This window comes from Cololabis saira, chromosome 14 (assembly GCF_033807715.1).
Source record: "Cololabis saira isolate AMF1-May2022 chromosome 14, fColSai1.1, whole genome shotgun sequence".
Lineage (NCBI taxonomy): Eukaryota > Metazoa > Chordata > Actinopteri > Beloniformes > Belonidae > Cololabis > Cololabis saira.
The window spans coordinates 17713282-17843371 of NC_084600.1; the positions used below are offsets into that span (position 1 = coordinate 17713282).

Below are 130090 nucleotides of genomic sequence, written 5' to 3' on the forward strand. Positions count from 1 at the left end.
TTCCAAATGTCATAAAAGTTTTCCATTTATGAATATTCCCGCTGTAGGACGATGCACTTATTTGGAAAACAGTCGTAAAACCATTCCAGGGTGATGGACAGTAACATCTGCTTCTCTGAGGTCACTGCTGATATCTTCCCTGGTTGGTACTTAAATATTTCCCACCTGAATTTTTGAGATCAGCAAAATGCCAAACCTTTCCTTTTACAGAGCATGTCAAAGTTGCTGATGATCAGTGGAAGCACAATATTCCACACCCAGCGAGGACCAGATGATTTGGGGTTTTAAAACCTCTGAACTAAAAGACGAAGCTAATAAGCTGTTGTTTGGCAGGATTACAGTTCATGAACAATTAGGCAATAAAATAAATACCCCGCTCCCCTACGGCAGAGGAAACTGAGGGATTCAACAGACCATCTGGACACTTTGCACATTTTGTGCCGGATGTGCATGATGCTGATATTTTATCGGAGAACGGAAAAGCTTTACATGTCACCTCTGGCATTTTTGAAGATGACTGATGAGCAAACTAATATTATTGGGGTTGACGCTTCATTGATCTCTGTCAGGTTCTGCGGCGCTCCAATTAATCCTGTGGTCAGTATCGCCTAAACCTAAACACCTCAATCTCGTTAGGAGTTAGAAATTATGTTGACATCACCAAAGTACGTGGAGTTAGTGCTGTCTTAAACACAATAAAATAATAAACATCAAACACTGACATACCCTGATTGGTCCAAAGTAGGGAACTAACTGGCTACCAGAACAACATTGCTCATTATTAATTTACATACCTTTTATCATGACTTTTTTTTAGATATTCATATCTATTCCTGTTTTTACTGTAACTCCAAATCCTCGCTGCATTATCTTTAATGTTGCTTCAGATGAATTTCCGGTATTTAAGCTGTAATCCTTCACAATTCTTCATACATTCAAATAAAAAAGTGTCTTATAGGAGCATCAATTTCTTAGCTTAGCAATTATTATTATTATTGTTTATTATTGTATTAATTTAACTAATTTGGAGTTTAATTTAAGGCTGAATAAACTTTAACTATCTGCTTTGTTTTGAACTTTGTAACACTGTTCAGAAAACTGCCAAACAATAACAGTTCATCATCATTTTCTAAGGCTTCACAACTATAGCACCAGACTAATCCCTGCAGTTTGTCTTCTGTATATCCTAAATAAGGTCCATTATATATCTAATAGACCAAGCACTGAATGTGCAGAAAACTGCTTTTCCCATTCTGTAAAAAAAAAAAAAAAAAGTTTCTATTTTATTCACTTTGCGCTCAGTGTATTAACAATTCTGCTCAAGCTTTTGGCATTTTTATGAAGTTGGCTGTGGCTGTGTTTTTCTCTCAACAATTAAGGCATTTCGTGGCTGCAGGGTGCCAAGACATCCCATGAATCTGGCTGTCCATCAGATAGTTGAGATGAGTTGCAAAGCTGTTTGTACCACAGATGGCTGATCAGTAGAAGTGACTTCCCTTTTCTCCCTGCCTGGCGCTGTCATACGTCTCATCACTATACCCACTTGAGAGCAAGGGTTTATTGCACGGTGTGTCTGTGTGCACAGGCGTTTTTTTTTTTTTGCCAGGACTTTTGGATTTGAGGTGCTGCAGCATGTTTGTACAGTTGCGTCACTTGTATTGTGGGAAAGCATGAGGAATTTTGACATAATACTTGCAAATAAAGTGCAGTCAGACGGCTTTGAAAGGAAGCACATAGATGGTCTGTTTCAAGTGTAGGAGCTCACTTATGCTGTCGGTGTAGGAAATGAGCAGCACGCAGAGTGAAGGGATCACTCTGAAGCAGACAAACACAGAGTTTGGCTGTCGGGAGGGGTTTTAGAAGAAGGTCCATCTGTCTGTCTTTTTGTCTTTGATGGAATTTTACAGAGACGCATACATACATATGCTTTACATATCTGCCAGCATCACAAGGAGTACTTCTTTGTTCTTTCTTCATATGTATAGTTTTGATTTTATAATTTCTAACAAAAAAAACCTAAATCATTAAACTATAATAGAAATTCAGAAAATTACTAATAATAATTAAAATAATTCTTCCATGCAATGTTTGTGGAATGACACATGAAAAGGTACCATCAATATTCTCTCTTCCAGATTTATCGGGCTTTGCTGAGAGGAGACGGGGTCTTGTGAAGCAATGATGACAGTTCAGCTGGGTTTTCTCATCAGCCTGCTCTGTGCCAGCCAGCTGGAGCACGGCAAAGCCACGGACACGCCATCAGGTGAGACTCTCCCGAGTGAGCAACACATACAGTTAAGTCTTCATGAGAGTAATACTTCAACCTCACAGAGTTGCTGTCCTCTTGTGGTGGAAAAACTTCAAGACAGATAAGTCTTACTTATATCCCGACGGATGCTGCAAACATCAAAATCAGTCCAAATTCCTATTTAGTAGCACGTTTTTTTAGTCCCCTGTTCAGCTCAAGAGCTGTGAAATGCACACAGAACTACGATTAAACGCGCAGTATAAAATGCGTTTGAGGTTATCACAGAATGCATTTTTCTTAAATATTTTGTTACCATATCACCTCGACTTGCAAATAAGATCAATAATCCTTATGCAAGTCAGCATTTCATTTATTAATTTAAAAAAATAAAAAGAAAGTTCTGGCTTTATTGCCCTTGTGGCGTTGACTGCAGTGGCACGGTAAAGCTGTGGCGCCCTCTAGTGGTGCAACAGTAGAAAACATCAACGAAGTCTCATAATAGTTGCAAATCTGGACACAATATTTACAATCGTTATATTTTTTTAAATAAGATGTTATGACTCGGTCTTACCGATTAGTCAGAAGTGTAGACAGGATTTTACTGTCATAAGAGGTCAAACTTACTGGTCTGTAGCCTTTATACTCAGAAGGGCCTTTATCTTTTTTCAGGAGTATAATAAGGGCTTTTGACAAAGAGGGTGGGAGAATTCCTTTCACAAAAGATGAATCACACAGAGTCAGAAGTAAAGGTGCCGATTCTTCAGGAAATTACACTTTACCAACGCCTTACGTGAAGGCAGATGTTCAATGACACTGACTATTTCCTCAATGGTAAAGACTGAGTACAGATGTTCTAGTTGGTCTTCTGCTACCTTTGGAAGATCGAGACTCAGTTGGAAATGTTTTATTTCATTCTCTGAACCATGAGGATGCATATACATGTATTATACATGTATATGCATCCTCATAGTTATACATGATGTATAATTCAGTTTGGACTAGCTTCACAGAAGGTAACATCAATGTGTTGACACATGTGTTACCATTTCTGTGACTTTTAAATTGAATTAACCTTCCAATGCTGACATGGTCTTCCATGGCCATAAGGAAAATACTCACACACAGAGTATACTTGAGTGTATTTATTTATGTGATTTATGCTACTAGTAATGATACGTTGCTTGCAGCTATCCTACAAACTTACATTTTTGGCTGTAGGCTAAGCAATTTGCTTGTTTTGTTTTTGCTTGTTTGTTTGTTTCCTACACACACAGAAGCAGAAAAACATAGAGGAAGGCGTGAGGTCATCACTGCATCACCTGCACTGGACACAGAACCTGTTCAAGACAATGGTTTTGGATACAAAGGTAGGCTTTCGGACTGTTTTTCTATGATCAGTGCAGCACAGAATGTTTTTAAAGAGCACAGAATCCATTAACAGATGTCTTCAATCAAAAGCAGTGTTTTACACTTCTGATATGACAAAGAATACCTTAGCAAATTCTTAGGTTGTACTTTACTTGAGTATGTTGTCTTGAGACCATAACAAAACCAGCAACAGCCTCAACTGCAGATTCAAGGAATGTTAGATCCATGCCTTCATGTCCCTCACATCAAATACCAACTCTGTTAGAATAAATCAGAGGAAATCAAGGCCATCAAACCAAACAGTGATTCATAATATCCTCCTCTGTCCAGTTGTGGAGAGCTTGTGCTCACTGAAGCGTTAGTTTCCACCTCAAAAAAGGGCTCATCCTGTGGTGAAGGGCTCTGCTGTGGCCCAACTGATACAACATTGCTACACAGGTTGTCATAAATGGCTATTACATTATATCTCCCGATGTGAACGACAGCAGATCCTCCAGACCACGTCTACATAACTAGATGCATTGAGTTTCTCCCTTGTGATTAGATGATTTCTACGGTCATTTCCATTCAAACAAGCGAATAGTCTCTGGATTTTTTTTTTTTTTTGCTGAAAACTGTTCTAATATCTGTCCAAGCAGTTTTATTTTGCCTCAAAGAAACCTCTGCAATAGATTTTGACAAAGCCAATACTTCGTTTAAGGGTACCACAGGTTGAGCTGCTCCTGCCTTTATCCTTTAAAGGGAACAATGTTGAGCCCGGGAAGATTTTTCTCCCGTTTTGCTGACACAGACTGTAAGACCACATAATGCCAGTTCAGCTTCTGTAGATTGCAAGTGGTGTTACCAAAGCTTCTCGGTTAAATCCTGCCTCCCCCTAGTTTGACATTTCATGGTCAGGGCTTTGACATGGGATGTAGGGTGGAACAAATATTAAACCCTTCCCCGACTCCCTTCTCTGTTTAGCCGAACTGTGGCTCCATCTGTGCTGACCACTGTTCAGAAGGGATCTATATGAGACTCTTATTTTTAGAAACAAATACAGAGCTTTTCATGTTTTTATTCTAAATCTACTTGTTTTGCTCAGCAAAAGGCAAAAGGTGTTTGTTTTATATTTAAAACCTATGCAGTTCAACTCACAGAAAGGATGACAGAGAGATTGTGCATTTTGAGCACGTGACGATCCAGGGTTCTACCAGTACGAGAGAGGAAAAGAAAATAAGAGAAAGGAGAGCTATTTTATCAGTCTCTGCGTCTAAGCTGTGAAGGGGAGGCTGGTTTGCCTCCCCCCAATACTCCACCAGCTACCAAGCATATGCAGGGGGAGGTGCAGACAAATAAGCAGAGATTTAGACAAGAAATTAACAGAAAATGCTAAGGAGCTGTCAGATGCAGTGGCGAGAATGGGGACCCAGCGTGGAGAATGGAATATGAAAGGAGCAGCTAATGGCAGTGATGCGTTACATACTCAGCTACCCAGCGAAACATACAACAGTTCAAACAGCCCTCTCCTCCAGCGTCCCGATGACAGCAATGGAGAGATTATTTCTGTAACGGTTATTAAAAAAATTACTGTAATTTTTTTGTGGGAATGTTCAACAGTGACTAATAGAAAACAAACCGAGTCCAAGTTTGTTGCTCAGATAGGATTCCAAATTATTTATTTGTTCATAAATATATATTTTTTTTGGATTTGGCTTTGTTCTTTTGGGAGATATTTCTCCCCTGGCTGAGAACCAACTGGATAGCTACTCTGGAATGACATGAATAAATATAAATAGCTCCCAGGGTTTGGCACAGTCTCCTCAAAAGCCGTGCCATTTTATTTGCTGTCCTGCCATGAAGATGTGCATGTCTTCAAGTGCTTTTCCTTTTCTTTTTTCACCATCTGTTCCTGGAAACATTGAGGATGAGGGTTTGGATCATGAAAAAATGTGTCTGAGTTCACAAATTCTGCTTTATGTTGTGCATCTCTGTGCATGTTTAGGAGACAAACCCAAAACAGGAGTTCCACCTGTCCTCTACATTTTTTTCTGCCTGAAACTGAATGATGGACGGCAGCTTATTTTTGTGTATGAGAGAGAGAGAGAGAAGGAAAGAGACAGACATCATTGTCCTCTGCAATACAATAGACAATACTGTAGTTGTCACTCTTTTTCAGCCAACTTGTCTGCCAGAAAGTGGAAATATGTTGTTATAGCATTTATTTGGAGGCAATAAAAAAGATACAAAATAAAAAAGGCAAGCAGAGTCCCCCATTCAGAAAATAGGAGGAAAGCAATAATAATGGGAAGCAAAGAATGAAAATGGGTGAAACAGCAATAAATGTGGCACAACTACTCAAATTTATATGTGCAATTGTGTTCCTGGAAACATGATGAACATGGTATAGACACAGGGAAATAAGGAAGGCAGAAACGCAGAGGAGAGTGGAAGGTGTTTTGGAAGGAAATGAAAAGAAAAGGAGTTCATGTTTTGCAAAGGTAGATGTGTTTATTACCAGCTGTAAGGATTTGGCTTGCAGAGCTGACTGAATTGAAACCCACAAAGAGCAATTAAAGGATTTCAGACTACAGGGCAGTGAGGGTTGAAAGGATAAACTTTCTTCAAATCTCTAAAAATGACTTTAAGACTGAGAAGACTTAATTATTCCTCATGCATGCAAGCTTGAATTGTTGAAATTGTGCAAATGAATAATTCTTGTTTCTTTCATCCTTATACGATTTTGGGCTGGTTATATTAAAATACTTTAAAACACATGCCTTTTCTTTCAAATGTGATTTTGTATGATTTTTTCTGAAGACTAAAGTATTTAGGATACATTATGAGGAAAAATCCGTGTCGCCAGCCCGTGATGCCGCCCTGCAGCCAGCAGAGGGCGCGCCGACCTCCTCAGACAAAAGACACGGCTGAGATTCAGCACATTAGAGATGCACCGCAAGAACTCTTCATAGAACTTTATAGAATGAAACTTTATCCGTTTAAAACTGATCAAAAGAAAAAAGTTTGTGGAGCTGCTTAACTGCTACAGTCTAACCGTGACATTAGGACAGCCCATTTCCAGTGGACTCACATTTCATCCTCATTTGCCATGGTCGCTTAACGGGTCAGAGGGTGAAATCCTCATCGATTTGTCTTTGACTGCAGAAGCGCCGGGTGCCGATGCTCCATGCGGATGGAGGCGCATTTTTCTGGCTCATTAAGATCACTGTATTTTTGTGTGATACCTGAGCTTGTCACTTTTGGTTCTAATAAAGACGCAGCGCACGTCCCCTCTTCACAGCGGTGGAATGGCTGAATAAATCATTCATCAAGGTCACGTTAAGCTCACTTTCAAAAGTAGACACTTTAAAATATTAAGTAGGCTAAGTTTTAGTCGGAGAATCTGCATTTCATAAGGCTCTCTGCTTGAAAAGGCCTTTTTGATAATGTTGAACGCCGAAAACAAAGCTTTAATTGGTGCGTAATTCATATTCTGCAGCAGTTTCCTGAATTTCATTATACTAAAGGTAGCTTGGCTCACAAGTTGATGTCGTGGCACTTTGCCATGCAGGGATATTTAACCCATGAATAATCCATAGCTGGGTATTTTAATGTATTTTTTTATATTTATTGATCGTATTCAGCCTCATATTCATAAAATAAGAGTTTCAAAGCCTTATTGTGGAGCCATTCGCTCTGTTATGCGGTTAAATGGTGCCTGACCCGCAGGAATCTCCTCAGCACAACAGAAAAAAAGAGAAACCTCCGCCTGGGAAGGCAAACCGACGCAGCTCTGCGCGCAGAGACGCGCGGCGCCTCATCCAACCAGCGCAGCTCCACAAACCGGCGCACCGCTGCAAGTTTAAACCCTTAAAGTGACTGCAGCTGGACTCTGCCCCTTCCTTTTCTCTTCTCGCTCTCTGCTCAAGTGGAATACATCCCGATCACCGATGAATTCCGTGAAGTTATTATCAGCTTTGGAAAAAAGAGGAGCTCGGCAGCGGGAGCGAACAGCATCCATGTGACCAAAAATGGGAGAATGACTTTAACCCACAAAGATGTCTCCGAGTGATTTGAACTTTGATTCAAACATCCCAGACCTCTCCGAGTCCGAGGAGCAGCTGTGACCAGATTTATCTTTACATTTGTAGAGTTCAAGAACTCTTTTCCACCCACAGATACCCGCCACCGGCTCTGCCTTCAGCCCAAGTTGCAGACTTATTTTAGATGTAAAAAGACAAACTGCCAACACAGACTGGATTAAAACAGTTTCCAGCTGCTCTTAGAGATGTCGGTCTGTTACACAGGAGTTCTCCTTCTACTGGCTTTGCTCCCGGTTTGTTCAGGTGAGTCGCTTCTTCCACATTTATACATTTTAGCCATGTTTAAGGCAGTATCCACATTTCAGCTATGGGTGACTGTACTTCACCTGCAGAATGCAAGCTGCATTAAAAACATGATGGGTGTGAGGTGGGATGGTGTGTTTTCTGAGTCTGGGTGAACACCCTTTCCTCGGTGCCGTGATGCTTCCTGCAGAGGTGCCGAGAGTCAGAGCAGAGTTTATACCCGGTAATTAAAGTCTCGGTGTCCAAAAGCAGTTCCCAGCACAACTTTTAAAAATCAATTAACTGGCTGGCAAAGGAGAATAAAAGAAAACATGGAAACCTCAGTTTTATGTAGAAACATTTTAGTGATAGAGTTGAATGGCTCGATTAGTTGTGGGAGGAGTCTGATGGAGCGGTTCTTAGCGCACCTAAAAAAAAAAAAAAAGCAATTAACTGTCTGGTTAAGGAGAAACCCCCCCCAGAAACCTTGGTTTTATGTAGAAATATTTGAATGATAAAGTTCAATGAATAAATCAGTTGCAGGAGGAGTCTGTTGGACATAGCTGATTATCTTATATATGAGAATACGGTAACTGCCTATCATAGTACAAGTATGATGATGTATAAAAAATAAAATATACAACTAGAAAAAATAAGCGGCCCTTTAAGCCTACACAGTGATTTAGTGTGTTGAATTTAATTACCTTTGGCACCAATAAGTAATTGTTTTCTGTATGATTGGAATTTTGAATTTGAATTGAATCCCCTCTTCACAATGTTGCTTCAGCTTATTGGGGCTTGATAACATTTCTTTCTGAAAAACTTTCTAAAACTCCCTCTACAGCATTTCAGTGTAGTTGTGCTCTGGGCTTTGGCTCGGGCGTTACAACTCATTGTTTATTTTCCCTTTCTGTCATGCTCATGTACAGTATAGCCTATTTGCTGGTGTATTTGCGATCTTGGTCCTGTTGCATGCAGTATCAGCCAAGATTTAGCCATCAATCACATGGACTCACATTTGAAGCTGGGATACTTTGGGAAACAGAGAAGGTCATGGTTGACTCAGTTGACCCAGTGACCACAGGGGGCCCGGATCAAGTGGTGCAAAACAAGCCCAAATCATTATCTCTCCACCACCATGCTGGGAAGTTGGCATTACGGTTTTGTGATGTTCTGTTTGGTTTGTGCCAACAATGGTGTACAGATACCTCCATTATTTACTTTAACAAGAGTCACATGAAGCTGACTTCTTACAAGAATCCCACATATTAAAAATGTTTACAGATTTTTCTTAGTTACTATTTTTGGTTTCATTGAACTTCATTTAAACACATTGTACATTCTAAGCTTACCATATTTTTTTTAGGATATCCCGAAGGTTAAATAGATGGGATGGGTACCATGATCATTTTTGTGACCTTGAGAAGAAACACATTAGTTTTTCAGCGTTTGGCAGTTGACAGAATTTCCTGAAGTTATCATGAAATGTCAGTGACAGGCTTTGGACACAGTACAGCAGAGAAACCAGTACAAAAGCCCAGTTTTCACTTGTGTCTTCACAGCTTTGATAGTAGCAGCTGGTTTTAAGGGGGTGAAGTTAGACGCTCAACTCCAGCCAATCTGTTTCTTAAGTGGGGTATTCCTTCCTGTTATGAAAGTGGTGCTCATACTTTGTATGACCCACTTCTGAGGTACTCCAGATGCTGCATGATGTGAAGTTGGGTGGAGTTAACCTTTTATCCCCAAGGTTATAAAAGCACACTTTGCATTAAGGTAATTACACGATGGTTTGTGCAATCAGAACAACTCCAATGCTTTCGGAAAGCTGAAAAGATGCGCTCCACAGCGCATTGATTATTATGGTAATTTCACTCAGGCTGTTGCAGGAAGCTGGTGAATCAGCCACTCTGTGCCCTGCACCACACATACAGGCTTCAGTGTTAAAAGTCAAACACGGAGGATTTTACTCAGATCTGGGTCTGTGATGTCACAGAACCTCCCAGAGCTAGACGGCTCACTATGAAAAACTGTCAGGTGTTGAGGTTGTGTTATGTGTGGGTTTGTGAGTTGGCAGTAACTTTGAATGGTGAAATAAATGGTTGCAAACACACACAAAATATGTTTATTCATAGTATGTCTACTTTGAAGTGAACCTGAAGGAATTATGAAACATTGTAGTCAAACTGATCAAATGTCTTTATTTTAACTTTCCGTTGTTATATGTACTTAATCACATACATTTGTATCCTCAAAGACCTCCAGCCTAAAGGCCGTTGTGTCATGTGATAAACAGAAACCTCGAAACTCTTCTCATTTGAGAGTTTAATTTCAACGCGAAATGAAGCAGTGGTAATTGGAAGATACGTAATAATCCAAAAACTAATCATTAAAAACTTGGGTTAAGTTTTTTTTTATCCCGTATTCATCTTGGAGATTTTCATCATGAATCTGTTGAGTGATCTCTCTTTAGTGCGTCTTGCTTCGACATTCTACGGGATTTGTTTTATGGTCTGAAGATATTGCAAAATGTAAGAATGGAGCAGTTTTTCATTCTTATTTAAGACGCTTTTTATACAGTTAGATTTTAGTGGTATTTAGAGAATAAAAATAAGTATATTTATTAATTTAATTGTTCTCTGTATAGAGAAGTGTAACAAAGCCAGGAGCTGGAAAACTGGAGTGGGTACTAATGATGCAGCACTCGAGTTTAATGCACTATAATGGAATTATCTTAAGTGGCATCACAGATCTTCCTTTTTCCAGAGTATTCTTGACTGTTGATGTTGTCAAAGGGTGAACAACCACTTCTCTTGTCTTCTGTGGTCTTCTGAACTTTTGAAGCTTTTGATATTACCAGTGCTTTCTTTCTTTTTAATAACGTACCAAATAGCAGATCCAGCCACAGCTGACATTTTGTTCTTATAATTTTATTGGGTTTTTTTTCTCAGCCTAATGGCATTGTCCTCCACTTGCATTGAGATCTTCCTAGACTACATATTGACAGCTCCAGTCAAACAGCTGCCAAATGCCAGCTCAATATACCTAATATCAACTCCAGACATTTTACCTGCTTCATTTGTCTTGAAGTCACAAGGGAATGGACCATTTAATCAATGCTCCGAGTACCGAGAGGGCCAGAAAGTTGACTACTTTGAATTCCGTAGTTGTCGAATTGTGCTATACAAATACACTTGCTTACTTTGTTTAAAATGGTTGTAAATGGTCAATTTAGCCAAATGGTAAATGCCCTGAAAGTCTGCATGTTGATCACCATTTGATCATTATATTTCGCATCCATTGTGGTGGTTTATGGGGGGGGGAAATAATAATAACAAACAAACAGAAAAACAAAAAGGATATCTCTTTAAAATGTCCAAGATGTAAAAGAATCGATGGAACATTTGTACATATGTTTTGGGAATGTGATCTTTTAATAACTTTCTGGAAATCAATTAATTCCTTCACACAATCAGTATTAGAAATTAATTTTGAGTTAAGCTCCAATTTGTATTTATTAAATGACACACTGGATCTTCAGTTAGACCGGGAAAAAAGCAGGATATTAATTATGATCACATACTTCGTTAAGAAATGCATACTTTTACTTTGGAAAGATGATTCCCCTCCAACTTTCAAGTTTTTTTTGGATCAAATTTCAGTTTTTTACCATTGGAAAAATTAACTTTAGAAAAATACAACCGTGCTCATATTTTTCAAGAATTTTGGTTCCCATTATTCTGAAAACTGGATAATTTTTCCAAAGGGGACTAATGAGTATCTTTATTTTCGAACTTGTGCCTTATATGTATGTATGTTTGTATGTATGTATGGATAAATATATAGTTTGATATCGCTGTTGCTGCCATTATATATTTTTTTATTTATTTATTAATTTATTTTTTTAATATTTATTTAATTTTGTTCTCCCTTAATGTATGTTTTTTTTTTTCCCTAGGGTAATTATGGGGAGGGTAGGAATGTGGGTATAATAGAAAGAAAAACAAAAAAGAAAAACCAACCTCTGTCAGTGTCCAAATACTCATGGACTTAACTGTACACATCAGATAAAATTCCATTAAATAGGCATAGGAAATCATCATACTCATAGTTCTAGCTAAGATAATAACTAATCATAATTATATTAACACTGAGTAATCCAGGTATTTTAAGGGTTACTATTATTTTACCTTTTATTCCTTCTGTTGTCAGTTCAGAATGTACAAAGGGGCTCAGAGACCAGCAGAACGTGGCCTGATTCCATCACGTTGGTGCTCAGCAACCCGACATGAAACATTTGAACTGAGACATCTGACTTGTACAGAGGTCAGGGTTCACATGTACTAGCTCATGTTGTTTTGGTGACCAACATTCATGGCCCCAAAACATTGGGCAGCACTTGCTGCTGCAGAATGTCAGAGGTTTTAAGTAATGATGGCTTGATTGGGAGAAGCTGCCCTGTTGTGTCAAACTCTAAGCTAACAAGACTCCTGTGGTCTGTGTGAGGCTGACAGGGATGAGCTGGCTCCTACTACTAATGAGGACTTTACTGACAGGATGTCTTTGTACACCAGTTCCTTTTATTGTTGGTCGAAAATGTCAAAATTCCTTCTGTTGTCCCATGGAGAGAGTTCTGTTAATACATCTCCAGTTACCCACTTGTTTGCAGAGCATCACTGTGATTGCTGATTATTCTGAACATGTGGGATTCTCAGCATTTAGACTGCTCTGTATTTAGAGAAATGGGCTCTGGGTGTGTAATTGTGCAGGCAATCTCAGATGAAAATCTTGAATAATAACCAAACAAACAAACAAACATTAGAACACATACATTTGCATACATTAGAACACAAAGTTGATCATATTTTCTCACGTTCTTCATTTCATTTGTTAATATACATTCACTTTTGCATTTCAGGCCTGCAAGATATTCCAGAGAAAAATGGTTTGGGGCCAATTTAGCAGTAATAGGAAGGTGAGAGGGAAGAAAAAACGCATTAATTCAAATAGGCTTTCTCAACAGGGAATTGATTGAGTGTTTTTGTAGAAAAGCAGCATTCATTAGAAGTTGAGTCTTACAGGAACAGATGTCCGCCACTTGGCCAACAAATGTGTGAGAAAATGATTGAAATGTTCAAAAACAGAGTTTTATAACCTGAAGGGCGTTTCATAATTGTCCTTCTTACAAGGCATAATGTCATAAAACCATCCAGGAGCTCTGGAGGAATTTTAGTTCCCTGTGATCTAACATCCATCAAATGTCACTGTAGGGAGAACTGTTATTCATCACCTGCTGATAGAACCACATAGACGTGGATTACTGTTGGACACCTGTGTCAACCACTACAACGGAACTACTCACAAATGTAGCAAATCTAAAACTTTACAGAAAAAAAACTACTTATAACTTATAACATACTTATATGCTTATAATATGGAGGCAGTGTCAACATCTCTGGGCTCGGAGGCATCTGGGATGGACCATCACACAGGGGAAATGTGCACTGAGGTTAGATGAAACAATATTCATGATCTATTTTTGAGAAGAAATGGGCAACGTGTACTCCAGACCAAAGATGAAAAGGACTAAGCTATCAGGTCATCATGTTGCTTATCTTACGTTGCGTAGCTTACGTTGCGTAGCTTACGTTGCGTAGCTTACGTTGCGTAGCAGTCAACAGTAAACATGGCGCCAAACCGATACAAACGCTCGGAAGTCTGGTTACATTTCAGTAAAAAAGATGACAACAGGGCATCTTGCAATACTTGCCAACTGGATATTTCGTCAAAGGAAGGAAATACTACCAACATGAAAATACATTTGTGCACACAGCATGCAACCCTCACCCTTTTTCCAAATGAGAATCAAGGGTATTGATAAAGAACCTAATCGTGAAGCAGAATTGAAAATGGAATTGGAATCGTACAAATCTTATCAATTCCCATCCCTACTGTCCAGGGGCCTCATTTATAAAGCTTGCTTGCGCACAAAACAGGGCTTGAAAGATGCGGAAGCCACCTTCTCCGCAAAGGTTGGGATTTAAAAAGAAAAAACTAACCGAAAAATCTGCGTATATATCTATGCCAACCCTGACCCTCCCGTAGGAACATACTTAAGATATGGGGAACTGGCGACGCAGGCGGTGAGATGGTGAAATGAAGCCAGATTCATGTCATACTCTTAATAATGTCATCACATATCAGACTTATAATATAATAGCGCTGATCGTGTCCCTCTGTGTTTGAAGCTCAGCGTCAGTCAGGACTCTGGTGCTGGTACTGCAGCCGCAGTGCCAGGACACGCCGGGAACCTCCTTGTCACCCACCGCTCCAACTGTAGAGTGACTGAGGACAGAACAAATGAGTGCCGGGCCACTCTACGGAGCCCCTAAAGGGACTCAGATTTTTTTTTATATATATAATGAGACGACGCAGAGCCTACGCCGTAGGCTCTGCGTCGTTTTAACGCGGAACCATAAATCAGCCTTGAGCAGCACTGAGGGGAGAGGGGAGGGGAGGAGGGGGAGCGGGGCTCCCGTCCCGTCTTCGCATCGCCTTCGCACAGGGTGTCTTGATGATTTGCAATTACAGGCTGAGCCTACCGTTAGTTTTTAAACTGTAAAAAGTGGGGGGGGACAAAAAAATGATTTTGAAAAGTGGGGGGGGACATGTCCCCCCTATCCCCAGTGGAAATTGCGCCGTTGCACTCACGGCGTTTAGCGCAGCAATGGCGTGCTGCCACTCACTCGCTTTATTTTATACTATTTATATAGTTTTTCTACTTTTACTGTGACCACCAAATAATGTCCTTTTCCTGGCCTCCACCTCATCCACAACATCTCGATCTCAGTCTCCGTGAAATTTATTCACACGGTTGCCTGGCTGGACACGTCTCATTCATCCTGACGTGCAGCAGAAACAAACAGGCTGCAGGAAGCCGCTGCGCATGCTCAGCAGGCTCATTCATATGCAAATACTACTTTGCATTGCCCATTTATGGTATGAAGTGGGCGTGTAGAGGGCGGGATATGAGGCGAATTCACCTGCGCAACCTTCCAGCTGGACTGTGATTTATAAAGCGAACATTGCGTGCAAGTGTGCGTGCACACAGTTTTATAAATCCAGATTTTTTTTTGCGCCCGCCATTTTCGGCTTTTGGGTTTACGTGCACTTTTAGTATGAATCCTACACACTCTTTTATAAATGAGGCCCCAGACCAGTTTCTGATTTGGGGTTGTATCAGGAAGAGTTTTGTCAAGCAGACATGCCAAAGCCTAGATGATGCTTTAATTGCCATTCAAGGCATCCATGAAGTCAAACTGTATAGAAGCGAATGTTTTCTGCCAACAGTGTTTGATCCTGAGAACTTGCTCCTCCAGAAACAGCTGAAGCAGTGAAACTAAGCGCGGTCTCTTCCCCTCAAACCTCTGCAGAATTGTTTGGTTTTGCATGAATGTGCATGAATGCATATATTGTGGCGTTATCCCAAGTTTTTTCTTTAATGAGAGTTTTTAGATTGTCTGCTGAAAGCTGCGATTCATGATTGCTTCCCTTGTTTATTCACTGGTATCCCTGGGAGTCGTGAGTGTGGTTGCTAACCAACGGAGAATTAAGAGCTTTGACAAGTGCCTGTGGGCCTGGAGGTCACAGGTCATCACGTCTTTACAGAGACATGGACACACATGAGCAGGCACACTCACTCATATGGAGCATAAGCCACATGTACACACACAAGCCTTATTTTGAGGTGGCTGTGCCACTGTCTGCCTGCTCCAGAGCAGCGGGCGTCCTCCCTGTAGGACGCCCATCACATCTTCATTACATCCATCAACCCTTCGGAGTCATTTCAGTAAAGAAGCATCACAGCTGAGTTCATTTGTCCACATTTCACTTGTTTAGACTCAACGACCCAGAGCTGCCGTTCACAGAAAAATGTCAAGACGGTCCTCAATAGTGAAGCAACAGCTGTTGTTCTTTGCTCAGAAATTCTGGTGGTTTTGTGGTCTCCTCTGGGTTGTTTGTACTTCTTTTTGCCTTAGTTTCCTGTTCTGAGGTCAATGTCCAGCTTAGTCTGTTTGCTGAGACACTAGGGATAATTACTTCTGTAAATAAATCTGCTCACCGCAGTCTTGAGGTTTTCATAAGAGACAGTGATATTCTGTGCTTGAAGAATGTGATTAATATGGAAATGCATCTTGTATAATTCTTTAACGTCTGGACAGGACGGGATGATATTTTAAAGAGAAACCACAATGCTGAAACCAGATGTTGCAACGCTTGAACTTATCTATCTGTGCTAGCGAAATCCTGCAGGATTTGGGTTTTCGAGTATTTAGTGAACAGAGAAAACTGCTGTAAAGGTCGCAGCGAGATGACCGCACAGATGCATCTTGAGATGACCTTTTTCCGTCACCACCTCTCCAGTCAGGCAGTTCATGATCAATTACATCAATATGCATTTTGATAGATCTTGCACGGTCCTTTCGCATTTGTGCTCAGTGGTGTGTGGCAAATGGATGTGCTCTCACACATATCAATCAGACCAGCTCTGACTGTTTAACTTGAGATTAGCTAAAATAACAACAAAGGATGCCGGCGTGTTGTGAGAGAACACATCAGTAGTGCGCATTATCCCTTTGCCATTCCCTCAGTCCTTCTCATCTTTCTCCTTCATTTGTCTCCTGTCATTACCAGCAGGGTTCAAAGCGCTCCGTGTGAAGACGGCTGCAAAAAGACTGCTGTCTCCCAGCAGAGCATCCCTCACACTAGAAAAACCAGCATAAATTGCTTTAATTAGACCTTCTATTATTAGAAAACATTTGAAATCCTATGCTGTTTGATGGAATTCAAAGATTCACCTGTAATAAGGCAAGAGTGCTTGTGTGGTAAAGTAAGTCGTAATGCTACCTTAAAACTTCCTGTGCAAACCTTCAAAACGCTTGTCTTGTCTTGACAGTCTCTCCTTGATAAATAAAACTAATTTAACTAAGTTTATTACAAATGAAAGGGAGAAGGCATGAACATTTTGGAAAAAGAAAACGTGACTCAGAAGAGCATTTGAGAGAAGCTTCATTTGATGTTGGATATCTTCAGGTGCCGGCATGAAAACACATGCCTTGGACGGCGTCTTGAGTCAACAGAGCCAGGACGCTTATTGCTAATGCTACATGAGCGCCTGTTAATGGTTTTATGCCACTTACTTGAAATTCAGCGATAGTAGTGAACATCTACTGTAAGTGCATCTGTTCTCTTGCCTCGTCATCATAATATTGAGGATGAAGTAGGTCGATTTCAAGGCTAGTGTGAGCCCTGTGGCTTTCGTGGGGCGTATAGCATTAGCTTGCAGAGTTTGACATTGGAATGCAATCTCTTAACGTGTCTTCAGCATTTGGACAGTAAGTAAGACGGTAAATAATGCCTTTCTCCATGGCTTTATTTATCGATTTAATTTGCTGATTCTTTTCGTCGGACAAGAATATTTAAGTTTTTTAAATACCTAACAAGTTTCAGCGATTATTTCCGCCTTCAACAGAGTCACAAGACGGTGTCATAAAGGAGATCTGTTATGCCTTTTTTTTTTTTTTTTTTGCAAAAGTTGACACAATGTGCTGAGATCTGTATAATGTGACATCCTTTGGTCAAAGTTCCAAACAGAAGCAGTAGGACAACAGCTCCCTAGCATGTTTTTACCACACTGTTCATAGCAGTCTGGTTAAAGGGGATGGAGTCACCCACTGGGGTTGAGTGGGGTGTGGATTTTTTTTAAATGGCTGTTGCAACGTTGCACAACCCCACATGTGAAGGATAGGAGATGCAGAATGACATGAGCTTGAGTGTGGAAAATGATGGATAAATGGACTCAAATCAGTATCTGTGATGTCACAGTACCTTGCAAATCTGAGCAGCACACCAAACAGTGGCGTCATTTCAGTCAAAACTAAGGTATGGTTACGAGTCAGAGAACTTAACACAGTATCAACATGCCCAGCAAATACTCATCACAGAAGTCTGCTATGTAGCTTATCTGTGTGGTCAAGAAAATTTGAACGTTTTCAAATACAGTCTCACTCACATCCTGCTAACTAGAAACACTACACTTTAACAATGTGTTGATTACGCAATACACATCCGTTTTCAGCACCATGGAAAATAAGCGTCAGCCTTAGAGAGCAGAAATCTTGTATCTGACAAACGCAATTTAACTCATTCTGTTCACTTCATTCACTATGTCTGTGCAACAATATCACGTGGACATCCCAGTTTAACTCAAAACAGTTAATGTCCAAATGCAAAAAGGAGAGAGAGGGAGCAGAAGAGAGAAAGAGAGAGTAAAAAAAGTCAAATATTTCCCTTAAACAGATTTATAAGAGGGTAGGGTGATTTGATATCTTACCTTAAGATGAACTTGCATAATTAATCCATCAGTGGCTAACAGCCTCGTTAAAAGCCTGACTGGGGCAACATTGGACCCATCACTTGCCTTCTTTTTATGAAAAAAAATTGCGGGGTTGCCTGCTTTCTTTTCATTTTTGTAAGTTAGTGACACTGCAGAGCGCGCTAAAAACGAGATTGACCTAGCGATCACTTTCGTCAGGGACGCTGGGACACACTGTATCACATTTCAAGATATGAGGGGGAGGATACAAGTTATTTTATATGTATATGTATAAATAATAGAATAATCAAAACAAATAGACACAGAGTAATTCCATAAATGTTTTAAAAAAAACAAACATTTACAATCTCCCCTGAAGCCAAGGTGTGGCGGCTGCCATACCTTGCCATACCCAATTGACGTCCCTGACACAGAAGGACGTATTTTCAGATTTAGGCTCCTCAAAATTCAGAAACAGGGTTGCCTTTTGTCTGATGTTTTGATTGAGTCATCATTTCAGGCGGACTAATTCTCTCAACTGCAGAAAAAGTGATTTTTCTTATTCTCCACGTCAGGAAATCCTGCATCTGCAGATCACTGGTATAATTTGGTTTCTGTTGTAATCATTTTTCTGTTTATTATTTATACTAATACTTTTGCTTCAGCCATTCTTGAACATCCTTATTTTCTTTAAGGAATAACAATTATATATCTTATCAGACGTTTGATGTTTTCTATTTTATTCAAAATTCCAAACTCCATTGTTGACCAGCGAGCTGCAGGGTTGTATTTAACTTGAGAGATATGTTAGTTCAATTTAATATAAATCTAGGGCTTATTGTTGTATAATCATCACCTTCCAGAGTGCATGATCCTCGTTGCTGGAAGAGGAATTTTTCCCTAGAAAGCAGTTCTTTTATGAGAAAACTGATTCCCAGATTTCACTGAAGAGCAGATGTGTGATGAAAAGCAAATAAGTTACAAAGCCTGCTGAAACGTTCCAACAATTTGAGTGTTTGTCAGACATGATTAACTGTTACTTTATGAATTAAGGAGCTTTTTCTAATATTTTAACAAAATCATATGAATTTTCGCTACATTTGTCAGCTCAGCTCAGGATATCTGACTTGATTTAATCAGCCAGTTTGAACTGAAGGAACAAGACTCCATGCTAGAAACATGAGCTGCTGCAGTAGAGCACAGCTCAGCACTGTAAAGTATCATATGTTGATTTAGGGAAGTTTTGTTTTTTTCCCCTGTTGGAGGCTGCTGTTTGTTTTGGCCGCTTCACATAAACTGTTTCCTATTATTCTTCTCACTTAAATAAATTGTCCTTTCCATGCTTCACCACACTATTCTCAAAATGCAACTCATACAAAGGATTCCTGGTGTCTTTTGTCTCGCAGTCTTCCACTTTTCCAGGTCTTTGTCGCTGTGGTGGGAAATGGAGTAATTGATTTAAGTTCAGAGTCATCGTGAACACAGAGAGAATGAATGAAACTTCAGAAGTTCACTGATCTCGCCTGGTGTTCTTGTTATCTGTGATTTTCCACTGTGATTGGAGCAGCAGGTTTAGGTTTTGTCACCAAACAATAGAACCTGCAGTTGTTTCTTCACTTCAGATGCAGTATTTTGATGTGAGCATGGACAGATTTTGTTTTTTTAAGCTCATTTATTCTATTTTTCTCCATCGACTGCTGTCATTCCCCTCTTTTTACCCCTTTGTTTTTACAGGTCACTTGTATTCATACTAGTAGTCAAATGCATCCTCTCTTCAACAAGCAGAGCACCACATTCTACAATTTTCACACAATTTATGCGAGCAGACAAAGATGCTGTTTACCTCAGAAACACCTCCTGACTGTCATGGAAGCACATAGAAACTACTGAGTCCATAACTTTGAACTTAATCTACCCAGCATAGCAAACACGCTGGGCTTTATGCATGTATCTCACATCAGTGAGCAACAGCAGAGTGTGACAACATATGTGATAAGCAACACATCACAAGGAGCAAAGGAAAGCTGCTCATTGAGATAAATCCTCGCATTACTACAAATGAGCATTTTTAATCGCACTCCAAAGCTCTGCAAGAAGAGCATTTCATACAATAAGCTTTTTTTTCATAGAAAAGAGAAAAGGATTGATGCTTCAGTCTTTTATTGCTCATAGCTGCAAGCAATTCGCCAAGAACACAAAAATATATGTGCAGTGAAAATGATTGACGCAAACAGGTTAGCTGTGGAAAAAAAAAGGTCAAGATATGAAGTTTCAGAAACCAATTCTTTCCTTTGTGACTTCTTGGCTTCTCCTTCAGCTGTAGTTTATGATCAGTTGTTTTGAGCTGCACTGCTGTTATACCGACGGAAAAAAATATGTGCGAGAGTCTGAAAATATGGGTCGCTGCAGGCAGCACTCATCTGATTTATGCCTGTGGTCTTCATTCGTTAAAGAAAATAATGTAAGAATAAATAAAAGGTTTTGAAATATTGATTCAAGGCCATGCATAGATAACCAAATAAAGAAAAATGAAAGCAGTAGTCTTATGACAATAATAAGATTCCAATAGTAGCATCAGCTGTGTTTTGATAAGATTTGCATTTCATTTCCGGCTTTGAATTCTGCCAAAGTGTCAGACATCGATTCCTGCCTACTTCTTATTTTGAACTGCTGAAATAAATTATAATTCACTTTTGAAAAATAATTCGCAGGATCACCGGCAGACGGCTGTTTATGTATTGAGGAGAAATAAAAACAAAGTAAAAAAGAAAAAAAGACTCACTTTGATACTTCAGAAATTTGATGTTTCAGGTTTTGTTCGGGTGCGTGGAAGATTCTAAAAGCAGGTGCACTGAAGACTGTCAAATAGCCGTGAATCATAAGTCATCTTAGTGACTGAAATAGCCAGACTCTCACATTTTCATGGTTATGGATACATGCACTTTATGAAGCCCTCACAAAAGGACGAATCATGTAACAGATGAAAATCTTTGGAGGTCAAAGGTGTACAGTGGTGGAGTTATGCATGATTTCTAGGCTGTAAATCTTTTTTTTTCCGTCACTCTTACAACAATTTTTCATTACACTAAGGTCCAATAAGGAAAGAGAACGTGGGTAAAAAATAGTGTGTTTTTTGTGAAAAGGCAGTATTGTAGGATCCTACGTACAATTCCCTCTTGTCTGGTTCCCTCTGTAAGGCACGGGAGCAAACGCTCCCACTGATGATGGATTACTTTGAAATCAGGCGATACCTCACCAGGCAATATCTTTCCTGCATCCACACTTGGAAATAAAACAGCGTTGCGCCAAGTCCAGCGGCTTGGTGTAATCTACACTACCACCACAGGACGAGCTGTTGCTGGATGTGGAAGTTACAGGGTTGTTCGAGCTTTTAGAAGAGCAGTATAGAATACCGGATTTTTATTTTTTCACTGTATTTGTGCAGTCTTGTTAATATTTCTGAAAACTACTGAACGCACCGGTTGATTGGAATAAGCCGGTTTTACCCGGCTCTGTTCAAGATTTGACCATCGACAAAGATATCTGTAGAAATTTGAATTGTGGTTCAACAGAATCATTTTAAAAAGCCAAACTGGGCTAGACAAATTTAGTTTGTACCCTTTAAAAAGATGGAAAGCAATTTGAGTGTAGTGATTTTAAACAAAGTGTCTCCTGTAACTAACATCCCAAATGTTTTCAGCCTTCTAGTCAGTCAATCTGACTGCTAAACAGTGAAAGTTTGTCATGCACCTTTGCATTCACAGATAAGTAAGTATTAAGCACTGTATAAAAAAAAGAAGATGGTACGCTACTGTGAAACATGAAAGGAGCTCAGTCATGTTCTGAGGCTTCTTTGCTGTGTCTGCTACGGCATGTGTTGAATATGAGGAGGTACTAGGGCTGGGCGATATGGACCAAAAGTCATATCTCGATATTTTCTAGCTAAATGGCGATACTCGATATATATCTCGATATTTTTTCTGTGCCTTAATTGGGGTTTCCCCCAAAGCATTATAGCATAGCATCTCTGTTAGCTTCATTTTTTTCTGAGGCAAACCCTTAAAAAAACAGTCAGTTTTAATACAAAGCCTCGTGCCAAATGTCACACAGGTACCTTTATTAACAGAGGTCTGCACAATATCAAAATGTATAAAACAAATGAAATAAAAATAAACTGCCTGCATATATAGAATAAAAATGCTTCTTGAATAAAATAAAACAAATATCCCTTTCCTGCATAACAATTAAATTAAAATACACTGTGCAATTAATACAATGTAGACAGTAACAGGCAGACTTTTCCACTGAGGTTGACAGTTGTGCAAATAACAAAACATTTGTGCAAATCTCAAATAAAACATTCAAGTCAATTTGTCACAAAATAAGCTATATCAAAATCATTAAAAAAAAAAATGTAAAAAAAAAAAAAAAAAAAAAAAATGTAATCGATATAAACGATATTGTTTCGTACCATATCGTGTTTGAAAATATATCGATATATATTAAAATCTCGATATATCGCCCAGCCCTAGGAGGTACAATGAAATCTCAAGACTATCAAGGCTTTATGGAGCAAAATTTGCTGCCCAATGTCAAAAAAGCTTGGTCTCATAAGTCATGGGTCCTGCAACAACATGATGACCCTAAAGGGGTCACCAATCCTGGTCCTCGAGGGCCGGTGTCCTGCATGTTTTACATGTTTCACTGCTTCATTGCACCGTGATAAAAGTGACTGTGTCGTTAAGAGAATTGTGCAGACCTCAATGACAAGCTGATGACGATGATTAATTAGAATCAGGTGTGTTAAAGCAGAGAAAACTCTAAAACATGCAGGACACCGGCCCTCGAGGATCAGGATTGGTGACCCCTGCCCTAAACAGACAACTAAAAACTCCTGAGATTGGTTAAAAGCAAAACACTTTACTATTCTGAAGTGGACCTCTATACCCGCCCTGGTCTAAATCTTACCAAACACCTGTGCAAGGGAGCTGCAACTTGCAAACAAGTGGAAGCCGTAGCAACCAACAACAACATACCACCATGTGTTGTTGTCGATTATGGTCTGTATTGTTTTGATTTGTTTCTGAAGTTGTTCTTTTTTAAATTGATGGCAGACAGGAAGAATATTTTTCTTCTTCTTCCTGGTTTAATTGAATGCATTGCTGACTCCTGCAGGTTATGAAAGAACCATTGCTTCAGTCTTTGAAGGCAGAACTCATGTAAATGCTTACGTGTGTAGCGAGATCTGATCACAAGTGGTCGTTCTACACGCTTGTGGAGACACTTGGCCCAAGTGTGAGCCGATTCGCTTGGATCTGTCCACTTATGACTGGATCATTCATGGTTGTTAATACCAGGTGTAAACAGGGCCCAAATCAGTCAAACGGTTAACAAACAGGGCTGTCCATCATCAAGTAGTGACACTTTATACGGGTTGTGCATTTGAAAGGCTGTCTGTTTTTAATTCAACTGTTCGGAGCCTAAATTTCACCAAGACATTTTGTTCCCCATGCCAAACCAAAAAGTGAATGAGAATAATTACTACAAAAGAAAATACACAGTCCTTTTGAGTCTGATTGTTCAAAGGGAAACTGACAAAATAATGATCGTCTCATGTTGGATTGAATCCTGGACCTCTGGAGAAAAAATGTCCAAGTTATACAAACCACGTGCATCCAGATCCATACTCAAGAAAACTGTAATGTAACATTACACCATGTGTTTATATTGTGTTTGTCGTACATAAGAAGCGTAGGCACATGCACATGCATGCAATGGGTCATTTGTGAAGAACTCAGTCCTGAACTTCACTGTGAGTGTGACATTTAGTTCACATCTGGGTTGTCTTACCAGGGGCACAGTGAGTTTAGACCAAAAAGATACATGTAGGTCATGTATGAACATGCACATGTGACATGTAATGACACGGTGTTAAGCTATAGTACTGTGATTAATTTTTGATTGCATTATTTTAGCAGAAAATGTTTAAAACCATACTTTTATGGTTTTGCAAACATCAAAGAGAGGAAGCATGATCATCTACAGATGGTTAAATACAGCGCAGTATGCCCTCAATTTAACTGATTACACTAGTACACATCGCTAAATTACGCTTATGATGAGAAGATATGGATGCAAACTGCACTAGTGTTAGGGTTTACTTTATTTTGATAACTAATCTTCAAAGAGTTAACCTCTGACGATTTTTTTTCTTCTGTAGAATAACAAACCACCTCTGTACAAATTCAGTGTCTGTTCTTTTCATGGGAAGTTTCACTCTCATGCTCCGCCTGAGTGATAATCAATGTTCTATACAGCCACTTTGCCTTCCACTGAACATTTAATTGAGTGAAAATAAGCCTCTGAGATGGGCCGCTGGCCTTTCCAGGCAGATGTGCTCTCAGGTGTTTCTCTTGTTGCAAATACAGGAGGTAAATACCTGATTATCACCCAGCCCGGTTTTTTTCTCTCAGCGTTGTAGTGCTTTCTGGTGGATTGTCATTATATGCTAAGAGGATCCAGTATTTGACACATATATGTAGGGGTGGGCAAAAATATCGATATGGCAATATATCGCGATACTTTTCCAGCCGATTCAATATCGATATTCAAAATTTGAATATCGATTTTTTTTTTTTTTTATCCCCGATTTTTTTCCCATTATATCACCCAGTGCTCCTACCTAAGTGACAGTCCTGGGCATTGCCACTCTCTACCAACCCTGGGAGGGCCCTGCACTGAGCTCAGGTTTTATTTCACGTTTTATTTCATTTTATAATTTATTTTTTATAAAACACAATTGCCTGTCCTTAAAAAATGAAAAATAATGGACAGAGGTTTATTTATTTATGGATTTATATCTATACTGACTGATCACTGTGCCTGTCCTTGGTTTTAGTACCCATCTTTCTTGTGTTTATTATCATTTGCCACATAATTAAAGCAACCTCATACTAAATTTAATGTTAATTTCATATGATGTAAATAATATGAAAAACATATACAAATATGTTGTAACTTTAGCTTGTATAGTTATAATAAAACATTGTTTTGACTCAGTTTGTCCCATGAATTGTCACTATAATCTGATGAACGTGCAACTCGGATTTTAAGATCCATCACTATCATCTGATGTACATATATACAACTTGGATTTTAAGATGTGTAATGCATTTTTACATTTTTTGGTGAACTATGTAGAATATAATAACCGGGATATTGCATAATCGGGATATCGCAATGTGTATCGTATCGTGGCTCAAGTATCTAGATGCGTATCGTATCTTGAGGTCCTTCCCAATACCCACCCCTACATATATGGATAAGAATATATGGTGCACAGCTTGTAAGACATCTATCATGATTCCATTGAATACATTAAAATCTTAGCAAATCTTCTAAACCCAGATTTTATGCCCCAAAGAATATAAAAAAAACATATCAAATGTCAAAGTGAAACATTTGACCATTTCATGAGAAATATTAGCTCATGTTGAATTGATTGCAGGTCTCAAAAAGCTGGACACGGCCAACAAAAAGCTATAAGAGCATGTAAGACTAAAAATAAAAACTTGGCAAAACATCTTGCAACTCATTTCATTCATTGTGTGATATAAAAATAAGGTATTACAGGTATAAAAAGAGCATCCTAGAGAGGCAGAGTCTCTAAGAAGTATCTATCAGCTGAGGTTCACCGGTCTGCAAGAAACTGTGTCTATAAATGGTGCAGAAATTTCATAATAATGTTCTTAAATATGCAGTTTATCTCATAATCTTTTCATTTAGAAATCTCCGTGCACAAAGATGCCAGTGATCCATGGGCCTTCAGACAGCACCGCATTAACACCAGGCGGGATTCTGTCATGAAAATACCTGCATGGGTTCAGAAACACTTCTGGAAATCATCTTCTTATTACACAGTTTGCTGCTCCACGCAAAATGCAGGTTAATGCTATCAAATGTGAACCTAAACGCCAGCTTTTTTGTTTTGGGTCAAAGCTAATTTAAAATAAGCTGAGACAAAGTGGTAAATTGTGTTGAGGTTAGATTAATTGAAATTTGAAATTCTTTTTAGAGAGTATGGACACCTTACCCTTCAGGCGTAGGAGGAGAGAGGTGATGGACCGTTCAGCTCATTATCAGCGCTTGGATCAAAAGCCGGTGTATCTGATGGTCTGGGGGGCATCAGCGCCTTTATAGCAGCTTGCACATACGGAAAAGAAACATTCAAGCTGAAAGATGTTTACAGCTTTATGAGCGACATCTTCTCCCATTCAGATACTGTCTCTTTTAAGGAAGACTTAATCTTTCAGCAAGACAGTGCTGAACCGTGTACTGCTGCATTACAGTCCAGGTGCTGACCCGGGCTGCTTCTATAGGTCCCTAAATGAAAACATATGGTTAATCATGAAATTGCAACTACGACAAAAACCCAGGACTGTTGAGCAGCTCATATTCTGTATTAGAAAATACACTGTTGGTTTATGAGATGGACCACTCATCGCATTTCTTTTTCTCTTAATTTTACACAGTGTAGGGATGGGCGGTATGGACTAAAAAATGTATCACGATCATTTCTGGCATTTATCCCGATAACGATTAAAATGACGATAAAAAAAATACCAATTCAACTCCACCTTTTTAACTATGAATCTATCTCACTCTCAGATCCGCCATGTTTGTCATCAACTGGAATTTATCTTTCTTTCTTTCTTTCTTTCTTTCTTTCTTTCTTTCTTTCTTTCTTTCTTTCTTTCTTTCTTTCTTTCTTTCTTTCTTTCTTTCTTTCTTTCTTTCTTTCTTTCTTTCTTTCTTTCTTTCTTTCTTTCTTTCTTTCTTTCCTTCCTTCCTTCCTTCCTTCCTTCCTTCCTTCCTTCCTTCTTTTTTCCCTTCCTTCTTCCCTTCCTCTTTTCTCCCTTCCTTCCTCCTTTCCTTGTTTTCTCCCTTCCTTCTCCCCCTTCCTTCCTTCCTTCCTTCCTTCCTTCCTTCCTTCCTTCCTTCCTTCCTTCCTTCCTTCCTTCCTTCCTTCCTTCCTTCCTTCCTTCCTTCCTTCCTTCCTTCCTTCCTTCCTTCCTTCCTTCCTCCCTTCCTTCTTTTTTCCCCTTCCTTCCTTCTTTCCTCCTGCTCTCTCCTTCCTTCTTCCCTTCCTCTTTTCTCCCTTCCTTCCTTCCAAAAATCAGCTTCACACAAAAACGTCATCAACGGGAATTTATCGTTTTTACCGCAACATGACAAATTCTTATCGTGAGGAATTCTTTTGACGGTATATCATGAACGGTAAAATATCGCCCATTCCTAACACAGTGACAGAACTTTTTTGGGGACGGAGTTGTCAGTTACAGTGCAGGAACACAAGCTGAAGGATGCAACATGTTTGGCCATCCTTGTGTGCCGCAGACAGCCTGATGGATTCACTCGCCAGTAAAAATGTCCCGCTGACCTACTTGGCTCAGATGTTTATCGTGCACCAGCAATGTTCTGGTTTGAGTGTGCCCTGGGGATTTAATTGCCTGTTACCTTTCCAGTGAGCATTTAACAGATGGCAATCCAGATTGTTGTTTTTTCTACATTTTTTCATACCATATACTAAGGGACTATAAAAAATTCTTTTGAAACGAGGCATGCAGAAATAAACATAAAATGTCTTTATGAGGCAATGTAATGAAAACAAAAGGCCCAATATTCAGTCAAGAGATTAAACATAGAAAAAAGACTAAATGTGCTGCTTGAAAACACCAAATTTGGTATGAAAACACATTATTCATAAAAAAAAGGCAAAAATACAAAAAAATAAAATCAATAATGGAAACATTTGTAATTTTGCTTGAGGTAAAATCAATTCTTGAGCCTGTGGTAAACTTGTAAGTATATTCCTGCTGCTCACATGTTCACTCAGCTCATATCTTGCCCTGAACATCTGCAGTCGGGAGGTGTTATCATGTTCATGACCTTGACTCGCCTCCCAGGAGACCGCCTCACTCTCTGCTGCATTGTGTAGCTGGAAGGGCAGCAGAAAAAAGAAACGCTGATTTACAGTACTGGAGACGGAGCTATTCATAATCTGGCTGTGATTACAACCGCACGTGCATATGCAATTTATAATCAAAAATGCAAGACAGGGTGCGGTTGCAGACACCTTGTCCTGGCCACACACAGGCAAAGGAAACCCCACTCACATTCCTTCCTCCACGTTCTTGGGTGAATGACAGTCTTCAACTGTTCCACTTAATTGTAGTTTATACAGGCTGAGAGAGAATGTCTGGCATTTATGGGTTCTTCACGTTTTACTTTACAGATGAACGAGTGAGTGCGTTTATGTTTGGAATATGTGCCAACAGGAAACGAGCAGCAGAGGGTTAGTTTACCTTTGCATAAAGATTGGAAACACAGGGAAACAGTAAGTCATGTCTCAGCTTCAGTCTCACTGAAATCAGTGGAATTGTAAAGAGACATTACGTAATGATTTATGTCTTTTTTTTCTTCTTTTTCTATGTGCTTGCTGACACTAGATTAATGTAAGTGATTTGTGTGTACTTGTTTTTGGCAAACCCTCGTGAAACTAATGTAAAAGCCCATGTCTGGAGGCTCCAGGGAGTAGTGGGTCTGCAGTCTCATTTTTGTGGTTTAGCATTTAATAGAACTCAGGTATTTATTATCAACTCACTTGGTAAAGTTTCAGAAGGTGCTGAACCAATCGCTGTGAGGCGGGGGCTGGCTTTATGCAATGACTCATACAGGACGGTTCAAGTTCTGCTATTCAGAGCATCCAGGACGGCTGCAGAATTGCTTCTTACGACTTAGATCACCAAGTTTTTGAAGGGCCGACACCAATCACTCTCCGCTGTTTCTTCTCCACCACAAACATTTTGGATGTTGAATCGAAGCTTGATACAGATTAATCAAAAGTTTGAGTCTTTGACGGGTGACAATCATAGGGGTTTTGTAATGTTCCTTGTTTCTGTGATTTAGCTTGGCCCCGTCTTTGAAACGTTCATGTTTTCTGTTTTACTTTCAGTTTCTCATCATAATGTTTACTTGCAGCTGCATTCTGATATTTGGAAACCAGGTCCCAGTTTGCTGATTGCGTCGCACCTGTTTTTTCCTTTGTGCCTCTGGTTTAATTGTTCAACGCCAAATTCTTGCCATTCATTTCAGCTGAGTACTAGTTTCTTTGCTGCTGTGCCAGACATTTGGATTCAGGTTTTTATCTACTTTTGGATTCTCTGCCTATGCGGAGCCTTTGTGTTTTTCACTAAGCTTAATTAAAGTCTTTTGTTTTATATAAATTGCCAGCCTTTTCATGTGTGGATTTGGGTCTTCCCCTGCACACATCCTGGCAGGATGAGGATTTGTGTTACATCTTGCTGACATTCCTGTATAATCACATGCATGACCTTTAAATGAAGCCTGAAGTGCAAAATAACATATGTATATATATTTCTTTCCAAATCTGACTTATAATTAAAAATCAGTCTCAGTTGTATGTCGTTCACTTAGTTCCAGTGATTTTTGTTCTCTTTTCTCGCACTCTTTGATTCTGTGGTCACTATGTGTAACTTGTTATTGCTTTCGGCTCTAAACCTATCTTGCTGTCTGCTGTGGATCGCTGTTTGTTCAAATGTGGTTTAAATTGACTGCAGTGAACTTACAAGCTTCAGGACATTTCTGTCTGCCATTAAAAGTGTGGACAACTTAACTCATGTGTCCCAAAAAAAAAGAAGGCTGAATTACTTTTGCAGGCTGAAACAAAGGATTTGCCTCAACAAGGAGAAGCTGCTCGCTTTATTTGAGACTCTTAAGCTGCTCACACAATTCCCCTGCTTTCATTAGCCGTCCTTGGCCATTGCTTCCCAAATATGGAACCAAAGCGTAAGAAATCCTAAACAAATGGAGGTACAATTTTATCACCACTGTAGCACCGTGTTGGGGTTAGAATCCCCAGAAGAGCTGAAAGTGTCAGTCAGTCTTATGGGTCTAAAGGGCTGCATATGCTTTTCCAGAAATTGTCCAAAGAAATTAAAGATGAGATATTTTTGAAATAATACAATTTGAATTCAAATGGTTTAAGTGGTAATATTATGTAGAATAAAGTTTGGGGAAAAATAGCTTCTAAAAAGCACTAATGCATTGCCATACAGATATGTGGTTAGCTAGACAATTATTATAATGAATATTATGGAATGGTGATAAGTAACAACTGATTAATACTGGACAGATACATACAAATAGACTAGACAAATAAATGAGCAGTCTTCAACTACCATACTTAAAGGGGACCTATTATGAAAAACACGTTTTCTCTTGCTTTAACATATATAAAGTGGTCTCCCCTCAGCCTGCCAACTCAGAGAAGGAAGAAAGCAACCAAATTCTGCAGTGTCTGTACAGCCGCCCGGATGAGCCACCCAGTGTGATGTGGCTTCTACGAGCCGTTCAGATTCTGCTCCCTTTCGTTACGTAATGAAAATGCGATTTAGATACGTAGGTTTGCCTCTGATGCGTGAAACCACGCCCACGGAACAACAACAACTAACTCTGCCGGCTGGAGCTTCTGCAATTTTTTCGTAGCGGTGTATCACGTCATTCAGGCAGCCAATCAGCACAGAGCCTCATTATCATAGCCCCGCCCACTCAGAATCCTGCATAGATAATGAGGTTAGAGAATGGGAAGATAAAGACATGACTCAGAGGCTGAATTTCTAATTTATTTAGCAAAAACAATCAAAAGCTTGTTTTTAAGACATTTAAGGCCTGTTTAAAATAGTTATTAGATGCCATAATAGGTCCCCTTTAAGCAAAGTTCCATATTCTTAATGGTAAAGTGGCTTCAACAAGGCTTTAAAAAGTATCTGTCATGAGCAAGTAGACACCATGGTAGCTGGCCTCTTCAATCTTCAATAAAATAGTGTTGGCTCAAAATAAAAACAAATCAGCTCTTTATAGAATCCTCAAAAAGATCAAACACACAGCTCACCTCAAATTGATCTAAAAAGGTTTGTCCAAGTATATTCATTACAAAAGGAAAAAAGGAAAAAAAGATTTTATGCATGTCATGGAAGAATCTGCAGTGTATAAATTAAAATACATTCCCATTACATTTTTTAATGTTATTGTAATCAATGCAGAAATATTTTTTTCCCAGCTACATTTAAGCTTTTTTATAGGTGTATATGCAATTTTGCTAAAAATGTACACATTATTCCCGTTCACTCTTACATATTTCCTTAAATTTTCCCATGTATTCACATTTATTCATTTCCACAGAAATCTTCCAACTTTTGATCTTGAACATGTGTCTCAGTTGAAAACTGAAAGCCTTGTTTCCAATTGATGATTCCAAACTGTAGTTGTTGTATTTAATATTTCTTATGAATATGTCTTTGGTTTGAACGGGGTGATACTACTCCCATTGTACGCACCATGGATGTTTGACGCTGTAAATAACCCTGGGCTGAGCTCAAGGTTCAGGTGACAGTGTTCAGTATTACAGTGAACTGCACCAACAAGGAAACTGCTCCAGTGTGCATTTGAACCAAACCAAACAAGCCAGCTTTACCTGGCTGTTTCAGAAGGGTCCAAATACCGGTCTGCTTTAAACATACACAAGTGTAGAAAGTGAAACATGCACAGAGATGTTAAGCAGACTAGGTGGCGTGATGATTAGCAAAGCAGCGTTTTTGGCGACTGGGATTCCTACCTATCTGAGATGTGGTCCATTGGGAAGGCTCCCAATGTTCCTGATTGGCCACTTGGGCTTTGCAATGTACTGTTGTCATAGACTTGGTAGTTTTCTGTGTTACCACAGTAGCAGTACATCATTAATGCTGTGACATAGTGTGTTATACTTCTGACAAGACAAAATGGTAAAAAAAGAGAAAAGTAGAGTTAGGAAGTGTTGGCATTTCTAGTTTTTTTTTCACAAGAAAGACACAATTAAAGGGAAAACAATTATTTCTCTGTGTCTGAGACATAACTACACAGACGTCCTCTGAAGACAACAGAACTGCTTCAGGATTGACAGATTTTTTTATTTTTTTATTTATTTTTCAGCACACAGGTGCTACAAATGGCCTTTGGTGTGTATATGTAATCCATTGTGCACCTGTGTGCACGATTTTGCATAGCAAATTTATGCTGGCTGCTGGCCCTTTGCAGATAAAGCCTGGTCTTCTGGGGGCCACTTGTGGCGGGCTGATATTGCCTTTCAGTGTTGCCAGAGAGCTTAGGGAGTTACGCTGACCCTCAGGCATCAGCCCAACACAATTAAAAACAAGGAAAGCAGCATGTGCTCCATAAATAGGGACTAAAGGCCACAACTGCCTTGTTTGTATTTTTCTGATACCGGTTTAGACGTCTAGACGGTGCGTACAATTGTAGTTAGATTGAATATTTACAGTTTTTGCCCACAGCTGTATGGGTGGTATTGTTTAACTTTATGAGAAACATGTGTTTTGACTTACTATTACTACTACTATTGTACTACTAATGATTCCCAACAATTGTCTCCTTTTCAAATCAATGATCACATGAACTACTGTTACTGCATTTTAAGGAACATATATATATATATACGGTATATATATATATATATATATATATATATATATATATATATATATATATATATATATATATATATATATATATATATATACATACATACATACACATATCAACAATTCATTAAAGTAATGATATAGAACGGTACAGACGTTCATGCCTTATTGACCAGGAAACAGCTGGATTGAGGCACTTGACCTTTTACTTTTTATTTAATCAAATCTGCCCTTATGACTTACTTTTGAAATAAGATTCTAGAAACCAATAGGTTGGATTTCGGAAAAGATCATGGTTTCACTTGAAATAATTCCATTCATTCCTGCGCTCGATATAAAGCTTCAATATCAGATGGGAGAAAGTGTCGAAACTGCTTTTGCTTCCCAGTTTCTTGAAAAGTAAACAGTAGTATTTTATTATGTAGAAAAAAATAATAATTATGTCAGAAATAATTCATAATTGTGTTAATAATGGGCAAACATTTCATCCATAAGGATCAATTGTGTTTTTGACCAATAGTGTTAACAACTAAAGTAAAACATTCTGGTAAAAATGTGGTTACTCTGGATTTTGGGATCTGATCCACATACACATAACAAGCAATTGAAATATATGAGCAACTCTACAACTACTGACTTCAGAAATTGAACAAGCACTAATATCCACACGATTTTACATTCAGTCTCAAAGATGAAATCACTTTACAACTGAGAGACTTTCTATACTGTTACTGTCTGTTTACACGTGGCCTGATGTGTGCCGATTAGGGCATTCTGTTATGTGGATAATCTTTGGAATTTCAAGACTGTTTTCATACCTGCATCTCCCCATTGATCAACAAAGGCATGCTGCATTCATGCAGGGGAAAAACAGGGCCGTATGGCCTTTCATCAGATGCACAAATGTTTCTGAGGAAGGAAGGACATTTTCTGAATAGACAGAATAACTCCATTGCCACTCAGACAGAACACTTAAAACTCTTTGCTGGTCTGGAGTTTTCAGGTGTGTGCTAACACTAATACAAAAGGGAGGAAATACAAAAACTGAAGGAGGAAAGACATCAGCAATGGCCTTGAAAAGGACAAGTTTTGATACTCAATCTAGAAAAGGTGAAGGCCTTTTCTTTTTTTTTTTTACTTTTTGGAGTTCAATGCTCTACGCTGAGAAAGATTATTGAAAAGTATAAAGTATTTATTCATCATTCCAGGAGTGGGCATCCCAGCAAATTCACTACAAGGTGACCAAAAAAAAGAAAATACTGGTATTGAAAAATGTTAAAGTTCATGACAACACAATTAGAAGTAGACTAGATGAGTATGGTTTGTTTGGAAAGGTTGCCAGAGGAACAGGTATTCTGTTTAAAGAGGACATGGAAGGAGGACTCAGGTATCCAACGCTGCTTCTGAACAGACCGCAGCACTTCTGGATCAGACTTCAGTTCAATTCAGTTCAACTGTACTTAAAGTTAAATTAGTTTTTTATCTGAGGTTGGATTTGTCTTATTAATTATCATTCTTAAACCAGAAAAAGTGAACAAGTGAAAAAAAAGAAAATTAATGAATAATTAGATTTGCTTCCTTTGAGAAAGAATTCATTTTTTCATCCTGTGCATTGATGTATCCCTTTTGATCTCTCGCTTGACACAACCAGAGGAAAAGGGGAAAAGAAACAAAGCAAGTAAATAGCAGCAAAGAAACAAGTCAATGTACGATTCACACGGTAGGAAGGCTTTTGTAAGCAAACTGTGGTTCCACTTAATAGACAGGTTTTAAGTGAAAAACTTGCAATGCTCAGCGTTTGTTTCACTTTTTAATGATAAGCTTGAGCACACACCATGAGTCTATTGTTTCTTACGTTTTGGTTCATGAGAAGGAGTTGTCCTCCGATAGCTTTTACAATCCCTCGGGAACGATACAAATTTGTGAAAACACATGTACTCCGCCACAAACCCATTTCACAATGTGTAAGGTGTTATCTGTGTCAGGAAACCCTTGTCTGAGTGGGATTTATTGGTTAGAGTGGGAACGTAGGAGCTCATTACTCTCTAGCACGGTGGTGATTATCTGCTTTACAAGGCCATTGGCACATTATAGCCAGTCCTGCTCAAGGCTGTGTGAGCTACTGGTTGCAGGCACGTTGAACAACAGAAACGTGTTCCCTAAAGCAATTAAACAGATAAAAACCGTCTATATGAACCAAAAACAAATCATATACTCTTTCCTTGCCAGATGTTTTGATATGAACACTGTTGTTGCACACTTCTTTCTGTGTGGATTACAGAGGATCTGATCTGGAGTCTGTAACAATGACCCCTGTGACTGCTTTGTAGAATCCTCCCCGGATTTTTATGCAGGGGAGAGAAAATGGACAGATGGCAAGAGAAGGTTTATGTATGTGTGGACAGCACTGGAGGCGGTGTGTTGTATGTGAGCTCGACTGTGTTGGGGGGAAGATGAATGGACTGTAAGATGTACAGAGGCACTGGAGTTGTGTACCTGGAACTCATTAGGGAGGTTTGCTTTGTCCTCTGCCTCACAGGGACTCGTTCTTGCAAAGTTTCTTTGAGGGAAACAGAATGATTGACATCTCAGCAGTGTGTCGGGGACTAGAGGGGACTTTCTGGTCGTTAGTTGTGCTATAGCTTAAGGTATTGATTCATATTCCTATTGCTTATTTAGAGGCTGTGGGAAATTGGCTTCAAATGCAAAGAGCAAGTCATAGATGATAGAAATAGACACACAGAGAAGAGTTGCTCTCTCGGTGAGCAGCCAGAGCAAACATTCTGGTATGGCAAATGCTACTGTGTGGGGTTGATATGAGATGTTTCTTTCAACATATTCATTTCTGCGGTAATCCAAAAAACATACAAAATTGGGGACATCGTGTTTTGTTTTTTGTAGTTTTTTAACATATTCTTTCAGTCTAGAATACTTAAGTGTGTGTTTGAAATGAACACAAAGGATCATTGTCTCAGTTTTGGATAACGCTGCAATCCTGGTATTGTTCAGCCTTGAAGCTTTTTTATTTTTTAGATTTTTTTCAAAACTGTAAGTCATGAATTGATTCTTGAATGCCAGATGTGTTTCGAAAGCTATCACATGTGAGATTTTACAGGTCAGCTTTCTTCTTGTTTGTTTTAATTTACACTGGAGCCTCTTGGTGTTCCAGCTGCTGATAACAAAAACTCACATTTTATGAGGCAATGTGTTGGCGTACTAATTATATTATCCAAATAGATTATTGTTAGTTCAGAGCACTTCCACAGCCGTAATAATTAACATACCTGGTTCCTTTTTGAGTTGCACGTTTCTCATTTTGTTTTTATTTGCTTTTTTCTGTCTTACATCAACAAAGCCCATTCTTTACCACTGCACTGCTCTTTCCTTCCAGGATCCCGTCTTCGCCAGGAGGACTTCCCGCCTCGCATTGTGGAGCACCCCTCCGACCTCATCGTGTCCAAGGGGGAGCCGGCCACTCTCAACTGCAAGGCTGAGGGCCGCCCGGCCCCGACGGTGGAGTGGTACAAGGACGGGGAGCGTGTCGAGACAGACCGCGACAACCCCCGCTCACATCGTATGCTGCTCCCAAGCGGCTCCCTCTTCTTCCTGCGTATCATCCACGGACGACGAAGCAAGCCCGACGATGGCAGCTACGTGTGCGTGGCGCGAAACTATCTTGGCCAGGCGATCAGTCACAATGCCTCCCTGGAAGTAGCCAGTAAGTTCTGTTTTTGTTCAGGTTTTGGTGTATTAGTGTTGACATCTTTGGTAAAAAAATTGATGCACAGGCATCATCGCAGTACAATATAGAGGGTATGCATTGATGTCACTTCCCCATTGGACCACGCCCCCTTACTCGCACTGAGTGGCAAAAACAGCTGCAACTAGTAGGGGAAACTGTGGAGAAGACGGGATAACAGCCGATTATCGGCTTAAATTAAAGTCAGTTGGACTTGACAGTGACCCGTACAGTTACCCGAAGAACCAGTGGTTCATGGACATTAATATTTGGCCACAAATCGAGTTTCCTGATATTTATATGTACTTAATTTCTATGCCGGGGAAATACACGAAGCAAAGCTTGAAGGCATAAAAAAGTATTGACGCTTGGTCCTACTTCAAGACAGGATTTGTTGTAGAAATTAAAGTGATGAGGACACCGAACTTTATGATTTGACCGTTTAATGTTAGCCACCCAAAAATCCAACATTACCTGATACAAAATCGGAACCGCAAATCCACGTTTCGGTGCCAGGAATCCAGTTGTCTGTAAAACGATAACTGAGTTTTCTTGCTAAATCTATGAGTACAGTCGATCGCACAACAGCTCTTTCCCATTTTAGATGTTTTCCAGTTTCTCAAACTGAAAGTCTAGGCTGCCACTCAGTCTTTCTGCCACTCAGTCTTTCTGCCACTCAGTGGGAGTAACCCACTGTGAAGTTGGATCTCTGACGTCATGCGCATTCCCTCTATAGACACTGGAATATGCATGAAACATAGAAAAGGGAACAATTAAGCAGTGTGGAAGTTTCCATCCACCTGCACCCACGCATACACAATTAGAGTTTAATCTTTTCTTTGTGTAGTCAATTAAATTATGTATAAACTACAATATCATTTTTATGGGTGAAACACAGGTGGAAAGTCGCTGTCAGACGTGCAGCAGCTGTGTTTTTGCTTCAGTCCTGACGTTTAAACAGGAGCTAAGCGTGTTGCGGCCTTGTAACAGGTGACAGTCTCGCTGAGTCGTAGACTTGCAAGTGTCAAGTGGGGTGCTGTTAGCTAAACAGCCTCTTCCTGCAGTATTTCTCAGCATGCTGTGCACGACCAACAGGTTGCATGCAACGACACATGGCCACGTTAGACCTGAGTGATGGCATAAAGCCTGTGGAGAGGGCAAAGTGCAAAAGGGCGGCACTTACGACCATCAGAAAAAGGTAAGTGCAGCTGCTGTGCAAAATCCTGTGAAGGACAGGTTTAGCAAATTCACCAACACTGAACGTGTGTGATGAAAACCCCGACTTCGGGAGGTGTTGGTAATAGTTAACAACCGCAGCCATGGCTTTGTATGCTGCAGACCTCCCCATCTCTCACTGCTGGGCCTCGTTTCTACTCAGTCTAAATCCCCCGTGACTAGTGTCAAGCTTTTAGAATTATAATAGTCCTCCAGTGTGAGTTTTTGAATTATAATAGCCCTGCAGTATCAGTTTGTGAATCATAATGAAGGAGATGGTCTCATGAAATCCTGATAATGCAAGCTCAGCACTCCGGCCCAAAGACGCTGAACCCTCTGGGGCAGGAGTTCATTACTTTTTAGTTCCGAAAATTTACAGCCAGGTTTTAGGGGTCGAGGCTGAACACAGAAGACTTGTTGAAGATGTGTGGATGAGTTATGTTTCCTGACTTTATCCTTGAGAGGCCACGCAGATTCAAGGGTCACCCTGGGGCTAAATGGTGAAACTGAGTCGCCTTTGGCAAAAGCTGCAGAGGTAAAGATGAACGGAGGAGCTTGGGAGTTGTAAAAGGAGAATTTAACTCGTGGACAGACGTCTCAAATCGTTTACTCAGTGTCGTTAATGTGATGGCGTTTTTGTGGGGTGTTGTAATTGCTCACAGGCTGCTTCTACCTGGGAGGAGCTGCTATGCTGACATCAAACTGCTGGAATTGAATCATGGATCGTTTACAGTTTGTTCAAAAGTTAGTATCCCCAACGTTAATCCTTTCTTTGTTTCGTAAAAATATAGTAAAAATCAATCTTTAAAGAGTAATAGCATTAGATAAATACAACCTAACAAGAACACACAAGGGTTGAAAATGCGTTTCTTTGTTGTGAATTTTGCTTTTTACACATAAACAGTCAGAATTCTGTGAAACCATTTCCTTGGGGGATCACTGAAGATTATATTGAATATAAAACAATTGTTTTCAGCCATTCACAAACATTTTTGGTTCTGGTTTAAATTTTTATTATACTCCTAAGTCAAAACTAAGCGACCTCATGACTGTATATATAAGCCTGTGAAGCACACTCCTCACACTGCACAATACAAAAACAGTCAACTTCAATTGATTCTCTTTTTTTTAATTCAGGAAATAAAAAAAAAGTGTAGGGAAAGCTCTGACATCACTGTGTTTTGTTTCTCACCATATTAAGTTCCTTCTAAAGGAACTTAAAAAGCCAAATGAGGTCTCATCCTCTCTTAAAATCAATCATTCCAATAATCTATTGAGATACAAGTGATGTCTTTATGTGGCCAGTTTCAGGATTCCCTGCCTGACATTGCACCTTTTGCAAAGAAGTAAAAGAAAAAAAAATAGATCACTATTATAAATTACGAGGTTTTACAGTTGAACAATCATTCAAATTTCAATCCAGATAATTTGTGACTGCACAGCCAGGCAACTATGTTTTAAGCCTTCATCTTACATTCTGAGTAATGTTTAGCATAACTGAAGGATGTGGGATTTGCTATTTGCATTTTTTCAATGTGTACCTCACGTTAGAGTCATGAATAAAAAGCATTGTTTTCCTTTACCCCTTTTTTCCACCAAACCGGTTTCAGGGCTGGTTCTGGGCCAGTGCTTAGTTTGGAACCATGTTTTTTGTTTCCACTGATAAAGAACTGGCTCCGGTCCAAACAAACCGGTTCCAAGGTAGCACCAACTCTTTGCTGGGCTAGAGGAAATAACTTCTTATGGAAGTGGAGGGGGAGGAGTTATTAAGACCAACGGCAATAGCAAGACTACGAGACGGCGACATTTTCAAATAAGCAACAAATGAATATGGATACAGCAAAGCAGCAGTGGTCTGTGGAGGAGATAGCCTGTCTTTTAGCGATATGGTACACGGAGGCTGCTACGCGGACCAAGTCCCGATTAGATATACAGTACCGAATACGTTGTTGTTGCTTAAATTTTCGCGTCAAAGTTTACAAACGACGTAACTGACGTTTACAGTGACATAATTGCGTGGCTCCCCTTAGCACCCCGAGCTATGGAAAAGCAAACCGGTTCTCAGCTGATTCCTAAGTTGAACGAGTTGTGAACCAGAGCCAGCACTGACCCAGAACCAGCCCTGGAACCGGTTTGGTGGAAAAGGAGTAGGCTACTTGTGTACTAGTGGCACCATCTAATCAAAAATGGCCCAGATCTAGACACGTTGAAGGAGGAAAAACATAACAGAGCTGCGTTCTGGCCTGTGTTCCCGGCCCCCCATCCCCGGTCATCCCGTTGCTGCTTCCACCTGCCTACGTGGATGTCTGCTGTTGCTGCTTCCGCCTGCCTGAACCCCCCCCTCTGGTCATCCCGCTGCTGCTTCCACCTGCCTGCTGTGTGCTGCTGACGTCCCCGACCCCCCCAGTCTAGCCTTCGGCAGGAGGGTCCCCCCTTATGAGCCTGGTCCTGCTCAAGGTTTCTTCCCTCCTAAAGGGGAGTTTTTCTTGCCACTGTTTGGCTTAAGGCTTTTCTCCCACTATGGGAGTTTTTACCTGCCATTGTTTATATAATAATTGCTCGGGGGTTTATGTTTATGTTTATGTTTATGTTCATGTTCATGTTCTGGATCTCTGTAAAGCGTCTAGAGACAGCATCTGTTGTATTAGACGCTATACAAATAAAATTGATTTGAATTGAATAACAATTTATTGTAATCTTAATAATTGCAAAAGCACAGATCAAACCTCCTAAAGAAAATATGGACTTCTGTTGTATGGAAGTATCAACAGAGCGATGTACAGCTGAAAATGGAAATGTTGCCACAATAAGAGGCAACACTTTGAACCGGTACCAACATTTTTGAGACGCACCACAGGCTGCTGTATGTAAAAAGTAAAATGTAAAAAGTCATGTGAATCAAACGATGATGATTCTGCTGAGTCAATAGCGTCACCATCTCAATTTCTGTGATGGTAAGAAAACGTTATGGAGGACCAGGGTTATCATCAATGCTGTTACCCACTTCTTGGCGGAAGACATGCTGTCTTTTAACACCATAGATGAGCTGGAAAACCGTATCAGAGCTTTTGACAAAATATATTCCAATTATCCTTTGCCTGTAGTCTGGTCAAGTTAACCTTCTAGACTTTTTGAGATAGAGTTGAAAACCATGGTTTTATGCCACAACAACTCATTTGTGGTCAAGTAGGACGGCTAAGACAGCCCTGTGTCACACTGCACACTTCACTGATAATGACTTAGTTGAAGAATCGCTGCCAACACTAATCACACGGGTCACTGTGGTGATGCTCTTGATATGTCACATTTTTAGTGTAGAGGGATATTTCAATTTGAGCTTCATAATATCAAATTTCATTTTCAGAAAAATTGCAATGATATATCTTCCCCAAACCGTTCAGGCCAAATGGATGCACCGTTTAAATTAAAAGTCCAGTTCCATTTTCACTGATAGTGTCTCTTGGACAAAAAAGTTGCCCTAACACTTCAGTTCATGGTGGAATGTCTCAACAGCTGTCGGGCTGGCTCGAATGTCCTCTACCGTTCAACCTTCTTCCTGTCAACATAATAAGAAAACCATTTGTGGTCCTGAGTGAACTCTGTAGAAGACCATTACATTTGGCCCAGGATTTATTTCATTGTATTTTTTAAATCACGTTAATGTTCAGGCTAATAACCATGTATAAAACAGATGACGTTCCCATTCACCTCATGGACAGTAATGTTTCCAATGTATTAAAATGTACTTAATCACAAGAATAGACATTTCTAATAAAGGAAAAAAAAACTTGCAAACCCAATTATGATGAATAATTCTATCAATTATAATGAAACATGAAGTGTACTTTCACATTAGATCTGTATTACACACTTGGATGCAGTATTATAGAACAAATTGATTTTTAAAATTTTCCTTTTAATTTTTAAATCATACTAAGTGTTAACACAGTCTGGAATATTTGCGATATGACGGCTTTAGTTTAGTGACTTAAGTTTCCTTTGATTTACAAAGACAAGACAGCAGAGTATCGACAATAATCCCTCTGAGAATTAGCCTTCTCCGCTCTTGCGGACAAATTAAATGTGAAGCCACAGTTGGAAAATATGCACTTAAAAAATCCTTGACTCAATTCCTCATGTATTTACTGTATCATGGCTTTTCCTACTGCTGCAGTGATTTAACTGAGTGGTGATGTAAAGTGAGGAGGCAGCTGACAAAAGACAGCGGGGAAGGCTGACAGATGTAAAGTGATGTGAACAGGAAAGGAGTGACAGAGAAAGACACGAGCAGAAGACAGCCAGGAAGGAGTATCTGTCCTTCAAGGCATAGAAGTGAAACTTGTTGGCAGACAATTGAGGTGACGTAGAGACAGTGACAGATGTAGAATGCGCTGGTGCCTGAAGCGCGACCACAAGACTGAAATATTGTGTAAGTATACACACCATGGGACCACGCAGACGTTACAAACGCACACACAGAGCAGGCCCTTTTTTCTGAAAGGAAAAGAGATGGAATGAGAAACAGGGAAAAAAAGATATATAATTTAGTTCCTATCTAATAAATGCCACAGAAGACACTCAGCATATTTTTTTCTGCCTGCAGGGACCCTGGAGGACCCTGGGAAATGAACATATGTCCTATTGACCTCAGCCACTTGATTCAATCATGGGCTACTTTATTGAGGTGAAGGCAAAGTCACAGCCTGTGTACTCTAAAGGTTATTGGATACTAGCACTGTTTTAGTTTGAGTAGGAGAACGAATACATCTTACTCTTAAACTAATTGGACATTGCCATTTGCTGGAGGGAAGCGATGGTCAGGCCAGGGCTGAAGGCTGAGCCACGACCAAGCAGTGATGAAGTAATGAGCCACAAGGACAGGAAACTATACAGCCATATAAGTCATCACGAGTGCCATGAGAGAATGTCACCACCTATTGTTCATATATTCAGGTTGTTTACAGGAATGCAGTCTAATACTTATTATCTATTATCTAATACTGTTATGTTAGTTATAAAGAAGTACTGTAGGCGATGAATGTAGCGGTTTTCAGTATAATATATGTTGTAAATCATTTGCTTTCATGGCCCTGAATGGAAAGCTGCCACTTCCTTAACCTGACGAGTCTGTGTCAAAAGCCAGAGATAAGGTTTAAGATTGTGTTTGGTATTTGAATCAATTTAATAAACTTAACACATTGTATATTTACTGTCTTTAATATCTATATGTACATCTCCTATTCTCCCATCTTCTTAAGAGATTGTTGGGTTGTTAAAAGGAAACTCTTGAGGAAGATGTTTGCCTGGTGTCAAAAATGCTCATAGAAGTTGTATTTAATAGAGCTGAAAAGAGGTTGATCGATAAAATCGATTGGCTGATTAATAAAGCCAATTATTGGTTGATTTTCATTGACTGGATTGGCCAGCGCCTGACAAATATCTAGCTGATTTATAGACAGGCACCTCTGTGTTGATAAAAATGTGGCACTGCTCCTTATTTTATTTGATAAATTACACTCTGAAATGTATTTATTCAGTGTTCATATATTATATATGCGTTTGGTTTTTTTTTTACAGTTTGATTGGTCATAAACCCACATTTACATGTATTGAATATGCAAATACATTCTTTTCTTTTTATTATTGTTATTATTTTGAGACGTTGCCTGTAGATGTGATAGTATAGGACATTTTTATGGGCTGCAATTGCTGCAGGAAAAAACTCAAAATTGTTGTCTTTGTCCATGTGAGTGGATCTCCGTTTCAACTTTGATAGCCAACACGACAAAAACCTATTTCTAAAACACACAAAAAGTCTTGTTTAAGGAAATTATAAGACTATTCTAGACTATTTTGCTGGTTTTAATGATTTTAGTCAAGCACATTTTTGTTTGACACTTCGTCATTGATTTATTAATTAGATTTTTTATATATTTATGAAGCATCTAAAATTTTTGGTAAAAAGGGAATTTCAGATAAATCAGATAAAATGTGCTTGGAAGTTATTTTAAGGCTTGTAGTACCTTTATGAAAGCATTTCCATGATGGAACATGGAAGATTATATTCTTATGTTGAAAACATTCAGGTTCCAGGGATGTATGAGGCATCATCCACAGATGTGGATTCTCAGAGGCCAGCTTCCTTCTGCCTGCTTGGATCTATTAACTAATGTCTCCTCACTTGAAACGGATGTCACACATGATGACAGCATCCTATCTGTGGTTGCTCGGGTCGAATACGATAAAAAGAACAGTATATACCTCAGAGATGTCACTTTCTTTCCATCGTTATGATGAATTACACTGTTTGATGGACAAACACTAACACATTGTAACTGCTCTTCATTCACAGCCACAAAGGCACATATATCAGTATTTATTTCCCTGTTGTTGTGACTGCGCGAGGCTCCCGTTCGCCAGCTTGTTTGCCGGTCCCTTCTTCTCCTCCAGTTGGCCAACGGTCAGATCAGTCAGTGAATAAAAAACCACACTCCGGGGACAGCTGGTTTGTGTTTACAGGCCGGAGACTGTGGCGAATGTGCTGCAAATGTTGTCTAAACAGTTTTAGTCACTGTATTCCCCTCGGCGCAGTCTTTCCAATAGCCGGATCTGTGATGAGTGTCTGGATGAAGGGAAAGTAAAGTTTGTTTGGCCAGGAGCGGTGGCAGCAGAGTAGGAGGAGCTTCTGACAGAGACCATATGGCTCCCGGGTGTGTCGCAATATAATCAAAATGTAAAGTTGTGTCTTTTGCATGTGGCTGTGTCGACAGAGTATCAGTTAAGGCTTTACCGTATACATACTATGTGTACATCATTAAGCAGATCTGCAGCATTCATTAGAGATTCTTGATTTCTTTAACAAAACAAAATACAGCATTTTGAGATTTGCTTTAATGTGTGACAATAAGCCACACAGCACTTAATTATCACCAGGTCATCTACATCATAAATGTGTGAAACAGTCTGAGGTGACTTTGTTATTCAGTGGGTCCCAAAATTAGAGCTCGCTTTACTTTTAAGGGGTAAAATGCTTCACCGAACATGTTTAAAGACCAGTTTGAAGGTCAAAACATGGTTATAGGATCAGCGTTAGATTCAGGTTGAGCTACATTTTCATTCAGACTGAATCTAACGTGCTGACAAAAGCCTTCTGTTCAGAATGATTAAAGCTACAAGTTATGCAAAGTTTCTCCTTTAGCGCAGTTCATTTCTGTAAACATTACCATTCCTCTGTGGGGTCTGTTCCACATCACAACAAACTCTGGTGCAGCTGAACTGGCGTATGAACACAGCATTGATCAAAGACATGTAAATGTACAGGACTTCCTTCTTTAAAAAAGGGGTATATGGAGACAAAAAATAAATACGGTTTGTGCTGTAGAACATTTGGGTGTTTGAAGTATTTTCCAGCTCAAATGCAGGAGGAAAAAAAAATGCTTATTTCTTTTAGGCCGTCAGTGTCTGAGAATGTCGAAACATCCCATTGAACAGTGGTTCCTAAGCTTTTTCCTGCCCCCCCCCCCCCATTTTTGGTTTATAAGAACATTTTGCACCCCCTGCATACACACCCTCCAAATAAAAGAAACTGCAATAAATTACAGGTTGCAATAAAACAAAATACAATATTCAACATTGCTATCAATACATTTAAAAAAAAAAATGCCTCTCTGCAAAATGTGTTTAAAAAAACTCCCCGTCATTGCTCAGAGGCGGTTCTAGAGTCTCTTGGGGCCCTTTCAGGCATTCCAACTAATTAATCATAGTTATATAGTAAATAATCTGACACTAATGAAAAATGTGAAAGAAAAAAAAAGAGTTTTTTTAATAGTGCACGTTTGTATTGTTTCAAATTAAAATATAAACACCACTGGCACACCATGCACAATTATTTCCATCAATGCACCTTATTAGCACATTAATATAAGGGGGACCAAAACTGAAAAATAAAAGTAGAAATATATATATAATATATAAAATTTTCTCTTTCCTTTTCCTTATACGTGCATTTTCGCAAATACATTTAAATATTTTGTTTTTGCATTTCCTTAGACATGCATTCCTTAGACATCTTTTCACATTCGCTCTTTTTACTTTACCTGATGCATTTCTGCCTCATTATGGAAATGAGGAGGGCGGCCCTTTTTGGTCCAGCTCCTCTACTATTTGTCAATAGACAGGAATGATCCTGCTTCTTCCTGTTTATTGACCAAAACAAAATATATATATTTTTCTTAACGAAAATGAATGTATATATATATATATATGTTTCTGCTTTTAATTTTGATAACAGTTTTGGTCCTACATCATTTTCAAAATGTCTTGCCGGTGAATTCTATAAGCATTCTTCGCTTGACATTTACGTTTACGCACACAGCTTTGATCTGATAGCTGAAGAACAAATTTTGTCAAAGATAGCTATTTTATTTTCAGCCTGCTAGCTGAGTAAACACGTTGATTGTGACACAACATTAGCAGGACAGACTGAGCTGCTCTGAGCTAAATTATCTTATGTATTATCTGCACTACTTACCAATTTTTTGATGCTGTTTTGCTCCTCCAGTTTTTTTCTTTCCTTTCTTCCTGCCATATGGATCTTCCCTTGATTTTGATAAACCCGCTCTCATCAAGCTTGTTTACATACGATGCAGGGAGAGCTGGAGGTTGAGGCAGGGCCCCTTTAGGGAGTTCTCCACCTGTCGACCACTGTCATTGCAAATTCTTCTCATTGTCACTGCTCTGTTGCGACTCAAAGTTGGTCGGCCCTTGGGGTCCCCCTACTGGCTCGGGGCAAAGCATTTGTCTGGCTTGCCAAATGGCAAGCGGTGCCTCTGATTATGCTAGCAGCGTCCAAGCATTCATTTTTTTTTCATTCATTCACCCCCCCACCCTACAATGTGATGGAGAAGCTGACACCACCCTCTGAAAATCGCTGCAATGAGACACGGTTAAAAAGGATGCTTGTTTCACCAATACTCTAGGAAATTCTGTAAACTTAATTAAAGAAGGGTTAAAAAAGAAAGAGAAGACTAAAACCTGTCTCCTTTAATGTCATGATGAAATTGGGGATATCATTGCTCATTTCATTTGCTTACAGGGATCAGAACCTTTGCATTGCAGCATATATTTTGTGTGTACAACCCAAGAAGTCCTGGCATGATAACATTTTCTATAAATATTCTGTCAAGAAATTCTGTTATTAAGATGTGACTTTTTTTAGCCAGCGTTTCTTTGAAAAAATAAATAACTAGAAAAGTAAATAATAAAAGTAATAAAAACAATGAAACTCTCCTACAGAAAGTTAGTTTCATGAACACTTTATGTACTACGTATCTTCTCATCCCCCTTCAGTTAATGCTTGTTGTTGTTAATGTTTTGTTGTCACATTTTTATTTTGATTGTAGCCAGCCAGCTTATATTTGGAGTACACCATTGCAACTGGCGCTAAATCTTTCCTGCTGCTTCAACCCTGAGCTTTTGGTGCCAGTTAGATTTATTTCACATTTTTAGTGTAGCAAGGCAGCTAGATCTGTATCATTGGTCCTTCGAAACTCTGCATGTTGTCAGTGATGGAAAAGCGCATGACGTCAAGGTAATCTCTTATACCGCTTTCCACAACTGCAATAGAGAAACACACAGGAAAGTAAATGACCCTTGTGTGCTTTGCTGTAGGGATTTTTCCAACAACTCAAATTAATTAACAGAGAAAACCCATCTTCCAGACAAAACTTGCAAAAAAGCAGTATACTGACATAAACAAGACGCGTCTAGTGTGGCCCATATACTTCTTACTTGTGAATTTGTCAGCGCGGATGTATTAAGGGCTTACAGCAGTCGAGTAATCCTCCTGTCACTGAGAAAGGAGAGATGGTTTTGCACTTGCTGCAGTATTAGCCTTATCCATCCTCAGTATGCCAATCTATAATGTCACAGTCAAGAGCACGGACCAGCTTCTTCCATGCACCGAGTTAATATGAACTTCTTTGGGAGAGGGTCAAAGGTTGCTTCACTTTTTCTTTTCAACCTTGTGTCAGTTTTTATTTGCCAAAGCTTTCTGCCTGATTTCTCTCAGCTCCATTGAGCTGCATCGTGTCACAGAGAAGTTAAGAAAGGGGGAAAAAAAGAAGAGAATAAACTGCTATAGTCTGACAGTCCCTTCAAGGCATGAAAATGAAAAACGAGCACTCTTCCAGATGGTGCGCTGTGTAATTGTGGTTTTACCGTTGTAATTAAAATGCCAACTACTTGGATTATCTTAAAGCTAATCAAAATTCTGATGCAATCTACTCATTGTTCACACTTTGTGTACCAGCAAGGATAAAACAGTCAGAGGAACTGAATTACGAGACAGGTCAAGGGCTATAAAAATCAAGCTCACGTTTAGAAAAATGTTTAAAGTTATCTTCTTAAGACAAATACAGTTTTGTTTAATGGTTATTTAGTTTTTCTACTAAAGTCATATTTTTGAGGAAAGCCTGCTATCACATTTATGCTTTGTTCCCTGCTGTCTGCCTGAGACAGCAGATCTTTTTTTCCATTTCATTTACACGCAAACTACACAAAACCAAAACCAATGAATTACACAATTATGGAGAATATATTGATTATTAAACATTAGATTTTAAACATCAGCACTGACACACAACATACATACTGTAGATAATGAAGCTGGCTAAAAAAGGACAACTCAAACAGTTGTGATACTGAGTGCAAGAGAGATGCAGGCGGTTGGTACCACGGATGCAGAGAACTAGACTGTTTATGCATTGTTGTGCATACTGCTTACACACCACAACCAGAGGTTCTGGTATCTCCTCTAATGGGCTGCAGATGTGGTAAATTATAACATTCAGCAAACTGGGGAACAAAGACGAGGCGGTTTCTCAGTGGAAAGCCAAATAATGAGATGAACAGTTCCACTGGCTCTACAAGCATTCCTGAGCCTGCCTGGCTGTCAGCTCCGCAGCCCCTATTTTCTGCCATTTTCGTCCTCCTCCTCTTCCTTCTGCTGCGTCGCTCCCTCTCTCTGCCATGGGAATACTTTTGAATGTGCAGACAGTCTCATCAAGGCGCTGCCGTTGTTGAATCCGCTAGCTGAAAGCTTTGATGACCAGCAATGTGTTTCATTTATGAAATTGTTGTTCACTCTACTGTATGTGTAAATTGTAGGTATGAGGGAGACAGTTCAATCAAAGTGTGCCTGTGTGTTCAATCCTGAACACAGACTTACCTATCTCTTCAATCCTGTTCTATCAAATATGTACTGATGCCAGGTAACAGTAACTCGCATCAGTTGAACTTATAGAATTATAGTACCATTTACTATAAATACATTTATGACATTCTTAAGCACAGATTTACTCTTTTATTATGTTTGATATAATTAAACATATCCATCTAAAGCCTGGTTTATGGTTCTTCGTTAAATCAACGCAGAGTCTACGCCGTAGGGTACGCGGCTACGCAGGAGTCTCTCCGTAGCCTACGCCGTAGCCAGACGTGCACCTCCCAAAAAATGTAACTACGCTTCGAGGCGACGCAGACCCAACGCAGACCGAGAGGGCTGTGATTGGTTTGCTTGGTAGCAACGCATTTCCAGTTCCAGACTGCGCCATCCCCGCCATTTTTAAACATCTTGTTGTTGTACACGGACAGAACATTATCAACATGGACCAAGTCGAGGAGCGACTCATTGAGGAAGTCCGTAAAAAAATAAATAAATAAATAAAATAAATAATAAAACGACGATAAACCATTCAGGAAAAGAACGCAACCCCCTAGTGCTCTGGGGGGGTACTGCACCACGGCGAAATGGAGTGACGGAGAAGTCCGAAGGGTTCAAGACGGCGTCACGGCAATGGCATAGGCTCTGGGTTGGTTTAACGCAGAACCTTAATTCAGGCTTAAGACAAAGATTTTCAGTTGGAAAATGGTAGAAGATCATTGCCATGTTGAGAGTGAGGTACTGCCTCATGTGTAGGAAATCATATATTTCAGGGTCTTGGTCTGCTGTGGTGCAGACTCTGAACGAGTTTTACCAAAAGGCAAAACCTTATGTTTACAGGTTGATCTCGTTCTTACCGTTATACGGTCATGAATTGTGCGTGGTCACTGGATCACAAGAATGACATCGTTAAAATGATGCAAAAAATTCGACTAATTTGGTCAATGTATCACAGGGACCCTGCATACATTGTAACATCATAATTCCTATAAATCAGTGGTTCAAATCAAGTGTGATACAATGATCTTCAGAGCTGACAAGGTGGAAACGCTATACTAGTGGATCAACTCTCAATACCAAGTATGCCAAGTTTGGACTATTTATTAACTGTGTATTCGGCAACTTTGACCCAGGAGAGCGTACTTTGACAGGAGGATGTCACATGACCTTTTAGTACAGCAGCATACTTGATGACGTCACTGCTCAACCCGCATGACAACACATCTCTGAAAATGTTGGAGGACATTTTAAAATGGGGTTTATTTTGATAAATCAACCCCAAACTTGATGTCAGAGGAACTAAATTCAGAAATAAAACATTTTAAGATTGAATTAATTCCTTATTTATAGAGCAGCATTAGCATTTCAAAGCTGGAACTCGGTAGAATGAAATGCACTCTTGAATACTTAGGCGTCTGAAGTCAATACCAGTCTGGGATGCGTCTTCAATAAAAGAGCCGAGTTTCAATTAGGTGTCAGAGTTCTTTTTTAAAGAATGTCTGACCATGTGTTTAAAGGTTGGATGGAGGAACCTGATCTGATCAAAATTCAGCAGAGGTGTTTATTTTACAGAACAATATGAGCTCAGGGGTCTATACCGACTACTCCTCAAGTGATAAATGGATGGAGGGGGGCCGGTTTAGACTTTGGCGGTCCCGTGGTTGGCTGGTCCTGGAGACACGTCGCTTTGTCCAATCCGGTCCCGCACGTCCAATCCGGCACCAGCATTTCCATGAAAGAGAAGAATTGGCTCCATTTGTGATATAAAATGAAGAAAACAAATACACTGATAAATTCAGAATGATGACGGACAAATAATCAATACATGACTGAAAAATAACCTAAGAACAATGATCAAAAACAATATTTGACATGAAAAATAAAAAAAGTGAACAATAATAAATAAACTAAAGAAAATGGATGGCATGAAAAAGTTAGAAAAGTTCACCCTAACATCGGACATCTGAAAGCAATGTTTCACAAGTCTATAAATACACAAGCACTTACAGGACTGAATATAAAGAAACGCCCGTGGTTTCTGCATATGAGGCCCATTTAATTTAATCTGAAACACGCAGGGCGGTGGGTCCTGAGGGACAGCACATCAACCAATTAGATGCCAAGGCATCGGAAAGCAAGACAGCTGTAAAGAGCAGTTCATATCTGTAGGTAAGACACAAGAAGTTAAAGAATATTTCAAATGAAATCCTTGGGTTCAAGATCGTTCGTATTTCCACCAACGGCCTTTGATCTCTTAACTTTACAGTCGTGACATATGCCCATCTCTTATCATTTGCACTCCAGAAGCTTTTTTTCAGCAATTACGTGGGACTTACGTGGGATTCTACTAAAGGTAACAGCAACAGAGCTTAAATCATTAAACCTCCAATTCTGTTTCCGCATTGTATGTGCAAACTGAATGGAACCACATGTAGACGCCCAAACTATCTAAGCTTGATGCTATGGAATAAAAACGTCACATGTATATCATTTTTAAATGACAGTTGTGTCCAAACATTTCTGCACATTTTTAAATATCATAGCAATAATTAAACCGAGCCAAGCCCTGTTTTTGGTTGTGACTTACAGCATTACACTGTCACTCAAGCAGGTGTTTCTTCTTTTATCAGCCACAGCCCGCGTGATGTTAAAACTGCTTATCATGGGGCAATAACCCACATTCACAACCTCCGATTTCTTAACTGGATTTCTCCCTCCGTACCCAAACATTAATTGCCTTTTTGTGTTTTGTCATCAGATGTCTTGCGTGAGATTCTTCAATCTACAACACTATCTAATGAATCTGCAAACCTAATTACAGTATGTGCTTACAGGTAGAGTATTTCATTAATTCTCAAATATACTGGGGTATCTTCAAAAGACAAAGAATATGGAACGATAGAATATTTCCTTATGGCAACTGGTGCCATTAAATCCTTCCTCTGTTTAGCCATCAGCTTTATGTTTTTCTTTGAGGAAGATTTCCTTTGCTGCTCTCCCAGACTTCCCCAGGCTATTGCAGAAATATTACAAAGAGGCACAAATACAGACAGCATGAGATGAGACACCAGGAGCTGAAGGAATGAATAAACCTGAGATGCAGGAAAACAGAAGAGGCACTGGAGATAATTAAAAGGATTTTCAGAGTGATATAGCCCTGAGCGCTGGGACTCCTTATTCATTTACACACTTATAAATGCTTTTCCACAGACATATTAAACTCAGATAATATACCTGCTACCGTGCTACTTTCAAGACATAAATCTCTGTTTTTCCCGCACCCATATATTTGCGATCAGTTATTCAAAGCACGCAAAGATTCAGCTCATTTTCATAACAGCAATCATCTGGTAATTTCTAACAATCACGCATGAAAAATATGCTATTACGCCAGTAAAATTAATCTTTTGATTGAATATAATGGGTTTTTTTTCTCAGAAAAAAAAGAATAAACACACTTTTGGTGTTTTTATGTTAAAATGATATGTGTGGATGATAATAATATAGAAACATACACGGGCGCATGGGAAAACAGCATGCACAGATACTCTTCTAATAGACATTCTAATAGATGTGTGCATCTTTTAGAAGATTAAGTGTCAGTAAGTTGATGCACACAATGTGTGGTTATGTATGGTGTGTGGTTACTGATCAGTGTCGCATCATTGACTGATTTGACTTCATTTTGGCCAGTCGGTGTCATGCACTCGTCACTGACGTAGCTCTGAGGCCTCCCATGATGACAGCAATTCCTCGGATGATAATCGAGCTGTTTCCATCAGTCAAAGAAAGGAAGATGAGACAAATGCCACCTGTTACAGGAATTCAAATATCTCCCTTTAAACTAGCAACCAACAGAAAAAACACTGTTTTAGCAGCGTGTTCTGCTGACCCAGAGTAGCAGTATATTGTCTTAATGACAAAACGAAATCAATCAAACATATGTCAAAACAAGACTGAAATGAAATGCAGCCCAGAAGGGTATTTCTACTGAAGATTTGTGTTTCTGGTCATTTTAAATAATGGAATAGGGCAGCGATATCTTTTTCAAAACTAGCAGAAGTGAAAAGCAGCTCCACAAGCTCTTTGTGCAATGGCACTGCCGTTTCCCCGAGCTTATGTTTGTTAGAAGATAAATGAAAGATGTGCTTTTTCTACTCTTCTGCCCAAATTGCCTCAGCTGCTGAGAGATACTTTGGTTTGCTTTAACTACAGAAATATCTTTAACCCGTGAAGGCACGGCAGAGAGGTACTCAAAAGCGGTGTTCTACTTCATACATGGGTTTTGATGGTTTCGTTACAGACTAGCCACTTCAGAGCACATGAGGGGGTCATCCCAAATCCATTTAATGCATTGCAATTATCAAAATGCAATTTTGAGATATTTATAACAGGTGTTACACCTTTTGATTCTGTCAAGATAAAACTCAATGTACCTGTTGAGGCACCCGTCTCATCCCTCCACTGCACAATTCAGTGGAGCATTGAGCTTTGGGTTCCCAGAGCTGTGCAGCAGAGATCACCACACATCGTTGAGGTTGGGTTTCCAAGAGAGTCAGGGTCAAACTGTGAGTCCTCGCACCTGGAACCCCCACGCCGGTCCTCCTCAAGCACCATCTTAGACATCAAGTCTGGCAGGCCCTCACAGCAAGCTCCCTGGAGGAGGTGTGCACACATTGAAGCTGGCAGTGGGAGCCGGTCAAAGCTGATGGGTGGCTGGGGACCACACTAAGAAGAGGATTGCCCACAGGCAGCCCCGTCTAACAGCAGCAGCCATTGCTGACAGACAGCAGGCGAGAGCGGTCTGCTTTGGCCGGATCTAGAGAAATATTCAGATATATCTTTTTAATTCCATTAGAAATTGTTGCAACTATTGCAATATATGTATGCCATGTACAATATGGGTGGGTGTTTGTTGTAAATCATCATGATCATAACTCCAGGAACATAAGCCAAGTGCGCTACGAGCTAGCATCTCGTTTATATCTTTACCCGGCGGGCCTTCGGTAGGAGCCCCACCCTTATGAGCCAAGTCCTGCTTGGTTTCTTTCCTCTTAAAGGAGCATGAGGCTCCTTTTAAGAAATGAGACTCTCTAGCGCCACCCTTCGCCACGATGGCCGTCGGGGGTACTGCAGCCAACAGCGAAGCCGGCACGGGAGAACGGGGAGAACGCTCATGCAGCGCCATTTGACGTCACATCCAGGGGTGGACTGGCCATCGGGCATACCGGGCATTTGCCCGGTGGGCCGATGGTGATTTTGGGCCGGGCCGGCCCAAAGAAAGAAAAAAAAAAAAAAAAAGTTTTTTTTTTTATGATAAACAGAGGGGGAACGCATTCTGACAGCAGTATTTCACGCTGTCAGAATGCGTTCCCCCTGTTTAAAATGGGTTAATATATCATTGTAGATATCTGAAATGTTCTTTTTGACTAGGAGGAATTGAATTACAGATATCTGCAACACATATCCAGTCTAGCTGTCACAAGGCGTGGTGTTGAGGACCCAAACGCAAGGAGAGAGAGGGAGGCTGGAGGCAGGAGTTCTCAAAAAACAGAAGGATTTATTCCACAAAAAAGCCAAACTAAAATGCTGCAGAGCAGGATCAAAAACAACTCACGTATACAGGGATCGAAAACCAGGAGTACATGGAGGGAACAAACAGTACGGACCGACAGGCAACAAAGGAATGACAAGACCAGATATACACAGGGGATAACGAGACACGACGAGACACAGGTGCAGACACAATCAGGGCAAAGGGGAAACAGGAGGGACAGAACTAAAACTCAAACTGGGGGGAAGTGTCAAACCCTGACAGTACCCCCCCCTCAAGGGACAGATCCCAGATGTCCCAACAGTCCGCACCCAGGGCGGGCAGAGGGGGCCCAGGCCCCACACGGCCAAAGTTCTGGGGGCCGTCCTCGGGACTGAGCAGACCAGCGAGAGCGTTCCGGGGGCCGTCCTCGAGGCCGGGCAGACTGGCGAGAGAGTTCCGGAGGACGCCGACGGGGCCGGGCCAACCGGAGAGTCATTTTGGGGGCCCAACACCGGAACCAGACTCGGGGCCAGGCACACCGGCCAGAGGGCCGTTTTCGAGGCTGGGCAGATCCATCCGGGGCCGCCTCAGGAACTGAGATGGGCGGCGGGACCGCCTCAGGAACCGAGATGGGCGGCGGGACCGCCTCAGGAACAGAGGCAGACAGGATGCGGGGTGCCGGAACAGGGGCAGACAGGATGCGGGGCGCCGGAACAGGGGCAGACAGGATGCGGGGCGCCGGAACAGGGGCAGACAGGATGCGGGGCGCCGGAACAGGGGCAGACAGGATGCGGGGCGCCGGAACAGGGGCAGACAGGATGCGGGGCGCCGGAACAGGGGCAGACAGGATGCGGGGCGCCGGAACAGGGGCAGACAGGATGCGGGGCGCCGGAACAGGGGCAGACAGGATGCGGGGCGCCGGAACAGGGGCAGACAGGATGCGGGGCGCCGGAACAGGGGCAGACAGGATGCGGGGCGCCGGAACAGGGGCAGACAGGATGCGGGGCGCCGGAACAGGGGCAGACAGGATGCGGGGCGCCGGAACAGGGGCAGACAGGATGCGGGGCGCCGGAACAGGGGCAGACAGGCTGCGGGGCGCCGGAACAGGGGCAGACAGGCTGCGGGGCGCCGGAACAGGGGCAGACAGGCTGCGGGGCGCCGGAACAGGGGCAGACAGGCTGCGGGGCGCCGGAACAGGGGCAGACAGGATGCGGGGAGCCGGCGTCGGGGGGCAGAGGATCCCCGGAGCTGCCCGAGTGGGGACCCGGGTCCGTGGCGCTGGCTGCGGGGGTACCTGGGTCCGAGGCGCAGGCTGCGGGGGTACCCGGGTCCGAGGCGCAGGCTGCGGGGGTACCCGGGTCCGAGGCGCAGGCTGTGGGGGGTCCGGGACCATCACCGGAGCAGGGGCCGATGCACTCTCTCCTGCTGGGTCCATGCTGGTCGGTCCGTTCTGTCACAAGGCGTGGTGTTGAGGACCCAAACGCAAGGAGAGAGAGGGAGGCTGGAGGCAGGAGTTCTCAAAAAACAGAAGGATTTATTCCACAAAAAAGCCAAACTAAAATGCTGCAGAGCAGGATCAAAAACAACTCACGTATACAGGGATCGAAAACCAGGAGTACATGGAGGGAACAAACAGTACGGACCGACAGGCAACAAAGGAATGACAAGACCAGATATACACAGGGGATAACGAGACACGACGAGACACAGGTGCAGACACAATCAGGGCAAAGGGGAAACAGGAGGGACAGAACTAAAACTCAAACTGGGGGGAAGTGTCAAACCCTGACACTAGCTATTAAATGTTAAAACGGCTTGCCATACAAGTTTGCTGGTCTACTCAGAAACAGTACTAAGTACATCTATAACGGGACTGGGGGGGATGGTGTAGGTTTAGGTTTATTAGACAAGAACATACACACCAACAAGACAGCGTACAAGCGGTGTCACAAGAACGTTTGTTTTCATTCATAGGCTTCATTTTCTTTCCATCAATAGCTGGTGGGCCGGTCTAGGCTCAAAATGCCCGGGCCGATTTTTTGTCCCAGTCCAGCCCTGGTCACATCCGCAGGACAGCGCGGGAAATTCGGGCCCGGAATTGCAGCACATTTTGCAGCACACAGCCTGTTCAAGGCAACGGAGAGATACGCTAGAGGGCTCATTCTTTTTGGTTTGGAACGCTTCATCTGACATTATTACTAGAATACTTAAAACGTTTACACATTTTTTTCATAAATCCTGCCTCAATCCTGCCTCATGCTCCTTTAAAGGACAGTTTTTCCTTGCCATCAATTTGTCACCCCTTTATGGCCAAAGTCATATTTTAGGTTTTTCAGAAAATGGAAAAAAACAAAAAAGTTGTCTTTGTTATTTGAATAAATAAATCAATAAATAGCTTAGAAATGGGTGGCCTGAATGGCCGCCAACACATGAGAGCGCTGCCTTATTAGCCATTGTTCATTTAATAGTCTTGTGAGTAGAGTGCAATTTTCTTATTCTCAAATTTTACTGTGTAATTAAAATAACATGTTGACAAATGTATTTTGTTATTCACAATTAAAAACAAGACAGATACACAGATAGCACATTTCAAGCGTTAACAAATGAGAAACCTGCTCAACTTTAATATATGAAAAATGAGTTTGCATCATTTTGTAATTCCCCAGAAGTTAATTATTGTACAATATAAATATGTTCTGCTTCACAATGATTAATACATGGGAGTGCTAAAATCACAAGCAAGGCAGTTCATACTTTGCTGATACACTGATTGCATACTTCCCTGTCACTGCAGTCTGCCTCTTGAGAGGTCGGCTTGTTGGATCCAGTAGATAGGTTTAACTTTAACAAATTATAGCATTTGACTATTCGAGAAGGTTATTCTCTTAGATCTCAACATGCATTGACATATTGTGGGCCTGAACGTGTCTCTCAGTAGAACTGGATCTGATTTTCTTCGGTGAGTTTACTGGCTCCAAGCAAACCTCCTCCTGGTAGGTTTTGCATTTTCTCATAAAAGATTCAGAGAGCGATGAGAAGCATATATTCTTCCAATCTCTTTTTTTATATGTGTTTTCCCAATGGCCTTTAAGCAGAACTGGGTAATTAGAGGCTCGCATGAATTCATTTACGCTGAGTGAAGTGAGCCAGGATTCATAACTGTACTGATAATTGGATTGATCATTTGCTAGGTATTCCATAAATCTCCTTCATCCAAGTTGGTGAAGTGAACATTAAAAATGTACCATAACCTTTAAAAGTGAAAAGTTGGTATGTTATTCAGATTGCATGTGTCTTTGTGTCTCTTTGTGTGCCTGTCAGCAGCATCACTACTTCTTTATTATAGTTTCTGACCTGTAAATGTGGCTTAAAAAGGAAAGCTACAGAAAAATCCATGAAAAACTGATTTCTGCAAGCACCCGTTCTGTCGTTTTGCCTGCTGCCATTTTAGGACAAATCCCTTTTTCCTGGCATATATGTGACATACGTGGTTGTCATATATATGCCAGGAGAAATATTTGTTAAAGGTCTTGCAAAAAAAATCGTACACAACTAGACAGTCTTGCACTTTGAGTGTAAGAAGCTTCACGGGATGAGTGGTTTAATTGACAGCCGGCTCACTAACTGGTTCCCTTCACTGACAGATGAGCAGGTTTGGCACTAATAGCCATTGGACATCTGCACGTCTTGTCAAAATTTCCTTGTAGTTTCTTGAGAGTGTGTGGAGCCACTGGGTGTGATGTAGAAGAGCTGTCAGTTTGATGTCTTATATTCTGGCCGTCGCCCCATTTCCTCTCACTCATGCAAAGTGCCATTTATAAACAGACTTTGTCAAAGCCATGTGTTGTTTTTGTTGGCATGCTTATCTTTCTGTGTTGGTAGTTCTAAAAAGCAGAAGGAAACTTTTTTCTTTTTTTTTAACCATGCAGTTTATTTTGGAGCACGTTTGATTAAATATCACTTTTTGCCTGACTTTTTTTTTATTCATGTTTGTTGTTTGGATCAATAAACAGGTTCTGCATGTATTAATGTTTTAATAAGCTGTTTCAATGAAGAAACTATGGATGTTTGAAAAAATACATGCACAGAATACACAAAATTAGTATTTAAACTATTTTTGGTTTCATTTCTTCTTCTCTTCCTCAAGCATCCTCTCCCTGGGCTTGGCTTGTTTGAGAAGAAGCAACCATCCTCCACCCTCTGTATTTGCCACTGCTCTATTGGCATTGATTATCTCAGACTAGCAGTATCCTCCTCCTTTCTCTCGCTCTATGTGTGTGTGTTTTCCACCTTCTGTAGCTCTGCTCCGTGCTGAGAAGCCAGATATCTCTAGAGGTTCTGTAATAGAGCGGATACTGTTGCCTGCCTCACATTGCCATGGGGGATGGAGGTACTGTAGCATCAGATCTCGAGAAGGGATGTGGAGGAGGAAAAAAAAAATGGGAGAAAGGGCAAAGGATAAGAATATCCCCCGTTAACTTGCAGATATGCATGAAATCCTATCTGTTTGATTAGCCCTTTGACTCCACAGTTCACACACCCTACTAGCTTAAACTAATTGAATCGTGTCTCTTCGGGAGATATTGCACTGTAGCGAGTCATTTTCTTTCTTATTATTTTGAATTAAAAAAATAAAATAAAAGACTGTTGACCTAAATGAAAGCAGGGCAGATATTGTTCTCACTCACTCAGTTATTCATTCATGTAGATTGTTTTGGCTTCTGTTCAGAGCTTTTGGTCTTAAACTCCGCTCCTTTGAGGAGCTGCAAGATCCACGTATAATCATTCCTCAGGTAAAACTGAGAAATATGGGTCATGTCATCTGGAAAGGCATGTTGTGCACTGTAAGAAAAGCCCGTAGAAATTACCGTAAAAAACTGTGAAATAGCAACGGTGAAGGACCGTAAATGTTACAGATGAAAATCTTTGTTGACATTGTGTCAGAGTTTGTCTGTCTAACTGGTAATAACTCATTTAATGAAGACATTACTCAAAGAATTCTATGATAGTATGTAGATGTTTATTTCACAACAAAACCTCGCTATTAATACTACAAAATATATTACACAACACACAATCTTTTAATAAAATAAGCGGAAACATTCAGTCAAATTACTGTCCTATAATGAGGCTTTTACAAATTAATAATGCCTCTATTTTGATGTTTTCCAGTGAAATTTAATGGGATTAGATGTAAAATAAGCAATGGCTGCACGTAAATTGTACAGGACAAAATAGCTTAAATGAAGGTATAGTCATGCTAATTTGGCTGAAAATTGATGTTGAATTGACCAGTTTTGTACGTAAATGGTATGATGTTATTTTGTAAAGGATTACAGTTTGAAATTGTAAATTTACAGGTTGTTCTGTAATGTGTTTTACAATCCGCTGTATCTTTTACAGTATTATTCTGGCAACCACAGCTGCCAGTTTTTTTCCGTAAAAACGTTTTTTTTTCTTACAGTGTGCTTGAATCTTTCACACTGTATTTCGATGATTTAGAAAGCAAAAAGCTATGCCTCTATTGAAATAGTTAGGTAGCATCAGTTATATCCTTTTTACGTTAAAATTAGCGCACATATGCAGATTTTATAAGAACAGGCACCGCTGGTGCCTTACCTGTTGCTAGTCGTAGCCTGGCATATTTACCGTCAGTAGGCTGGATTCACACCCAGCTTCCCTTGGAACCCCCCTGGAAACTGCTGCAACTCACTTTGAGATCCTCCATGTGAGATGCCGCGGTCAATAAAGTCGTGTTTCTGCTTAGACTGCAGCACATTAAGCAGAAGTTAGCACATCTACTCAGTTGTTGTGTTTCCATCATTGCTGCTGGTGGGTTTGTAAGCTGATAAATCCCTGGTAAAGTAATTTAAGACAGAACTCAATGCTGACTGTAGCTTTTCTCACTGCTTGTGAACTCCTGATGCTAGCAGTAGGGAATTGCCAATGCACTCATACACTCCGGCCATAATAGACAATCAATGTTTCCTCCCTGAGAATGTGCATAGTGAAGAGCAACAAAACTACTAAATAACTCCAAAAACTCGTACTAAATTGCTTCTGGGTGGGAATAGAGGAAGAAGCTTTACACTCCCATGAACACACAGCGGGGAATGCGCTCGACATCGTTTACACTATGGACAGTCTGGCATGTTTAATAGCCCTAGTCCTTCAATCTTGTTGTTTTCTGAACAGAACAACAAACTCACAAACACCGGGACTTTAACAGCTTGTGCATGTTGGATGGTACATGTACAGGCCTCGGTGGATGTTATTAAACACGGCCTACCTTCAGCACACCTATGGGGTCTAATCAAGGGTTTCAGTCCCAGTAAAGCTCACTGTTCCTTGCCTTGTAAATTACTGAAAGGTGTGTTGCCCTCCCACTTTTCATTCAATCCCCCAAGCAGTTGCATATTTATATCAAGCAGAGAGGGAAGAAAGCTGTGTGGCCAGCAACAAATCAATTATTTTGGACACATGCTGCCATACAGAGACAGCAACTGCAGCGCCGGAAAATGGAAGTCAACCTTGGATAGAGCAAAATCCTTGAGTGGATGTAGAAATCTAGTTTGTTGTGTTCATGTGTGGGACTGAAACATAGAAGATTTGACCTCAATTCATTCCTCGATGTTTTTTTTCACCATCCACACAGCCAGCAGAGACTTAAAAGAATCTTTGTCTGCAGCACACTGAAGGACGTCTCACTGCTTTATACCCCAAATGTGCTCCTAGAGAATGCTTTCCCCATCTCTAACTCCTCACAGTCTCATTTCTTCCTGTGTGAATCCCAACAGCAGTCACTCTGCTCCCAAGGAGACAGCTGGAGGGATTACAACTAGCTAATTATAAGATATCTATCCATAATTGCAGCAGATTAGGCTATTATTCATACAGAGATTAGCTGTGTAAAATGCCTTAGCCCCCTTCATTTTGCATAGCACACACTGATATGTAGAATTACTATTCATGCTGCTGAAACTAAATAGCACATTTCAGTTTAAGTAGCTGTGGTAAGAGTAAAGAAAAGGCAAACCCTATTACAGCTCTTCTCGCAGTCTGTAACGCATCATTGATGACTCCGTTAGGCTCATGCATTGAGGGTTTTGTTGTACAGAAATGAGGAAATGTCCTGGTCCATTCAGACTGCAGATCAATCAGTGAAGCTAATTTTAGGTAGAGTGCATGATTTGACTTCTGGTCTTCGGGATGACGAATGCATACCTTAGTGGAGGAAACTATTTCAGCATAGCTGGGCCCTGAGTGACCTGAGAACTCCTTTCCTTTCCCCAACCCCTTCAACTCATAATAAAAACAAAAGAAAAAAGAAGTTTAGAATTTGTTTTACTTTCGTTATTAAGATGCCAACATGCAATATGTCAATAAGTGCCAGCTGTAGTTAAGAGAGGTGATAATAACTGAATATGATTAAAACCATTGCTGTATTTCCTGCATGGTAATGTTGGCAATAGACCAACAAAGAGAGTGGATTGGCTAAAAATTGAACAATATCTGACATCATTATGAAGTCAGGAGATCTGGGGATGCTTCTTTGGGTGTGGATTTCAGCAAGCGGCGCAAGTGTTTGCATATCCCATCATCCATCTGCATCTCTATGTTTCCAGGATGACAGTATGCTGTTTATCAACCTGGCTGCTTTTGAAAATAATCTATTTAGCAGTATGCTCACTTTGCTCCCTCCCTCCCCCTGTCCATCAGAGCAGCTGTCTCTGTGCGCACGGTGCAGCAGGCCAAGCTTAACATTTTCTTTGCACTGCTGCTAAAACCAATTAAATTTACAGCAAAGGAATCACCTGATTATAAAGCGTCTCAGTTCCCCACCATCTTTGTTTCCCTGCGGTGTGTATTTGTGTGTGCATCTGTGTTCGCATGCCACCAAGGGCAATGTTAAGAGTTGATCAGGTGGGAATGTGACATACTTGCGGCTCGCATGTGTGCCCATCTGCCTGCTAATCCATATGGGCGCAGCTCTAATTAAATCCAGCAGCTCAACCATTCACACCACTGACTACTTGGCACTAAGCAAAAAAAATCTGTTGGTGTTCTGTCAGGTAATATGAGAAAACCAGCAGGGAGAGGGTTTTTTTTTTCAGAGGGATGTATGTTAATGTCAGTAAGGGAGAGGGGGGTGTAATTGGTGCTACATAATGAGATTCAGAGAAACAGCTCACCTGTAGAGAAAATAATTTTGATTCTAAGAATTGTTCATTTATCGCCAAACCAGGAAAAAGGGACAATAAGGAAAAAACAAAAAACAAAAGCCAACTGTATTAATTCCACCATCACAAAAGTGTTGGGGCTCTTTCAGACCAGATGTTTTTTAACCCCAATATGCCAATAGCAAAGGTCACTAAAGCATTGTTGGAGGGTGGTCTGCGGTCAGGGTTGGCACTGGATCATTATGTGTGAACATCTAAAAGACCTGTCAAACTCTTGCTTGCCAATGGATCACTGAGGCATGGCTGATGGCCAACTGATATTTAACAAGCCAGATAGCTGGAGCCTTTGGGAGAATCCCCATTCGAGCTGGAGCCAATGAGAAAGCGAGGCATTGCAGGATGTTGCCTTGAGGCAGGGAAGCTTGAGGAATGTGAAATCTGCAGAGCAAAGGGGAGATGCACACACCATGGCATTCCACAATACAAGCATCTACTTTTTCATTCCACAAAACGTCTTTGTTCACCTTGAAGTCTCTCTGTAGCAATCTCTGCTACCCACTATGCTAATGTGTTCTTTCCCCTATGTTCTGTGACTTTCATTTTTACGTTTGTGTTAAGATAACGTACCACAAACATCTTACAACTTGTATTTCCTCTTAAACTGTTTTCAAATAAACACATGTATTTTGCATGTGGTTATGTGCAGAGCTGGGTAGAGCAGCCAAAAATTGTACTCAAGTAAAAGTACTGTTACTTCAGAATAATATGACTCAAGTAGAAGTAAAAAGTAGTCATCCAAATAATTACTTGAGTAAAAGTAAAAAAGTACTTGGTGAAAAAACTACTCAAGTAACTGAGTAACAGTTGAGTAACATCTGATTTATTTTTTTAACACAACCATTCCAACAGACAAAAGTACAAAATAATCATCTTCAGGCAAATTAAATCAATAAAATAAATAAAAAATAAAAAATAGCTAAATTAAATGTAATTAAATTAATCTTAAAGTAAATTCAAGTACTTTAATAAATAATAAAATAATAACAGAATAAAAAAAATTAATTAAGCACAAGTAGCACAAAATTTCAAGCCTTTGTACTTTTCTTTTTTAACCAGGCAGAACTAGAACAAGCCCATGAACTCATAGAAACTCTGTGTGTGTTTGAGTCTGTGTATATGTGACAAAACATGCAAAAACAAACATTTTTCCCAAATAATCACCCAGTGATGTCATGAGATTGACGCGTACGCGGATAAAAGGGATAAAAGAAAAGTAACAGCTCAACGGAGCCTAATGTAGCGGAGTAAGAGGAACAGTTTCTTCTTCACAAATCTACTCAAGTAAAAGTAAAAAGTATAGTGATTCAAAACTACTCCTAAAAGTACAACATTTCCCAAAACGTACTCAAGTAAATGTAACGGAGTAAATGTAACTCGTTACTACCCACCTCTGGTTATGTGTCATTTCTCATGTTTTGTGATCGAGTTGGTGTCAGATCATGTCAGTCACATAATATGAATAGGGAAATGACTTAAAAAAAAAAACAAAAAAAAAAACAACCACCCACTCATGTAATCTGAACAGACCAGTGATCAACCTACCGAAAATCATGTTGTTTGAAACCAGATTGAATTACCTTTGTGAAGGGTGCTGAAAATAGCGTACACCATCACAGACCTTTTGGACTTTTGGGTAAAAACAGATAAAAACAAATTGTCTTTTGCTTTGATCCGAAGTGCACGCCATCTCTTTCTTACAAATAAGATCTGGAACACTGATTAGTGTGAACACAATACCTGTGTCCCCTGTGTGATGGTGCAACCTAGAAGCCTCCGAGCCCTGAGATGTTGATGCTGGCTCTTTACAAAGTTAACATAAGTCTTTGAAGAGTAAAGATTCTTGGGGCATTTGTGAATGTACCTGCATATTGTAGCGCTTGGGTGTGTTTTCCTCACGTAAGCCTCTGTCTATATAGCAATTCATAAAACAAGAAACAATCATACATGTGGGATCATGATGAGAGTATGACAAGCCTTCAAAGAAGCCAATGTTGGTATGAGAATGAATGTTTTTTGCAGATTTCTCTTTTTGTAGATGGGCCAGTAGTGCCACCATACAAGCTGCTTATAAAGTTCACTTAAGTACAAGAAACAAGCCTTATCAGCAGAGTTGATATAGCATAGGGGTCATCATGTTATGTCAGGCCTCGGATCTGAGTCGACCTTGCTGGAGTCACTGGGACAGACTGGCAGACTGCTCGTCTCTCCGTAAAAAGTCGATGCCTCGCTCAGCAATTTCCACTCCTTATCAAACCTAAACAGTATAAATATGTGCCTTCCCTCCGCCTGACCTTGTCGCTCCCCAAAAGCTTTTTCCAGGCCTCCCCCTCCTTCTGCACAGTAGAAAGCTATTACTGTGAGGTGGTTTTGGCTCCGGATTTATCCCCTGAGTGCACCCCTTCCATTTTCCTTCCAGATTTGTTTAGTGGGAAATACTGTTTTGCATTCTTTGTATGCGCACATGTCCATAAGCAAGAGCGCTATTCTGCATGCATTTTATAATTGGCCTCTTGATGTTTATTTTACCAGTAATTTCAGAGCAAACGTGTTCATGTTCATTGTGCACCGGAATGCTTGATTAGTCTCTGCTGCTTGGGAGGGCTAATGTGCTGGTTTATTGGTGTTGTGTTAACAGGATAAAGATTTATGGAGGGGGAGACCAGCATGTGTTCTGTGCTCCACACAACGCATATAAATAAAGGGAAATTGGGTCCATTTGTCACTGTCCTGGCTTAGTTAGGATGCTGTGTACCTGTGGAGTGCAGAGACCAGAAGAGAGGTGACACCTCGTCCCTGTCGGGTCATCTATCACACGTGTTCCTGTAAGCCCCCTGTATGCACCACTTCTACTACTACTACTTCTGCCGGTGCAGTCCTCCGAGCAGTATACGAGTGCCCACTGGCTGCTCTTACACTTTTTGAGTAAACCATTCACTGGCTGAAGTTGCTGCTGTAATGAAGAGCTACATGAGGCTTGAAAACCACATCCTGAAAGAGAAGAACCCGCAGGATCATGGCACATATTTTCCATTGAGGTAGAAGATTATTCAAGGCTCTTTTATCTGTGCACACTATTCATGATTTCTTTCTTTCTTTGTATTTGATCAAAGGTTCAGTAAAAACTGGAGCATATGCTATTGATGATATGAAATGGATTGGCACTGTGTGAAAATAGTCTCTTTCTTAGATTTCCTCAGACAAAAATATTGTAAGGATGCACAACGGGAGTATAATCGTAACTCCCTCATATGTGAAAACGCAGTGTTTCAGGTTGATGATTTGCTTCAATAATTGTAACCCAGACCACGACTGATTTTGTCTTTAATAAAGTCTCTTGATGTCATCAATAAATTTGATAGTTGACTGTTGAAACGGTCAGTTACATCTTGCAGCCAAATTGTTTAAATTCTCTCTCATAATTTGAGTCATCCAGATGGAATCATTTTGAAACCAAAAAAAAAAATGGTCCACAGCTCAGTTTTATCCTCTTTAACCTTCTTTATATTGATTTACTAGTTTTCTCATTCAGCCACTAACATATTTATGCAGGTTTCTCTTTTATATATATTTATTTGCAGTCTGCATAGAGTAGATGGCACATTTTTCCATCACACCAATGATCGTATCGAGCAGCCTGGGGGTTCAGCAACTTGCCTGAGGGTTCTTCAATACCTGTCGATGCTAGGGATTGAAGGGTTGACCATCTGAGTGGAGGACAACCTGCTCTTCCCACTGAGTAGGGTTGTATGGGAAAATGAAGAATTATTATTTGTGGCAGGTTTCGTGCAGATTTCTCTTGTGAGTTGTCCTTCTAGCCTGTGTTTTCCTATTCAGGGTCATGGGGTCCGCTGGAGCTGATCCTAGCTGTCCTCTTGCGAAGGGCAGGCAAGCACCCTTTATCTACTTCGTTGCCTCAGTTTTCACTGAGGGAATTTTCTCATCCCCTCTGCATGTGCTGAGTCTAGGACAAGCAGCAACAGTTTTGTTGGAATAGAGAGGACCTAGGTAATTATGATCTTTAGTAATAGCTTCCAAGGCTACTTGGACTAGGGAAAGTTAAACATCAGCTATTCACAGAACAATAAAAACACAAAACACCATAACATTTGCTCCTCGTTATTAGTGAAATCGAACAATTAGTAAAATTTGAATCCCATCAACTATCACAATTCTTTTGCCGTTTTGCTCACCCGGCAGTTTTTCCTTTTCACTTTTTTTCTGTCCCGTTTTTCAAACATGTAAGACAGAGACGTTGAGGCAGAGACAGACATGAAGCCACAGTGCAGTTGTGTGGTTTACTCTGGTATTCTGCTGACATGGGATCCATTAGGGGGGTTTCAGGCGAGGAGTTGGGGGTTTGAGGTGGGGGTGGAGAGTGCACAACAGGACTGGTAGAGAAAAAAAAAAAAGAAGAAAAAGAAAAAAAAAAGAAAGCTCAGGCCTGAACGTCAGCGAAGAAAATACAGCGTTGCTAAAAGACCTCACTGCAGGTTTGAAACAGAAGAGAAGGGAATAAAATGGGGAGGAGCAAGGCCTTGAGAGATGCTTGAAGGAAACAAAGGAGATGAAAAGTAAGTAGAAGACTCAAGTTTGAAGACAGGAAAATGCAAGAGGCTTCAAAAAGTGATGGGGGGTGTAGAGCACATGCAAGAAAAGACAGAAAAGAGGGGAGAACTGGTGAGCAGCTGATTCATATTACTTTTGAAATGGCGGTGAATCACAGTTGGGTAGTAAAACCTTTAAGACAATAGAAAAGGTTTCGAGTTTTCAGCATCTCATGTTGTCCATGCATCTTTCACAAATATTCATATTTTTCTTGTCATTAAAATATTAGTTTCAGTGTCACTGAGGGAAAAACCACATTGATCAAAACATGAGTGTAACTTTTGGTTGAAATGTGCGTGCGTGCGTGCGTGCGTGCGTGCGTGCGTGCGTGCGTGCGTGCGTGCGTGCGTGTGTGTGTGTGTGTGCATAACCATGAGGTGCCAAAAGTTTAAAAATGCTCATTCTAATTGAATATTCAAACATTACATGACCGGGCTTGATACATGGAGAAGGCTGGTGGGCATACCCAACAAAGTGGCTCAAAAGCAGTGGGAGTGAGGAGAAAAGTGAGAGTTTTAATACAACTGTAGGAGTATAGTGATGACTTTTGCTCAGAGTTGTCAAAACAACTGCCAAGCTGCAAAAAAAAACGATTGTGTCACACTATTACAGCCGGACACCTCTATGAGATTGACAGGCATTTGGGTTGAGAATGTGGAAAAAAAAAAAAAAACTACCCATCACTTGGGCAGTTACTCAGCTGAAAGTCTTGGAAAATCACCAGGTGATTGAACGTTCCACCAAGTTTGAAGGCAGATTTGGCTGCTGCAGACGACAGCGTTTACTCACCCAGATCTGGCCCTCAGACTCAGGGGAGGAGTGGCTGTCTTTTCACTGCTACGAGATTCTGGAAAAAGCACTCATATTTGGATGAAAGCTAAAAAAAAAGGAGACTTTTGATTAAGCCACGAGTTGGCGTTCATCTTGTCTGTTTCTAAAGATGCATATTGAAAGAGGGAGGGTCCTTTAATCAGGGTCACAGGAACATTTGATCATTTTCAGGAAGTGTTTTATAGCTCTCGCTGTCTCCCAATTCCAGCTGTCAATAAGAAACCCCTCTGTGTGGGTTTGGTCTCCCATCATGGTTGTCTCTTGCAACAACTGTTTATCATTTTACAGTATTATGCAACACATCAACAACAATGACATCATGGCAGAGATGACAAACAGACTCAAGAAACTAATGATAGAGGAGAAAACAAGAGTGACGGAGCAAGAAACCAAAAGAAGAAAACATCTCCGATAGTATCATAAAAGCAACTTAACTGCCACACTTATAGAGAGACCCACTTAGCTAGAAATGGCAAAACCTCTTTTTTTGTAGCCTTTTTATACAGATTTGTTTGAGATGGCTCACAAATGTTTTCCCTTCAGTCAGTAAAGTGCATAGATTATTTCAAAATAATGATAGGGCGATTGGTGTCCAAACACACACACACACACACACACACACACACACACACACACACACACACACTAAGGGAACGTAAATGATTGCTTTCCTCCCTGTCATCACTGGAGTGTCACATGGAGCCTGGAAACACCTGGATGCGTTCATCTTACAACAGTCAGCCGTATTTATGGGGAAAACAACACTGACAGGAGAGGGTTTTGAAGCAGGGATAGTGACAGGGATTTTAAAGGGGAAAAAAATGGGGGGTTGGGGGTTGGGGGAGTGACACGCTGCTGTTTTAGCTACGTTTTCCCGCGTGCTTCATGTAATTCTAAATGCGTCTCAGGGATACACTCCTCTCACTTTGCACACTTTACTGCCGGGATTATCACATGCAAATGTCCACTTCTCCCAACTGCACTTCGGACCAAAACATCAAACAGAATCTGCTATCAGAGTAAAGACGAGCAAAGCATTCAATATTTTTTTTTTTCCTCTGTATAATCAAATTTTTCACCTTTCCTTTGCATATAATTTTGAAGCACTCTGCACCCCCCCGAAACATACACACACGTGCACACACACACACACACACACACACACCAATGGATGGACTCTGATCACCAGTAAGACAAATTACCCAGTGGGCTGCTCTTTCAGCTTTGCTTTCTCTACAATAATCAATTTAAAGACGAGAGACAGAGAAGGCTAGAAAAACGTGAAATTATTCATCGGGGTCCCTCAGAAGTGGAGTTGTGGAGGTGTGGGGGATGGTACGGGCTACCTCGCCCTCCACGAGATAATTAGGGAGAAGACCAAAAAGCAGAAATAAGGGGAGCACTGCAGGCAGGCAGCGGGAGGGAGAAAAAAAAACAGAGAGAGAGAGAGAGAGAGAGGAAAGATCAGGGTGGAGGCTAGGTGCAGAGTTAGCGGGATTGCGGCTACTTCGAGCACAGTTGTTATGTTTGGAAATCATGAGATGGTGTTTAGCGTGTCGTCCCAGCAACAGACAGATACACAAGAGAGGACGGAGGACAGACAGCTGGAGCTGGTGACAAGTGAAGAGGAAGCGCAGAGGGGAGAAGGAGGAGGAGGAAGATGAGCTTTGAGGGAGAGGCACAACCCCAAGTTCGCTTCAGTTAAGCCGCTCGGGGGAAATGTATAGCGCACGCAGAGGAAAAATGAGCCACGCTCCGTCTTGTGACAAGCTTTTATTCAGAGACCTCTGGTTTCCCACCAATTAAAGGGGCAGAAGGCTGCTTCACCTCAGTCCTCCAGGCCCTCCTCTGCTCAATCTGTTTTCACTCTCCTTCTTCCTCTGCAATATGTCACCTACAATTTTGGATCTTTAAAACCTCTCACTGTGGACATGTACACATGTGGTTTCATTCTTTTTTTTTTTTTTTTTTCCCATCTGACATCTTCGTTTAATAAACTACATTGAGTCATGCACTTATCCTTAATGTGTTTATCTTGTGTTAAATGCTTGTATCGTCTAGAAACTCACATGTACCCTATTCTTATCTATACCCTTCCCTGTGATGGTGCAATGGCCCAATTTCCCTAGAGGGATCATTAAAGTTTCATCTTTCACCCCTCAATCGTTTCTCTTCCCATTCATTCCTCCCTGGTGCAGCTTGGTCCAAACCAAACAAGCTTGTCATTATACTAGATTTCTGTTCCAGTTCCTTCTTTAAATCACTGGTCTTTAGCCTTTCTATGACTTAAAGTTGTTATTAGTGCCAAAGCCTACTGTTCCAAAACTGCGTTTTAATGTGAACCAGTGCATTTGTGGATGATTTATCTTTTTATATAATCATTTTTTGAATGCCATAAACCCATCGTATGCCTATGGTGATAAATTGTGTGTGCAGACATGTGTGTTTGGATAAAGGTAATGACTTTTTCTAGGAGCCCTCTTGGAGCAGAGTGCAGAACTGCTCTCATACCATGACTGATATGCTGTAGTATGCAGCGCACCTTATTATCTTTATCGGACACCTGACACGATGCGCTAAATGGCTCCGGAACTGCAAATCATTCAACCGTTTTCTTAAAATTTTCTTTACATGTATGTTGACATATCCAACAATTCTGCAAATACACCTTTAAGTCATGTGGTTCTGCTATCTCCAGCTGCACTGTCAGCATGTTTTCACATGGCAGAAAAAAAAATGTAATTTTCCCTCTTTGAAAGGAAACAGTGTCGGGGTGTGTATCCCACCCCAGAATGTTTATCTGTAAATCAGCATAGTATGCCGTGGAACATAATGCAGCAGTCTCAAATATGTGCATGAAAACAGCCTGCGCTTCTGTTTGCCTGATTTATGTTGCTCTTTTCGTCAGCGCTGCTGGAGAGCGTTACATATTTGCCCACAGCCTCCTTTTCTCCTGGGCCCTGTGTTGTCTCTCAGATTGATGACAAGGGAAAGACTCAGGTACCTCAGGGTGCATTAAGAAGCACAACACAACTGTAACTATGAGTGTGTGCATGTACAGTGTGTGTGTTTTTGTTACGGCACCACTCTGCGTATTTTGGCACCTGTCTCACTTTAAAGCAAATAGCGACTGTTGCAGCGAGTTGTTTTAATTCAAGCTGCATTCACTGGAGCTCTTTGTTTCTTTGTGTCTGCATCTCGGCTTCTACAGTATCTTTGTCTTGCTCTCACTTCTCTCTTTGTTACAGTATCGCCCTCCCTTCCGCCAACTCTTCCTCCCCTCTCCTCCTCCTATCCTCTCTTTTTGACCCGGGTGCACTACTCTCTCGGTGCGTCTCTCCTGGGTTTTGCACTTTATTATGTTTTATCTGTACCCACTTTGTCTTTTGTCACAACCAAAAACCAGGAAGGAATTAGGTCGCACCTTTGCAGAGAGTGGCCCACTGAGCAACAGATTTATCGTCTGTCCGCAAGTGTGTAATTTCACATGAGGCAAAGTTTGACCCTCTCCTCTTGTTGTGTACAGTTGGTGGAAGGTGCTCATTTAGAAATCAACATAGCCCCGAGCAGATTCTCCAAACACGACTGCCGAGGTCATCCCGCTCAAACAAAAGGTTTCACCGGGCCAATACTGGAATACATTTATCTCAAGGTCTGACAACTCTCTGCTTTCCAGTTCCTTTGTTTCGTCAGACAAAGCCCCGCAAAGTCTTTCTCGCAATCTCTCTCCTTCAGGGGGGATTCATTAGCCCCATTAGTGAAAAAAATCTACAAATGTGTTTTTTGTCTGCGTGCAAAAAAATTAATTGACATCCCAAAATCCACACCTCCCTCAGCTAACCATATTTTATCTACTCGTTAATGTTCCCAATTACTCTGTCAAACACTGCCAACGTTTTGCAGCGTGGCAGGCTTATTGAAATGGTAATGGGAACATCTCAAAGTAAAGGTCTTTCATTCACTGGCTCCTAAATGGATTTATTCATGACAATTTACTCTTCTTGTGCAGGATTACACTAATGAGAGGGTTAAAGGGTGGTGTGTGTGTGTGTGTGCGTGTGTGGCTTTTCTGCTTTCATGTTAGGGACTTTTGCCCCGGAGTGAAAGGGATACGTTTCTGCTGCCTCCAGTTGTCTTCATTATTCAGAAGAAGGGGACTTTATTTGGTTTTGTGCCATTCTCTTCCTGCGTTCTGGAGGATTCAGGTGGCAACTATCAGCAATGCAAACTGTTTATCCGTCATTTCTCTTTTCAGAAGACAGAGACGTAATCTGTCAGATTCAAATCACAAAGCGGCGTTTACTCTCGTTGTCTCGGTCACCATTCAGAGTTAATGTATGCTAAAAAAAAAACAAAAAAAAAGACTTGCTAACCATCTTCAGTAAATTGCTTAATTTGGTAACAGAGAAATGAATGGAGTTCATCCAGCATGTATTACGTGTGTTATGCTGAATACTTGTTAACAGGATTCATTTCTTGGTTGCTATTTGAAGCAATTTACTTAAGTCAGTAAGTAATTCTTTTTTTTCCGGTGTAATTGCTTTGCAGCTGGAGCAGCCCATAGAAGTAATAAAGCAGTGCTCGTGTGCCAGGGGACCAGATTGCATGCTATCTCCTGGCAGAAGGTCAGGTCCCAATGGGGAGGTGTTGTTAGTATAGATCTCAGTATATAGGTCATTGTGCTTTGAGTTCAACACCGCCGTGGTTTTGCCGGCTCTCTATTGTCGTTTAATCCCACTATTATCAGCACCTTTTTGTGCAACTCTCTGTTCCTATAACTGATTATCCTTCCAGTGCTATTTCCTTTCCCACCTCTTATTATCAACTTAGTTGTTTAGAGTAACAGAAAGACTGTTTCTGGGGATTATGGTCCTTTTACAACTTTATTTTAAGGTAATATGGGATGTTGTTACAGTAAGACACACATAATAAACAAAGTGGTTATATAGATTTGTGGAATGAGGTTTAAAACTCATGAACTATAAAGTATAGGTTATTTAGAAGATTACACCCCTCATGCACAAAAGCTTTTTGGATTCAATCTTACACAATGTGCTTCTTTAGAAAACTTAAAGGATCAATCCAGAGTTAAAGTCTGCTACTAGATGTGTAAACCTTTTTCAGGGACCAATAAAACAAGAATCCAAGCTGTTTCGAGTTGGAACCAAGTACGTGTTTGCAGCAAAATGGCAATTTATGGTAGCACAGGGTAGACAACAGAGCTACGTCAAAGTTAATTGCTATTTTAAGCCTCTGACTTGTACAGGTGTCTCAGTCTGGCTGCTGTCAACTGTTGAGTTTGTACAAGTCCTGGAGGAGGATTCATGGCTTCTGCCTCTAGTAATTTGTAGTACCAGTACCAGTTCTATAGACGCGGAGGCCATGAACTTTCCTTTTTTGTCCGTTGACAGCAGTTTGCCGTTTGCACGGACTTGCAACAAGGCGCCAGCAACCAGACGGAGACCCGCTCAAACTATATGTCTGTGCAAACAGTTGTTTTAAAACACTTTTTGTACAATTAAAAGTTAAAACAAAAGCAGATGTCGACCTTATGAGCAAATATCCAGACATCTAATTACTCTGGTCCAGCCTCAATAAGATTTCAACTAATCTTTTCAGTCATTTGCAAAATGACACGAACAAAGGGTGATGGAAATGAGAGGGGATTCCTTCATTAGCTAGCCTTAGCTGTCGGGTAGAGGACAGCTGACCTTCCTGGACCGTGCACTCTGCTGTACGGACATACCCGCGGAGACAGCTGCTCCAAACTAAGTTGTACACACAAACATCCTCTGTGTTTGCTCATTTCTTGTGACTAGTAGACAGTTTACACTGCGGCTCCATATAACCATTTGTGAAGGAAGCAAAGCCAGATCACCGCCCCCCTTTTTGGTTTGTTTCCATCTGTTTTGTGCATGTAGGTTACCATAGCATCCACGTGCATTAGGGACTGTAAGCGAGAACATGCAGCTCTTGCAATACGTAATGTTAAAGATCAGTGGGAAAGATCGCGTTTTGATCAGATATGGTAAAAATCTGGGCTGGCACTCTGAACAAAGCCCAAGAAGCACTGTGTTGTAAATAAAAGACTGTATTGGAAACTTGATACCTTCAGCAGGTTTTTATTCCTTCATTATGTTTCAGAAAGCCCTTTCTTTCCACGACCACTACACCCTGAGGAAGGAAACATTTGCTCTTATTAAATTGGCCAAGCTTCCATTTTTGGTCTGTTTACCCTCCTCTTCATTTATATTGCTTAATAGGAGCTTGATTTAATTAAAAAAGTATTAACTTCAGCTGAGTGAATTTGAAAATTACATGAGGTTGAAATGCCTATTGGATCATTTAAAGAATTGGTTGCATTTTCCAATTAATTATAGAAAAGCACAATGAATTGGTTAGTGTGAGAGTCTCTGTCTTTCTTTCATTTACTTTTTATCAGAGAGTCATTCAGTCATTAAGTGCACCATGTCTAATAAGAATAAACCATTTTGCTTTTCAGCAGCAATACAAAGACAAATAGCTCAGTTTTACTGAAATTATAGAGAAATAAACTTGAGTGAAGTCCCCCTGATAGGACAGAAGGATATAAGCTGTCTGTGTGTGTTCACTTTAAACACTAGTAAGTCTGTTATTCTTTTATTACATTATGGAAGTTAATTTAGTATTTAAAAACATAAAAGATGTGTTTTTTTATGTTCTGTTACAAGAGGAGAAAAGAAAACCCCTCTAATATAAAAAAGGGGATCAAAACGCATCCACTTTTGTGTAACTGACAATTTCCCTCCTACTCAGAGCTGTTTAGCCTCCGTTTCACCCAGCTCTTCTGCTACCTCACTAATTCTGCTAATCTTCTCTGTGGCCATCCGTCTTTTTGTATCTGCCCTCTCCTTATTCCCAGCAATGGATTCCTCCTTGCAGAGGCATAGGATGAGCAGCGGAGATTAAGACCGAGGTTACGCAAACCTTCTGGCTGGTTTTAGTGGCTGCCCCCTTGCTAGTGATATGTTCTGCACGTACATCGACAGGATTAGAGCATCAGAACTTCCGAAAACTGCTGAGGCAGTGCAACCATAGCACACAATCTCACAGTACCACAGGACATATAAAACGCCTGCTAGATTGCGGTTTATCTCAACACTCGTTTGTCACAGCCCATATGTGAAGCAATTCCTCTGTCCGACATTATTTCACTATTTGTTCTTTTCTAATAATGGAAGATTATGAAAAATGTGCATAAATAATAGAAACCTATAACGAACAAATAAACGAGAAGTCTTGCAGAAAGCTACACTGCTGTCTGAATTTGTGAGGACAAAGCTAAGAGTTAAAAGACCCAACAAATATTATAACTGGGAGTGTTATCCCTGTAAGTGAACCGCTGTGTTGAGTTAATTGGCTCAGCAAACATAAGATAGATTTATAGCCCTGCATGCAGAAAAGTCTGTTTGCCCTGGGACTTCTTTGAGTAATGATTTATTTGAGGAAAATGAAATTTAAATAGTGGAGCTTGGGGAGGACAGGCGAGGGATTTTTGTTTCCTTTATAAGCAGCAAGAGCCGTCTCCTGGAAGCTGTGTGCTTTTGACAAATCTCATGTGGCATAGTTATGAGTCTGAGCGTAAACATGTATTTTAATTTGGATATGCAACCTTCACTGCTTTATTGGATTTGCTTGGTTGCGGTTCATTTTTATGCCTTTGGCTTTGGTGGGAGCTAGCAGAGGGGCCCACCGGACCTCCTGGTTGAACATTTCTGTTTGAGTCCGTCTCTTTGTTCCACATATCTGACCAACTGTCATATATATGAGCTGTACGTACTGTTTTTCTTTCGTTCTTTGTGGAGCAGCTGTTTCTCCTGGAGCTTTCTGTCTCTCCAGACTTCAGTTGTGCAGAGTAAAAAGAAAAAAAAAAGGAAAAAGGAGGAGGATTTGGTGAAGGAGGAGGGATGTGGTGGATAGACGCGGCGGGGGAGTGGGGAGGGGCCGGGGAGATGGATTGTGAGAAAAGTCAAGGATTTCATATCTACTAGGATCAACAGATATTTTCAAGGTTAGATGTGGGTATTTGCTGTATTCACATGTTTTCGAGTCAATGCTCTTTGGATTTTTTGGTCAAAGATTGCTTCATACATTTTTGATGATTGTGCAATAGATCAAGTATATTTGCACTTACTACTATTTACTTATGGTATATGTGAAAACCCGGAATACCAAAGAAGGGGAAAAGACACACGACTCCAGCTTCTGTCTTGGCCACTTCATATTTACAAAAGAAAAGTAGTCAAACAATATAAAAAGTCATGGACAGAAGCAGGTGTTTTGGAGGAAGGGTTTATTCTCTGCTCTCTTTTTATGACTGTATTTACTTTCACTTTTATCCTAACTCAATTAAATTCAGATGAGTCAAACTTGTGAGAAGGATGCCAGATATTCTATTGGATTTTTATAAATATGGCATTTATTGAGTTAATTCAATCACTTCTTCAGCGGTGTGGTGATTAAACGAGTAGATCGCTAATTAAAGATAAAAGGAAGCCGCAACGAAATTCAGCATTGGTTGGTGAACTGCTGTTTTGAAGTCTCAAGTTTGGCAAGTGGTCATTGCCGTAATGGGTGTTTTGGAGATGGAGGTGATTAAGCAAAAAAAGAAAAGAGATGCTTCTTTGAAGGTTGATTTACAATGTAGAATGGCTCTAGCGTGTGCACCCCACGGGGAAGATGCATTGAGAGGAGTTGAGGTTTACTAAATAGGAGTCTGTTGCAGAGCGAGATGTTTTGGTGCCAGCGCCTCCCGTCAGTCAGAGGTTTTGAATTTCAAATCACTTCCAAACTGACTTCACAGCTGACAGGCGATCTTTGTTTTCCGTCTACCTGTCTGCGGTTACAGGACATTCACTCGTTCGCTCGGCTTTGAACCTCCGACAAAATGATAGCCATCACCACTGTTACATCATGACCTTCTTGATGTTTTATTCCACTTGATTTGGATTTTATTTTGCTTCAAGCATTAGCCCGCAATGCTGCGAAACCAAAATCAATAACAAGTCAAGTAAGGCCACTCAGCCAAGAAAAATAACTTTCCCGCATCTGATTTCCTTGAAAGCTACAATTTATTTTTTTCTTTCATTTGACTTTTTTAAGCATAGAATAAATGAAGGGGTTCTTGTCTGCACTTTCGCCCTCAAAACCAGTTTATATGTTTCCTCAAAGTGCAACCTTTGTGCAAGCTCCCTGCTTCGCCGTCTTCAAACTCTTGAAAAGAAAGACATTTTGACTTGATGGCTCATAAGTGAAATTATTTATTCATTTTATAACACCAAAGCATACAAAAAGGGTCAGTGTTGAAATAAAATTCAGCTCTGCGTATTTTTACACACTTGCCTGTAGCTGTGCGATGCAATTTAAACTTACGTTTGAAGTAGACTGTACCAAACTCATGATGCCTGAACGGCCTTGACTGCAAAATGAAGTAACAAAGCCGGATAAGTTGAGGCTCTCTTTACCGGGAAAAAAAAAAAAAAAAGTCTGGCAGTGTTTGGCAGTGATGTGGAGGGATAGGGAATCTGTATGTGCTCCACCCGGCCCCTATCTGTGGGGTATGATTGTATTCCTTTTTTGGTCCAGTTGGACTCTGTAGAGAGGATTACTGGAGCCCGGCTGCAACTAGGCCTTTCAAGCTGCGTCTCAGGCTCCAGAGGACTAACAACAAGTCAGACACCGTCAGATCCCGACTAGTGAGGCCAAGGGCTGAGGCTTTGAAGTGGGCTGGGAGATTCTCATCTGGAGGGATCAGATGGAGGGAGGAGAAGAAGACAGCAAGAGGTGCAAAGCTGCAGCTAAACAGGCAAGCTGGGCTGGGTTCAGCAGCTGCAGAGGTGGGTCTGAATAAAACGAGTCGAAAACATGGGAAATGCACATGTGTGCAAGTTTTGACATAAACAAATGGGGGATTTGGGGATAACTCGAGAAACGTGATGTGTAAAACCTAGACATGCAGAAGCAAGAGACAATCAGTGCAACAAGATTAAAATAAAAAAGAAGTGTGCTTTATTTCATTTGAGCAGGTGAGTATTAATACCTCTGTGAAAGAATAATAATAATCGGATTAAATAGAGTAAGAAAGGGGGTTCACTTCCCTAACCCAGTAGGGTTTGTCCTCAGCGCTAGTGTCTGTGCCGTCCGCATTAGCATGTGCTCCTGATTTAAATGATTTACAGGAAGAGAGTGGTGTCAACAACATCACTCCAGGGACACAGATTGTCAGGATATGTTTACAGATGAGCAGGAATTATTTGATCTGTGTAGCTCCAGCGGAAGACAAGAAAAGATACTGGAGTGGAGGAGAAACTGAAGACTGTCAAAAGAAGAAGGAAAAAAAACTGTCTCAGCATAGTTAAGAGAGCTTTGAGAATTACATTTTATGTGCTTGTTTGCATGGTTTCCACATGGGCACGGATGATTTCCTGTTACAACTTAATAAGCAGATGCATTTCCTATTCCCAAAATATACACAGCCTTACGAATAAAATCCTAATATTAGTGTGCTTTCCCGACGCATTATCATAACATTAAAAAACAACAACACAGCTTTCACTTTTATATCCTCACCGACAATCAAAATACTTTCTTTTTTTTTGTATGTTATACTAACTCCGGTCCTTATCGCCGACATAAAATCTTTAACAAAACAGTTTGAGGAAGTAATGAAAGCCTTCAAATCCTCAGGAAACATTTGGGCCTCACAGCAACAGCAAAAGCAGATGTGTAACCTGATTGTTTTTTGGAATTATGAGAGGGTATCGGCCGATCAATCAGCGTGCACGTACACACTCTACGGAAAGCTGTGACGGTCTCAGTTTCTTCCTGTCTGAGGTAAAGCTCAGCCATGTTCTCGCGTCCCATGAGGGCGGCCTTCTATCATGTGACACGGCTGTGTTGGCAGAGGTGGTGGATTGGGGGTGGTGCTTTCGTAGGGGGGTGTTGGGGGAGAGCGGTTGTTCTTCAGACAGCTGTTTCCCATCAGCGTTCAGTCGACCGCAGTCAGCCGTTCGCAACGGCGCTCCAGAGGATCAGAGGAGCGCTGCAGCGAAGTGGGGCTACAAAGACATGCGTGGGCCCAAATACTTCCAATTAGAAGGTCATCCCAATTTGTTCTCCCATATCTACAGCTCTCATCAGGCGACTCCGGCCCCCTTCGCTCAGTACCACGAATAAATCCAAACCAGAGGTGAATGGCTCGCCACCATCTGGGGATGATTATGTTTCCTCCCTATTATTTCCGGTGTTTTCACCCCGAGCCGGCTCTACTTAATCCTGCTCCGTTTTGGTGCTGCCCCCTTTTGCTTGTTAAGTTTCTAAGACCTCACCCCTGTAATTTTAGACTGCGAACAGCATGTCACTCATGCTCAGGGGTCTGCACGAGTACTTTCTGTTTCACTTTGCTCCTCCAGTTCCTCTCTTTTATGAACGACAATCCCATTGTATATGACGCAGCTATGATCTGCTTGTTCTTGAGGGATGTGAAGAGTGGGGACCTTCATGTATCATTTATGGTGTAGACATGAAGGAGATGGCGGTTTCCAACAGAGATCACACTCTTCTAGAGCAGACGCAAGTTTACCACATTTCTATCCCAGTTTGGAGCTGCTCTCTCTGTACTCTGGAAAGATGATAAATTGCTGCGGTAGCTCCGTGCCTCCTGTTACCGGAGACTAGGGATGGGCGGTATGGACTAAAAAATGTATCACGATAATTTCTGGCATTTATCCCGATAACGATAAAAATGACGATAAAAAAAATACCAATTCAACTCCACCTTTGTAACTATAAATCTATCACCACATTCAGTCTTTGGAGCCCCCAAAACACTGCTCTAAAAGATACTAAATGATACTAAACGTCATCAATGGGATGGGATGGGATTCCTTCCTTCCTTCCTTCCTTCCTTCCTTCCTTCCTTCCTTCCTTCCTTCCTTCCTTCCTTCCTTCCTTCCTTCCTTCCTTCCTTCCTTCCTTCCTTCCTTCCTTCCTTCCTTAACGTCATCAATGGGAATTTATCGTTCTTTCTTTCTTTCTTTCTTTCTTTCTTTCTTTCTTTCTTTCTTTCTTTCTTTCTTTCTTTCTTTCTTTCTTTCTTTCTTTCTTTCTTTCTTTCTTTCAGGCTCATTTCCTTCTTTCCTTCCTTCCTTCCTTCCTTCCTTCCTTCCTTCCTTCCTTCCTTCCTTCCTTCCTTCCTTCCTTCCTTCCTTCCTTCCTTCCTTCCTTCCTTCCTTCCTTCCTTCCTTCCTTCCTTCCTCCCTCCCTCCCTCCCTCCCTCCCTTCCTTCCTTCCTTCCTTCCTTCCTTCCTTCCTTCCTTCCTTCCTTCCTTCCTTCCTTCCTTCCTTCCTTCCTTCCTTCCTTCCCGTACGTTGTGCGTGGATTTAATGCAGAACCATAAATCAGTTTTACACAAAAACGTCATCAATGGGAATTTATCAATTAAACCCGGGAATTTTTTTGACGGTATATCGTGAACAGTAAAATATCGCCCATTCCTACCGGAGACGTCTGGATCCCACCTTTCTGCCGTCCTTTATCGCCTTGTCTCTCCGTCAGGCATTGAAAGAAGCAACTTTTCCCAGCAGCTGGTGTCAGTAGACCTTGTTTGAGTAATGAAGGGATGCCATGAGGGATCCTGAGATTGATGAATGGGAACGATTCAGATGGATAAATAATACCAGATTAAAAAAAAAAGAATGCTAACAATGTTATTACAGTAAATGTGTTCTGGGCAGGAGTCTGTGCAATGCTCACGAAAAAGTCAACAAAGCGGGGAAGCAACCCTTTATCAAGCTGTCGTCAAAATGGAACCTGAACCTGAAGTTTTGGGAAAAGTGTTGGCGGGTGAATCTGTGCATTTGTCATGCCACAAGCATGAAAAGAAGAGACAACAGCAACAAAGATAACGAAGAGAAAACAATTTCCATGTGCTCTGACTTGAAAAATCAGCTTGTGATTATATAAACATAGAATTTCTGCTGCGAGACCTATAAATGCCACATCACATCTGTGCAAAAATATACTCTTTGCACAATGACAGGATCAGCTTTAAGCCACCAGTGAACAATAAGTATATGACTTTTTTTTCTTAAATTCTGTTCTCCAACATAACTCAGTGTTGCCTGTCTGTGTATTTCCAGTCTTACGTGACGACTTCAGACAGAACCCCGTCGACGTTATGGCTGCGGTGGGTGAACCGGCGGTGCTGGAGTGTCAGCCTCCCCGGGGACATCCCGAACCCACAATATCCTGGAGGAGGGATGGAGCCAACTTGGACGACAGAGACGAACGCATCACGGTGAAACATGCTCCCTTAACTTTACACATCTCTATAAACTGGCGAGCAGCTAATGACATTTCTTTAATATTTCAGCATTTACATGAGATACAATACAACTTGAGAAGCAGAACAAGTCATTTGTTGATTTATTATTGATTATCATCCCTAATTATCACTTATTCATTGTCTGTTGACTGGCTTGATAGCTATGTCCTTCAGATCAGTTCTGATCCTCTATTAATATATCATTGTAAAACTTTAGTAGGAAATATAAGTCACATGGCTTCAGATTCACTGCCTGTGCTGCTCAGACTGTTGATGTAAATCTTTTATACTTAGTTCCACTTTTTTGGACTTTAATGATCTAATTTCTTAGTAGATTTTTTTTTCTGGTTCTAATTCCCAAAAATGTCAGGAAAAAAAAAAAAACTGATCACACAGAAAACAGCTAATCCTCATAAATAAAGCTCGAAGAAATGGCAGCACCGTCCTTACATACTTGGAGTTTTACCTGACCACACACAGTAATGAAAACTGGCAGAAAACCTTTGATCATGTGAGCCACGGCATGGCATTGAGCTGAATATTAAGCTGTCATGAGGCATCAAACGAAGCAGTGATTATCTTTTCATGTCCTTGAATCCACTAAATTAATTTTGCATCTTAGGGGATAGACAGGCATGAGTGGGCTTCGCCTTCACTTTACTCAAGTACAGAACCAGATAGAAACTCAGAAAGTTTGGAGGCTTGTGTGTATGTGGATGTGGATGTGTATGTGTGTGTGCGTACCGTATAAGTGTACGCATATTATTTGTGTATAGGACTGCGTGTGCTCCCGGGGGCACGCAGGAGAAGATTCAAAGCTCACGTTAGCGTGGAGTGACAGGTATATTCTCTCTTGGGGGCTATGATGGACAGAACAGCTTCCTCCGATTTCAGAGGAGGAACAGATTAGAGTGTGTGTGTGTGTGTGTGTGTGTGTGTGTGTGTGTGTGTGTGTGTGTGTGTGTGTGTGTGTGTGTGTGTGTGTGTGTGTGTGTGTGTGTGTAGAAGGGGTACACAACTCATCCGAGGGAAACAGAAATGCTGCTTTTTGCTTTGTTCTACCTATTGCCTGTCCCCGTCTTCCCTAATCATCTTCTATACGGACTTGCTGTTAGTCCTAACTCAAAGACTTTACTTACCGTACAAAAATCAAAGGGGTTCAACATTTGAACCATACCTACCCGGCTACTTCCAATCTTTTTGAATGCTGTCTTCCTTGTATACGCTATGAATTATTGATGTGTGTTGATGGAGTTGTGCATCAGTAGGCCACCCATATTTTAATTTTACAAGAAGAGAATTACTGCCAAAAAGAAATGTATCGCAGTCCTTTAAATAAAATTAAAAAAAATGCATCTGCTCTTGATCAACTAATGACTAAGTGCCATTGATCACACAATCATTAGCTGATACTGGATTGCTAATATCATAGACATTGTAACCTAATGTCCAGCAAAGTGGTCCAGATTTAGCGCTGCTGCCTCATAACAAGAAGGTTTCTGGTTCAAACATCGAACACCATCATGTGGTGTCCCTGAGACTGCATCCTCACCAAAGTAGACAAAGCCCTGTTGCATTGGTCCTCTCTGGGTACTCTGGCTCAAGGAAATGCATATTAGATTAAGTGGCAACTCTGAACATATATTTTGCCCTGTGATAGATGTGAGATCTGTTGTACTCCGCCTTTTGCCCAGACTATGTTGGGATTGGCTACAACTCCCCCACGACACCAATAAGGACAATCAGTATAGAAATTAGATACAGGTGTAGATGGATAGGACCCAAGTAGGACCCTTATCCATGATTTGGTTAGGTAACCTCAATAGCCTGAAATCAATATGCATTTTGTAAAAGTCATGCATGCTCAACGACTGACAGGGGAAAACACAGCTGTTAAAGGGTAGGTAGGAGAAGTTTTGTGAACGATTCTTTGTTATGCTACCTGGATTTCTTTTTACTCATTGATAGGAAACATTTATTTCATCACAATCAGATATGGCTTGTGGGAAGAAGTGGCTTTTGTGTGTTGATGTCCCGGTGTGCATCACTTCTGATGTTGAAAAGTAGCAGAGCGCAGCTGATCAAAAAGATTGTGGCCCGGGTTTAAATGGTCTGAATTGTATTTATTTATTTATCTGCCGTTTTCCCCATCCTGGAAAAGTGCCTAAATGGAAAACAGATTGCATCGATCATCCTCTCTGCAGTCCCTACCGTTTGCCGTTACTCCCTTCAGTGAACAGGTAGCACTTATTCGTGTGCTTTTGGAGGGGTGGCTCTGAAGAAAGTGGGTTTGACTTTTTAAACTTTTGTGTTTTTTTTTAACAAAAAATCTTTCAGGTTTTCCCAGCATCTGTAACTGAGCCTTTAAGTGCCTACAACAAATCTATTCCAAGATATTCAAGCAATAGTAATAATAATCCTATATTTCCAGGCTGTTTTTCATGGTTTCCCCTGTTTGACCTTCCATTCTATATCAGTGACTATGCTTTGATTTCATGCAGTAACCTTTTGGTGTGTTATTCAAATTTTGAGCATTTTGCCTTTGCTGTCATTAGAGAAAATACACTATTATATTACCAGTCTCTAAAATACACATATGTACACATGAGTACACAAAAGCACAAGCAAATTAAAGCTGCAAGCAGCGATGAACGGGCCCTCGCACTCACGGCCACCGCCCCCCATAAGCATATCAGAAATGACACCACCCACGACTTCCTATGTCAAACCATTCAAAAGTTATAGCAGAAAAAAGGGACAACCAATCAGAAGAAGGGGCGGGGCTAATTCAGGCCAATGAAGGTCAAGGACTCATTACAGAGTCCCATGACACCACCCACGACTCTCTATGTCAAAACATTCAAATGTTATAGCAGGAAATAGGGACAACCAATCAGAAGAAGGGGCGGGGCTAATTTTCGCCAATTATGGTCAAGGACTCAATACCGAGTCCCATGATACCACCCACGACTCTTTATGTCAAACCTTTCAAAAGTTATGGCAGAGAAAAGTATTCTAGTGGGCGCTGTTGAGCCGTTAGGCCACGCTCATTAATGCAAACCATGAAATATCAAATGTATCGACAGGCCTGGCTTTTCTTTAAGTTGCGACATGATACAGGTGTGTACCGATTTTTGTTCATGTACGTCAAACCGTATTATGGGGCTTGAGGCGCAAAGTTTTTTCTGTCTGAACCAATCAGATGAAGGGTGGGTGCGCTTTTTGCCGTCTAGCATCGCCACGGTAACACTTTTGAAAGAGAAAAGTAATGCGTGGTGTCGGAGGATGGAGACGCACGTTTTGATGTATAACACACCTGGGTGCACGTTACGTTCGGGCCGTATTAATGACCGAAGAAATGGCATAAATTGCGCCAAAATTACACGATTAATTCAAAATGTTCAAAATGGCCGACTTCCTGTTCGGTTTCGGCCATGGCGCCAAGAGACTTTTCTTTAAGTTGTGACATGATACAGGTGTGTACCGATTTTGGTGCATGTACGTCAAACCGTATTGTGGGGCTTGAGGCACAAAGTTTTCTAGGGGGCGCTGTTGAGCCATTAGGTCCCGCCCATTAATGCAAACCATTAAATATCACATTTTTCACCAGGCCTGGCTCAGTGTTTCGAGAGGAGGTAGTAAAACGTTAATACCTGAAGCAACAGCAGGACTGGTGTCATCACCATCACCACCTTTGAACAGCCAATATGCTTACAGTGTTTTTTCATACACGTATAGTTCATACAGGAAGATAGTGTAGCCTTTGTCTCACTTGATTTGGCCTTGTATTCATATACATACTAATTGAATGATTATAGGCTATCCCATTTGTTGCCCAAATAAATAATTTCAAAATCAGTAAATAATTAAAATCAGTACTCGAGTTGTAAAAAAAAAGAAATCAGGGGGGATGGTGGATTTGATCATATGGGGACAGATAATTGTGCTGATTACAAATAATATAATATATTACAAATAATAGCAGTGACCAAAACAGCTGCAGAAATACTGCAGGAATGACATAGCAGCAGTTAAATGCAGCCTTCTGTAAGCTTTAAATATCCACTGGGCTTACATCAAATACATCAAAACACAACAATAAAAAACACTTTTCTGAACTTATCAATATGACTCTGTCCTTCACAGGATAAGTAAAATTGATCACTGCAAAAACTCTAAATCTTAACAAGAATATTTGTCTTATTTCTAGTTAAAATGTCTCATTTTAGTAAAAAAATCTCATTACACTTAAAACAAGACTCATCACTGGAAAAAACAACAATTTTCACCTGTTTCAAGTAGATTTTCACTTGTAATAAGTAGAAAAATCTGCATGTGGAACAAGATTGTTTTGCTTGTAATGAGAAGATAAATCTTGTCCCATTGGCAGATTTTTCTACTTATTTCAAGTGAACATTTACTTGAAACAGGTGAAAATTGTCAAATAAGTTATTTTTCTGGTGTTATTTTTCTGGTGATGACTCTAAATGTTGAAATAGCAGTAAAACCACATTCATTGATGAAATGACATAAGGGATGGAAAGGGGTGATGGCAGTTTTACAGGGGGATGATTTGGACCGTTTTTATTTCAGGGGGGAAATCCCCCTCATCCCCCCTCAACTCGAGTACTGATTATAATAAAGTGTCTTATAAATCAATAATTTTAAAATCTCAATCCTTATTTTTATTTAACGGCCAGGGTTTATAGGCTGCATATTTACACTGTGTAGCCTGAAAGTGAACTGCAACTTACGTGCGGACGCATCTTTGCTGTGGAGGGGGCTGAATAAATCAACCAATTTTTGACATTTGGCCGTGTCTTCCTCCAGCGCCTTTTTTTTCTCTCTCCCTCTCGGCACCGCCTTGTCGAGGCAAAACCTCATTTTAACTCTCCCTCGCTGTGGAAACAGCCCCTGCTTGTAATAATGGCTGCAGCTCGAGCGGCAGAGCTGGTGGTGGGCGTGGTTTCAGCAGCGGAGGAGACCGAGGGGTGGTGTGCATTTTGGTGACGTAAAGAAAATGCACCAATCTTAACGGCTCACAGAGACCACGTGACACTGGGGGACTCTGTAAGGGTGGGGGCGTGCAGACCCTGCAGATTTTCATAGGGATTTCATCTTTTCTGTGTTGGCAGGCTGAGGGGAGACCACTTTAAATATGTTAAAACAAGAAAACACGTGTTTTTCATAATAGGTCCCCCTTTAAAGATTTTCTAACAGTTTAGTTTGTTATGAACGTCAGAGATGTAGTTATAACACTGGATACTTGTGAATAATTATAAACATTGAAAAACGTACTTTTATATGAAAATAACCAGAAACAGATAGCTATAACATGGTATTTATATACTGCTTTAATGAACATTATTTTTATAGCCTATAAGCTATAAATATTATTTTTCTATTTTAATAAAATTAAATGTTTTTCTCTCATTTCAATTAAAACAAATAGGAATATTATCGGTTTTAATGACAATTATTGTACATCACAGCTAATTGTAAAATACATTGATTCAATTCGATTATATACAGGAATTACAGGCTATGATAATAATAGAAAAGAAAGAAAAATGACTCAAACAAAAAAAAAACAGTGAGTGAGACAGGCAAGACAGCGACAACCAATGCAAGTGGGATGTCAACAGTGTATACATATTTCAAAACACAGACAACAACTTCTGAGCAAGTGGTTTGTTGAGCAGATATTGGAATTAATCTCAGATATTTGCATGAGGTCACTCTCTCTCTCAACTAAATAAATAAATAAATATATATATATATATAAATACAACAACACACCCCTCTCCTCTTAAAATAAATTCAAATAAACAATCAAACTTATTTCCTTATACAATTTATACAAAAACCATATGTCTTTGTAAAAGAGCATAATACAAAGTCTTTCAGAATAAATGTACGTATTTTTAACGTGTGACAGCATCCTGTATCATAACTACATCTCTGCCGTTTGTACAAACCAAACTGTGTGGAAATCGGGTAAAGAGTCTGGGAGTTATGAATGATTGTAGTCCGGGAGAAACCTTGCTCAGTAGAAATGATGCACTAAGACGCAAATAATGCCCTGTCCAAGATGGCGGCCGCATCGATCGGCGCCCGGTCCAAGATGGCGGCCGCGCCCCACCCCCCCTCCCCCGAAGAGCTGCGCGCGCATTCCAAACTGCACTCATCCCCCCACCTTCCCCCCGCGGGAGCTCAACCCCTCCCCTCCCAGTGCTGCTGCAGCAGTCTTCTCAGCTGCAGCAGTCATGCTGGATCTGACTGAGACACAGTCTGATCACACATAAATATTCATTTAAAATCACGTCTAATGATTAGGTTTATCAAAATCACAGGACATTTTCAAAATACAGTAAACAATATACTGATGAAGTCCCATATGTCTATGACATTTATTGACAAAGACATAGCTTTTTACGTTATTAGTTCATTTTTTTAATTTTTAGAGTGACCAAGTTTTTCAAACACAATATGTTACAGTGTATGATTTTTTACTCCTGTTGTAAGCTATCTGAAACTGTCATTTGATTTTCCTTACACAAAATCTTTGATTTTTAATTAATATTTTTCCAGAAATACAGAGTGACATAAAAATGCCAATTCCTTTCAAGAAATAACCACGATACGCGACACAGTCAACAAGGAACCTACTGCCAATCAAATGTGTCAATCACATTAAGATTGGATAAACCAAACAGCAACTAAAGCACATAATTTGATGAAAAATGTATACCTGACCAAAAGGTGGCGCTATGGAGTTCATCCAAGATTGTCATATCCACTTGTTCAGAATGCAAGCCCGATTAAATGTATTGAATTTGGGTTCATTCTGACCAATTATGTTTAAGTTACAACAACTTTTATGTTCATGGCGAGATCCCGAAATTTGACAACCTCTGACAGCGACGCCCTTTGACACAAACTTACAGTTTTCTCTGTCACTCATCGTCAATGCCTTACCTATTATCTCACCAACTTTGAGATCAAGAAACTGATCTCGTTTGGAGCACAGATGCAAACTAGAAGACATGACAATTCCTGGTGCCAACAGGTGGCGCTACAACCGATCCTGAATATTCCACCATAGATGGGTTCAGGCTCAGACTTAAATCATGCACATACGTTTTCAACCACATCAAATCATGTATTGCTGAATTACAGCCAATTGATGTTTGATGGCGAAGCTTAAAAATGACCTCAAACTTCGGCGGATCACTACGGTCAAGCCCTCTGGCAGAAACTTAAAAGCTTCGCAATTTAGCGTCGGCCATGTGTCTAGATTGTACAAACCAAGTTGTGAGCCAATTCGATAAAATCTCTAGGAGGAGTTCGTTAAAGTACGAGGCCTAGAAATGATCAGAATTCATGAAAAATGACATTTTCTGTTCAAAATGCCGGACTTCCTGTGTAACTTAGACCATGGGTCCAAAAGACTTTTTTGTAGCTCTTTGTCTAATATAATACTCACATAAAGGTCATTGCTGTAAGTCAAACCATATTGTGGGGCTCGTCAAAAAACATAAAATAGGTGGCGCTATAGAGCCCATTCTTGTGGACCCATGCCTGTCGCCCATAAAATACGTAATTTTACGCGACTCTGGAAGCATGTGCAAAATTTGGTGAGTTTTCCAGCATTTTAAGGCCTCCAAAAAGGCAATTTATTTACGGCGAGAATAATAATAATAATAATTAAAGCTGCAAGCAGCGATGAACGGGCCCTCGCACTCACGGCCACCGCCCCCATAAGCATATCAGAAATGACACCACCCACGACTCTCTATGTCAAACCATTCAAAAGTTATAGCAGAAAATCGGGACAACCAATCCGAAGAAGGGGCGGGGCTAATTTTCACCAATTATGGTCAAGGACTCAATACCGAGTCCCATGACACCACCCACGACTCTTTATGTCAAACCTTTCAAAAGTTATGGCAGAGAAAATTATTCTAGGGGGCGCTGTTGAGCCGTTAGGCCACGCCCATTAATGCAAACCATGAAATATCAAATTTATCGCCAGGCCTGGCTTGCGTGCAAAATTTGGTGACTTTTGGAGAACTATCAAATATGGACCAATCAGATGAAGGGGGGCACGCTTTTTGGCGTCTAGCGTCGCCACGGTAACACTTTTGAAAGAGAAAAGTAATGCGCCTAGTCGCAAGATGAAGACGCACATTTTGATGTATAACACACCTGGGTGCACGTTACGGTTCGGGCCGTATTAATTGCCGAAAGAATGGCATAAATTGCGACAAAATTACACATTCATTCATTCATTCATTCATTATCTTACCCGCTTTATCCCTTGCGGGGTCACGGGGGTCTGCTGGAGCCTATCCCAGCTCATTTTAGGTGAGAGGCAGGGGTTACACCCTGGACAGGTCACCAGTCCATCACAGGGCCACATATAGACACACAAACCATGCTCACAATCACACTCACGCTCACACCTACGGGCAATTTAGAATCATCAATTAACCTAATATGCATGTTTTTGGACTGTGGGAGGAAGCCGGAGTACCCGGAGAAAACCCACGCAAGCACGGGGAGAACATGCAAACTCCACACAGAAAGACCCCTGCCGGGCCTGGGAGTCGAACCGGGGACCTTCTTGCTGTGAGGCAACAGTGCTAACCACTAAGCCACCGTGCTGCCAAAATTACACAATTAATTCAAAATGGCCGACTTCCTGTTCGGCTTTGGCCATGGCGCCAAGAGACTTTTCTTTAAGTTGCGACATGATACAGGTGTGTACCGATTTTCGTGCATGTACGTCAAACCGTATTGTGGGGCTTGAGGCACAAAGTTTTCTAGGGGGCGCTGTTGAGCCATTTTTCCACGCCCATTAATACAAACCATGAAATATCAAATTTATCACCAGGCCTGCCTTGCATGCAAAATTTGGTGACTTTTGGGGAACTATCAAATATGGACCAATCAGATGAAGGGGGGGTGCGCTTGTTGGCGTCTAGCGTCGCCACGGTAACACTTTTGAAAGAGAAAAGTAATGCGCGTAGTCGCAGGATGGAGACGCACATTTTGATGTATAACACACCTGGGTGCACGTTACGGTTCGGGCCGTATTAATTCTCGAAGGAATGGCTCATATTGCTCCAAAATTACGCGATTAATTCAGAATGTTCAAAATGGCCGACTTCCTGTTCGGTTTCGGCCATGGCGCCAAGAGACTTTTCTTTAAGTTGCGACATGATACAGGTGTGTACCGATTTTCGTTCATGTACGTCAAACCGTATTATGGGGCTTGAGGCGCAAAGTTTTTTCTGTCTGAACCAACCAGATGAAGGGTGGGTGCGCTTTTTGGCGTCTAGCGTCGCCACGGTAACGCTTTTGAAAGAGAAAAGTAATGCGCATAGTCGCAGGATGGAGACGCACGTTTTGATGTATAACACACCTGGGTGCACGTTACGGTTCGGGCCGTATTAACTGCCGAAGGAATGGCATAAATTGCGCCAAAGTGACACGATTAATTCAAAATGGCTGACTTCCTGTTCGGTTTCGGCCATGTCGCCAAGAGACTTTTCTTTAAGTTGTGTACTGATACAGGTGTGTAGCGATTTTTGTGCATGTACGTCAAACCGTATTGTGGGGCTTGAGGCACAAAGTTTTCCGGGGGGCGCTGTTGAGCCATTTTGCCACGCCCATTAATGTAAACCATTAAATATCAAATTTTTCGCCAGGCCTGACTTGCATGCAAAATTTGGTGACTTTTTGGGCACGTTTAGGGGGGCAAAAAGGCCCTCCTTTCGTCAGAAGAAAAAAGAAAGAAAAAAGAAAAATTCCTACAGATACAATAGGGCCTTCGCACTGAAGGTGCTCGGGCCCTAATAATAAACATCACAGATACAATAGGGTCCTCGCACTTTCAGTGCTCGGGCCCTAACTACAGTATAGGGTGTTAAATCTAACCTAAAACCAAAGTATTTGCAGCAGCTTTGGAGTGTCAGCTGCAGTTAGGATTTTATTTATTTGCTGGACAGCGTAAGCTGCTTGTAGTGGAAGGTTAGTCTGGAGGAGGTTGACTAATAAATGAAAGGTTACTAGTTCATCCCTGCAGCAGCGGTTTAATGGCGTTTTCCATCAGTAAGCTGGTGAGTGGGAAGAGCCCACCTACCCAGGTGACGCAGGATTGCTGGACCTGCTTAACGGACACAGAGCTGGAGGCAGCCTTGACCCCTACGCTCTGCTAAGAAATGGAATAGCTTCCCTGCCAGGAGTGAGCTATGTACTCTGTGTGCCTCCAGCAGGTACATGTGAATAGCTTGACTCCATCAACGAGCATGGCTAGGAAAGACACACTCTCAAAGCATAATAACTGGGCTGAAAGTTTAATTGAAGCCGGTGCCTGGGAGAAGTTTTCAGATGTCTGGACGCGAAGAGCTGCTTTGTGTTTGTTTTGAAGTCTGCAGATCAGTGTGCTTCCTGTCTGCAGTGGCACGTCTACTCGCTGCTTATCTGGTATCACCTCTAACACAAAGGTAGCAGCTTATTATCAGTGCAGACGCTCACATTCAAAGCACTATAAAGACATCCAGCGTGGCCTGTGGAGGCGTGTGGTGGATAGAAAGTCCTGAAAATAGCATGGAGTGCATACATCTTCGACCTCTTTGTTATATGTGTGGGTGTGTATGTGTGCAGATATGCGTCTGGAGATATTGAAAGTTTGAGAAAGTCGAAGTAGGCTCATAACATCTAAAGAGAATCTCCACAAAGACGTTGTGTCTTTGTTCCTAGGGTTCTTATGATGCACCAGATATGAATTATGTAATTTCCTAATAGGTGACCTTCTCTGCAACTTTTAAAGGCGGAGCAAATTTTATTCCTAAAATGTAGCAACATATACTGTCAAGCCATCAGGAGCATAAAAAATGTTTGTTTTCAAAGGGAAGCCGGCCAAATATGTGATTATATGCAGGTGCTATCACACATGAAAGAATACCTCTCTCGGCGATAACATCTTGAGCTGTGGCACATTTTAGCATAACATTTCAAACCGCAGCTGGATTATTGAATGTATTATGAATATCATGTGCTCAATCAGTAATCCACAAAAACGCTACACACGAGGGAGGTAAGATCCTGTGCAAATACAACTGTGCAAACATTGGTTTATTTTCTGGCTCGTTTCAGATCCGGAGCGGCAAGCTGATGATCACCAATACTTGGAAAAGTGACGCAGGGAAATACATCTGTGTGGCGACGAACATGGTGGGAGAGAGGGAGAGTGAAGTTGCCGAACTCACAGTGCTGGGTAACATCAGGAGCATTCTTTTTCTAAATTGTTTTCCACAGTGAAGTGCCTCTATTAGTCTAATTTTTCTCTGAGCTCTTAAAGCTTGGTCTAGCTGTCCACTATATGAAACTCTTGTCACTGGGGTATAATAACCTACTAATTATGACAATTATGCGGCACTGTATTCAGTCTGGCAGCTTGCTGCATATCTACCGCAGCCACATCCAGTGTTAAAAGCTTTCAGAATAAGAGCTCCCCACGGCACAGTACTTTTGACAACCCCCACCCTTAATGCTTATACCCCGCTTATTTTTTTACTTTCAGAGCCCTTATCAGAATCCCATGGTTACATGACCTTGGTTTGGGTTGCAAATGCACTTTGTAGTGTCTCTGAGTACTTCACTGCTGTGATGATAATGCTGCCAAATGCAGAAAGAGGTGGACATGTGCCTTTCTACACACTCAACATAACGCATGCCTGAAGGGCAGTTCACAACTAGAACGATAAACGACAATGAGCAATATTGGAGGGATCACTTTCGGAGGCATTTCATAAATAAATCATAATAATGAAAATGCACCAAAACGACACGTTCAAAGGAAATTCAAGTAAGAGATTAAAAAAAACAACAAAAGCACCACTATATGATAAACAGTCTTTATAAAAGATGAAAACAAAAGAGGGACATATGGGAAATGATTGGACTCAATCTCCAACATCAAAAACACTTCAAACTGACATTGACTCAAATGAAAGGTGACAGCTCCAGTAATAGAGCAGTAGTTTCTATTAATTCTTCACATGAACCCACACGCCCTGTTTCTTTTTTTCTAAAACACTTTCTTTTTCTCTTTTTGTGAGGGTAGCTATGGGCTTCTTTTTTGTAACTGTACAATAAATAAACTCCTCAAGCACTTTGTTGAAGTCATGCCAGTCTGACTTTAATGTCATTTAAAAATCATCACAGCAACACGACTAAGTTAAACGTATGAAAATGTACAGAACGATGGCTATATAATTTATTCCTCATTTCCATTGGATTAAAATTATCTGGGGATCTGCGGTAATTTGTAATAACAGATGACATCTGTCATTTTAATCCAGTGGGAATACGCCATGTCTGTAGTTTGTAAACTAAAAAATCCACTGCAAATGACCTACCCTACATCAGCAAACAGAGGTAATAAGAACATTTTAATCCTATGCAAATAGACATGTTTGTAATTCAGTAATTTGCAGGTAGAAATATTTTTTTTATTAATTGTCTCGTCGCCTTTTCTGCCTCTTATTATGGCAGATTCCGTACAGCATGTGATATTATATACTTTAGCTTATATCCACCAAATAGAGTGGAATAATCTAATCATTTTCGTGCATAAACATAAAGAAATCAAATCCACATTAAGCTTCACATGAAGACTTTGAAACCTTTATCTTTCATTAAGCTCAAAGTCTCTGACAGCCCAAAACCTTTAGACTTCAATTCATATTTTGGTTACATTTACCGTTAACTTTACTGTTCCCATGGCACATTTTCGGATTTTGTCAGATGAGTTTTGACTCAATATTCAAAGTTAAGTACCTTTTTTATTTAACATTATCTAATAAAAGGCAAGGCACTGACAGAACTTTTGAGGATCAATATCTCTGAAGTGTGGTAATACACAGACTTTGTTTGTCCGGTGCAAATATGCTGAACTAAATTAGGTTGCAGGTGGGGTGACTTTCTGTTATCATTTTGTAATTATATAACTATATGAATTCATCAACCCAAGAATTTGACCGCACCTTCCTGATTGAGAGGTGCTGTAGAGATGCAACCCCTCCTCTTACGCTTCCACCAGACAGTTTTGTTCTGTAACCCAGTTTAACAGATGAGCTTGAAACAGTCCCAAAAATTCACAATGATTAGTGTTCAATTTTATTCTTTGGCCGCCTGGTGAATGGGCACAGAAATAGCTACACAGATACTCATAGTTTTGATCCATTTCATAAAATGATGAAGATTAAATCTGAGAATTACTGAATTACCGCTGTTTTAATCCTTGCAAGGCTTGGAGCGAAGGCCCTCAGTTCCCGTTAGAGGGCTTGCCTACCCATCAGTGCCTTGCAATTGTTAAAGTAACTATACTTTGAAATGGTATTTTTTAAATCAGTAGCTGTTTCTGTTATTATACACTGCAAGGTACTTTAAAAAAAAGGCATTCAAAATGACTACGATGAGGAAAGGCATCATGGTTTCTATTGAAACAGATAGTGTTGTTATGTATTGTATCAACATATTAGCTTTCTGCATTACATGTCCTGAAATCTCAGCTAAACCTCCAAATAAGTGCATTGAACAAAAAACACCCATCTTACTGACATACATTACTTTCAACATACTTTAGTAACATTAAAGAAACAATTCAGAAGTTTGTGTTCTACTGACCGAAGATTTGATGCTCTACCATTTATTTCTCACTTGCAGCTCTTTAACACTACACTCCCTTACAAAATTGCCATTGCATGACTTAATATCAAGCAAGACCCTCTTCCATTAAAACACTTCGGTTTCTGACTGATTTGTACCTGTTTATGATTTACAATTGCTTACTTAACTACCTTAAATTCATCACTTTAATTTAACTAAACAAAAGCCTCACTTTGCTTGACTCTGATGAAAATGAAGTTTATTCTGATACATTTGTTTCTCGCCCCTCTCCTGCCCTCCAGAGCGGCCGACCTTTGTGAAGCGTCCCAGCAGTGTAGTGGTGTTGGCAGACGAGAGCGTGGAGTTCCACTGTGTGGTTCAAGGAGACCCCGTCCCCACCGTCCGCTGGAGGAGAGACGATGCTGACCTGCCTAAGGGCAGGTAACTCACAGAGGCACTCTGCAATAATTACAGTTCAAACATGGTATTTCTGTCACGATTGGTTTTGGTGAGGACCCAAACGCAGGAGAGCAGGAGGCAGGAGTTCCAGAAAACTCTTTATTTGTAAAGACAAACCAAAAAGCTACTGAGCAGGATCAAAAAGGCAGAACAAAAACAGGAATCCAAAAACTGGACGAGGAGAACATGGAGGGAGGAAAAAGTACGGACCGGCGAGGAGCAGGCCAACGCATGGTCAAAGTTCCGGGGGCCGTCCTCGGGGCCGGGCCGACCGGCGAGACAATTCGGGGGGCCGCCCGGCGAGACAGTTCGGGGGGGGGGGGGGTCAGTCAGAAGGTCGGTCTTAGGGCGTAGCAGGCGGGTAAGGGGGGTCGGTCTCGGGGCGTAATAACAAACCAAAAACGCTGCTGAGCAGGATCAAAAAGGCAGAACAAAAACAGGAATCCAAAAACTAAACGAGGAGAACATGGAGGGAGCAAACAGTACGGACCAGTGAGGAGCAGGGGAAAGACAAGACTAGATATACACAGGGGATAACGAGACACAGGTGCAGACAATCAGGGCAGATGGGAAACAGGAGGGACAGAACTGAAACTCAAACTGGGGGAAATGACAATTTCAGCTTTCGATATCATGTCTTGAGTGTTTGTGTCGTGGCTGCAGGTTTGAGATCCTCGAGGACCATACCTTGATCGTTCGCCAAGTTACCTCTTCAGATGAAGGCTCTTATACATGTGTGGTGGAGAACATGGTTGGGAAATCTGAAGCTTCTGCCATGCTCACTGTACACGGTCAGTACACCCCAACCCTCACACCTAATGGCTGCACCACTTTCTTACAGATGGACAGTTCCTACACCTTTGAGAAACGTATTGCCAACAGGCCTGATTCTGTCTCCTAGTGTCACAAATGCGCAGACCTATATTCCAGTGCTGTGCCTGAGGTCGCTGTTAAAATGTCTTCACCAGTTGCCATTTCTAAATAACAAACAGTTTAAGACATTGCAGGAATTTGTTTACGACGCACTCCATAACCATGTCCTTCATAAACTGAAAAGAGCATACAGAGTCAAGGTTAACGTGGCCACAGAAACTGGATTTATGTGGTTGCAGTTGTCCCACCACAATGACACCCTTCATTTCTTAGGTTACCGACGGGAAATAAGCAGTGACACATCTCATACTTGCAAACAGAAACCTATGCAATTAAGCCCAGTGCTGTGACGCAGTGGGAGACTTAAACTGAGAGAACAGTAGGTCCTAATTAAAGATGAGGCGGGACTTGCCGCTAAGTGACATGATCCCAATTACATTCTCTTCACTTTCTTCCAAAAACCTACGAAAAAATGCATTAGATGTTAACATAGCTGATTTTCTTTGTGGAAGTGGATATTTGAAGCTATGTGGGAGATGGGTTGAGACTGGGAGAAAGAGGGAGGTAAACTGTGTGCATATCAGCTTAACACACAGATATAGTATGAATGTCTTAGTAGCCTGGAGACTTGAGAGATAAAGTCTCCACAATGAGTCCAGACTTTAAACTGCACCCCTTAATATATCACCTTTAGCAAAACTATGCAACAAACTTGTGTCAATCGCAGATGAAAGGAAAATGTTTCAAGGTTCCTGTTGTTCAGTGTTACAAGTGCTCACGTGCAGCCCACATGCCACAGTGGATGTGTTATAGAGGCACCTTACGGACCTAGGGGATGTATAAAACTAGTTTATTTTGTCCTTCCGCTAAAAGGAGCTTGAGGCCGGATTGTGGCAAGATTTATGAAAAAAATCTGTATACATTTTAAGTTTTCTAGTAATAATGTCAGATGAAGCGTTCCAAACCCAAAAGAATGAGCCCTCTAGTGTATCTCTCCTTTGCCTTGAACAGGCTGTGTGCTGCAAAATGTGCTGCAATTCGGTCCCGAATTTCCTGCGCTGTCCTGCGGATGTGACGTCACATGACGCTGCATGTGCGTTCTCCCCGTTCTCCCGTGCCGGCTTCACTGTTGGCTGCAGTACCCCCAACGGCCGTCGTGGTGAAGGGTGGCGCTAGAGAGTCTCATTTCTTAAAAGGAGCCTCAAGCTCCTTTAACACAATACAACACAAATGCTGATTACTGGCCATTCTTTAGTAATCAGTATTGTGAGCGCTTGAGAATATCTAGATGATCAACGACAGGTCCATCTGCAAGCAGCCCAATGTTGTTAAACATGCAACACTGGTCCTTTGGTTTTATTGGCAATTTAAAAAGTGACTGACATACTTTTTATTTATTTTGTTATTTTTTTTTCATTTGTTTATGCGGCAGGTTCCCGCACAGTACCAACAGATGTCCTTTTCCCCTTCCGTCCTGACAAACTACTCTTCAACCTCTCACTGTTTTTTTGCCCTCATCAGGCTGTTTATACAAATATCAAACCAGCAATTCACACATTTCACACATTTAACTATTCTTTTTGATCCAAGTGTGTAATTAGCCTATCCTCTTGTTTGCACGTCTTCGATTTTCATTTTTCAAAAAATCAGCTTTGGTTAGCTATAATGACCCGATATCGCTAACATAGCTTTGCTGTTTCTCATGAGGAGGATATGATACAATTAAATGTTATTTAGTGAGAAAAAAAAAGATAAAGTGATGCCTTTTTTAAAAAAATAATGTAAATAGCTATAGGAGACAGACTTTGTGTTTTAAAAACCTCATCCATTTTACCAAATATGAAACATAGCTTCATGTAACATCTTGTAACAGGTTTTCTGGAGGCGATCAGAAATTGAGTTTCCAGCCAGCAATATTGCAAAATATTGCAAACTGCACAAAAACAGCAGTCAAAAAACAACCCATGGCAACCACGTGTTGCAGAGGAGGCTACCAAGGGAAGCAGCAGGCCCAGGTCTGCCTGAAGTTTGCTTTTCAAACCTGTAGCCACTCCCACAATCCTAGGTGCAGGAAATAATCTGATCACCCACTTTGGCTCTTACCAGGAGGAAATCTTACCAAGCAGAAGAAAAAAAGTGGGCCAACTCACCCCTCCCATAGAATAGTAAAGATGGGGGGAAAACCAGTTAATTAGGGAATCTAGGGAGTGGAAGAAAAATGTGTGATATTAAAACATTACTCTGGCACTCAAAGGCAAGTGAGGTACTGCCCACATTTGAGCCCCAGCTAGATCATTACCCAAAACAACCTGAATTCCCCAAACAGGCAAGTAAGGGTAAACACTCACCAAAACTTCAGCCTACACAAGTTTGGAAGACAAAACCAGACGATGTAAAGGGATAGTCATTACATTCAAGGTCGTACCCTGGACTGTAGCTAAGGTGCCGGTATCTTTATCAGAGGGAATTGGCAAGACGGATGCCAAAATGAAAGAGCATAAAGCACCAGAGTCCCTAAGAATTTTACCTGGGACTTTATGATCACTTCCAACCCGAGAAATTGAGTGAGAGTTCACTTGGCTTAGCCCAGGGACCACAGTAGCAGAGATGGGCTTGGACCGGACTGAAAGGATACTGCCGTAGAGGCACTGTTTTCATCTGGTTACCATAACTTACACATCGCCAGTTACCATTTTCTTAAATGTTAGAACAAATTAATCTGCCAACACTGCTGCGTCAGCCAAACTTTTGACTTTGCACTCATTCAGATCAGTGGCTACACAATTGTAAAGAGGAGATCTAAACTGCTCCAACACATCTGCACCAATGTCTCATCTCCAGAGGCAACCTGCCATCGATAAAAGAGCTGTCAACTCACCAACAAACTCAACATGAGTCTGATTCTCATGTTTCCGGGATTCTCTGAATTTCTGTTGACAATCTTCTGGGACCAATTTAAAAGCATCCAAAACAGCAGTTTTAACTTTTTGATACTTTTCACTCTCGGACACAGTCAAAGCAGAAAATGCTCCATGAGCTTTTCCAGTCAGGACACACTGCAAAAGCAGTGTTTTCTCTGAATCCGACCAGTCCCTCATTACCTTTCAATTAAAGGGGACCTATTATTAAAAACAGGTTTTTTCTTGCTTTAACATATATAAAGTGGTCTCCCCTCAGCCTGCCAACTCAGAGAAGGAGGAAAGCAACCAAATTCTGCAGTGTCTGTACAGCCGCCCGGATGAACCGTCCAGTGTGATGTGGCTTCTACGAGCCGTTCAGATTCTGCTCCCGTTGTTACGTAACGACAGGAGCGATGCGTGAAACCACGCCCACAACTAACTCCACCGGCCGGAGCTTCCACCATTTTTTTGTAGCGGTGTATCGCGTCATCGCGTCAGGCAGCCAATCAGCACAGTGCCTCATTATTATAGCCTCCCCACCCACTCAGAATCCCACATAGTGAAGAAGGTTAGAAACTGGGAAGATAAAGACACGGCTCAGAGGCTGAAAAACTAATTTATTTAGCAAAAACAATCAAAAGCTTGTTTTTAAGACATTCAAGGCCTGTTTAAAATAGGTATTAGATGCCACACAAGGCATCAAGGCACAATTTTCAAGTTGAGAAGACCTGCCCTGAGAATCACAAAGTTTACCATCCTTACTTAAATCAAGCTGGTAAGTTCCAAACTTGCCTTATCTTCCTGTTGCTTCAATTCAGCTTCACAAAGTCGTACATTCAGTCTCAGCCTCTACAACTCAAATTCATGCTGTTTAGCATGTTCTTCACACTCCAAAGCCTGTTGATGTCACAACAGTAACAGTTCCTCCTGTTGCTCGGATGTCAAAACACTCCCAAAACCCTCCAAAGAAGAAACATCCATAGTTGTATAGTCAAGCAAACCATCAATGTCCGGAACAGGCTCCTTTAACAAAGGCTGCTGTAAAAGTCTTGCTTTCAAGTAGACAAAAATAGTATCCTTTAAAGTCTACTTCGAGCAATCGATGTTAAAATGCTCCACAATTTAACAACCGTTCCTTATTAAAACCAGATAATTCTTCCTCTTTTGGGTACACAAAACTACAAACTATCCAGTATTTAAAATCACGGACGAGCCCCGTTTTTGTTACTAACCTGTTTCTTAGTTAGCAACTAGGAGGGCCCACACAAAACATAATGGTATACCCAATTAAAGTTTATTTAAATCAGCCAACAAAAGCAGCCAACAACCCGTGGGAACCATGTGTTGCAGAGGTGGCTGCCCAGAGAAGGAGCAGGCCAAGCTCTGCCTGAGGTTGGTAGCCACTCCCATAATCCCAGGTCCAGAAAATCATCTCATGATCCACTTTGGCTCCCACTAGTAGGAAATCTTACCAAGCAGAAGACCAAAAGTGGGCTATCACAGTAGCATTCGAGTCTGGACTGTGACACATTTCGTGAGGTCAGAGTTGAAGTTGCCTAGAAACAGGGCCTCTCATAAGCTTTGTCCTTTCCCACGGGACAGAGAAAAGCAACAGTTACCTGAATGTCTACAGATTAGCCACGCGCAGCTATCCACCTACACTTTCACCTAATGTGAGGTAATCAAATAAAAAATAAAATGCTGAAATAAGAAAAGAACGGTGAGCTAGACAGTCTGACATTTAGTGATATATCACAGGAAGCAGTTGGGGAAATATATGCAAAACAACTATACTGAGATGCAAACTCCACCAGGCAATGCAAATAGCTCCATGAAGGGCACATGATATATGGACAGATGCAAAGTGATATCATTATGAAATAACTGTAAAAACAACTGGAATAAACACTAACTGATTGCAAGGAGTGATAAACATTTGGAGAGATGTAAAACAACCATAAGTATGACAAGGAGTCATGCAATGACTTCAAATAGATACAAATCAAGTGAAAAGTGCAAGTGCTGATGTTAGAGGTGCTAGAAGGTGTTTCATGCCCAAGGGCCCATGGACAAATGTTGTTAAGTGCATCCCTGCAACTGCATCTCTCTCTATTCAACATAATTACTCATCACGCTGCTCTTTGTGTGTTCTTTCTTGTAGTTAATACTGGTAAGTTGTCATCCATCGCTCAACCACCATCAGACAGCAACAGGAGCTCATGAGCCTGTCATTGTCCTTTCTGCACTCTCATTCCATCCATCACTACAGTATGTAATTCACCTTCTGTGTGGGTAAATGAATGATGATATTCTTTTTCATTTTGAAAGGTAAAACATTCATGTGTCTTGCTGCATATAGGTGTTTGGTCTTCACTATTTTAGCTTTTTAAGCACAGTGAGATGTTTTAACGATGAGAGATGAGCATGTGCTGGGCTGAAAGGTAATTAGAGTTTCTCTGCCTCTGCAGTGCCCCCCGCGTTTGCCATACGCCCCAGGAACCAGGTGGTGTCAGTGGGCAGGACAGTCACTTTCCAGTGTGAGGCCACCGGCAACCCACAGCCTGCTATCTTCTGGCAGAGGGAGGGCAGCGAGGTGAGATGCCCACCCCCCCCCCAGTCTGTGATAAGTCTAAATCACCACTCGGTGTAAATAACGTTAAGGAAAAGGAGGTTTCTAACTGTGATTTCTGCCTCCTCTTCAGAGTCTTCTGTTCTCCTACCAGCCACCTCAGCCTTTCAGCCGTCTGTCTGTATCCCAGATGGGAAGTTTGACCATTACGGATGTTCAGCGCTCTGACGCTGGCTTCTACAGTTGCCAGGCTCTCAACATTGCTGGCAGTGTTATTACCAAAGCGCTGCTGGAGGTTACAGATGGTGAGTAACTGGAAGGAGCAATGGAGGACAGATGGGGGGACTTTTATTTCCCTTTCCAGCATCACACTTTGGGTTTTTCTGCTAAAAAAGATCACTTTTCAGCTGCCGCATTACTTTGTCTAGAAGCTATGTTTTGCCACACATGGCTGGCATATGTACATTTCTCTCGTACTTTCGTTGACCCCAGATTTTTTTTGTACGTCGGCAGTATAGAAGCTAATCAAAGAGAGTTAGATCCGCCCAGTTTTTATAAATGCAGCCCAATCTGAGTTTAATTTTACTTGTGAACAAAGACTCGAGGATTGACATATGATGTCATTCATCAGTACTCCGGAAACTGCTCCGAGGGGATTCTAATCCAAATCCTACATGATGAAATAACTGTGTTAATTGCTTTAGCAAAGCAATTTAACTGTGCTTGGAGGCCCACACCAGTAATTACATACCTGCATGATCAAGAATACATGTGTCTGTGCAACTTTCGTGCGGTGTACATATGTTGCATTAATGGAAATAATTGCTTACGGTTTTATCAGATTGTAAATGCTGTGGATCTGTTCCACGCAGCACCGTCAGTTAAAGCGGAGAGTCCTTCACGTTTACTGACAGCAGGCTTTCACTCAGTTAACATTTGAGAAAAGGGGGAGGGTCATCATGTTTTTTTAATAGTGGTGTGCATAGATTTGCACTCTGAATTGTACTTTATGCTCGCCCTCCCCCAAAATTTTCTCCATCCTACCACATTCCTCTCATCCCCATTTGGAGTGGTGCATTTTTATGGTAATAACTGGTTCACATTACCTCTGGCACTTTTCAAAGCATGTTTCCATCAGTTTTTTTTTCTTTTGTATGTGTGTGTGTGAGTGTGAGGGGTGATTTTTATTTATTTATCTATCTAAAACCCCCACCCCCATCCACAGGATTTTAAAGTGTGTGTGTGTGAAAGAACTCCGTTATCTAAGTGGAACTGTTATTAGTTGGGCTTTGCTGTCATGATTGGATCCGGCTCCGGCACTACCTTCTACCCAATGAATGATTAGTTGCCCTCCGCTGGAGGGGAAAAGTTGATTTCTTTTTCCTCCACTGCCTGCACAGCCACCTAAGCCTATTGTTCTTCTGCTTTACCAATTTTCTTCCCAATATCTTTCACATCTTATCTTTTTTTTTGGCCTTTTTTACCACTTCAGTTTCATTTTTCTCTACTTTCCTCTATCTTGAGTTTATCTCTTTCTTTGTTGATAACTTTGGCCTTTGTGAACGTCAGCTCCCACTTTCTAATATCCTAACACACTTTTGACAGTCACACTTTTTTGGGGGGTTTGTTTCCTTGTTTTTTTTTTATTTTAAATTCCTTTAGTTGTGAAATGACAAACAAACAAATGCAAGAAAGAGGTGGGATGAAAAAGCCAGATGACACACAATTACAGTAGCAAGAAAAGGTATGTGAACCCATCTCAGTATGTCTGGATCAAACTCCATCAACTTTCAGGAGGAATTTGGGCTCATTATTCTTTACAGAATTGCTTTGATCTCAGGTACATTTGTAGCATGTCTGTTGTGAACTCCTCTCTGAGGTCATTCCACAGCATCTCTGTGGAGTTAAAAGCCGGGTTTTTTGTTTTATTTTTCGAAGCCATTCTGTGGTGGAATTACTTGATGTTTAGTGTCATTGTCCAACAACTAAAATTAATCTGGCAAGCATCCCTGACTTTATCCTGTGGGGTATTTTGGTAAGCTTTTGAAATAGCTTTCCCCTCCCTGACCAGTAGTCCAGGCCCTGAGGCAGTGAAGTGAGTCCAAATCATCATGTGCCTTCACCATACCTGCCTGCTGGGATGATGTTTTGATGCTCGTAAACTGATCCATTTATCCTGCAGAATATGCTTCGAAAACAATTAATATTTTGTTTCATCAGTCTAAAACACTTGCTCCCAGTGCCATTCCAGACTGCCAGTCTGCACAAACTTAAAGCAGCACTATGTAACTTTTCCACCTTAATATAATATTTCCAGAGTCATTGTGATGGTACATCAACTTCCAACAGGTTTAATGACACCTCTGTCATGGTCTGAGGGGTCTGTATCGCCTTCACTGGCACTATGTAACTTTGAGGAGCATGGTAGGAACCCTTCCACACTAAAAAACTACAATTTTTTACGGCTTTGACTGCTTTACGGCATACGTCACTTCCCCCTCCTTCCCGATTCACAGTCGAGATGAAAGCTTGGCGGGGCGTGGAGCGCAGAGCTCATGGCCGAAGCAGCGAAAAAAACGAAGAAAATACATTTTTTATCGGAGGAGGCAAAAAAAGAAACTGTAAAATTGTGCAGGGCTGAAATATAAGGAATGGGCATTCAGTTATTCACAGGTTATAAAGTATTTTTTTTATTTTGTCAGTATGTTGGACTACTAATTTATGAAGAAGGAAAAAAGTGCAGTAGTAATTTGGGGCGCATTATCTCGCTAAAACAGTCTCACTAATAAAACCAAGTTGAACTAAGTGATTTTCAACATCGTCATATTATATTGTTTAGCCAAAAATAGATACATTACCTCTTCGCTATCCATCCTACAAACGACCGCTGAAAACAGAAAAGTCGTTTTGAAAGTCTGTCCCGTCTTATTTCATTCACTATCAAAACAAATGCAGCGACGGGGACAGGAATTTTACGGCAGTACGCGCTGGTGCTCATGGGAAATGTAGTGTTCTTTCTGGTAAAGCACTACCGCTTTTGTCCAAAGGAGCCGCCAAACTCAACAAAAGCTGAAAGTTACATTGTGCTGCTTTAAGGCTTGCAGCAATGGAGTATGGCGGCTTCCACCATGGTGTTTAGCCTTGGACACCTCGTCTGTTCAATAACTTAGATAGATGATCAGATATGTTTACCAGCTCCAGTGACGTCTTCAAAACTTAAAAAAAAATAATCATTTTTCAACTGAATTTAAGTCAGAAGTCTATAAAAAAAATAATTTCTCTGCTGTGGCGGAGTCAATAAATATCCCTCTCTGGACATGAAAATCTATGGCATAAATCATGTTGTGGCCGAGAACGTCTTGCCAACAATGTAGTGATGTATGCATGTGGTTTGTGTCCAAGAGCTCACTGAGGTCGGCAAATGCTCACAATCTGCTAACACCAAGAACTCTGCAGCATGCATCTATTTTTACTTCACGTTCTGAGGCAGGGATGCCATCACTTACCCACTCTGGTTTATGTGCTTAAAGTCATGACACTCATTTTGTTATATTTCCAGTGTGAATGAGTTCAGAAATGCCAGAAGAAGAAAAAAAAATCCATCTTTTGTACAATTTCAACATGGCCGGCAGGCAGACATAACTGTAGTTACTCTTTTACTCTCCTTCTCTTCTGTTTTCTGTTAGCTGGGTCAGACTACCTCCCTCCTGTCATCCGGCAGGGCCCACTCAACCAGACCGTTCCTGTGGACAGCACAGTTATGCTGGTCTGCCAGACTGCTGGCACTCCACCTCCCACCGTCCACTGGAAGAAGGAAGGTGTGGTGCTATCGATGGCAGACTCTCGCATTTCCATAACTGAATCAGGATCACTGAAGATTCACTATGCTAAGGTACAAGTGAAATAATTCAGCCATTAGAAGGGAGGAAGAGTCACTGAGCCAAGCCATCGTTCTAACAAGCGCCCCTGTATCTTTTCTCCTCAGCTGGGAGATTCAGGCCTCTACACTTGCGTTTCTTCTAGTTCCAGTGGAGAGGCTTCCTGGACAGCATCCTTGCGAGTGGAAGGTGGGCTTTTCATGCCGAGGAGCAGCACGAGAAGTTCATAACCTGTAAAGACCCCAGTATATTTAACTTGTGCTGGTTTCTCTTTGATAGAATTTGGGGTTACTGTCCAGTCCAATCATCCCATAGACACTAACCTGATTCCTGGTGCTCCATCTAAACCTGAAGTCACTAATATCAACCGCACATCTGTGACACTGTCGTGGAAGTCCAGCACCAATGCCGCTGCATCACCTACATCTTACCTAATTGAAGCATTCAGGTTAGAAATGTTTGTGCACATGTTGAATTCAAAAATATTTTAATCATTCTATGTTGCATACTGTATGTCAGGGATATTCAATAGGCGGCCCGCGGGCCACATGCGGCCCGCCAGGAGCTTTTATGTGGCCCCTGGTCATATTTCAAAAAAGGGGGTGTTGAAAGAGGTTCAAAAAGAGTTGTTGAAAGAGGTTGGAAAAAAAAAAAAAATCTTTTTTTTTTTTTATAATATTTTTATAACTGGCTACTATGGACTAAAATGGTTGTGCTCAATGCTTAATATAATATTCAAATAAGGAAATCTTGGTGGAAAGTGGTGCTTTGTCATTATTTACACAAGTTTACACAATGCATGGTTTCAAAATGAACTTGCATTCAAAATAATATTTCTTTATCTGAATATTATATTTAACATTCACAATTACTAAATCTGGAGACAATTAATACATAATTCATATGTAAACTAGATATATTCAAATGTATAATACAAATGTATTATATTTACATAAGTCTTCGCCTTTGAGTGCAAAATACATTTTGAAAACCCCCACATTTTCAAATTGTGCGGCCCTCTCCATACAGTCCTTTTGCAGATGTGGCCCCCGGCCGAATCTAGTTGAATACCCCTGCTGTATGTCAATGTTGAAATGTCCCTTTCAGTAATGTGTTACCACTTCCTCTTGTATTTTTGTAGTTATACTTTGGGAAGCAGATGGGTGACACTGGCAGAGCATGTGAAGACAGAGACCTTTGTTCTGAAAAACTTGAAGCCTGGAGTTGTCTACCTTTTTATGGTCAGAGCTGTGAATGCTTACGGCCTCAGCGATCCCAGTCCCATCTCTGACTCGGTCAGGACACAGGGTCAGTGTGGGTCCTCCATCACTTTTTGCTGCCTTTTATTCACATCTAGCAAACACACGTTAACTTTCAGAGAAGCTGCATGTTGATTTCAGTTGGAAGAAGAACTTGTTTCCGTCTCACTTCTTTCGTCTTTTTGATGCACATAGACAGCACTTTCACCATAAAGGGGGTGGACCACCGTCACATCCAGCGAGAACTGGCAGATGTCGTCATCCACCTGCAAACACCTATAGTACTTTCATCTTCTGCTGTCAAAGTGCAGTGGACGGTAAGGGACACATGCTCAGTGTTGTGCTGCTGCACATGCAGCAAAAAAGGGCAAAAGGTGGACATATCATTGCTGAATGATGTGATAGATTAATCATATAAAAAGCTACGGGTCCGGCCTTGGGAAAAAATAAAAGAAAGATGGAAAGAACTAAATTATCTCATCGTAGTGGGTCTTGGTATTAGCCAATCAGTCGTGTGAAAATACTAGTAAGTACCACCATTAGGGATGGGAATTGATTAGATTTCTACGATTCCAATTCCATTTTCGATTCTGCTTAACAATTAGGTTCTTTATCGATTCCCTTATCATTTCACATTTGGAAAAAGGGTGAGGGTTGCATGCTGTGTGTGCAAATGTTTTTTCATGTTAGTATTTCCTCGCTTTGACGAAATATCCACTTGGCAAGTGTTGCAAGTTGCCCTGTTGTCGTCTTTTTAACTGAAATGTAACCAGATTTTCGAGTGTTTGTATCGCTTGGGCGCCATGTTTACAATTTTTTTTTTAACTTTATTTAATACAAAACAGGTAACAATACAAATGCGAAAAACAAAAACGCATACAGGTACAGAACAAGAGGGGACATTAAAAATCAAACAAAACAAACAGACAAATAAAACAGTACAAAACAACAAAGTCAATGTTTTTGCTTAGATTTCTTCTATGTGGCCATGTATGTGTGTGGTGTGTATGAGTATGATGGTTTATGAGAATTATGGGTTTTTTAAGGTGAGAGACAGCAGCCAAAAAAATTAATAAAGCTAAATAAATAAATAAATAGGATGAATAAAATACATTTAAAAAAGGGTTTAAAAGGGGGAGCGTTAACGAAGGAAGAAATGAGAGAGAATGGGATGAGGGGGGAGAGAAGAGAAGAGAGAACAAAGAGAAAAACAAACAAACAAGCAAAAAGAGACCATGATCTTGGGGGGCATCTCCGCCATGTTTGCTATTGACTGATAAGCAACGTGTGTAAGCTTCGCACATGCATGATGACATTATTCAGGCCCACTGCAATCAAAAAGGGAATCGTTCGCAAGATTTGCAAACGATTCCAAGGACTTTGAACAGTAGGAACCGGTTCTGAACAAGAACCGGTTCTCGATTCCTATCCCTAACCGCCATGATTCAATAGCTTGTGGGTCCACCTTTAGCAGCAACAACGTCAACTTGTTTCCTGTAGGACTTCAATCTCTCACATCACTGTGAAGGAATTTTGGCTGCTTATTTTTTTATAACATTGCTTCAGTTGATTGAGGTTTTTGGGCATATTATTATAAACAGCTCTCTTAAGGGCTCATGACATCATCTGAATTTGGTTGAGGTCTGGACTTTGAGTAGACCATTCCAAAACCTTGATTCTCTTATTTCTCAGCCGTATTGAATTTGCTGCTGAGATTCAGATGGCTGTCCCGTTGCATGACCCAATTTATACTACAACTTTTAGCCTTCTCGGCTACAACCAAAAAGGTGTCCAGGTCCTGCGGTTGCAAAACAACCCCCAATCATCTCCGCTCCACTCCCATAGTGGGTGTGGGCTGTTTCTGATGAAATGTTGTATTAGGTTTACAACAAACATGGCTTTGCGCATTAAGGCCAAACATCTCCACTTCGGTCTCGTCTGTCCACTGGACATTATTCCAGAGCTCCTGTGGTTTGCACAGAACTCCTTATTCCTTCATGTTCTGTTTACAGAGAAAAAGATGTAATGAGGCAGCACTTCCAAACAAGTTATACTTTTTCAGTCTTTTACTGACTTGCCATGAGCTTTAATATTTATTCTGTTAAATAGTTTTTGGCTTTTTGAATTTTCTCTGCTCAGACCTTGTGGCGAACATGCTGGGACCACTCTTGGAAAAATTGGCATTCGTCTTGAGTGTTTTCCACTGGTGAATCATTTGTGTCACTGTAGAGTAATAGAGTCCGAATTCTTTTTAAACGCTCTTATAACTCATACGTAAAGGACGGTGTAGATTTGCAACTTGGATGAAACCACAAGACTAGATCAATGTCGCTTGAACAGACCAAGGTGAATATGTTTTGCTCAAACACACAGCTCTCTGTCTGACCAAAACAAAACAGTAGAAATCAGAGTAAACACATTGTGGCAACTTTCAGGCATAGTTTTGAAGGATTCGGGCTGGTTTCAAAGCCACAGAACCATCTTGCACTCTGGTCTATACCAAAGTATTCAGAGTGAGATGTGAAAGCTTTTCTAAATAGGGACAATGGTATCATGCAACGGGACAATGATCCCAAACACAACAATCAAACCTACAAAAGAATGGCTAAAAAAATGAAAGAATTAAGTGGCTGCAATGGTCTAAATTCCCACATCGTTTCTAAACTGAGGCGATCTTGAACAGAAGAGAAGATTCCACAAGGACGTGAAAGTGCATGTGTGGTGCATGTGACCTGATATCCATTTATCTGATTCAAGACGCAGTCAGCATCAGATAATTTTTGTATTTAAAGTGTGTATCCACATACAGTACATAAAACCTTGGAAATAAAAGAGTGTGCACCCTCATTTTCACATGCATGTAATTTCTCCTTTATTGTTTAGTAATGTGATGAAGTAATACGCCACGCCAATACATTACATAGTTTGATTTTCTCTTAAGTAGATATATTCATCTCTAGCTGCAACAAATCAGCTTGTAGGTGTGAAATATTGTACTTTGTGTCAAACCCATAACATTGCACATGCAGCATTTTATTTTTTGCGATGCCTCCACAGAAAACTTACAGGAACCCTTTGCCAAAATACTGTGGTTGAAACGGAAAGCGCTTAGTTGTCTTCTGGCTTCTTCTTAACTAAACCAAGCTGACTGGAAACTATTAATGATCTCATATTGTGGTTTGCAGTGCGAATTCACATTTTACATGAGGAAAAGTACATGGGAGAAGTGAGTTAACTGAGTTTTAACAGATCCTTCCTGTCGGAAGTGCTTTCTCACATACAATCAGGCTCAGACTAACGTTGTGGTGGTGTGTTGTTTTTGTTAACTTAAGAGATATAAGTGCGAATGAACACCAATCAAACTCAAAGGGAGACGTTTAGCAGATCATGATAAAAAGAGCCCAGCGATCAAACATTAGGCAACATGTTCTGTCGATGCATCTCCACAGGTGGAACACCAGTCCCCATATATCCAGGGTTACAAGGTGCTGTACAGGGCGTCTGCTGAGCATGGCCAGCCCGAGGTGCAGTGGGGTGTCCTGGAGGTCCATGTCCCACAGGAGGACAGGGTGGTGATCAGTCAGCTGAAGAAAGGATCCATCTACGAGTTCAAAGTGCGCCCCTTCTTTGATGAGTTCCAGGGATCTGACAGTGAAGTGAAGGTGATCAGGACTCTGGAAGAAGGTGAAGTTTTGTTCTAAAGTGTCTCAAACATCAGAACGGAAATCAATATTGGTGGAACTAATGTTTTTTGTTTTAATAATTGTATCACTGGCCATACAAATTGCTTTATTCAGTATGTGCATTGACGAGACTTCCACCACACCTCCGTGGTTAACTGCATGCATCTCTGCCTTAGCACCTAGCAGAGCACCCCAGGGTGTTACGGTGACAAAGAGTGATGCCAACGGGACTGCTATCCTCGTTTCCTGGAAACCCCCGCCAGAGGCAGAAAGGGATGGATTCATTCAGGAATACAGGGTACAATAATGCAACAGGTTTAATTTAAAGTCTGTCTTTGTGCGACTGTGTTGCTGGATATGTCCCTCAGGCTGAACCCTGTCATCTCGTCTTCCTTTGACAGATCTGGTGTCTGGGTAATGAGAGCCGCTACCATGTAAACCAGTCGGTGGATGGTTCCACCTTCTCTGTGCTCATTTCCAGTCTGGCACCAGGCGTTCGCTACAGCGTGGAGGTTGCAGCCAGCAACGGTGCTGGACCCGGAGCCAAAAGTGATGTTGCCTTCTTTCAGTTAGGTAAATGACGTTTTTAATGAATAAACTACCATTCTAAAAATCTAAAGATTCTTACTATTTATGACATCAACAGTTACCAAATATGCATTTTTCTTTACAAAATATTTTCCTCAGAAGGAAATGTTCCTGAGCACTTTAGTTCATACTTTGCCACTAACTCTCAAATTCATTCCTACTCAACTCGGCAGGCCCTAGCCCTACATCCGCCTAAATGTCTGGAATCAAGAAGCCAATTTTTGTTTAGATTTAGAGGAGTCAAAGTCTGGAATAGTTGGTACCATATTGCAAAACATTGTAGGTCCCTATCCATGTTCAAAAGTCGCTCAAGAGAGCATTTAATTCAAAAATGTAGTCAAGAAAGCTCTTAATGTTCTTTTGCACTTCATATTCTGTGTTGCCATTTGTTCAGCTTAATACTCATATTTTCATGATCATATGTACAGTAATTTTTTTTATCTTTTTTATATATTTTTTTTTTATTATTATTTTATTTTCATTCATGTTCTACATGCAATTTTTATGATTTATTTTTATTTTTATGATTTTATATCCTCATAAGGATTTGTTAAATGTTATTAGGTGGGGGCTCCTCATAAGCCTACTGGCTTGCTCGCTCCTCCCTGCACAGTTTCTTTTAACTGAACTTACTTGTGTAATGTTCTTTTTTATGTTATGTGCTAAATAAATAAATAAACTAAACTTTAAAGTGTGTGCATGCAAATTGGACTTAGATGTGTGCCTCCCCATCACCATTACTAAACTACTAAAGTTTTCCCATGTGCATTCTGCAGATGAGTTCTGTATTTATAATCTATAATTTGGATCACTTTGCCTATGTTTTTATTGTTCAGACTCTGCAGGCCAGATGATGGACATCAGTGACAAAAGGGACACTTTATCACAAATCTCAGATGTGGTGAAGCGGCCGGCCTTTATAGCTGGCATTGGCGCCACCTGCTGGTTGGTGCTCATGATTTTCAGCGTGTGGCTCTACCGCCACCGCAAGAAGAGGAGTGGCCTCAGCAGCACATACACTGGAATCCGCAAGGGTGTGTTCCTGTTTTTCTGTCTGTCTCGATTCAAAGGTGCATGTTTATAATCTTATAGCCTCAGTGCGAGTGAAAAACAGCGTATGATGCCACCTCTTTGAATACATTCAGAGGGTGGTATAATTATAGATAGGATCAAGCTCCGACACGATGCCACCACACGACAGCAGTCATCATTTCAGTGGAGTTAAAGAATATTTTCAGAGCCCGATAAGCAGATCACATCAAAGAGTGAAAAAATTCCCTGGTCTAATCACGCTCTGACACGAAGACTTCAGAGACGAGTCTGCATTTGAGGCTATGAAATGGCTGACCTTTAATCACTTATTTGTGGTGTATTTTCCTCAACGCGGCGCAGTATTTCAGGCAGCAGCCTGTCAGCCTGCCAATGATGCCGTCAGCCACAGCGTTGCTGCTGTTTTCCCAGCGTCTGTCAGGTGGCCTGTCACCCTCATTAACCTTCAGACATGAGACAAAGACATTAGTAACACAGATGGCATCTGCGTATTGAAATGACTTTACATATTACATTCATATAGCAAGCAAGGCCTATCACAGCTACTGTACTTGAATACACACAACACACTGTTAAAAGTCCTCTAATACTACTTTCTAGGATAACGCTAGTCTGTTACTTTACTTTTAAGTGTTTGTGTAACATGTCTAACGTCCTTGTATCCTCCTTTCTTTGTCCCTACAGTTCCCTCATTCACCTTTACACCAACGGGTATGAACTGTTTGATTCTCCTAGTAATGTTTGTGTTATTCTACGTATAAAGCAAATGTATTTCTTTATATTCTTTTTTTGAGCTGCTGTATGCAGTTTAGGGATGGGCGGTATGGACAAAAAAATGTATCACGATAATTTCTGGCATTTAACCCAATAACGATAAAAAAATACCAATACAAAAAGTGTCATCAACGGGAATATTTCTTTCTTTCTTTCTTTCTTTCTTTCTTTCTTTCTTTCTTTCTTTCTTTCTTTCTTTCTTTCTTTCTTTCTTTCTTTCTTTCTTTCTTTCTTTCTTTCAGGCTCATCTTACTTTCTTTCTTTCTTTCTTTCTTTCTTTCTTTCTTTCTTTCTTTCTTTCTTTCTTTCTTTCTTTCTTTCAGGCTCATTTCTTTCCTTCCTTCCTTCCTTCCTTCCTTCCTTCCTTCCTTCCTTCCTTCCTTCCTTCCTTCCTTCATTTCTTCCTTCATTTCTTTCTTTCTTTCTTTCTTTCTTTCTTTCTTTCTTTCTTTCTTTCTTTCTTTCTTTCTTTCTTTCTTTCTTTCTTTCTTTCTTTCTTTCTTTCTTTCTTTCTTTCTTTCTTTCTTTTCTTTCTTTCTTTCAGACTCATTTCTTTCTTTCTTTCTTTTTTTCTTTCTTTCTTTCTTTCAGGCTCATTTCTTTGTTTCTTTCTTTGTTTCTTTCTTTGTTTCTTTCTTTCTTTCTTTCTGGCTCATTTCTTTCTTTCTTTCTTTCTTTCTTTCTTTCTTTCTTTCTTTCTTTCAGGCTCATTTCTTTCTTTCTTTCTTTCTTTCTTTCTTTCTTTCTTTCAGGCTCATTTCTTTCTTTCTTTCTTTCTTTCTTTCTTTCTTTCTTTCTTTCTCATTTCCTCAATTTATCGTTTTTACCGTGAGATGACAAATTCTTACCGTGGGGAATTTTTTTGACGGTTTATCGTGAACAGTAAAATATCACCCATTCCTAATGCAGTTCAGTCCATTAATTTGTGTTGAAAATGAAAACATAAGAAACAATGAATTGATGTTAAACACAAATAATATGAGATGACACCCAAAGTGCTTAGGCATTACTGTAACAGTCTATCCTCTGCATTTTCTAAAACTAGAAGATATATATTTACATAAAGATTTGCAGGTTTGGAGAAAATGGTGTGTCTGTTCACATGGATCATTTGATTTTATTATTAATGCCATGCTTTAATGCTGGTGGAGGGTGCAGGCACAGACTTTTGATTTCAGTTGGCTTCAGATTTCTGCTCAGACTCTTTAGCTGCCTTTCGTGGCTTTCCGCCCCTCTGAGGAAGCCCATCAAGGTTAAAACCTTTTTTTTCTGTTTTTCTTTGCAGTCGCATATCAAAGAGGAGAATCCGTGTGTGGCGCCGGCAGGTGACTGATATATTTGTCCCTTTGTGTGAAATGCAGGCTGGAGAAAGTCAGTCACATAATGTAAACACTAGGGGGAGATGTCTTCCTGCTGTTAACATCCTCTGTGCAGCCGCTGCATGCTCGCTCACCACTGATGTATGAAGATGGCAGGTTGTGATTGATACCACTGTGCTTCCTTCGTGTTTGCAGACCTGGCCCTCTCAGCATGGGTGACCCACTAAACCAGCTGTGGCTGCCAGACAATTGGCCAAATGCATGTGCCAATCATAAGGACTGCAGCATCAACTGCTGCAATAATGGCAACGGCACCAGTGACAGTAACATGACAACATACAGCCGACCAGGTCAGTTCAAGACTGAAATCAATTCGTCTCTGAGATGCACCTGGTGAAACTGACCAAACCCAATCATCCTGTAGCAGTTTCTAAAGATTTATGATTTCCTGTGTTATTGCTTTGTTCACGAGCTTCTTTGTTTCTTGTACTCAGCCGACTGCATAGCCAACTATGGAAACTATCCAGAAAGCAAACAGGGGGGACAGCTTGGTACTGAGACAGCCATATACAGCGACGTCAACCTCTCCAACGCGCTCAGTGAGATTAAAACATTCAATAACTCCAACTTGTGCTATGTAAGTCCGGGAGGAGATTCAACTGGCACGTATGAGCCCATTCCATATGCCACAACACAGCTCATTCAGGCGAGCATAAAGAACAAAGGTGGTGCTGGTGGCTCTATAGCAGAGCCTCTGGATATACCTTGCTGGAAACAACCCCCCAACCTGCCTCCGATACCCAAGGAAATGGCTGCACAGATGCAGCACAGTATGACTGAGCCAAACAGTAAAGGTATTGTTGAACATTTGAAGTGCTTTTCAGGATTTACATATAAAAAGAAAATGCAGATCATTTGCAAGCTCCTTTGTTTTCAGATCTGCAAGGAAGCGAGGGAACGATCCACCCTAAAACTATCCCATACAGCCAGACCCGCGATCACAGCACGGGAGGTTCACACCACAGTTCAGACAGAGGCAGCAACAGCACCTCAGGTGACGCCATCGACGGCTCTCTCACACTGCTCGATATATCAATGAGGCAAATAGGGAATCTGTATTTACCCTGATGGTTACTTTGCATTTCTCAGGGAGTCAAAATCAAAGGAAAGCAATGAGAGCGCAGAAGACCCCCAAACATAATGCAATATGCTGGGGCGAAGCCTTGTCTCCTCTCCATGCTACTACCCTGGATGGGGATGAGTACAGTCTGCCCATGCAACGAAGGTACGTAACAGCGTAAAAGATGCCACAGACACCGCTACATATGCCTAAGAAGAGCTGAAACAAAACACATTCAGAGTGCGTTTCAAAATGCTTTTATGTCTTAGGCCCCGTTTACACGGAGCAAAAACGGAGGCGTTTTCATGCGTTTTGGCCGTTCGTTTACACGAAAACGGAGCTCAAAGCCCCCAAAAACGATCATTTCTGAAAACTCCGGCCAAAGTGGAGATTTTAAAAACTCCGTTTTCACGTTTGCATCTAAACAGAGAAAACGGAGGAAAACGGAGATTTACGTCACATTATGCGACAGAAACGTCACCAGCAGCGTCATGAGTGTGACCTGTGTTTACAATTTGTTTGGCCACCGTCAATATTTTCTTTTATTGTACCTGTTTTAAATTCTCTCAGACTCTCGTTCCGTCTTGGAAGTGAAGCCTGAATTATGGTCCCGCGTTAAATCGGCGCAGAGCCTACGGCGTAGGGTACGCGGCGATGCGCGCCGTACGGTGTGCGTCGCCGCGTACCCTACGCCGTAGGCTCTGCGTTGGTGTAACGCGGAACCATAAATCAGCCTTAACTGGAAGTTACACGTGTCATTTGTTGATGTTTTTTCCAGGATTCTGATTGGCTGGCATGACGTTAACAGCGTTGTCATGCGGGTCCGTGTAAACGAGGATATTTTTGAAAACGTAGAGGGGAAAATATCCGTTTTTGTAAATACCCGGCTACGTGTAAACGTGGCCTTTAGATCAATCTGATAAAACCTCTGATGGAGGACAAGAGTTCTCATGTAAACCTGCAACAGTCTTCATTTAGATTCAGATTTAAGTCTACTCTTCAATGAAGTTCTGTAGCATTGCAAGCACTTTGTTTTAATATTAGTTTTTTTTTTCTCATTCTGTTGGTGATTTGTTGCAAGGTGTCTACGTCTTATGGCAGCATAATAATTTGCCTTAATTTCAGGCCTGGTAAGAATTATAATAGAAGCAGATAATGATGCTTTTCAACAAGAAATTACTGCTTCGAACTCTTCTGGATGTGTCATGTTATCATACATCTAATGCATATAATGATGCACAGTAAATGTGTTGCGACTGATATCTCAGGACTTGCCCCTCCCTTTAAGCGTCACTTGATGCCAGTTCTTTTCTCATTAGCTTTGAACCCGAGGAGAAAATAGAAGGCTGTCCTATTCCAGGAGTAAGAGGAGCAGGCTCATCTCCTCCTGAAGTGCCCTGCAGTCGCCCGCCCACCTCATCATCACAAGAAGACCTGAGCAATGGCCTCCATAATGAAGCTGAGCACTTCACGCACACCTACAGCTCGATACCGCTCTGCGTGGACACTGACGGGCAGGAGGAGAACGAGGAAGAGGCCGAGGAGGAAACGGATGCAGAGCTGGCTGAGAACCCGTACAGCCGACCCCACCAGCATCATCAGAAGACCAGACACCAGCTGCATCACCACCTCTCTCCGCACAAGCTGCTGCTGCATGGGCTGGAGCAGACCCCGGCGTCCAGCACGGGGGACCTGGACAGATCAGTCACGGGGTCTATGGTTAACAGCTGGGGCTCGGCGTCGGAGGACAACATCTCATCAGGCAGGTCCAGTGTTGTCAGCACCTCAGAGGGATCTTTCTTCACGGATGGCGATTTCAACCAGGCGGTAGCCTCCTCCCGGGATATTGTAGGCCTACGCATGTGCAGATACACAGAGGAGTCAGGTAATTTGTTCCCGGTTTCCAAAAGAGAGAACTCTCTTTTGCATTTCACATCCGAGCACCAGTGAGGTTAAAGAAAAATGACTTTAAACTGTAATGTACGTTTCCAGATGGTCTGTCTTTGTCCCCAGTCGCTGTGGTTCAATTACATTAGTAACTGTGAATATTAGATAAAAATTCTATTCAAGCTTTTTATTACTCAAAAGAAGAAAAAAAATGGAGACAAAAAAGTAAATAAGATATGGGGGTTTGAATGAGATTATGTCCATTACAAGAATTGAAACTGCAAAGCCTTTTTTTTTCTATACAATTCTACACACAAAGGATAGGCCGAGGGAGAGACTCTGTTAATATCTACTGGGAGCATTTCAAAGAAAATATACCCCAAACTGCCTCAGTCTTTTTGAATGTATGAACTGTAAGTTTCCATTCAGGCTTTTGTGTTAAATGCGTGTGTTGATTTCAGGCCGGCGGCACCAGCGAGCCAGCAGCCCCATGTCAACAGACAGTAACATGAGCCCTGCAATGACACATAAAAGGCCCAGAAGGCATAAACAGAACCAGTCCGGTCAGCAGGGCTATCAGTCCGCAGATGTTTTCAACGATGGTACGCATACAGACGGAATCGAGGATGAAATTTGTAGCCACGCTCCTCTTGAAAGAGCCACATTTCAACGTCTTTGCTCTTCTTTGTCCCCCAGACTCTTGCATGCCTCTGAATTTCACCAACCAGATGTGCCACGGGGACTACAAAGTGAGGGGGGCCACGCTGCCGCGGATGGGCTCTGGGGAGAGCCGGGGTCGACGGGGGAGCACGGGAACTCACAGGGTCAAAGATGGTACGATTGAGCAGAGCGAGAGTCAGGCGACGGGCAAAACTCAACCGGGAGGAAAAGGGAACAACAAAAACCGACAGCACTCAGGTACCGGATGGAGGATTTCAGCCCGTTCTTGAAATCTCAATAAGTATGGAGCCAAATCAAGGCCAAAAGTTTTGCTAATTTGAAAATAAAATTTGAACCTGAAAATTCTTTTTTACAGTTTCAATTATTTTTTTTTCAGTTTCAAATCTTTTTTTTTTCAGTTTCACATCTTTTTTTTTCAGTTTCACTTCTTATTTTTCAGTTTCAAATTTTTTTTTCAGGTTCAGACTTTTGGCCCCGATCTGGCGTGGGGGGCGTGGCATCAACTGAGAGGGGCGTGGCATCATGAGTGACAGCAGAACAGAGAAGGCGGGGGACGTTCCTCAGTCATGTTGCCTTCAGGAAACGTAGGTTGCCGAAGTTATCAGTAGAAGTATGATTCAAAACTGTATATACACACCATATTCACGTGATTGGCAGTGGAAAAAACTGATACTAGTGACACATTTCTGTTTATAAAGCTGTTTTAGACCGTACTTGGTAGTATGTGGAAGTGGGAAATGTCAAACTTTAAAGTGTGGCTGTTGAACTGTACAATCTGACATAGTTTATTGCTTTTATACTGCGATTGGTGCCAAGTACGGTCTAAAACAGCTTTTTAAACAGAAACGTGTCACTAATATCAGTTTTTTCCACTGCCAATCACGTGAATACGGTGTATATACAGTGTTGAATCATACTTCTACTGATAACTTCGGCAACCTCCGTTTCCTGAAGGTAACATGACTGAGGAACGTCCCCCGCCTTCTCTGTTCTGCTGTCACTCGTGATGACACGCCCCTCTCACTTGATGCCACGCCCCCCACGCCAGATCGGGGCCAAAAGTCTGAACCTGAAAAAAAAATTGAAACTGAAAAAAAAAGATCTGAAACTGAAAAAAAAGATCTGAAACTGAAAAAATATTTGAAACTGAAATAAAAATATTTGAAACTGTAAAAAAGAATTTTCAGGTTCAAATTTTATTTTCAAATTAGCAAAACTTTTGGTCTTGATTTGGCTCCATAATATAATATAATATAAGCCCTTAGATCTTAATCCATCTCATTGTTTGTCCTAACTGTCTCTCCTTCAGAATTTGGGGATGTTCTCCTGTACAGTCGTCCCTGTTTCCCATCAGGTCAAGCTCAAAGGGAGCCAGCTTCTAATTTATCCAGCTTTCAGTCGTGCAGCGACCCAAGGGCCAAACATGGGGAGGCGGTGGCCGCGACAGGACACGTGGAAGAGGTGCAGAGACATCGGAAGTGATTTGGCATTTTCTCTAGTGTGACCATGTGTTGAATATATCTCAACACGGGAACTGACTCGTTTGTGTTTCTTTCACAGTTTGTGAAAAGCCAAGAAGCGATGTGAGCACAAGGGGGAGTATCCCACGGTTACTTCAAAGGACTTTGACTTGGACGGCATGGACAGAGACTTTAAAAATACTGCACAATGCACAAGTTTTTTTTCTACTTGGAATTTCCCTTTTTTGGTGTTTGAAAAGAAGAAAAAATAAAGATAAAAACATGCTCTCATATTTAAGTCTGTGGACTTGTTTATGTTTTTTTTTTTGCTGTTTTTTTTTTTTTTTGGTTTGTTTGGTTGTTTCGGTGACCAGCTTCAAGGACCCTGAACTGCTGGTCGCTTAGGTAATAATAATGAATGCACATTTGATGGCGGTTGTGAGTGTCTACTAAAATATTGCTCCCGGCGACTGCTTGATGCGGTTTGCGTGATATTTGTGTGTCTATTGTTCTGTTCTTTTACTGTAACTGATATACAGTCATTACCAGCCATCTTGTAAATTGTTTACTGCCACAGAAGTGCTTCAAATTTTATATAACAGTGTCGACGTTTTCTAAGTGATGTACATCTTGTCTTTGTATTATTTGTCTACTTTGGTTATAAAAGCACAATCAATTAATTTTATTTCAAGTCAGTGTTTGATGAATTTTGCTCTGGAGGAAATCTGTTGTTGGACTCTGGTTAATCATTTTGTCTACTTCATGTCAGGCTGCGAAAAAAAAAAAAAAGATTTCCAATGGCGATGATGCATTTAGTTGCATACAATTGAGCTGCTTTCATTCAGTTTTGAAGTGTCTGTTGCGTGTATTCGGAGAACTGCATGTAGATCCAAACAAAGAGGTTTCGCTTCCATCCCCACTGCTTTGGCCTTCGTTCGGGATGATGAAAAGTCTGGTCATGGGCTGGATCCATTTATTGTTTCTCTTTGCTGAGTTCCTTTATTTTACATTCTGGGCTTGCTCGACTTTGCCTGTAAATTGTGCAGCAGAACTAGAGTATGAATTTAAAATTCACTGACTAGAAGTCTCTTACAGATATGAATTTGCTCATACGGCAGTTTTCCAGATCTGTACGATTAAGTTGCCAATGAGTCCAAAATATAGTAAAACCTCAGACTGTACCTGAATGTAACAGAGGATAATTGAGTTTTGTCTCTCTAATTGGCATACATGAGTCTGTGCAATTATTAGGCAATTGTCAGTCAGCAGAATTCCTATGTAGCTTAATTACAGCAAAATCATCTGTAACAAATGAATAAATAAATGCACAATGGACATTTTCTGGATCTATTCACAATTACTTTTTGGTGAAACAGTGTCGCCTAATGCTGTTAAGTGTTGTAGTTTGTCTTTCCTTGAAATAGAGGGTGGTTGGAAAGAGCCCGAAAGCTTGGTTTGAAGCAGAGTGGTTTTTGGCGTGTGATTAGGTTCTACAACAAGCTCATGGTCTTCCTGAACGCTGCAGACTTCTAGCCTGTAGCCCTGCTTGGGTAAAGTATCTCCCAGCAACTGGCAGCTGGTTATGGAATCAATATTAAGTTTCTTCTTTAACCGAAAGCCCGTAACTGCTATTACTACTCTGTTTTAAGAGCAGCATCCACCATTTGCCCATTAGTGATGAGGCAGGAACCCGATCATCTACTCGGTCGGAAATCTGTAGATAAAACTTTTGAAAACTTGCCTTCGGGGATTTATTTAGGCCAATTTAATGCGTCAACGTTGACGTTCTACTCAGTATTGGCTGCATTAGGCCGTATTTCAGCATTTCAGCTTCGACACATCAGCTTCATATCAAGAGATTTACAGTTTTTTGTATGTAATTCGTTCTCTTTGACTTTGCAACACTGCTGAAGTCAAAAAATGTTTGGCTGTTCAGTGGTTTGTTCGTCAGTAGTTTAGCGACTTCATCTGGAACAAACTTTTACCGTAACCGTGACTACCTTAAAGGTATTGTGACATGAAAAACAAATTTTTCTTGATTTTTTGTGTTTTGTTGGGTGTCTTGACATCAATTACACCCAAAAAACAACGAACTTTTAACATTCAGTGTATTGTGTGCTTTCTGGGATTTTCCGCATAACTGTGCAAAAACGGCGCATCTGGTTTGGTGGCGGGTCGTTACGTAACGGCCCGCTAAATCACCGCCCCCTCCACCCAGCTCCCTGCCTCCTCTCCTCTCCAGTGCACCATAAAGGCTGATTTATGGTTCCGCGTTACACCATACGCTGAACCCTACGGCGTAGGCTCTGCGTCGATTTAACGCGGAACCATAAATCAGGCTTAACACGGAGCTGTTTAGAGCCTCTTTTGTTCTAATCACCGGTACGGAAGACAACTGCTAAGAAGACCCGCAGCCACTGACTGGACTTAAGATAAGGGGACACTGCTGCTTGCATGCCTTTATTTTTATGATTGTTTGCTGTGGTTCGCCCTGCTGCTTTTCTGTGCATGCTTCGCCTGTCGCTCCCGGCTTAACTCTCCGACGCCGCTGTGAGCGTATGGCTGGAGGAGGACGAGGTTGGGAGGAGGAGCGGAGCAATGATTGACAGTAAAGGGGGAAAAGGAAGCGTTTTTCACGGCGCAAAAAAACACTGTCATAAAAAGCCAGGGATGGAGTACTAGAGTGAAGTTTTTCTTGTTACACTCTTTTAGACACATTTGAGGGATGTTGGCCAAGACTTTTAATAGTGTTAAAAGCATGTTAAAAATGATGTCACAATACCTTTAATGTACGCCAATCAGCCACAGAGTTAAAACTACTGACAGGCGCCGAGAGTAATACTGCTCATCTTGTTAGGATGCAAGATGCAATGTTTTCCTGGTGAAAGATGTGGATGTATCTAAATATTTCTGTGTACGCTGATCCCCCCCCTCCCACTTGTGTTTACAGCGTTCCCTTACAGTATCACCCATCACAAGCAGGAGATCCCTTAAAAACTGCAAAGCAGCAGCACAAAGACAACGTCAGAGATCCCCGGCTGTTCATTCGGTTTCCAAACTCCCTCGATACCTGCCTGATGGGATCTGACACCTTTTGGAACCAAGCCCAATCCATGACTCCACCGATTGTCAACGACCTGGTACCAGACTCTCCAGGACACGTCCAAGTGCTCTTTGTTTCGAAGGCGAGAGGAAGACCCTGCAGTAGTAAGCAGGGGGTTATGTTATGGCGGATCCAAGTGCGGTATTCATAACTTCAGGTCACAAGCTTCCTCTTTATAGAAATTCATATCCCCTGAAACGTGATTAAATCTGAGATCCATTCACTGCATATGATTCAGAGGTGGAGAATGCTACTAGAAATATTCATAAGGTCAGGACATTCACTCGCCTAATGATTGTGCATGCAGATGACCTAAATCTAAAAAGGCTTCGTATGAAAATACCTGTGCAGAGCAGTTAGTCAGAGGAAATGGTGGAAGACACTTGCAGGCTCAAGTAAATGATCAAACACTGTGATATTGTTAAACCTGAATTATGGTTCTGCGTTAAACCTACGCCGTAGAGTACGCGGCTACGCGGGAGTCTCTCCGTAGCCTACGCCGTAGCCTGACGTGCACCTCCCAAAAAATGTAACTATGCGTCGAGGCGACGCAGACCCAACGCAGACCGAGAGGGCTGTGATTGGTTTGCTTGGTAGCAACGCATTTCCGGTTCTGGTTTGTGACGCAGTAGTGAACTTTCAGCGCTCTTTTCTACGTGTGTGTGATTTTTTTTGGTTTGGTTTTTTGCACAATAGTTGTCCTTATCTCTTTGATTCACTGTGACCGGAAAAGCCGGAAGCTAAACAAAGTATCAACTAGCGCTCTGGGGGGGTATTGCACTGCGGCGAAATGGAGTGACGGAGAAGTCCGAAGGGTTCACGACGGCGTCACGGCAACGGCTCTGTGTTGGTTTAACACAGAACCTTAATTCAGCCTTTATTCGTCGTTATGAACCGGGGTTTACATCGCACTGCAGAATTCAGTTGTCTGTCCAGTCTAATCTGTGTGTTATATGTGGAAAAAACTAAAAAATACACTTTATTCAAATCTTTTGAATAAATATCCATGTTCCTCAAGCAAAAACGTATTATTTATGGATGATTCTTTTTAAAAGAGACTGTTTTTCCGTTTTCAAAGGCAAAACTGGTCCAGCTGAGAGTCACTGCATGTTCTTAATGTAACTTCCGCTTATTTTATTTATTTGTCTTCTAAAGTGGTGACACTGTACTGTAAACATTTCTGAGATCTCTGCACCACATCCAAAATTTAAAGAACAATTTAAAAAGAAATTGATTCATATCATAAAAAATTATAATGAATTAAACAAACACAAAGATTAGAACAATGTTACAGATGAAAATGGGGATGTTTTTAATTCCAATATAAAGTGCACACATAGGATCAAATAAATGAGGATTTTCTTTGAGTTAGTTCATATTTCAGGCATTAAAGGGTTAAAATAAATCGTTACATTTGTCTTTTACTTTTGGAAGGGATCTCAAAAAGCTATAATCAAAAAACATAGGTTGACAGCACCGACAGAAAGGCGTTCATCGTGTTTCTCCTCAGTCATGTGTTTACTATCAGCTCTCTCAGCAAGAAACTGTATTTAACCGACTGGGTTTGTGGACCGTGAAAGTACCATCAACAAAACAGGGAATCTGAAAACGGTACTTAATTTGGAGAAAACACTTTGATTAGATCAAACTGTTGAGGGAAATGCACACAGCTTCTTTGCCACTTAGCCTCTTCGTTGTCAACCCCAATGATTGAGTGCTGTTTTCTTCTCTAAGCATCCCATAACGCAGTCTAACAAGGCTCTTCAAGTCAAAATAAAAGTATTTCTACAGAAATTCTCTGAAAGCATATATTTTAACAAGATAAGTTGTAATGTTTACTTCCTTGCTGTAATGAAACCCTCTTTAAAAGGTATTTTTCAAGAGTTTTCAGTGGAACCCTTAAATGAAACTGTTCTGTTTATGCTGAATCTCTCCTTTTTCCATTAAAACTGACTGTTGTGGTTAATATGATGAAAACAGAACGAAAACTGAGTTGTAATTACATATGATCTCATTTTATTTGAACGTTTTTGAAAAGGTGAAGAAAGAAAAAAATACATTTACAATACATTTGAAGTTTCACACATGCACCACCTGCTTTCTGGACAAGATTCACCCTGAATCAGCTTCATGCGACAGCGAGAGGAGGACTCTGGGTGCTGTGACCTTTCAGATTGTTTTCCCAGAAGACTCAAACTCAGGAACGATCACAAACCCAGATGTCCTCCGATCTGGCCATGTCTAACAGCAGATCGAAACACTGCACTCCCTCTGGTGTCTCGCAAGTGTCAGATTAGGTTCCCACTTCAATGGTCAAAACACAACATAGGTAGCGAACGCCTCTAAACACATGTTTTATTAATTTCTTGTGCTTTCTGTGATCATATCCACTTTATTCCAACATAATGGATGAAACATGAAAGCATGGGGACGGATCAACTGGAAAAGGCACCTAAACTACAGGTCAGTGCGTTGACCTGCGGCGCAGACGTCTTCGTCACGAGTTTTGTAGATGAGGACCCAAGCGCAGGAGAGATGCAGGAGTTCCAAAAAATGCGATTTATTTAATTAAACAAAACCTAAAGCGCTGCAGAGCAGGATTAACAAAAAAACACAAAAAAAACAGACCTGAAACATGGAGGGATCAAACAGTACGGACCAGCAGGGAGCAAGTGAAAGACAAGACCAGATATAAGCAGAAGGGTTGACGAGACACAGTGCAGACGATCAGGGCAGATGGGAACCAGGGAAGTCAAGATAGAAACTGAAACACAGACACGGGTTTCAAAATAAAACAGGAACTGACCAAACCCTGACAGTCTTATTGGGATACCTGCAAGAAAAGGAAAATGGCACAGTGGTTGCAATTTTCATGTAGCATCATTGCTCCGCTATAATATGTTTATCTTTGAGAAAACATGCCGCTGTCAGGCATTCTTCAATACCACCTGTCCTTCAGAAGAGCTTTCAGTTCGTTGATGTCATGGTTCAAGAGCTACATTAGAGGACCACCAGAACATCATGACAAAACATGCATCCGACATTCTGACATTATTTTGCACTATTTCTCTTGCAAATAGCGTAAAAATCAAGAGCTTGCCCAACACGCCTTTTAATGTAGTAAACAGATCTTATGAAGAGGCACAGCATGTACAAACGCTCACACGAGCTTGGATAGTGAATATTTGTAATCAGAGCATCATGATGTAATGGACTGCTCTGTTGAAAACTAAAATGATCTGATTGGTTAAAATTCTTTGCAAAAACTCGGTAACAAGTGCGGAAATGTGCAGTTGTGAACAACAAACATACATTTCAATCAAAAGAGACATTGTGATACACAGTCTATATTTTCATGCGTGAACATGACAGTTAACACACACTAATCTGGTAATACGATCCTGACTCACTACTGAAGGTCCAATGATGGCCAACAGGAGCCCAAACACTATCATCTTTTATTTTCTTCCAGTAATAAAATATTAGTAAGAAACTATAGTAGAAATGTTCTCAGTTATAGACTTTCATCCTTGTTTTATATTTGCATCAACACACCGGAACAAATAAGGAAAGTGCTGCGTGACCCCACAGAATGTATCTCTGGGGTCAGCACTTTCCATCCTTGAATCAACAATTTCAGAAGGTTTTAGCACCCTTCTACAGAACTGTCTGGCTGAGAAGATCTACAGGTCACACGGGTCATGGTATATCTAAAGGAGGCGCTAAACAGAGGTAGGTGGTCTCACTTGAGTCGATGTTTGAATTCTTTCATTTGCACCTGACTGGTGAACATTGCAGGTTTCAAAAGCCTTTTGTGGAGAAGTGAGTCATTGATCCTGTATGCAAGGGAGCAGAAGTCAGATCATGTGGGTCAAAGTGAAAAAACATTTACTTTTTTCTTCTATTTTTCAGTCCATTAGCTGCACATACTCTCTCTCACACTGCAACAGAGTGTGAAGAGACTAAAAGTGAAAGAAATTCCCATTTACACTCTGGTGCTGAAATACAACTTGGCTCCATTTGCATCTGTTCAAATGACTAACTTAGAGACTCTCAGAAACCACGGAAAGCTAAATGATTTGAATCATACTTTTCTCAGAGAAAATATATGTGATGCATGTGTTGCGATGAGATAATTAGAAACAAATTTGACATCATGCACATCACACAATAAGCAACACAGCACTAAACACAAGGACTAACAATATTATAACGGAACATTTAGGAAGAATTCCGAGAAGTGGAAAAATGACTTCTCAATTGCAATTTTTCATGCGTTATTACCTTTTACAATACACAAAAATGGCTGCATTTATGGACTTTGGTTTGGCCATTCACAGCAGGTGTGGTACCACGCTTTCAAAAGAATCCCGAGAAGCAATCTTGCGTGTCCTACTTGTGCAAAAAGGCTGACCTCCTTTACAGTTACACATCTGTCAATAGCCATGACCTGCTGTGATTTTTATTTCTTCTTCTTCTTTCTTTTTTTTATTTTCTACATCGTTTGTCCAGTTATCACTTCAAGCTTGAGGGAACTGGTACTTTTAAATGGCACGAGGAGTGATGTCCACTCCACTGCTCCCACGATGACTCAATGAAAAGAAAAAACGAAAAATCTATTTGCAAAAGGTCACCTTCTCTCTTACTTGTGAAGTTGAAAGAGTTGAAAGAAACTAACACATTCAACACATTTGTTATGTAAATTTTATGTGTGGTAATCTGAATGAATTATTCCAACAAGTTGAAGGTAAATAAACTGAGCTCTGATTAAGATTCTTCTCTCAAGGAAACTTTTCTTCAGTCGCATGAATGATACCTGTCCTTCCTGCCTTTTTTTTCCCTTCAAAAAGACATCCGCCTACAGTGGCTTTGTGAAGTATTTGCCTTTCTTTGATACTGTGTGTGCATGTCTCTGTGTGTGAGCGTTCGCTGCCAAATTTCATCTTCAATTTTTCTGTGTTTATCCAGCAGATTCTCTGCAATCTGTCGTCAAAGAGGCAGCCGCAACTGCCAGGGCGAATGTGGCAAGCTGCACGGAGACTGACAGACGAATTGAAATTGATGGCTGTCAACTCTGAGCAACTCTTTTCTTTTTATGTGGACAGATATATAGGCGCAGAATGAAGAGATGGATCTCTCTTGATCAAGTTTCTCTACATATGTCAACACTGAATGTTAATTCTTAAAGGAGACGTTGTTTGATAGCTAACTCCATTTCCTGAAGTCTTAATGTAACATTTGCTACATAGGTACATAAAAATAGCACAAATATACAGTGTAACAGCTCCCATTTCAATCAAACCTTATCTGGATGCAGATAAAGATGGGGATGATTGATCATTTTCCTCTTATCTTGATATGTAACATGACAGTCCCCTGCAGATCTGAATAGCTCACGTCATTTTAACGTGAAGCTGAAAGGGTTAACTCTGGAAACATTCAGTTTTTATTTGCATCCGCACAGACAGCTGTATCTCTAGAAATACAGACGTTGTTGTCAGTAAGATGTCGACTGCCCACATGTCAAAGTGTCCATGAACTCAGCATCCACGGGAAATGTTTTTTTTTCTTCTCAACTACGTCTGATAAAAGCCGCTGTTAAATGAACGTGATATTTGAATCATTCTCAGCCACTTTCACTCTATTTTAAAAGTTATTATCATAATCATTGGCTAGTTTTGCTTACTGACCTCTTGAACTGCAACATGTAGTTATTTGAGCAACAGTATTTTCAACGTAATGAGGTTAACTGAGAAAGTGGGAAAAGCAGCGTTGCAGCAAATAAGTCCCAGGGAAACGAAACACACTGATTAGCTTCAGAGTCAAACAACAAACAGGTGGTGTCAAAGATAGATGGCATTTCTGAGCTCTCAGAGGCAACGTTTTCTATCTCTGCAGACACCTTTAGTGATAAGGAGCGTGCCGCGGTTGAGGAATAGAGGAGGCTGTAATACTTGTGCTGATTGAGTTGTTACGAGAGGAGAAGGATGCAAGCAAAGGAGGCAAATTTATGATTTCAGATTTATTGTAGGTGTGTTTGAGGAAGATTACTTTCTCTTAAAATTGGCAATGGCAGAGGAATTAGGAAGTGGCAGAGATAATAAAGCTTCCTGCAACAGTGGTAAATTCAAATTTGTTTGGGGAACTATATCACTGTCTGCCACTTTAAATGTTGACTGTGAGCTAGTAGGGGATGCACTCTGCGATGCCAAGACTCATCCTACTGTGGCAGATGAGAAGTGAGTTGCACTGAAGGCAACAGTGAGTTGCACTGAAGGCAGAGAGAGAATGATGCCATGGTTTCATCAGGCAGTAGCAAAGCCAGGGCGCCGTCACACACTGACAGTGAATTATGAAGATTATTTAGTGTGAGTGGGGAAAAAAATAAAATAAAAAGTCAATACATGGTCTTTTTTTTAAAAGTGCATCTATTTATATGTTAATATTTACTCCACCTCTCACCTGGTGACAGCTCACGTGGGCTTAGATGGACATATTGGAGTGCTTAGGAAACAAGAACTACACTAACTGATCATCAGGAAGTTTGACCACCTCCATATACACAGCTCTTCTGACAGTATGGATGGATGTCTATAGTTTTCAGGTTTTTTATTTACACAAGACCAAGAAGGGAAGACATCAGCAATGATGTAGGGGGAGAATTGGAAGGAAGGTATGGAGAACAAGCCGCTGTTCTTCCCAGGACTGCACATTAGCACCAGATGGTTCATCAACTTCCGACCATGCTACAATGTGAAAAATTGCTTTAAACAGACTATATATGCTCCAGTAAGCATATTAAACATTAAAGTCCATGACAATACAGTTAGATAAAAGACTGTTCCCTGGAAAAAGTTCCCTGGAAAAAGGATTGTTTCTCTAAAATTTCACATGGCAGCAAAATGGAGATAGTACGGTAAATGGCCACAATGCACAGTGGCACATTTGACAAAAACCATCCATCTACTCACCCACCATCCACCCTTCATTTGTACCTGCGTATTCCTGTTCACAGTCATAAGGGTCACAGAAAACTGAAGGAAGCACAGAGGGAACTCCTCATAAAAATACCCCAGCTAAGATTCAGATTCAGCTAAGCTGTGAGGAAACTGTGTGAACTATAAAGCTGCCCTTACAAAAACAAATGATTAGTGCAAAAAATGAAATAAACTGTCAAGCATGGTGGTGGAGCGGTGGTGGTGGGTCACA

At 40.9% G+C, this 130090-nt stretch overlaps 1 protein-coding gene across 1 annotated transcript; it reads left to right on the plus strand.

Annotated features, from left to right (window-relative positions):
• The first annotated feature begins 7506 nt into the window (after positions 1 to 7506).
• LOC133459751 (roundabout homolog 1-like) lies at positions 7507 to 121102 on the plus strand. Its single transcript, XM_061740020.1, has 28 exons — positions 7507 to 7941; positions 36239 to 36565; positions 81414 to 81571; positions 92762 to 92882; positions 95581 to 95719; positions 96401 to 96528; positions 101979 to 102103; positions 102213 to 102384; positions 105766 to 105971; positions 106065 to 106146; positions 106237 to 106405; positions 107099 to 107265; positions 107412 to 107533; positions 110666 to 110900; positions 111076 to 111197; positions 111301 to 111472; positions 112324 to 112521; positions 113222 to 113248; positions 114597 to 114636; positions 114826 to 114980; positions 115125 to 115484; positions 115568 to 115684; positions 115780 to 115915; positions 117070 to 117635; positions 118099 to 118239; positions 118334 to 118555; positions 119628 to 119779; positions 119879 to 121102. Exons 1-28 carry the CDS (start codon positions 7884 to 7886, stop codon positions 119903 to 119905), a joined length of 4644 nt encoding a protein of 1547 aa, XP_061596004.1. The 5' UTR covers positions 7507 to 7883; the 3' UTR covers positions 119906 to 121102.
• Positions 121103 to 130090: the final 8988 nt, after the last annotated feature.

What these genes read in the sequence shown, in the direction of transcription:
- LOC133459751 (XM_061740020.1), top strand. Translation starts at nt 7,884, where the DNA reads ATGTCGGTCTGTTACACAGGAGTTCTCCTTCTACTGGCTTTGCTCCCG. An exon ending in GACTGAGCCAAACAGTAAAG is followed by an intron (nt 115,485 to 115,567) that starts GTATTGTTGAAC and finishes CTTTGTTTTCAG; the next exon opens with ATCTGCAAGGAAGCGAGGGA. An exon ending in CAGATACACAGAGGAGTCAG is followed by an intron (nt 117,636 to 118,098) that starts GTAATTTGTTCC and finishes TGTTGATTTCAG; the next exon opens with GCCGGCGGCACCAGCGAGCC.